Consider the following 143,199-nt stretch of genomic DNA (forward strand, 5'->3'; position numbering starts at 1 on the left):
CCCACCGTTACCTGTCTGCACACCACTCATTGCTTGCTTCTCCAGTTACTTTCATTCAGTCTGGTTAAAAAGCATGTGTTGAGAAGCAGTTTCTGGGGTTCTTCCTAAGAAGGAAACAGGAAATTCAGCTGCAGTTAAAATGAACATTTTATGTACCAGGAAGCTGTGAGTGAGCTGACTATAAGAAAAAAATAAAGGCCTTTTTCAACACGCCTTATTTCAACAGCCTCATATATCATTACTGCGTACTGGGATGTTGTTTGCGGTTTTGCTTTCCACATTCTTTACTTGGTCCCTTTCACTTGGAAAAGCAAGTTCACAAATATCACACCCTACATTGCAAAGTTTTTCTGGATGCTACATTTCATCTTATAACTGCTATACAGTAATCAGAAAGGTTTTTTCCACCACTCATATTTCTTATACGCACATATATATGTATATTTATATGGATATTCTCTTCTGCATATGTATTCACCTCTTCTTAATTTCTTTCTGTTCGTTCTTTTATTTAAATATTTTTCAGTCTAATTTCTCCTGAAAATTTCTATCACCTGTCCATCTCTCCATTGAGCCAGCTCTTTTCAGGGTTCATGTCTAGAAGAAACTGGACTTTGGCAGATGCACAGGAAAAAGGATGTCATTAAAAAACTAAACAAAACACAAATAGACTTTCTTACTTTCATTAAAACAAGCCATAAGTCTTGAAATTTTGGGAGAATGGTGATGAATATTCCTCCTGCTTCTGTGCATTGTTAGTACAACAAATAAAGACAGGGGTAATTAGAGCAGGCATAGGCTCTGCAAATAGCTGTGGCACTGCTGTGGGCTGCAGTGGCGAGAGAAGAGACTGTAACAAGAATTGCCTTATTCCCAGAACATGAGCCAAAGGATGTCTCTGGCCACCAAAAGATACTTTCCTCTCTCTGCCTGATTCCCACCAGGACGTAAACCAGAATAATTTCCTTTCAAAATATCTTCATTTTCCATTCTTGCAATACATAATTAAAACAAGTGACAAACAAAAGTGATGCTGTATTTATTCACTGAAACACATCTGAGAGCTCCCTAATTACCTACACAATGTTTACAACTCTGAAGGAAGTGGCTGGAAACCACACGCAGAGCTCATTACAGCTGTCAGCATTTTAATGAGCCCCTTGAGGAATGTGGTCCTAAAGTCTCTGTTACTTTGCAGCTCTGGTAAAATCTGGCAAGGTGCCTTGACGAAATGACAGGCAGAAGCAGAAAGAAAAGTTACTTGGACTTTTAATGGAGACCAGTGTGAGATGCAAGACTGGAAATGGAGTTGGACAATGTGTTCCCACTGGAGCTCATCAGAGCAGAAATTCACAGGCTTTGATTATGGACAGAACAGAAAGTCATAGACTTCTCCTGTATCAAACTTCCCTTACAGAAGTCAAACAGCAATCTCCAGGTGTTGGGAAACATGATCCTTTCAGTCAGCAATCCATCCCACACAGAATGTGGAGAGGAAATTCCATGGATCCACCTATGCGAACTCATGTTTCCAAGAGACTGGCAGATGCACAGGTCCTGCTCTCCAGGCCTCCATCGTAGTGATCAGCCAAGACACTCTGATGGCAATATATGTGCCTGAGACATTTATCACAAGCCTGCTGACAGGCTCCATCCTAACTCACAGCTTCCTCCCCTCCATCCTGATCCAGGTCATATCTGGATTCATGTACGGGCTTAAATGTTGCATCTCAGCCCCAGTCCACTGTTATATAAGCCTTTGAACACCTCCTTCTCTGCTCAGTGCAACCAAACCCATGGGCTTAATGGCTTTTCTTGATGTCCTTGTATCCCACTACTTCTGAGGATGTTCCAAGTAGGGAACTACAATATTCCACCTTATGACTGATGTGACAACATAGTGAACATAGTGTTCTTTATCTCCTGCCCCAGCCCTGGAAGTATTTAAGGTCAGGTTGGATGGGGCTTTGAGCAACCTGGTCTAGTGGAATGTGTCCCTGCCTGGGGTGGGTGGTGGTGGTGGTGGAATTCGATGATCTTTAAGGTCCCTTCCAACCCAAAACATTCTGTGATTCTATCATTCTATGATTCCTCATTACAGAGATGAAACAGACTAAACAAATGTCTCCTTGGCACTGCCCCTCTACCTCACAATTTCTTCTCCCTGCCACTTGCTGAGTACACTCACACATCATGATCCCCTGATCACCATTGTTTTATCAGCATTTGTTTATTCTTTTGGAGTGAAACCTTAAGTTTACCTTATAACAAAAATAGGATACAGGCTTGTATATAGTTTGAGATGCCCTTGAGTTCCCCACCTGGCCAATTCAGAAGAGTTTGGCTTTCTTATAATTTCTACATCATATTTACTGTTGATGCAGCCCAGGATGCACTTGGCCTTCTGGGCTGCAAGTGCACACTGCTGGCTCACGTCAAGCTTTTCATCCACCAGAATCCCCAAGTCCTTTTCTGCACGGCTGCTCTCAATGAGTTCTTCTTCCAGTCTGTGCTCAAGTCTGGGATTGCCCCAACCCAGGTGCAGCACCCTGATGCATGTGGAAGATGTGGTTTAATTTTTAAGTTAGTACTGTGTGGAGCCACGAATCAGACTCAATGATCCTTGTGAGTTCCTTCCAGCTCCAGATAGTTTATATGATTCATTTGCACCAGGTCAATTGGAGACAACGTGAGGTGTTCAACCAGTACTTGAAGGTAGTCATTTCCCAATGGCATGTTCTCCCACTTCATTAAAGGACTTGATCTCTATAAGTCTAATGAGGCCGGTCTCACTGTGTCAGAATTTGAAAAAAAGGCAACTAGAATTGTCAGTGATGATCAAGGCTGTGACACCATCAGCATAGCCGTTGGTGTCATCTTGTCTGAGGAGCACACCAATACATAGAGGTAGTTTGAAGAAAACTGCCCAGGTTTGGTTGAGAATTGAGAGTTGTGCTGCGGGATCATCTGAAGTCAAGTGCAATTTGGCCTCCTAGGCATCTACAGAACATAAATGAGGTGTATTGTCTCAAACTGCTGCCTGGGTGGTATAAGCATGGAGCTATATTATGAGAGGAAGGTGGAGACAGAGTATTCCAATTCCGCAGAGGCGACATACAAGTCAAAAGGAGGTGTGTGAGTCTGAGCTTGTCTACCAATTCTCTCCCTTATTCAGCTGGCCAGAATGTTGGGTTTGAGGCTTCTCTATCTCTAACCCAATTAACAGCCTGCCACTAATCTGTGTAAGGACATGAGACCATCCTCCAAATCTGCAGCCAGTGCTGCAGGCTTGGCTGCGGGACAGGACTTTGGAGGGAGGAGTGCTGCCACCTCAGGAGCACAAAAGACATCAGCCTGGCTGCACAAGGCCTTTGGCAGCTAATGCTCATTGCACCAGAAGTGAGGACTGAGCTGAAGAGCTGGGCAGTGCGGGAAGGCTTGGCAGACACTGCTTGGCCAGGAGCAGTCCTGCTGAGGGATTTGCAGCACCGTCCTTGGGGGCAGCGAGGCCTATACCAGCCTGTGTGCACGGAGCATCCTGCGGCGAGGGATGACACTCCCCACCCCGCTCACCCTTCCCGTTCAGGCGCTGTTGGGAACAAGGCGCGGAGGCTGCACTGGCTGCAGCAACGCAGTCTGCATGCAGACGCTTCCTTGCCCACCGCCACTTTTGCTTCCGAGGTGAGACTTGGCGGGAGAGGGGTCCCCAGGGACCCCCACTGGGTGCCGTCCACCGGGAGTGTCCCCGCGCCCCTCCCCACCCCGCAGCCCCCCAGGCTTCCCGACACGAACGGACCCCGCGACCGCCGAAGGCCCCAGGGCAGCCAGACCCCCGGCCGCCCGGGAGGAGCTTGGCGTCCCCAGCGGCCTCTCCCCGCCCCTGCCCGCCTTCCCCTGCCTGTCCATCCGCCCTTCCGTCCCTCCGCCTCTCTCCACATTGCAGACGCTTCTCCACCTACGTAGCCCTGCATCTTCCTGTCTGCCTGAACATCTCCTGATCTGTCTCTCCATCTCTCCCTCTTCTGTCCCATCAGTTTGCCTCTTGTTTTCCTCTTACTGTCTCTTCCCCTTCCTCTTCTATCTCTTCAGTGCATCTGATTGTCTGTCTGTCCCAGCTGACGACCCCCGCTGTTATTCTGGTGAGTGCCTGCTTGTTTGTTCTATGTTTTGTTATTTGCTCCCTGTTGTCTGTTCATTGTCCTCCATCACTGGAAAGAGCTTGCTCCTGTTCAGTCCATCCCTCTGTCCATCACTCAGCCCTACTTCCCCAAGGATGTGCACCCTATTTGCTTTCTTTGTCCACACTGTCAGCGTGATGGTGGGGTGGGGATTTTTCTGATGCTGCTGACCCTGCCACCCCAGAGCAGGAGAAAGTGAGGCAAGTGTATTGTAATCACAGAAACTTATATGGGTGGCTTTGGGATACAGGTGGGGGGTCCTATTCACCTCTAGGCACTTGGGCAGAAGATAACCAAACTTAACTTCCCTACAAACTCCCCCCAGTGCCTTTCTGGGATTTGCTCTGTCACCATGAAATACCTGACCCTGACTTCATTTCTCTCTCCACCATTTCCCCCCACACTGCCTGGCCTTTCAGCCTGCCCTTGCAAGCTACTCCATGAATATACCCTCACAGGTGCTATCTCTTGTGCAGCAGCATTCACACAATACTGCCTGTGATGGGTCTGCACTCATCCCTTCTAAAATGGACCCTTCCACCTGCCCATCATCCATCCATCCATCCATCCATCCGTCCGTCCGTCCATCCATTGTTCCATCTATTCATCTACTTCAACAAAAATTCTCATGTCTCTCTTTGTCCATCTCTTCATCTGTCTGTCCCAAAATGGATCCCATCTGCCAGCCTGTTCATCCAGACATGGATTGATCATCACAATAAAATTACAGACAGCTAGACAGCTACTCTTGCTTTCACACCTTCTTTCCTCTATCTCCTGTTGCTATCCCTCAGTTCTCTTCAAGATTCTCCCATGATGTGGATGGCATGCAGACCTCTTCAATGCAGAGTCATTGTGCAGTCTTTACAAACAGGGATTTCTGAATCCCTGGGTTTGCTCTGGCTGTACCTGGTGGGTTAGGGCCTTCAGCCATGTACATAGAACTGGGGAAATAGCAAGGAATCTTCACCAAATAAAGGCTACCTGGTGGTATCTCCTCTTACAAGAGACCCCTTCCTGTCTACAGGTCTCCAGAGATGTGGCGTCAGAGCTTTGGACTTCTAGAAAAATCCTACATCAGTGGCGGTGAGCTGGGGATCAGACAGCTGAGGGATATTTTGGGCATGCTCCCAAAGGAGGGTAAAGAAAGAGGGAGGATAGGCTGGATCTTCCCAGAGGGAAACAAGGATGGGAATGGTCAAGAGGTCTACAGGATCAGGGTGGGGAACAGAGGTATGGAGGAAAACGGAAGCTGAGATGTAGAAGTAGTCACTGTTCTGTGGCAGGCTCACGCTAGACCCTCAACAATGTTAAATGTGATCCATGGATAAAGACTTAGGATCCCTTTTTGCCATTGGGAGGGGAGAATCTGTCCTTGTGTACCATTGATTGGCCACCTAGTTTTAATTTCCTGGGTGGGAACACACTTGAAGCATCTCCAGCCCCCTGCTTGTGTCATTCATGTGTGCTGACGGAAAGGTTGCATCTCTCCCAACAGTACCAGGATCCTTTTTGCTGGGGAAGGATCTCCGTATACCCCTGTACCCAGTACCCCTGTGTAGTGCAGTGGTGGATGTTGCTATCCAGGACTATGTGGCTGATGTGGCCTCTGAACTGATCTACCAGAACAAGAGTCATACCTCCTCAGAAGTCATCTTTGTCTTCCCCCTCACGCCCCACATGACCATCTACTCTTTCCAGGCCTTAAACGAGGATGCCAAGGTCCAGGCCATGCTGCAGGATGAGGTACCAGCATTCAGGGAGGAATGGGGGAAACACCAGAGGGGCATGGAATGAGCAGCCCATGGCCTGCCTGGGGATCAGCTTTTTGTCCCTCCCCTTTCCATCCAGATGCAGCAGCTGCACAAGGCTACAAAGGGCCAGGAGAACTGGGAGTACCTTCAGCATCAGTCTGAGCATTCAAGCGAGGTGTTTGCCTGCTTCCTGGGTTCCTTGTCCCCTGGCAAGGAGATGGTTGTGACCTTACGCTATGTCCAAGAGCTGCCACGGAAGCCAGATGGAGCAGCCCAGTTTTTGTTGCCAGCCACACTGCATCCTCACTGGAACTACTACAGTGAGTGATCCCATAAGGAACCTTCCCTCCCAGTCACACACTCTACAGAAGGACCAGAGCCTCCCCATATACTTTACAAACAGACCTAATGCAGCCTTTTTTTGTACCCACAAAGAAAGAGACACAAATTTTGCCTCCATGCAACCCATGAACAGATCCACTCTTCCTTCCTTGTGTCCCTTGAAACGGATCCACACTTCCCCCACACATTCCACATAAGCGGACACAGGAACCCCTCTGTACACTTTATCAACAATCCCCAGTTGTCCCCATATGTCTTATATATAGATGCCAAATCCCACACGCACTAAAGAGAGAGACTGTGTCATTGTCAGTACTATGTTTCTCCCTGCAGCCTGGAATTGTCTCAATAACAAGCCTCACTACAGCCTGCTGCTCACCGCCAGCTTGCAGTCACCCCGTGGTGTGGCCAATGCTGAGGCCAACTGTGCTCTCACTCCTTTGATCTACACTGCCCAGGACTGCAGCACTGCACAGGTATGGCCTCCTGAGGGCCAGGATCCTGGGGATAGTGGGCAAGTGGCATCATCACTGAAAAAAAGGAGATGCACTGGGATTGGTGCTTGTGCTCCTGGCCTAATGCTGGGCCTGGGCCTCCTCCTCCTGTGTATGACCAGGCATCCATTCTCTAGGTCTCACTGGCTGAGACCCCTCCAAGGGATGATTTCGAGCTGCTCGTGTATTATGGAGACCCCACTGAAGTCAGTGCTGTGGTGGAGAAGGGAGACCCTGGGGCCCCCGTTGGTGAGTTCATCTGGGGAGGGAACATGGGGGCACCTCCGAGTAACAGGAGTCATTGAGGCACAGGAGGACACTGGAGATTGTGGGGTGAGAGGCTTCATTGGACACAGATAGGAGACATTCAGATGGGATAGTGTGTGCCCTAGGATTCCACGGTGAGGTGCTGGGGACATTGTGATGAGGTATTAGATGTACCAGGATGGGTATGAGGACCTCTATATTAGGGCTCACTGGGTAACCTGTATTGGAGCCACTGGGCTGGAGTACTGGGGGCAATGTGTTGTGCAGCTTGTGTACATTGAAGTAGGGTAACAAGGCACCAGTGTGGGTTATCAGGAGCTCTGGGATGGTGTAAGCTGAGGGCACAATGAGGATCAGAACCAGGATGAGGAGAGGGGTCTCTAACTAATTGGTCTCTAACTAATTGGTCTCTAACTAATTGGTCTCTAACTAAAGCCTAATTGGGCTTTATCCCCACCATATACCTCCTCCAGGCTCCCTGCTTGGTGACCCCCTCGTGTTGGTGACTCTGTCACCCAGCATCCCTTATGCAATGCCTGGGCAGTGCCAGTCTGGGGAGTTCATCTTCCTTCTGGACACCACTTTCCTTGAGCATGCACAGGTACCTCCACTGAGAGGGAACAAAGCCAGGGCAGGTGTTTGAGACACAGACATGGGGGGGAGCGGGGGGCAGGGGGAAACAGGATGGGTAGGGGCAATGGTGGGGTCTGAAAGGGTCCTGGAATGTCTTGGGTTCCTAGGAGAGGTCAGGACACTGGCTGGGGTCATCCAGGAGTCCAGAGGCTTTAGCAAGACCAAGATAAGGGCAAGGCACCTGTATCCACCACTGGTACCTCCTAAGACCTGCCTGCAGTTTCTTTCCACAGGAATCCTTGCTCTTCCTTCTCAAAAGCCTACCCCTGGGCTGCTACTTCAACATCTACTGCTATGGAGCAACTTCTGTGGGCATCTATCCGTGAGCAAACACGGGGCAGGCTGGGTGTTATGTGTCTGGATTAGGTGCTGGCGAGTAGGGCTGGATGCTGTGGGGCTTGACTGGTTGCTGTGAGGCAGAAGGAGATGCTGGAGGATAGGTCTGGATGTTCTGGAATAGGCAGATTGGTATGGGGCAAGGCTGGGTAGTGGAGTGCATGGTTGGGTGCTGGAGGGCATGACTGGATTCTGGGGACAGGATCTTTGTGGCACTATGGGAGAGCATCTCTTGGGGTTCTGTTGAGCAAAATCTTTTAGGAACTGTGTGGCAAGGTCTCTTTAAGACCTACTATGGGGCAGGATCTTGCAGAAGATACAGCTATGGGGGTAAGTCTCAGGGAGCACCAGGGCCAGCACAGGGTGATGTGCTCTGCAAACATGTTGTGACTGCTGCAGGCAGAGTGTTGAATATACCCAAGACAACCTGATCAAGGCAATGCAACGCATCCCATCCACCAGCTCTCGTCTGGGTGACGCTGACCTGCTTGGAACTCTCCACACAATCTACAATACCCCCCAGCCCCAGGGACATGCACGCCAGGTCTGGGCACAGGAGCATGGAGAAGTGGTGGGATAGGTGTCCCCGAGGGGAACAGAGTGTGGGGGGAAGGAGCGACACAAGGGGCACACTGGTCCAAGGTGAACAGAGAATGTGGGGGAATGGAATAAAGTGGGTCTATATCTCAGGGGGGTTCTGTCCCCTGAGAGAATGGATATCTCTCCTTGGGGGTAGTGTCTCTACAGGGTCTCTCTCACCTGGGTCCCTTTCGGGGACATGCTGTCCCCATTTTGGGGTCTTGTGCAAGGTGCTACCATTCATTTATGTCTCCTATCTCCCAGCTCTTCATCTTCATGACTGGGCTACCTCCTGACAAGGAAGACGTTGCTGCTGAGGTCCGCCGTCATCGCAACAGCCACCGGTAATGGGAACTCTCTGCCCCCAGTCCTTCAGTCATCCCTTGACCCCCTCCCATCATTGATGAGGGCCCCTGTTCACCATTACCTGTCTGAATCCTTGGACTCCTTCAGTGTCCCAGAGACCCTTCCCACCCTGCACAGCTCTGTCCTGTGTCAAGCCTCCACAGGGGAGTCTTTGCTTAATACTCCCACACCCAAGGCACCCATCACAAAGCGAGGAGGGATTTGTACACCCTGATGTGCCCCCAAGCTCTACCTCAGCCCCACCGTACTGGTCCCAGCTCTGCCCCAAGCTCCAGCTCTTTCCTGCCACTTCCTGTCTAACCCCAGCTCCAACCCCAATTCCTCACTCCACTCCCTACTCTTCCTCCTGCCCCTTGTTCTGCACCCTAGATTTGCTCCCCTGCCTATAACTCCAGCCTGTGTTCTCCAACTCTTTTCCTGCATCCTTGCATCCATCTCTGGCTCTTATTTCTGACACCTTTCCCTGCTTCCACCATAGGTGTTTCTCCTTCTGCTTCTCTGAGGACAGTGTTGCCCTGGCCATGGCTCTGGCCAGGGATACAAGGGGTGAAGCTACCTACGTCGACTCTGACAAAAAACTGGCACTTGTGGTAGGAACCCAGGAGCCCTGGTTGGTGCCCTTCTTTCCACAGATACAATACCTTCCAGGTACCCTGACACCTGGACCACCCACCCGTGGTAGCCAAGACCCAGCCGCCCCAAAGAACCCAGACACCCAGGCTTCCCCTAACTCTACCCCACTGCCTCACCCCATGGAAAACCCAGATGCCTGAACTTCTACCCCCGTATAGTTCACAGACTTGACTGCTCCCAGGGAAGCCATCTGGCACCCCACACATCCCCATGCCATCCAAGGAACTCAGACAGAGGGGTCATATGCTGAACCCTAATGGTGCTGCCAAACTGTGGTGTCCTGCCATTTCTACCCAGGTTCTGAACTGCTTGAAGCGAGCCCTTAAGCCAGCAGCTGAGGGAGTTTCTCTGAGCTGGACCCTGCCCCTTGGCCTGGAGGCTGAGGTGCTGGGAGGCACCCCTCGGTCCATCTTTCAGGGTGAACACATCCATCTCTATGCAAAGATCCGTGGAGAAGCACAGGTGAGAGCTGTGACTATGGTTATTTCCAGTTACTTCCTAATAACCTTACATTAACTACCAGTAATCTCTGAGTAACTTCCCACTATCTCCCAGCAGCCATCATGTGTTTCCAGTAACCTCCAGTACCTTTCCATGTATTCCCAGGATATGAAAGTGGCCACCGGTGTCTTGACCTTGCAGTTCAGCCTGAATGGCCAGAATGTCACTCACACGATCCAGTTCCCACTATGCCCACGTGGAGATGGCCGGTGAGAGCCTGTCCTAAGGAAAGATGCATGCATCACCCTCATTTCTACACATGGACTCCAGCTGAGAAAGGAAACAGATAGCTTGCTTATTCATTCCCACCTTCCACGTACCATCCCAAACTGGGAGAGAACCCAAGTGTCCAAGCATGCTCTCCTTCCCTGCTTTGAACCCACAGGGATAGGACCCATGAACCTGGACCTCATTTCACTGCAGACAGGGGACCTATGCATCCACATCTTCCCTCTACCCATTCTTATCCCTGAAGGGAGAGAACCCAGGTGTCCAGGACCAATCTCTGTCCACCTTTCTCCAGCATGGAGAAAAGCCAGGTAGTTGGGCCTCACCCCACTCTGTCCCCAGGCTGGCTGGTCATCGTCTGGCTGCAAGATGCTTGCTCAGGATGTTGTTGGCAGAGGCTGTGAGTGGGTCAGGGGATGAACCAAGGCAACGTGCAGTTGAGATCAGCCTGACTTCAGGGATCATCTGCCCCTTCACCAGCTATGTTGGGGTTCGCACATCTCAGCGGGTTACCTGGTACCAAGGTAAGGAAAGATGCTTGGGGGAAAGATCTGGAGGGGTGTCTCCATGGGATGTTCTCATTCCACAGGAGCCAGAACCCCAGCCACAGGGCACCCCCAGTCTCATGGGGTAGGCCCCATCACCACCAGGTGTTCCTTTCCCATGGGCTTAATTCAGTCTCTTTCCCTGTTTGCCCTCAAAGGGCCCCTGACACTGCTGCCACCCCACCAGTCACTGGTCGCCTGCCAGATCCTTCAGCTACGTGGCTCCATTCGCGGCTCTTCTTGCTTTCCTAAGAGCATCTCGATCCCACCTGGCTGGCTGACTGCAGTACAGGAGTCATGGCTTGCCATCCAGCGTCTAACCCATGACATTGCTGCCTTGGCTCAGAATGGGGCTCACTCAAAAGGTATGGGATCTTGACCCAGACAGGAGATTTAGGGATTAATTAAATGTCCTACAGGAGGGTTATGTTGTCACTCTCCATGTTTGCTCTTGGTCTGAAAACTAATGAATTTTGCCTTTAACCTTTCCCCTAATCATGCTTAAAGCTGAAAGTCCTTCAGCAATTATGGGATCCAGGTCAGGGACACCCAGAGACAGGTCAGGACCAGTGCTGCATCATGAATGCACATTTGGATGAGATGTTCTAAGGATATCAAGAGAGGGTTTGGGGACATGGCTGGGCAGGAAAGCTAGGAGAATACGGATGGGGATTAGGGACGTCCAGAAAGTCCCTAAGGATTAGGGAAATCCAGAAGGGGTTGATGATAGGACTACTTTGGGGATTTGCAGGGAGGTCCTCAGCCTGCAGGTAACTGCCCAAAGGGCACAGACAATGTTCTGGGCATTTTCTCAGAGCACAGGGGAGTAGAGAGGGGCCAGCTTTCCTGTGATTCCTCAGACCCTCCAGTTCACATTTTTTCCCACAGCACCTAAACCACCGCCACCATCTATTTCTTCTCTCGAGTATGTGGATCCCAAATTTGTTTTCTCCTCTCAAATTTTTGGGCCATGGGTCAGCAATGCCATTGATGTGTGTCAGGAGCTGGTCGCACTGCAGAATGTAGATGGCTCTTGGACCCTCAGCTCAAGCTTAGCTTCTGCGCTGCAAGTCAATGAGGCTGAAATCAAGGGAAAGATGCCTGGTGAGGTAAGGGGAGAATCCTTTGTGGTGGCAGGGTGTAGACTTGGGGCAGTGGGAACCCCTTGGCTGGTGGCAACCCTGGCATCCCAGGGCACCCAGAGGTGAGTGAAGGGATCAGAAACCAGAAGTCACAAAGGAAGATGTGCTCAACAATGTCAGTGGGTCTGAGTCATTGTTCTTCTACAGGTCACAGAGCCAAGCATCTGGGCCACAGTGCTGGCTGTGACCTGGCTGCAGAAGCAAAGCAGGTATTATCAAGACCCATGTGAGTTGCTGGAGGCCAAGGCTGTGACCTGGCTGTGCAGCCGAGCTGGTGAGTCTTGTTTTCCAGATCTCCACAGAATGGCTTCCTCCCTGCTCTCTCCAGTGAGGCCTACCTTAACCTCTTCAGGACCACTATTTCCTGGGAGTCCTGTGTCCCCTTTCTTCTTTCTGTCTGTGGACCTTTCTTCCTGCCTTACTCCCATGGTGCCCCTATCTCTCCCTCATTGCAGCGTCCCAGCTAGACAAGTGTCTGGAGGCAGCCAACACCCTCCTTGAGAGCAGTGTGGAGCTGAGTGTTTTTAGGCTCTGAGCTCAACACATGCCTTGTGCTGCAGACCATCAGCATCCGTGGAATAAAACAGGGCCACAAAATACAGCTTAAATTTACCTGCCATGCTGGGATGCCACTGCTGCTGTCAATTGGGGTTTTACATAACAGATGAACCCTCACTGCTTTTGAGATATCTTCTACTAGGTGAGCTGCATTTGTACCATGCTGAACTCCTGAACAGTTCACAGCCTCCGGCATGTTTGGTTTGGGTGGGAGTGAAAGTGGGAAATAGCCTCTCCTAATTGTGCCTGTCATCAGCATCTCCAGACACGGTCCATCGTAGCCTAACAGAAACATGTTAGAGTGTGGGTGAATCACCATTTTGACTAGCCTATCCATCCCAGGATTTCTGTGGACCACCTAGGTGTTTTCCTTCGTCTTATTTCCCTCTAAAGTCTTTACAGTCTTGGGCAGGGAATCATCAGGGTTATTATTATGCTCATCTGCAATGTTGGGAAAACCCTAGGAAGGGGCCCAATCAGAGGCTTATGTTTCTCAGTGTCCTTGTGTCGACTCGGACAGAGTAAATTTTCTTCATAGTAGCTGGTATGGTGTTGTGTTTTGGATTTAGGATGAGGATAATGTTAAAACAACAATGCTTTAGTTGTTGTGGAGCAGTGCTTATATTAAGTCAAGGACTTTTCAGCTTCTAACTCTAGCCTGCCATTGAGGAGGCTAGGGGTGCACAAGAAACTGGGCTGGGAGTGGACAGAATTAGGACAGCTGACCCAAACAGACAAAGGGATATTCCATACCATATGATGTCACGCTGAATAATAAATATGGGATGGCTGGCCAGAGTGAGGGCTGGGGCCGCTGCTTGGGGATGGGATGGGATGGGCATCAGTCAGAAGTCAGCAGGTGGTGAGTGATGCATTGTGCATCACTTGCTTTCCATATCCTCTTATCATTATTATTTATATTTGTTATTATCATTTTTACTACTATTACTATTATTATTATTTTTCCTTCATTTTCTGTCCTATTAAACTGTCTTTATTTCAACCAACAAGCTTTTATCTTTTTTTTTCCCCAATTCTATCCCCCATCCTACAATGTGTGTGTTTTTTTTGGAAGCGGTGGGGGGGTGGGGGAGGGGAGGAGGGTGGTGAGCGAACATCTGTGTGGTCCTTAGCTGCTCGCTGGGTTAAACCACAACACTCAAGACATGGACTTTCCCTGGGCAGGCAGTCAGGCACATTCTGGGTATTTACCACAAGCATGCGCTAGGTGATGCTCCTTCCCCACTTAACCATCACCACTCAGCCACCTACTGGCAATACTGAACATACAGCCCCAAACCTACAGGACAAAACAGCCGATAAATGCAGTGCCAATTCTTCTACTGATACGAAAAAGGACATCTGCTATGATATGACATCACTTGGGGAGCATTTTCTGTTACTGGAAAGTGTGAAGCATTAGCTAGTGAAGAAAGAAACTTGTGACTCTATGAAGAACATGCTTAATGATCTTTAACAGCTTACATAAACCATGGCATATAGATATGATAATCACAGCAACAGCAAATACATTTAGGTCAGATAAGTTTGTTGAAATCTGTCAGCATGTGACTACAATATAACTGCTATGATTAACTCTGATAACAGGCAGTGAATACCTATCAAAAATGTAGCTGCACACAATCATGGTTACTGATAGCAGTGTAGTGTTGTTTATCATGTCCCCCTTAACATATTTGAACTGAAAAGCACTGAAAACAACAGGTAACCCTACTGAAGCAGAGTCTTGCACCTTCCAAATACCTTTGCAGTCAGCACCTTCAGACACCTTCCTTAGCAGCTGCGGTTTTTAAGCAACACCTTCATGTCATCTTCCCAGAGATGCTGTGTAACTTCAGCTTGAAGTGACTGCTAAGCCCCCCTTTCATGTAGTCCTTTCAACAGGCTGGGCAATCAGATGAATCCTCCCAACTGAACCAAGAACAGGGAATCCTTTCTATTGACCTTTCCACCTGAAAGATACAAATATTCACTCTGCTCCTGATGATTTAGCTGTTCACTCTCCTGGGGAACATGGTCATCATTTCCACAACCATTTGACTACCAGTTCCACACTTCAAAAGTATTTCTTCTTCAGCAACTTGCCCTTCTTTGATATTCTGTTCACCTTGGTGAATTCCTCAAAAATCTATGTCAGCCTTATATTGGAAATGAAGATGAGGTGGCTGCTCATGAATCTCAACCTTCTTCTTCATCCAGATTCTGCAGCTGGGACAGGGAAACCCTGGATATTCATACAAACTGGGGGATGGAAGGCTGCAGAGCAGCCCCATGGAAAGTTATCTGGAGGCTTTGGTTGATAGTAAGTTGAATATGAGTTAACAGTGTGCCCTGACATCCAAAAGGGCCAATCATATCCTGGCGTGCATCAAGGACAGCATTACTAGCCAGTCAAGAGAAGTGATTGTCCTGCTCTGCTCTGCACTGGTGCAGCCTCACCTTGAGGACTGTGTGCAGCTTTGCGTGCCACAATATAAGGACATAAAAAAGACGTACCTCCTACCCTAACAAATAATCCAGTTTCTGTCCATGTAGATAATTCTATTTCTCTGTGCTTTCTGTGACACTACCTAGAAAAGAAAGTTAATAGATTGTCGTGGTTTTACTCAGATGAGCAGCCAAGCTCCACCACAACCGCTCTCTCACTCCCCCTCCTCAGAGGGAAAGGGGGAGAAAATATGATGCAAAGGGCTCATGGGTTGAGATAAGGATGGGGAGATTGCTCAACAATTATTTTGATGGGCAAAACCAAACTCAGAGTAGGGAGATTAGTAAAATTTATTGCCTGTTACTAGGAGAAGTGAGAAACAAAGGAAAGAAACCAGAAACACCTTCCCCTCATCCGTCCTCTTCCAATTCCTCCCCCCGATCAGTGCAGGGGAATGGGGGAATGGGGGCTGCGGTCAGTCTATAGCACTTTGTCTCCGCCACTCCTTCACGGTCACTCTCTTCCCTTGCTCCAACGTGGGGTTCCTCCCATGGGATGCCGTCCTTCCCAAACTGATCCTGTGTGGGCTTCCCACAGGCAGCAGCTCTCCAAGAACTGTTCTAGATATGGGTCTGTACCACAGGGGCCATCCTTCAGGAGCAAACTGCTCCAACCTGGGTCCCCCACAGGCAGTAGCTCCTGCCAGGTCACCTGGTCCTGCATGGGTTTCTCTCCACGGGCTACAGATCTGGCCTACAATCTGCTCTGGTGGGGGCTCTCCATGAGCTGCAGCTTCCTTCAGGTCAGATCCACCTGCTCCACCATGGGCTCCTCCATGAGGTGCAGTGTACCATGGGCTTCAGGGGGACAACCTGCTTTACCATAGTCCTTTCCACAGGCTGCAGGGGAACTTCTGCTCTGGCTCCTGGAGCACCTCCTACCCCCTCCTTCATTGACCTTGGTACCTGCAGGGCTGTTTCTCAGTCCTCACTCTCCCAGATGCTGTTGTACAGCAGGTTTTTTTTTTTTTTTTTTTTCTTTTCTTAAATCTGCTCTCACAGAGGTGCAAACAACATTGCTTATTGGCTCAACTCTGGCCAGTGGTGGGCCCCTTATCTAACATGGGGCAGCTTCTGGATTCTTCTCACAGAAGCCACACCTGCAGCCCTTCGCTACCAAAACCTTGCCACATAAACCCACTACACAGAGTTATTAAAGAGTGTTGAAAGGAGGGCAACAAATTTGTTTTACAGTCTAGAGGGGAAGACATATGAGGAGTGGCTGAGCTCACTTAGTTTGTTCAGCCTAGAGAAGAGGAGTCTGAGGGGAGGCCTCATGGCAGCCTGCAGCTTCCTCATGAGGGGAGCGGAGAGGCAGGAGATGATCTCTGTTCTCTGGGGACAGTGGCAGGACCCACGGGAATGGCATGGAGCTGTGACAGGGAAGGTTCAGACTGGGTATGAGGAAAAGGTTCTTCATTGAGAGGGTAGTCGGGCACTGAAACAGGCTCCCCAAGGAAGTGGTCATGACACCAAGCCTGCCAGAGTTCAAGAAGTGTTCGGACAATGTTGTCAGAATTATGGTTTGATTTTTGTGTGGTCCTGTGTGGAGCCAGGAGGTGGACTCAAAGATTCTTGTGGGTCCCTTCCAATTCAGGATATTCTGTGAGTATATGATGTTCCTGGACATCCTTCAGCTGCCTTCATACAACTTCAATTGATGTATTTTAATTGTTAGTGGTCACTTGCAACCTGTTGCACTACACTGTCAATTTGAATGGCTGATCATCCTCCACATTCCTCTTTAACTGAATGATGACATATCAACCTGCACTCAGCCCCACCATCATGTAAACCAAGTTAAACTTCTGTTCCCAAGAGGCACAGCATTTCGTCTACAACATGGTATATTTTTGGGCAGAGATCAGCCCATGTATGCATCAATCATCTTGTGTTGAAAATAAATAAATAAATATGTATATGTACACACACTAAGGAATTATTGACCACTGTCACAGGAGTGTCTAGATGACAGATAAATTAGGCCTGTTTCAAACTTTAAAACAAAGCATAACTTGGTTCATGTTCATTAATAAAACAGGGAGACAATGGTTAGTTTTTAATCATTATCATTCAATATTCAATTATCACCACATATGAAGGCCTTAACAAAGTTATTCTATACCTGTTAGAGTATGACACAACCAAAGCTGCTCCCTGGAACTGAGCAAAGTTACTGCTGCTCAGATGACACTGATAATAACTTTCCTCAGCCCTTGCATCCACCATCTGTGGAGAAATTCCTGGAAGAAGCTTTCAAGGGGACATTTTTTCCTCAATAGACAGACTCCTGATGCAATCTACACATTTTTTAAAAGGAAGGTAGGAAGAAATACATGGATTGATCATGTTATTATTCCAAAGACGTTTGATATTTTTTTCTTCCTGAAGAGGTTTTTAGGTGTGCTCCTTATCTCTCTTTCCTGAGGATATTTCTGCTTTTGATGTTTTTTTGTTTTTTTTTTTTTTTTTTCCTGTGTGTTTGGCTAGGATAGAGTTAATTTTCCTCCTAGTGGCTGGTATGGTGCTGCGCTTTGGACTTAGGATGAGAATAATGTTGATAACATGCTGATGGTTTAATTGTTGCAGAACAGTGTTTTGTACACATTATTAGTAGTAGTACTATTATCATTATTATTATTATTTTCCTTTCTTTTCTGTCCTAATAAACCATCTCACACAACACACAACTCAACACACAAACATTCATTTTAATTTAGTTTTTTTAATTCTCTCCCCCATCCCATGGGGTGTGGTGCCGTGTGGTGCTTAGCTGCTAGCCGGGTTAAACCACAACCATCCTTTTGGTGCTTCACTGTCCTTCTTCACTGTCCAGAAGGTGCCATGGTCCTTCTGCATGACTTGTGTGGCAAAGTGCCTAATGACAACTAGTTTCAGCCACAAAGAATAATTATCCTTTACAGTTAAAGGAGGAAATGGCCTGTAGTATCCTTACTGCACAGAAGTGTAAGGCCTATGCTGCTTCCTACTGACATCTCTCAAAGTTTGAGAGAGAAACACTATTGTGACTCTGACCTTAAGGGAACCTTGTAAAAACGCATTTAGGCATTGTGGTACCCAGCACTGGGGCATGCAAAAGTGTCATTGCCTGAAACTAAAGTTCACAATGCTAAGATATGTCTGCCCCCTATTTTGATTATAAACCGCATAAATTCCCAATGAATGGTATATATGTAAACTGAAAAGCTAAGGTCAAATGAAGCACAACGCAGGTAATGGAAATCCTACACAAATTTTAATTTAATTTAGACGTTGACAGCATTCCAGATCCCTCCTTACTTCTGTATTTTATTGATATGCAGTGCCATGGGACGGCCTGTTAAATCTACTATTTCAATTTTAATGTGTTCACCTGGGGAGCACAAGACAACTAATCCCGTTCTTGTTTTACTGCGGTCATTTAGGAAGCTTTCTCTAGCGTGTTCATAGGCAGGTCTACTGGGTACAGTTAGCTGAAATCATTAAGCTGTTCCGTCCAACTCTTCCTTTTGTTCCAAGGAATAAAGATAAAGACGTTATCCACTGTACTTACTGTACGCATTAATGATGCTTAGAGGGAGACTCCATCTCTTGCCTTCCTCTATATCATACCACTTTTATTCCACCTATTCATTCATCCACCTAGTAAGTCTTATGCTTCAGTTTCTGTTGTGTACTGTATTATATTATAGATCACAAGGAAATCATTCCAGTGTTCTAATTTCAAACCCACCAGACAACCATACTAGCAGTTGCAATGCCTACATCATGGTGTTTAACCTGCATCCATCACTCCTAAATTTCCTTAAAATATTTAAATATAGGCAGTAGAGACCAGGGTGCAATTCATGTCTCCCTGAACACTAAAAATACATTAGATAAACCTCTCCTAACACATTAATTCATAGTCTCACCATTTCTATAGTTTGCCTTAGCCATCTCCATCAGGACAGGCAGGGGAAACAATATTAGATGTGAAGAATTTCTTCTTGCATGATGTTTCCCCCTATCATCATGTACACCCATTGTCACAAATGTTAGTCTAGCTAAACAGCTACAGGAAAGACAATGGTTGCACAATGACCATTTTTTAGTTCAGATGATAACCAAAAATCTTACCATATAGATTTTAAAACTCTGCTACATGCACTCCTGAAACTCTCTGTTATTTGGTATCTTACTTTCCTGCTCCAGTGTCCATTCAAGCACCATTTGCAGGCAGTGCATACACAGTATCAGAGAGAGTAAAGCATCTTTGGGGAGATTTGTATATGTAAAACGAAGTTGAGTAGTTTATATACTGAAAAATGGAAAAATAACAGTACAAGCTGGGGACTGACTGACTAAGGAGAAGTCCTCCAGAAAATGATGAGGGAGCCCTGACTCAAAAAAAAAAAAGTTCTGGGAACAGACATATAGAGGAAAAGCCTTAGAAATGGTTGCTTTAAAGACTGGTTCAAAATAGAGGCACACTATAGCTTTGTTTGAAAGGTTGCCTTTTTGTTGGATCAAAGTCAGCCTTTTCAAACTCAGCCTGCCACACAGAGCTTGCACAGACTTTGTGCAGACGTGGCTTATGGAGCAATGAAATGATGCACCTGAATGACTGCTTGGGAGGTGGGAGGCAGTAACCTCAGATTGGAGCATGGGAGCAGACAGCTTGGAGCTATAAACCTTTGAACTGCTCCAGTTTGCTTCCAAAGCTATTGCATATTTTTCTAAAAGGGGATGTACTGAGCATTGTGAGTTTATGTGCCAAGGTTTTGTCAGTGATGTGAAGGTGCAAGGGTGGCCTCTGTGAGAAGAGAACAAGGCTGTCCCTGTTGGGGACACAGACATTTCCATCTGGCTCCAAAACAAACCAACTGCTAAGCATAGGTAAGCCCATAAGCAATGTTGTTGGTGCCTCTGTGACAAAATATTTAAGAAAGGGTAAAAAATGCTGTGCAGCAGCTGTGTGAGAGAAATGAGAAAAATGTGAGTGAAACAACTCTGCAGACACCCAGGTCAGTGAAGAAGAAGGGAGAGGAGGTGCCCTAGGTGATGTAACAGTGATTCCCCTGCAGCCCATGGAGAGGACCATGATCATAGAATCCTAGAATCCTAGAATGGCTTGGGTTGGAAGGGACCATAAAGATCATCTAACTCCAACCCCCTGCTATGGGCAGGGATGCCACCCACAAGATCAGGCTGGCCAAGGCCCCATCCAGCCTGACCTTCAACACATCCAGGGATGGGGCAGGTTGCCCCCCTGCACCTAATGGAGCAGTTCTTGAAGAACTGCATCCTGTGGGAGGTACCCCACACTGGAGCAGATGAAAAGAGTGAGGAAGAAGAGGCAGAGAGGGAGCTGTTATGGAATGACCTCAATCCCCATTCCCACCCCTCCTCCGTCACTTGTCAGGGATGGGTCAGGACTGAAGGAATGAAGAGGAACCTGCAAAGAAGAGGGGCGCGGGATTGTACATGAGATGTTCTAATTCTGTCTTTGTTTCTTACCAGCCTACTCTATTTTTAATTGGCAATAAATAAGAGTAATCTTCCCCAAATCAGGTCTGTTTTGCCTGTTGCAGTAACTGGTAAGCCTTCCCTCTCTCTTTACTGCAGCCTCCAAGATTACTTATGCCTGTGCACAGTGCACAGTGAAAGGACAAGAGGTGCAGGTTATGGCTTAAACAAGGAAACCTCCACTGGACAGAAGGAAATTACACAGACACACACAGACACAGACACAGACACAGATTTCCAGGTTGGAAGAGACCTCAAGATCATCGAGTCCAACCTCCGACCTAACACTAAGTACTCCACTAAACCATATCGCTAAGCTCTACATCTAAACGTCTTTTAAAGACCTCCAGGGATGGTGACTCCACCACCTCCCTGGGCAGCCTGTTCCAATGCTTAATAACTCTTTTGGTAAAGAAGTACTTCCTAACATCCAACCTAAAACTCCCCTGTCGCAACTTTCGCCCATTCCCCCTCGTCCTGTCACCAGGCACGTGGGAGAACAGACCAATCCCCACCTCTCTACAGCCTCCTTTAAGGTAACTGTAGAGAGCGATAAGGTCGCCCCTGAGCCTCCTCTTCTCCAGGCTGAACAAGCCCAGCTCCCTCAGCCCCTCCTCGTAAGACTTGTTCTCCAGACCCCTCACCAGCTTGGTCGCCCTTCTCTGGACTCGCTCGAGCACGTCCATGTCCTTCCTGTAGTGAGGGGCCCAAAACTGAACACAGTACTCAAGGTGCGGCCTCACCAGAGCCGAGTACAGGGGCACAATCACTTCCCTAGACCTGCTGGCCACACTGCTTCTTATACAGGCCAGGATGCTGTTGGCCTTCTTGGCCACCTGAGCACACTGCTGGCTCATATTCAGCCGACTATCAACCAATACTCCCAGGTCCTTCTCTGCCAGGCAGCTTTCCAGCCACTCATCTCCCAGCCTGTAGCTCTGCTTGGGGTTGTTGCGCCCCAGGTGCAGGACCCAGCACTTGGCCTTGTTGAACTTCATACAGTTGACCTCAGCCCATCGCTCCAGCCTATCCAGATCCTCCTGCAGAGCCTTCCTGCCCTCGAGCAGATCGACACACGCACTTAGCTTGGTGTCATCTGCAAACTTACTGAGGGTGCACTGGACGCCCTCATCCAGATCATCGATAAAGATATTAAAGAGGACCGGCCCCAGTACCGAGCCCTGGGGGACACCACTAGTGACCAGCCTCCAACCAGATTTGACTCCATTCACCACAACTCTCTGGGCCTGGCTATCCAGCCAGTTTCCAACCCAGCGAAGCGTACGCCAGTCCAAGCCACGAGCAGCCAGTTTCTTGAGGAGAATGTTGTGGGGAACGGTGTCAAAAGCCTTACTGAGGTCAAGGTAAACCACATCCACAGCCTTTCCCTCATCCACCAAGCGCGTCACTTTGTCATAGAAGGAGATCAGGTTCGTCAAGCATTTTTTTTATTATAGAGCTCATTGAGAGGGCTTTAAACTAAACTACACTTCACAATGAAAATGGTGAATCACGGGTAGTGCCCAGAGAAGCTGTGGGATCACCATACTTGCAGATATCCAAGCTTATGTAGATAAAGTCATGACCAACCTTGTCCATCTTGGAAGTCAGCTTGCTTTTAGCAGGAGACTGGACCTCCAGGGGTGCTTTCCAACCTCATTTTCTCTATGGTACGACTATGTTCTTGCTGCTCTTAAACTTTCACAAGTGTTTTCCCAGAAGGTATTTGGCAGATTTTGATACCAAATTGGTCCCTGAGGTTTGACTCAGTGAGGAAGTACAACAATGTAAAATACTGACAGCATTATAAGAAGGAGCTCAGAAGAGGAAATTTATTTGCTGAAAGTCAGACTACATAGAGGAGAAACATCAGAATTACTTTTTGAAGTGTCCTGGGTTGCTGTGGATATATTGGTAACTCTTTGGAGCATTTCTTAGAGCTTGGGTGTGATTGTTCTGGAGACAGGGAAAGATGAAAGGCATAATGGCTTGGAAAACTGACTGGTGTAGTATTTAAACTCAAGAAAAATCTTTGTTACTGAGGGAGTCTCTTGTTTTAAGGGACCAAGCTCAGCTTCCAGATAATGTCTGTCCATCTGTGGTATTAAAAAAGGATGTCCTATACTTTATGTGATTTGGGGGGAGGGGGTGTTCTATTTGCATGGTGGTTTGGTTTTTTTTTTGGTTGGTTGGTTGTTTTTTTTGTGCATGGTTTGTTGCTTATTTTTTGCTTTTTGTTTGTTTTTGAGAAAAAAAAACATGAGCTGCTGGTAATAAACGCCTGTGTTTTGCTAACACTAAGTGAACTAAGGGAGAAAGAATTGATGGGAGTAGTGTTATAAGGATAGTCATAGTGTCCTAGCTCAGATTTACCCTTTTGTTGAATATTTTGTAAGTTGCACTTGAAGAGGGAAAATGAGATGGCAAGTTTGGTATGGGCTATGAGTTGTCTAAGATGTGCTTGCTTTCCCTAGTGCATTAGACACTGTGCATTAGACACAGTGCATTGGACAAAGTAGGGTAGGATGGTGTAGTGTGGAGGGATACTTGGAGACAGGTGCCACGAAGAAGAAAGCATGACCATCAGCATCAGAGTTGATCCACTGGAGCTACAGTGCTGAGGTTAAATGAAAAGTAAACAGAATTTCTTCCCCTACTTTCCCCCTTCTCCCTCTTTTACTTTTGCTTAGTGTGGTATCCATCCATTACTTGATGCATTTTCCCTTTGCTCGGTGGTAACCAGCTCTACAAACTTGTCTTTGTAGCACTGCTACCCATCTATCCAGCTTTTTCTTTGTAAAGTCTCTTTCCCTCTCTCTTTTTCTTTTTATCTCCTTTTAACTGCAGCAAGTTTATTTTCTGCCAAACTAATTTATCCATCACTAGTGTGTCTAATCTTCCTCAGTGTCTGTCTACATTTGATGGAGGATAAATACTGTCATTACCATTCAGAGATTCATAGTCCTAAGGTCCAAAACAGTTCCTGCACATGTACCCCTCTCAACTGTCCTAAGAGGGGACCCATATGTGTTGTTTGAACTGGACTGAGGACTCAGTATTACAAATGGAGCTTGGGACTCTATTTACCTGAACTAGATTGTTTAAATGTAGTTACTGCAGCTGCTCCAGTCTCTCCCAGGGGGTTACTTACTGGTATCTCCCTTATATGTTAACAAAACCATATTCACTTGTGTTCTGTTGTTTTCCACTAGTTCTCAAAATGGGTCTTTTCTTGTTCTGCTAGCAATGAAGATTCAATGAACCACACAACAGTAGTGGAATTTATCCTCTTGGGGCTGACCAACAGCCGCCATTTGGAGATCATCCTCTTTCTGATTCTTGTGATTGCCTACTTCTTGATCCTGTTTGGAAACATTACTGTCATCAGCATCACACTTGTGGACCATTTACTTCAGACTCCAATGTACTTCTTCCTCAGGAATTTTGCCATTTTGGAAATCACTTTCACCTCCACATTCATTCCTAGCACCCTATACAGCCTTCTGACAGAGAGGAAAATAATTTCCCTGCCCGGTTGTTTTCTTCAGATGCTGCTTTTCTTTTACTTGGGTACCTGCACATTTTTCCACGTGGCAACAATGTCCTTCGATAGGTATGTTGCCATCTGCCGCCCCTTGCATTACACAGCTATTATGAACAACAGATTTTGCTTCCAGCTGGTCCTGGCTTGCTGGGCAGTGAGTTTTCTCCTGATGTCTCCTCCCATCATTATGATTGTCCAGTTGCCTTTCTGTGGTCCCAATGTCATGAACCACTTTTACTGTGATGCTTCACAGTTGTTGCAGCTGTCCTGCACAGACACATGGTTCATTGAAGGACTGCTTTTTATCCTATCGATTATCATTGTGCCAGGTACCTTAACAATAACTGTCATTTCATATGGTTGCATTATTATCACCATCTTGCATATGCCATCTTCCTCAGGAAGGAAGAAAACATTTTCCACTTGCTCAGCTCACCTTATGGTGGTGACTGTATTTTACAGCACATCTATTTACAGGTATAACCGCACAGCGCAACGGGGTGGGCAGGGCTCTGACAAAGTTCTTTCTTTCTTCTTCTCTGTGGTGACTCAGATGCTTAACCCATACATCTACTCACTCAGGAACAACCAAGTCAAACAAGCGTTGAAGGAGAGCATGTCAAAGGCATTTTCTAGCTCCCTGAGGCACCCATGAGAGCTGGAGTAGACCCTCCAAGTGACTGAATTGTTGCCCAGATGCATCAGCATTGTGGAACTGAATTAAAGACTCTGAATTCAAATGGTTTATGCTTTATGCATGTTACATAGTACCTTTTTCTATTAGAAACCCAGACATTCCAACACAGAAAGGGGCTTTTAGCCCTCCAGTACCTGCATTTGGTTTTGCCTGTGTGTTCTTTCCACTTGGTTCTAGTGGGTTAGCCTTGGCTAACAACCAAATTCCCACCCAGCTGCCCAGTGTAGGGCAGAAGAATTTCTTCCTTATATCTAACCTAAACCTACCCTCTTTTGCTTTAAAGCCATTACCCCTTGTTCTTTCACTACACTCTCTGATAAAGAGATCATAACAATGTGTAATAATCACTGTGATGTAACATATAGACAAGTTAATATAGTGTGTTGTTTGTATGTGTTTTGTTTTTTTTTTTTGTTGGTGGTGGTGGGCATGGTGCTTTTTTGTTTGTTTATTTGTTTTTCGAGATATTCTTCCTGTTTGGTTCTTTAAATACAGCTAGGTTAGAAGGTAGATTTATGTTTGCCCTAACAAGAGCTGAATCTTTTTGGACTGCTAACATCAGTAACTTTCTGCTTTAAAGCTTGTTTGCTGTCTTTACATTTCCTAGTCAGTGGATTTGGTTATCTTTACTGACTTTGATATCTCTTCTTTTTCTTCATATATAACTTCTTTACATCTTCTTTCTTTGTGTATAACTTCTATGGATGAGGATCAGGGGGATGGCCAATAGGGTGGACATCCTGTTGGGGGTCTGTTATAGACTGCCAAACAAGGATGAAGAGACAGATGAGGTGTTCTATAAGCAGCTGGCAGAAGTCACGCAATCACCAGCACTTGTTCTCATGGGGTACTTTAATTTCATGGACATGTGCTGGAAGTACGATACAGCCCTGAGGAAGCAGTCTGGAAGGTTCCTGGAGTGCGTGGAAGATAGCTTTCTGACAGCTGGTTAGTGAGCCTAACAGAGGGGTTGCCCGGCTAGACCTGCTGTTCACAAACAGAGAAGGACTTCTCTAGACAGACCACTTATCTTTGGGGTACTCAGCCTCCTGACCTGGAAGTCTGGGACGAGGAGCAGAAGAACCCCCCCCTCCACCCCCCCCAGTTCAGTTGGTAACTGTTACAGAATCACACAGAATCACAGAATTGTAGGAGTTGGAAGGGACCTCAAGAGATCATCGGGTCCATCCTCCCTGCCTAAGCAGATTCCCTAGAGCAGGTTGTCCAGATGGGCCTTGAATGTCTCCAGAGAAGGACACTCCACAACCTCCCTGGGCAGCCTGTTCCAGTGCTCTGTCGCCCTCACCGTGAAGAAGTTCTTTCACATCTTGGTGTGGAACTTCCTGTGATCTATTTTGTGGCCATTGCCCCTTGTCCTATCCTCAAAAACCACTGAAAACAGGTTGGCCAAATCCCTCTGTCTCCCACACTTAAGACACTTGTAAACATTAATAAGATCCCCTCTCCGTCTTCTTTTCTCAAGACTGAACAGACCCAGGTCTCTCAGCCTTTCCTCATAGGAAAGATGCTCCAGGCCCTGAATCATCTTTGTGGCCCTCCGCTGGACTCTTTCCAGGAGATCCCTGTCTTTTTAAATAGTCAGAGACCTGCTGCTCCACCTGGACTGTCGCAAGTCCATGGGGCCAGATGGGATGTACCTGAGGGTGCTTGAGGGAGTTGGCGGATGTGATTGCTGGGCCGCTTTCCATCATCTATCAGCAGTCATGGTCATCCGGAGAGGTCCCAGATGACTGGAGACTTGCTAATGTGACGCCCATCTATAAGAAGGGTTGTAACGACTCAGGGAACTACAGGCCTGTCAGCCTGATCTCGGTGCCAGGAAAGGTGGTGGAACAGGTCATCTTGAATGCAATCCCACTGCATATGTGGGACAACCAGGGGATCAGGCCCAGGCAGCATGGATTCATGAAAGGCAAGTCCTGCCTGACCAACCTGATCTCCTTCTATGACAGGGTGTCTCCCCCAGTGGATGAGGGAAAGGCTGTTGACATAGTCTACCTAGACTTCAGCAAAGCCTTTGACACAGTCTCCCACAGTATTCTCCTGGGGAAGCTGGCAGCCCATGGCTTGGACAGGTACACTCTTTGCTGGGTTAAAAACTGGCCGGGCCCAGAGAGTGGTGGTGAACGGAGTGAAATCCGGCTGGCGACCGGTCACCAGTGGTGTTCCCCAGGGGTCAGTGTTGGAGCCCATCCTCTTTAATATCTTAATTCATCATTTGGACAAGGGAATTGAGTGCACCCTCAGTAAGTTTGCAGATGACACCAAGTTGGGGGAGAAGTGTCGTTCTGCCAGAGGGTAGGAAGGCCCTGCAGAGGGACCTGGACAGGATGGGTTGATGGGCAGAGGCCAATGGGATGAGGTTCAACAAGTCTAAGTGCCAGGTCCTGCACTTTGGTCCCAACAAGCCCATGCGATGCTACAGGCCTGGGGCAGAATGGCTGGAAAGCTGTGCACAGGAAAAGGATCTAGAGGTGTTGGTCCATGCTTGCCTGAACGTGAGCCGGCAGTGTGCCCAGGTGGCCAAGGAGACCAACGGCATCCTGGCTTGTATCAGGAATCATCCCAGCCAGCAGGACCAGGGAGGTGATCGTCCCCCTGTACTCTGCCCTGGTGAGGCTGCACCTTGAGTACTGTGTTCAGTTTTGGGCTCCTCACTACAAGAAGGACGTCGAGGCCCTGGAACGTGTCCAGGGAAGGGCTATGAAGCTGGTGAAGGGTCTGGAACACAAGTCCTATGAGGAGTGGCTGAGGGAACTGGGGTTGTTTAGTCTGGAGAAGAGGATCTCGGGGGAGACCTTATTGCTCTCTACAATTACCTGAAGGGAAGTGTTGTGGAACTGGGGTTCAGCCTCTTCTCTCAGATAACTAGTGATAGGACTACAGGGAATGGCCTCAAGTTGCACCAGGGGAGGTTTAGGTTGGAAATGAGGAGACATTTCCTGTCAGAAAGAGTAGTCGGGCACTGGAATGGGTTGCACAGGGAGGTGTTGGAGTCACCGTCCCTGGGGGTGTTTAAGGAAAGGTTGGACGTGGTGCTTAGGGACATGGCTTAGTGGGTGATACTGGTGGTAGGGGGATGGTTGGACCAGATGATTTTGGAGGTCTTTTCCAACCCTAATGATTCTATGATTCTTATTACAGATGAAAAATGTCAACACTTACCTCCAGTTACAATTACAATTTTATTTGTACTTGGGCCACCAGCACTTTTGGTGTTTACGTATTCAGATCACCAGGAATACAACCTCAACAAACTTTATTATTACATTCCTGTCATAACAAGGGGTGATGACCACGGGAGCCAGGCTACAAGGAGATACTTTCTTTAACAACTACAGATCATTCTACAAATAATAAAAATAATAAGCCAAATCGATAACTAAACCGAAACGTATACACATGGCTTGAGTCAGTGCTTGTGAGGTCACTTGTGGCTGAGGAGTTAATAGGGCAGGAACAGTATCATAGCTTGTGTCTTTGATTGTGAGGTGGCACAGACTGCATAGGTGGTGGAGATATCTGCTGCTGGTCTTCCTGCTCACTTCTATCATTTCTTCAGTTCTTTGATGGGTTTTGTGTTGGGGCACTTGAAATAAGGAACCGGGCAGTCTTCTTATCAAAGGAATTCACGAGGAAAGGGGGGATTCTTGGGAGAAAGGATAAATAGGCTGTAACATGGTAATTTAAGGTTGGACTGGTAAAGAAACCTCTGCTCTCTATTGCTGACCTTGCAACACTTTAGTTTAGTAGTTTAGTTTAGTTTAGTTATTTTACTTTTTAACAGTTTAGATTAAGTGTCTGGGTCTCAGGGTTGGGCTTTTTTTTAGGTTGTTTTTCTTCCCCCTGGAACGACAGAAGAAACCACAAGGATGGAGAGAGCCTGAAATAAGAGGAAAACGAGACAGCATCTTTTAGTTTAGAAAAAAAAACCACACACACACACACACACACACACACACACAAAAAAAAAAAAAAAAAAAAAAAACAAAACAGCTTTTCAAGAGGCCAGAAACAGAACTTTCCTGCCCAAGTCTTGCTGCTGTTTAAATCATTCCAGCTTCCCTGGCACTCCCAAGCCAGGGGTGCTCTGACAGCTGATGCTAAGGGGCTGCCGCAGCAGAAGCAGGCACGCAGGAAGCCCCTGCCTTCTGCCAAGTGTGTTCGTGTCACTTCAACTACACCAAGGCATCGCTCCCGTAGCCTGAGTCTTTGCACACTCGCTCCCATATGGCTCGTGTGCTTGCTCCCCCTGGGTATGTTCCCCAAGGGCTTGTATTTGTTATTAATATTAATATTAATATTAATATTAATATTAATATTAATATTAATATTAATATTAAAATACTCCTCGGCTCTCATTCGCGCCTGGAAATCGCCAGGGCATTGGGCGCAATAAGGCTTCGGCGCATGCGCCAGCTGAGAACCCCACCCCTCCCCACCGCACGTACCGGCGCGCGTGCGTGCAGTGTCTGCTGACACCTCGCTTCCGCCCTTCCCTGGGCAGAACTCGGCCTTCAGGGAGGTCACGCGCCTGCGCTTCTCAGCCGCGCCCCGGAAGCGTTTCCCGGCGCTGCTTCCGGCCACCTCAGCTCGCTCCGCACCTCAACATGTCGGGCGCCGCGGGGTCGGGCGCGGGCGGCGCGGGGGCCGCGGGCTCGGTGGGCTCGGTGGTGCGGCGCTTCCTGGCCGAGTACGGCAGCGGCACGCCGAGTCGCCTCAAGGTGCTGGACGCCTACCTGCTCTACGTGCTGCTCACCGGCGCGCTCCAGTTCGGCTACTGCCTCGGCGTCGGCACCTTCCCCTTCAACTCCTTCCTCAGCGGCTTCATCTCCGCCGTCGGCAGCTTCATTCTCGGCGGTCAGTGCGGCCCCTGCGCTCGCCTCGGCCCCTGCGCGGTTTCCCCTGGCAGCCAGGGCATCCCCGTGGCAGCCGCTTTCGGTGGTTTCTGGGGACAGGACAAGGGGCAATGGCCACAAAATGGAGCACAGGAAGCTCCGCACCAACATGCGAAAGAACTTCTTCACGGTGAGGGTGACGGAGCACTGGAACAGGCTGCCCAGGGAGGTTGTGGAGTGTCCTTCTCTGGAGATATTCAAGGCCCGTCTGGACGCCTACCTGGGCAGCCTGCTCTAAGGAACCTGCTTAGGCAGGGGGATTGGACCCAATGATCTCTTGAGGTCCCTTCCAACCCCTACATTTCTGTGGTTTTGTGATTCTGCTTACTTGCTGTGGCGACGTCTTAAGGTCCATCGGCAACCTGAGAGCCCCAAGCAATGTGCCAAGCCCCCTGGAGCTCAGAGTTCCCACAGAAATGGGAAAATCTCTTTTATTGACCACAGCAGCCCCTTAGAGATCCCCAAACGACCCCCGGCAGCCCAGGGAGCCTCTGCAGCAGCCCCTGAGACTCCCCTGGCAGCTGGCAAGTCTTGGTACTTGGTATTTTTCTAGCAATTCTTCCTGGAAACCGGGAAGTTGCTATAGCAACAATAAAATGTTCTGAGCAATCTGAAAACTGCAGAGTTCCATGCTGCCTAGCAGCCACGGGTGCCCCCTGCTAACCTTAAAGCACACAGCTCTGCTCCTGGTAACCTCCAGGCTTGTTCCCCTGCAGCTGCCGCATCTCCTCGAGAGCACCCTCAGCTGTGACCTCTCCCAGTGGGCCAGGCCTGGTGGGCTCACCATGCACCACAGGAGGATGCTCTTCAGCAGATGGTGAGCCTGCAAGGTTCTGTCCATGGGCACTACAAGGCCCAGCTCCTCATCAGCCACAGGGTGTCCCTGCTTCTCCGTGTTGGTCTGGGAATCCTCCCTTTTACCATCTTGTATCACAGAATCATAGAATGGAGTGGGTTGGAAGGGACCTTTATGATTATCTAGTTTCACTCTCCCCTGCCATGGACAGGGACCTCATCCACTAGATGAGGTTGTCCAGGGCCTCATCCAGTCTGGCCTTGAACACCTACAGGGATGGGGCATCCACAACATCTCTGGGCAACGTGTTCCAGTGCCTCACCACCCTGAGTGAATTCTGAGTGAAGAATTCCATCCTAACACCTAATCTAAATTTCTTCTCTTTTGGTTTAAAACCATTCCCTCCTTGTCCTATCCGCATAAGCAAAAAGTTGTTCTCCATCTTTTTTTGTATAAGCCCCCTTTAAGTACTGAAAGGCTACAGTGAGGTCTTCCCAGAGCCTTCTCTTCTGCAAGCTGAACATCTCCAGCTCTCTCAGCCTTTATAGGAGAGGTGCTCCAACCTCTGATCATCCTTATGGCCCTCCTCTGCACCTGCTCTACAGGTCCACATCCTTCTTGTTTTCGGGGCCCCAAACCTGAATTCAGGATTCCAAGTGGGGCCTCATGAGGGCAGAGTAGAGGGGGACAAACACCTCCCTCGACCTGTTGGCCACTTGTCTGATGCAGCCCAGGATGCAGTTGGCCTCTTGGGCTGCAGCACTGCTGGCTCATGCTGAGGTTTTTGTCCACCAGAATCCCCAAGTCCCTCTCTGCAGGGTTGCTCTCTTGTATTGATGTCTTTCTGTAGCAAACATCCTATGGTGAACCAAAACCCTAGCAATGACTGCTTAAAGATGTTGCTCTCCCATAATGCACCCTAAAAAACACCTTTCTTCCCTGCAGCCCTGCCCAGTGCACCCAGTAGAGTGTTGCTTGCCCCGTTTTTGTGCCTGTCCCATCCTGTTATAAGCCTGTTCCACTCAGGTCTCGTTTGGACACCCCCTGTAGTGCTGTGCGAGAGCTGACTGCGTGTCAGCCCCATGCAAATCCCCTGACAGTGATCTTGTCTCACAAGAAAGATAGAGTTGACTTTTCTTTTATGCTGGTGGAACAGTGACCTGAACTGAGGTGGACTGCCCTACCAAGGCTATGCTTCCCACCATGGCTTCTCTTTGTGATCTCTGATCTCTCATTTTCTCTCTACTATGCAGTTTGCCTACGGATCCAGATCAACCCCCAGAACAAAGGCGAGTTCCAAGGCATTTCACCAGAGCGGGCATTTGCCGATTTCCTCTTTGCCAACACCATCCTGCATCTTGTCGTTATTAATTTTGTTGGCTGAACTCTAGAAGAGACTGTAAGGTACTGATCCATGGGGCCACAGAAGGGGCAACACCAGCACACATGATTTCTCTATTTTTGTAGAGTAGGGAAAAAACTAGAAAGATAGTGAAACCAGAAGTCTAGCTCCTAGCTTTCTCCAGGACAAGAACAGTTAATCCATTTTTCTCTACAGTGCTATAGGGCAAGAATTTAGTGGCTTTTGATTTTGTGAATTTATTTTTTGTCTTTCCACGTTTAAAAGGCAGCTTAGCTAGGTGTGTCACAGAAATCTACCCATATTTGTCTTTTATATGAGAAATATGCCTTTATTTCTTGAAGGAGGGTCTCTAGGGGCTGGGACTCCTGGTCTCTGTCCCTGATGGTTGTCCTGTTTGGAGGCCATAGTATGGCTGGTGTCCAAGTTTGAAGTTTCTCAGCAGATGAGAGCAAAGAGTTAAGAATAGGGAGAGTTTGATGCTAGAAAGTGCACAGCATGTTCTATTGTTACAGTTGCAAAGAGCCACAAGCTGTTCGGAGCTTGTGGTGCATTTTCTCTCCCTTTCCAGATGCATTCTTCATGTTATCTTTCTCTCTTTACAGGTCTCGAATTCCTCTGGGGTTCTGATGTTAAAACCTGTCGTAGGGAAGTGTTGTTCCCCGTCAGACTTGTAACTGCTTCCATGGTGAGGAAGGGGAAGCAGGGAGTAAATTTTTTTTCTACAGACTGTCCTATGGAGGGGTCTACTGCCTCATTTCAGTTACTGTAATCCTTTCTCTCAATAAAGCCCTTCATAGTACTGCACACTTTTCCTTGCTGAAGACAAATACGGAGTTTCTTCCTATACCCAAGTTCCCGCACTCATGATTCCCTGTTTTTCCCTCCTTCTCTCTCTCCCTTTCTCCCTCTCTACCCTCCAGGCTTTTATTTTGTGCCCCAGTTTCTGGGGGAAACTGGAAGCAAGTTGTCATGGAAACACAGATGTCATCTTCCCTTTATCTTATGGAAAGTATGTTGCCAACACAACCCCAGGCTTCAAAGCTGCAGAAAGCTTTGTTTAGACTGTGGTTAGAGATCATGAACGGAAGGAAGCTGGGGGTGTCATTCAGCCTATGCCCACCTGTATCCATCTTGGCAACCCTGCCCCCAGAGCAGGGGAGTTGAAACTAGATGATCTTTAAGGTCCTTTTCAACCCAGGCCATTCTATGATTACCACGGGCCTTCCCATATCCCTCAGCATCACATGGGGCACAGCTGGATGTGCCAGCTGGGCTTACAGGCTCACAGAATCACAGAATCGTCTAGGTTGGAAGAGACCTCCAAGATCACCTAGTCCAACCTCTGCCCTAACACTAACAAGTCCTCCACTAAACCGTATCACGAAGGGCTACATCTAAACGTCTTTTAAAGACCTCCAGGGATGGCGACTCAACCTCCTCCCTGGGCAGCCCATTCCAATGCTCACTAAGGCTTGGTTTTTCTGCAACCTGAATTGCTGATAAACCCACGGATGTTGGAAGGGGCTGCCAGGCTGTGTCAGTGTCTGGGACAGAGCTGCGCTTGAGCTGTCCTGGCACAATGGAGAAGGTTTTCCTCAGATTAAACCTTGAAAATCTTTTCTCTTTTAAGGTACTGTGAAATGCTTAATCTCAATGGCTTTAGCCCTTGAGCATTGCCTTCTCAAGCCTCAGCTAGCATCTGGTTGAAGCCAATTGCTTTTTAGTCATGAGGGAAATTAGAGCCCTGCAATGATCAAATTATAGGCACAGGGTAGGATGTTAGCTCTAGCTATTCCTTCCTGATCATTGGATGAAGAATTAACCTGGGTTACCTTTAGGCTTGAGGCTCTGTCCTTGTACTGATCCTGCTTCATGCTTGCCTTGTTTGGTCAGCAGCTGAAACACTGAGTAATAAAAACATATACTAAGGCTATGTTACAAAGGAATGCTTGACTGTTGGCATGCAGGAGTTAAAACATGGGGTTCAATAGCTTCAACATCTCAGCATTGGATTATGGTACCTGTTTACCACCTTTTTCCATCTAGCATTTCCAGCTGTGCTGCAGCCATTAAAACCGTAGAAGTGTGACATACGGGCCTCCAAATAGTCCTGAATAGTCAGGTATGAGGAAGCAGGGTCTTTACTGTCTTGAAGGGTGTTGTCTGGATCTGTGGTGGGAACAGTTCATGCCAGCTCTGACCCACAGCCACCCAGGCATTAGGCTGGACTTATATACAATGGTGATACCAACTCTGCGCTGATGTTAGGGCGCTGGGGACCAGACAGAAGACTTAAAAGCATGTAGGAATTGTAAATGAGCCACTGGGCTCTTTTTCCTATAAGAAGAGCCCTCTCTGAAACAGGCCTGTGGCAGACAGACCCAGCGAGTTCACAGGAGGAGGAACATGCACAGGGTCTCCACTGAAGCAGCTGCTGCTGTTTGCAAGCCACGAGTGCCACCCTGTGGGGTCTCTGCATTGGTCTACCCATGCTTTGGCTTCAGGGAGAGCTTGAGGCTGGGGCCCTCCTGTGGCCACTACGTGGTGGTGTAAAGAGAGAAACCTTGTTTTGTGGGGTTTCTTTTTTTTTTCTTTTTTTTTTCTTTCTTTTTCCTCTGAGTTTTAGTGGTTTTCAGTGCCTCTAGTTACCATAAACTAAGCCAAGATTTCAAGTCCTATTAGAGGTACTCCCATGCCTGAATGAGCTTCAAAAATTCTGTACATGTCTTCAAACTCTGCTCCTTAGAAAGATACTAGAGGTCCCTGTGCACTATGTAGAAAAGGGCAAGAAGGAAAGTTGCTTCGTGTACAGGGCTATGTTTAGTGAGGGATGACAAGCACAGGGCGTTTTCTCCAACAAGACCCTGAGAAAAGGGTCCTACCAGTGGGTCCTACCCATGGGTAGATATTAGGGGGCAGGAGCTGGCACAGGGGAGGGTGTAGGTGGACCATGGCACCATCTTCTCTGCCAATATGAGAAGATTCTGGCCTCCCCCATGTTTCTCCTTTGTCTTTTGGGTCAAAAGCGGAAGGATTTTCCTGCATTGAGTCACTGCCTGTAGAAGAGGGTGCAGAGATGTATCAGCACATTCAGAAATCTTACATGCTTCTAAGACCTTCCCCCCTGCTGCTGCCCTCCCCCCCACCCCCCTCCCCAGTTATTTCTTTTCTCCCCTTCCTGTGCTATGCATAGCTCAGTCTTTCCTGTTGCACCCAGAACAACTCCCCCCCACACGCCCAAGATAAGGTTACAGTGAGGGGGCAGGAAGGGAGGGTGTCTTAACCTCATTCTGCTTTGGTTTGTGGTCTAACGTCTGCTCTCCTTTTTCACATGCTTCTCCTCCCTGCCACGTGCCACACCAGCACTGCCCCCCCCCCCCCAACCCCTGTTTTGCACTCCACTTTACAGAGGAAGAGGTTTCTGCGGTAAGATGTAGGGGAGTATCAAAGGGTGACCCAGATCTCAGCACTGGCGTCATGGAACTAGTGGTGCGTCCTTTCCTGCCCCAAATGGGCCATGAGACTCCCTCTTCCACATCCTGTCTTACCATGTTATTTCCTGCCTTTGCTTTGCACTGTGGTTTTTCTCTCTTGAAATAAACAAGAAACCGCATGGGGGGGGGGGGGGGGCAAGCATCAGTTGTGAGAGAGGATCAAAACCCTAATCTCGCAGAGCATCTTTGAACGAGACCTACAAATTCAGTGCTTTGGAGATAAGGGTCACTTCAGTCAAAACATGACTTTAGCTATGTGCACATCCCCTCACAGCTAGGAAGGGTTTGAAATGCAACACACAAGATTTGAGACAGTAATATTTTTAAAAGTGATGTTAAAGGTAAACGAGTATGGAAAATTTATTTTCCACATCCCTAAAGGTTTTCAGAATGAGGTTAGTCAATTGGAAATGTGTGAACATGGTACTGGTCTTGCTTTGTAATTCAAAAATGGTTTAGGCAGCTTCACTGGATGCTGTTTCTCTGTGATGCAGCAGCTTTCACCATAAGCAAAATGCGAGGTTCAAGGGATGGCTGGAATTTAAATAGCTGTGGGATTTTTGCAGCTGGTTAAAGATGAGAATGACTGTTCTTTCAAGAAAGAGTTAAACAAATGAGTCCCTGAACGTCTCTTCTATAAGATAATCAGAGTTATAGACCTGGAATATTGGAAGTTGTTCCTGGACAGGAGAGGTCAGTAACAGTCACCCAGCAACAGGCCATCTGCGAAGTGGTCAGGTGGCAGCACCACAGCAGGAGCTCAAGGAGACTTTGTTTTGCTGCTGCTCAGAACTGCAGATTCAGATCCCATGGCAGGGGTGCTGATACAGACTGCGCAGAGAGGCCCTCAACATATGAAGCACCAGGACTTTCGACTAAATGCATTTAAGTATGAGCCTTTCCAAAATCGGAGGTCCTTATAATGGCTGTGAATCCACCGGGGTGAGAAACATCCTGTGAGAGAGAATCATGCCACCCAGCATAGCAAGGCTTTTCCTTACCACTTAGTTTGGGCACCAATGTGAGGTATAAGCAAGGCTCAAGATTTGCAGGGAGGTTATGTTTCCCTCCAAGCACCTTTCTTGTCTCTTCCTCCAGAGGAATCTATACTGTTTCAGAAGATGGAGAGACCATTGTCACAAAAGGAGAACATTTCCTTTCCAGTCCTGACTGTGAGAGCCTGAATTTGGAGACTCAGACCAGTCAATGTCAGTAATGTCATTAATGCAAAGCAGGTACCTTGTTCTCCCATGAAACTTGAGAAGAGGAGACATTTAGGGGCAGGATATTACAGACTGCTATGCTTCCCGTAGGAGTAGACAACTGCCTTCAGGAACCTGTACCACTTTCTAGTCCTCTTACTGTTGGCAAGCTGTATTTCACCACTGTCTTCACATAGCACAGTGCCTAGGTTTGGAGGGGATGTGCACGCTTCTGTTCCTCTCTCTAAGCCAGCCACGATGTTCTCCCCCAAACAGCAGGGAAGTGGATGTCCTGAAAAAGGAGGTTGTAGACGCTTCCCTGGAGTGGATCAAGCCCATTATTGCAAACAGTTCCTGGGGACCAAGCTGTGTTCTGCTCTTCCTGGCACCCCTTCCCTCCTTCACCCCAAAGGCCATCTCTGATCCTAAAACTCATCTGAAGGGCAAAACAAGTTCCTCCAACAAGAGATACAAAAGACAAACAAGTTTCTTATTATTGGTAATGATTATTTAATAGCAGCCAAAAGCCTAAAGAAATGACAGGTAGACTTTGAAAAATGGCAAAAAGCATTCTTCTGTGATAGAGAAGCAAGAATTTCACTAACTTAAGGACTTCTGGGAGATCTAGCAGCTTTTTTTTTTCTTTTTTGGGGGGGATGGGGTGAGGGTAGAGGGAGGAATACACCTTGCTCAGACAGCAAAAGACAGAAAGACATGGTGCATAGCACCCTGATTAAGACTCTCTTTGCCATTTCAGTTGCAAATGAATACTCTGAGAAGCAATCTGTTCTTCAGCCAAAAACAAAAAAAATAAAAAAAGTCATTGTCATGCTAAATGAATCAGATCTGTGGGAGAGCACAATGCCGAGAACTGTAAGCATATCTCTGAGTAGCTTTTTAAAAATGCAAATAAAGCAATTTAGACTATAATGACTGGTTTGATGTACAGAAAACACGATGTGATATCTGTTGCAACAGGAACGCCTGGCCTGTGTTCCCTCTTGCACCCGATGCTCCTGTAAAGATTCTCAGCAGATTTTTTTGGTACTTAGGTCTTCACCGGTTACTTTCATTCCTGTAACAAAAATAAAGGTATATTAAATTTGGGGTACAGTCACAACTCCATAATTGTAGACCTGAAGCAACATATTAGGTCTTAAAGTCAATGACCATCAAACTTTCACTGCTGGAGAATGGTCAGGTGATGACTCTGATGGATGAGTGCAGACAAGGGAAGAAAAGGTTGTAGGAATAGGAGAGAGAGATGTCTAGAGAGAAGACAAAAGTTAAATTTGCATGTGGATAAGGAAGGGTAAATAGATTCATGTAGCAGGGAAAACAATGATAGGGCCAAGTAATGACTTGCAAAGAATTGGAGGGATTTTACTGGTGATAGATAAAAGGTGTATGGACAGAGTGTGTAAAATATAGAGTGAACATTCATAGCTAATGAACTGATACAGGTATTTTCTGTCAGAGGTCTTACCACCCCCTTTGCATACTCACTTTTTTCTTCCACATAAGGATTGTCATCACCACATTAAAAATTACTGCTTTCATTAAAATTATTTTCAGGCCCAGCTGTGTGAAAGACAGCATGTTCAGGTTTTCATCTGTAAAACCAGGAATGAGAGTCACAAGAGCACTGGGACATCCTGACTTCCAGACAGACATGAAAATACTTCTTAATGAAGCTGTTCTACTTTGCATGATTGAGTTAGCTTATAGGATACCTAATGAGACAGTGAGCAGGACTACCTCACTGACAGACTGTTTCAAGGGCAGGCTTTCATTCAGCAAACACTTAATTCTGCAGTAAGGAAGACTGCCAACCATCTAGTTGTTAAATAACAGCGTATTATGAACCACAGATGCAGGAAGAATCCCTCCTTCCTCTCTCCCAATTTTCTAAGAGAGGCAGTGGGAAAACAAGTTAAATTTTATCCATAGAAAAAAGAGTCTATCTGAATGTTCTATTATTCTTAGTTACAAAGTCATTTTCATCAGAAAATATATTGATCGATATTGGGAAAGCAAGGAGCAATCATCAAAAAGTCATTTGAAAACCTCTCTGAAACAACTGGTCAAATCAGCCAAGTTTACTGATGAGTGTTTTTCTTAAGTAGTGTTTTGGAAACATTTGGCTAACTGTTTTTTGGTGGTTGGGTTTTTTTTTTCTCATTTTGTTTTGTTTTTTCTCTCCCCTTCTTTCAGCAAGGCTGCATATTTGCAAAAGTACAGCTATTCTGCAAACAAGGCTAGAGCAGAGCAGAGGCAGGCTCAGGTCCTTTGAACTAGCACAAACAGCAATTGCTTGGGCTCCAGTGCAGCCTAGCATACTCCCATAGCCACAAGCTGAAGCAGAGCCTGCTCAGTGCACGCATACTGCAGAAACCACTTGCTTATCTTTTGGCTCATTAGGTGTTTGCACACCCAAAAATACAAACAGCTCTTTTGAAGTCTGAAATGCAGCAGACATTCAGTGAAGCTGATGTATCTGTGCCTTAAACCATTACAGGGTGAGCAGTGTCTGTTTGGCAACACCTTGCAAGATCATGTAGGTACCAGCTACAGTGGTCACTTGAAATTACCAATTCAGATCTGGAAGTCTACATCAACCCAATGACTTCCAGCCTTGATATTTAAATCCTGTGTGGCCCTTTAGAAAATTCCCGGTGTGTGGTTTTTGCTCCAACAGGAATTCTGAAAATAGGGAACATTAGCAAAAAAAAAAAAAAAAAAAAGGAAGACAGTTCCTTTAATTAAATTTTACTCCTAAAATGCTGTGTTCATACCTGTCCTGAAGTGTGGTGACATCCCTGTAACACAGACAGTGGAGGCACCTGCAAATAGTAACAATATATTTAATTAATAACAGGAATTGACTTCAGAAGTTCATAAAGATGTCTCTACTTAGAAGAAATGAATTATGGTTTCTAGCCTTTAAACCATCCCATAAATACTCATGTCTGCTATTTTCAGGATTAGCATTTAATATGATCTAATTAAAGTTTAGTGTCCCATCAGACAAAAGAATTTCAAGCTTTATATCCCCCATGGCATGATTTTGAAATCTCTCTGTTGTGACTGTACCAGGCTACTGAAATTTAATCGTGTTTCTACAAAGAAGGCAAAAGAAAACAGATGCAACAAGACAACATTCCTCTAGAGCATGGGAGCATAGTTCAGTACTGCTTGCAGGGCTGGGAGATGTGAACAAGTCCTGTTCATACTGGAGAGAGAGAGAGACCAGATTACCTCTAACCCTGAATGCACATGCAACAGTGACATTACCACTTTCAGGATCCTTTCCTTCTAATTTTCCAAATCTCTCGTGCTCTGCATCGCACTCCATCTTATCCTTCTTGGCCCAGTAGGTTGTCAGGTAGCTTGCTTCCTGTTTATTCTCGGATGTTGCCACCTCCACAACAGCTTCAGTCCTACTATTAGCTGAGTTTGATTTAACATTAAGGTTTTCAGGGGCGTAATCTGTGATAAGGCACATTTCCAAATCCTCATCATCTTTAGTGGTCAGCCTGTAGACCGAAGGAGATGGAACAACATCTGAAAGTGGAGAATAGAAGAGACATTATGTGAGATTACACGTAGTTCCTTGAATCTTGATGTACAGACACATTAAGTATGGTGGTCACTACATGATTCCAGTGGGAGATTGATCATAAGGACCTTGCGCTAGGACACCTTTAGAAAATGAAGGCATCCACGGTAGATAACGCAGGATCTACATGAGACTTATGTTGTCTGGGAGCCACGGATGGGGGGTTAGACAGGATCTTTAGAGCATCTCAAATGATACTCATGTGGCCACCCACAGCCTAGATGTTGATATCTAACCTAGGCATTCCTCTCTGTAACAGCTTGTTCAACTCTACTCTGCAGCCTGGGATTCCTTTAGGATCTTGACCTGAATGCATTGGGGGATGTGTTCTGGGAACAGGCAGAGAGCACTCTCTCTCTTCTTGCTTCACTGCTATGAGAAGTTATGTGTCTGGGGAGGAGTGATCATAATAATAAAATGTTAATAGTATTGCAGTACTCTAATGATGAACAAGTAAAACACCATTAAAGAGATACTGTAGCCAACATGTAAATATGGGGCTCTCAGTAGCCCTCTGAATGCATTTTCTGTTGGACTCTATGATCGCAAGTTTGAACCTGAGCTTCATTTTACGTCTGTAAACTGAGAAAGGGTTATTGGATAAGGTTCAGAGCTTAGATTAACATTTGCGTAGTCCCTGCTCTCACACCACACTGTTAAGTATTGTAGAAATAGCAAAGATAGATTAGTCCCAGATGAAGTTGTTTTAATTTCTTCCCTCTGGGAAAATCTAGACTAAAATCTTGGCTTTTAGAAACCACCTCAAAATCTTATCCAAGCACAGGCCCTTGTTCCACCATTGAGAGAAACTGTTCTGATCTGTTCAACTGCCAGCTGGCAGCACCTTAAAGAAATGTCCATACTTTATTAATATCACCTCAGAAAAACCTTATCCACAAAGCCCAGTGGTATTTTTCTCTGAGTCTTCTCCTGAATTGCAGTTCATCTATTCTAGCTTTGTCCAGGCTTTGAAAAACCCAATGAGACTCTCTCTTTCCCAGCAGTGCAGAATATGGTCTAGTGTATATCCTGACTCCCCCAGCTCAACTCACCTGCCCCAATACTCCCCATACAATACAGCTATTCTTTTGAAAATAGATTTCAGTGATAGAGTCAGATAAAAAGCTGTATGGTAGACTCCTGTTTAAATAATAATAATAATAATAATAATAATACAGATGAACCGGGATATATCATTACCATGGAGTACAGGGATACAAAAGAAAAGAGGAACTGATAGATGTTCTCTCTCATAATGAGTGCTCTGCTTTCTGAAGAGCTACTTATGCACCACTCTCCAAATTAGTGGTTTTTTTTCTCACTATCTGTGTTATGCTTTTATCTTGAGCAGATTATGAAAAACACATCTGTTTCTGCTGGCAGCTTCATTACCTGCTTTGCAAAATGCTCATTTCTCATTCTTGCTCAGAGAGGTTGCTCACTTTGTTCCGTAACTGGAGGCTTTTTCCCAATACGTTCCTTTGCATATTTGCTCAACATTATGAAAGTCTGCAGATAGCAGTCTTGGTAAATATAAGCTATTTTAACCACAGCAGTGTGATATATGTTTCATGTTATTGTCTTAATGAGTTGGTGGATGTGTTGGAAACGCTGCATTGATGTCTATTACCTTTATTTGCAGAAAATATTGAGAAGTAAATTATGATGTTCTGAGCTGTCCACCCTGCCTAATTTCATCCTTTCTGAAGGATATCTTCTGGGTGGAAGAACAGGAGCTATTTGAGTGCTATTCCCACCCAGTCTACTCAGAAAGCCAAATCCAGAAATCAGGAGATTTCAGGGAGAGAGCAGTAGAAGCCTGTTCCAACATCAGATGAAGACCTATGCCTCTTTTTTTCAAACAGGATGCATTAGAAGTCATGAACTGGTTTAACACACTACTGTATATAGAGAATTATCTAATTAGCCATTCCCTTGCAGACTCTCTCAATTGCTGATCAGACTGGAATTAGTTAGAGAGAGTGTCTTTGATCATTTAAAGCTCATAGGTGAATGTAATGGCTTAGCCCATCTGTGTAATAATTGTCTTTGAAAACAAGAAGACTTGAAGAGGCTGCTCATTAACTTTCTGAGAGCCTCTGTCATTTTCACGATATACTTTTCAGGCCTTTTCTTTCAAAGCCAGCATGAATTTTAACTGTTGGAAACTGTTTTCAATTTTATATGCCAGAGATGTAGTTTCTGGAAGAACAATCAAATAATGTCAACTCCAAACAAGTACATTATTGAATTAGAGAATAACTATACATGTAGTATCAGCAAAAAAAAAAAAAAAAAAAACGATTTGTTTAGTAAGTAAGAAAAAAGTATCCAAAAGAATATCCCTCTCTAAACACAAGTAGAAGATCATTTTTATGTTGTTACCAGAGAGTCAGAAGAATTTTCAGTCTTATATTTGTGGAATTGCCTCACATATAGATGTGTATTTCACACCAAAATAATAACCTTCCCTAATCACTCTATTTAATGTGTACCTTTAATCAGATAACTTACTTCGGATCACAGATAGCTTTGTGCCATTTCCAAAAATTACTCTCCTAGCTCTGGTATCCCAGACAGTGAGTTCAAATCATTAAAATAACATAGTCTAAATCACCTGGGAAATTTCCTCCTGATGCAGTGTGAAACTATGATTTCAACATGAAACCAGAGGTGTCTGAATTTTTCCGTTCAATCTAAGGAAAAAATGCAGACTGGTGTCTGTGTAACAATGTTAGCCCTGTCAGGATAATATTTTCCTTTTTATATTTACTGCATAAACCTTCAAACTGTCTTACAAGACTCCAAAGTTAAGGTCAATGATATGCCGATGACACTAGCCTAAGAAATTGATGATGCTCTCATCTGCAGTATTCCCAGGCTCCTACTCTGTCTTGGCTAGCATGCTGAGAAATAATCCTGGTTTCATTTTCTTTCAGCCTACTCTAGTCCCTTCCCTCCTCATCTAGAGGCTATGTTCATTCTCCATAATGACTCCATAATATCTTTCCATAATAGATCTATTTAGAAACACAAACTGGTAGTCACTGCTTCCATCTTCATAGCCTGCCCTTCTCCAGATGTTACTCACCTGAGCTGACTTGTAATCTAGTCCCTCTTCTAAAGACAAACATACTGTATCTTTCAGTTTTCCACTCAATAATAAACCTTTGCAATAAATTCTTGCCTACCAGGTGCATATTTCAATGGCTCCTCATCCAAAATATGTGGGAAAGCTGTCCACTAGAAGATGACGCACAAAGTTAGATGAAACTTCATTATGTATTCTCAGGTTTCTAAAGCATTTTGAAATGTTACTGAGGAAAGGACAAAGACTTACAAAGCATCACAAGAAGTTCAGTCCCTTTTCTAATAACTAACTGTTCACACTATAGTATCAGTTTATATGAATATGGAAGGGGACTTCACTTTTGCATTTTAAAACTAAAAAATATTGACATAGGCTAGGAGTTAGAAAATCTAATTTTTAGGCCACTTATCAGAATAACCCCCAGACATCATATAATTATTATTTTAAAGATGCACAAATCAAGTCTGAAATCTTTAGTAGCCAGAAAGTCTGTAAACGTGTTAAACTTGTTATGCAGCATTTGGCAGCATGTGAACTGCGTTGCAGCTCTCTATGCATGACTGCACTATGCTGTGACTACTAAGCTTGTGTAAACTCTTTAGCAACAGAAAACCATAGAAAACATGACAGTCTTCTCTAGCTGGTATGCAGCAGTTCACTGCCACACCATACCCAAGCATTCCTTGGATTCCAAGGCAGCACCTCTATTCCAACTGATTTTTGACAGGGGAAGTCTAAAAGAATTTGGGAACGTGCTTCCATGTAATCCCTAGTCCATCTACCCTACAAGTAATTACCAATCCCAGTGTTAATATGATACAGAAAGCTCAAACTTACTTGGGGTAATAAGAAGTTGTGTGCCAGCTCCAAATGCCAGTTTCACATATCCCTGATTGGCACACTGATGCCAATCACTACAAAAATGTAGACAGATTTTCCCAACTCATACTGCCAATCAGATCATACAGCCATTCTAGAGCAGGGAATAACTTGAGGGAGCAGTGGCTAAGCACATTGATTTAAGTCACTGTAAAAGTACCAAAGAAATCTAAAAGAAAATAATCAGGAACAGAGGGATAAAGTGAAAAATTGCTCATTCATTGGTTACAATTGTGTATTGCACTTTGCTGGGCAATAGTAGAATAATATGCTTTTTTTCCATCAGTAATATCACCTAAAATCCCTATTCAGTGTGCCATGTAATTAGGACCATCTCCTGTCAGTCCAACTTTTCTCCTTAACATTTCACTGTTTATTACCCACTTGGCTTGATCATCACCAAGGTTCCTTTCCTAATGTCAGCTTGTATCCTTCTTCACCCCCATAATTCACAAGAATTATCCTTTATTTATCCAGGAAACCTTTACGAGAAATCCTTTGACCGTACTTACAGTTATCTCCTCCCTGGAATTAACAGCACACTGAGATCCTATCCAGATCTTAGAACCTCACAGGGAGTTGCAAAGGTATCTGAGCCTTCTAAATCTTATCAGATCAGGATTCATACACCCTCACTTAGTCAGATAAGTAGTAGCAGAAGTAAGGATTAAGTACGGACTTGTAGCTGTTACAACTTGATAAATCTGGATTCAAGTCCCAGTCATGTACAGAATCCACTTGCAGAATGTGTGGATAATACCATATCTTTACATCACACTTACAAGCTAAAAGACAGCTCAGTTCCCATTCCAACACTAATATTTAAAAAAGTTATGAGTATATTGTTCCTTGATGGGATTCTGCGACAAGTAAAGACCAGATAAAATGGTGATAGTCACAATAAGTAGGTATTTTCTAAGTATTATAGCCATTCTTGTATTTCAGTGCTTGTTCATCAGACACATCATCCACGACTTTGCTTGAAGCCAATGGAAGTTACATGGATTTACCCTTAAAATAGAAGAAATGCATGTGACTTGACAGAAGACCAAAACTGGTCTTTGTCTTAGCTTATTATAGGAATGCAATTGACTGAAGATCATTGTAAGCACAAAGAATAATTCTTGGACAGCTGCCTTGGAATAACTTCAGCCAGTTAGGGTGAAACCTCTGGCTACTATACATTTGAGAGCTGCCATTTCCCAGATCTTAATGTGTAACAACAACTAGTTTGCACATTAGGCAAAAAAATCAGGATGAATGTACCTGGCAAAACCAGAAGTCTTGTCCCAGATCCGAATGTAAGTTTGTAATCACTTCCGTAGTTACACAATGGCACAGGCCTCTACAATATCCAGAGTGGTATTGAATGGAACCTTCATCCATGAAATATTTCACCAAAGGAAATCCCATTTATTGGTATAGTTAGACAGAACCACCTATCTAGGACTTTACTTCCATCTGACCTTCTTTTCACATTCCCTTTACGAAGCACTATTATCATGTATCTTGCATCTTTCAAACTCTCAAACTCCTCTTCTTTAATATTCCCCTATATCATATTTATCCAGTTGCTTCCAGAAAGCCACATGCATCACAAATCTGTTCTTCACCTCATTCCTCAATTACTTTGTCTCACTGTCACCAGACTCATCTCTCAAAAATAAATACTTTTACTTCACAGCTCACCTAGTGACTGATAGCGTAGTATAAACTCCGTCATCACATTCTCCTGGATTTGCCATCTGGATTAATCAAGAGTGTTTCCAGAGCAAATTTGCCATTTAGATTTTAAGCAGAAATCATGCTTTTTAGTATGTAATTTCTTTGTGGCAGGGAAACTGTTCTACCATTGATCACTGAGCTTTCAGTATGATTTCAGGAAATTCTTGGGTTTTACATTGTGAAGAGGGCTAGATCTGGAGCAGTTGAATATAGACATTGCCATAACAGTCAATTTGGGGATATGTCAGTTCAGGATCTCTGGCAGAGCCCTAATATATCACTATTTTAACTTGCTAATAGCTCCATATTAACTGGAGACTCTTACATTTTCTCAAAAATTTTTAAACAGGGTCAGGAGGGTCATCTGAAATATAAGAAATTCCTGCAGAGCTTTTCATAATGAATTGCTTTTTTATATTGTTGTGCATTTTAACTTTCAGAAAAAAAAACTCTTTGAAATTATCTTAAAAATCACCACCATTTTAAGAAATGGAAACACTACTTTTCCAGAGTCAAAAGAAACTATTTTGACTTTAAATGATCCTAAATGATCTTCAAACATTTCCAAAACAAACAAACAAACAAAAAAAAACAGTGAAATAGGTCAGGGGAAGGGTTATGGACAAAAAGGCCCATGTAACATATGTTTGGGAGATTAAATCTACTTGGAGAAAGCAGAAGCTCGGTCAATGATCCAAAATGCAATTCTATCTTAAACGATATTAACGCCCTGACACAGCCCTTAAAAATATGTTGTATGACACGTTTATAGAGGCTCTTTAAGATACATGAAAACACCTGACTTAAAAAGCTGGGAGAGAAAGATGTGGGAAACCAAGTTCTCTTGCTTTTACACCAGTATAAATAGGACATATAGTCCTATTTCTACTATATTGGGAAGCAACTAAACAAGCAAAGTAACTTTTGAAGGGACTAGAGTACTTTCAAGAGAAATCACGTCTGAGAATTCAGACATACCTAGAAAAATGGTAAGTTTCATTCCAGCTCCAAATACAACTTTGTCATAACCCATTATTACACTGTGACATTATGCTTTGCAAAATGATGCATTAGTATGCACATATGCTGGATTAACAGTTGTACACATGGCAATGCAAGATGCTTACTGAAATAATCTAACTAATGCAAGTTACTGCCACTTCCTCAGCACATGTAGTAAAATAAACACATTCCTCTAACTGACTATTTATTCTTCACATTCACTAGCCTAGCTATCACGCACAACCTAATTTGTCACCTGCTTATTCTTTCCTCTGTCTCTACACACTAGCAACTTCTATCAATCAGTGCGTACATACACAACCTCCAGACCGTGTTTAGAAGCCTTCTGACTGCTGCTGTTGAGTCCAGCCAGTTACCTTTCTGCTCTGTTCCCTTGCAATTTCCATCCTCCTTTACAGGTTGTGCATCACATTGTATTAATTAATATTGTCTGGGTTCCACACTGAGGGGGGTGCCACTACCAAACATGGGCTTGTATCTTGCCCTAAAGTCTATACAGTAATTCAGCACACCACTGAAATCTCCCCTCCCTTCTCTCCAGAACTAAGTATACCACAGCAGCTAAGTTGAACAGTGATATGGATACATTTACACACACAAACAAGCACTCTGTAAGTGCAATATACAGTCAATTTGCCAATTTTAAGAACCACAGACAACCCGAATTGCCCAAGATAGCAGAAGAACCTGGATAATATGACGATTGTGAGAAAAGTTGAAAAAAAATGCAGAAACATTAAATATCAGAACTTGAATTCATGGAAGTTTTCACCTGAGCTTAAAAAAAAAAGAGGGTGGAGGGGAGTAGGAAGTGGGGAAGGGAATATCACAACAAGAAAGCAGCTGGAGCCAAACTTGGGTAATTTAACTCTCACTGTCCAAATGCATGCTCCCAGTTTGTAGGATTAGCTAGTTATATCTGACAAAAATTGGCTAAGCATGGTGAAAGCTCTGTATACCAGGTTTTATATAACTGGAAAAATGCATTCACATAAAAATGGATATTGGATCAAAATGCATCATAACCTCACTCACTGGTTAATGTCAAGCCCAGAATCCCTCCTTAAAGAATACAATCCACAGGAGATTCCCGTTGCTAAGGAGCTTGCAAATTAAATTGAGAATGAGATCATAATTAATTCATTACTTAATATCTGAACAAAATCCAACCATCAGTGACACCACTATCTCATTCTTCCTGCAAAACCTAGACCATAATTAAGTTTGCTCTCCATCCCAAGTAGAAAATGAGATTTAACTTCTGAGAAAGCAGAGATAATATCTGGGACACAGGTGAACTATTTTTAATTCTTTTCACTCTTTTCCAATGGAGAAGGAGCAAAAAAAAAGTTTTGACAGTCTTCCTCCAGAAGTATTTTTCTTTTCTTAAATAGTTTTTTTTTTAAGTAAAAAGTTCTGAAAAATCTACAGTACTTGAAAATTTGCTTGAGATTTAATTACTAATGAAAAAAAAAAAAGAAAACCACCTTGAGTTTTCTGATTAAAATGCTCAGACAAGTTTGTTAGTTATGAATATATGCATACACAATATTCAAAGGAGGAAAGATTTATTTATTTATTTATTTAAAATTTCATTCCTTAATATTGTGTAGTATGTCTCCAAATTCAAGCAGCTATCATAATTATTAATAATTGCACTGAGGACCATCTCTACTGTCCTAGAATATCCAGTAGATACTATAGTAACTATGAGTTCATTGTCATTACTTTTGGGCAACAACATGCATCTGAACTGCATTTCATTACTCTTTTAGTGAACATTTACTTTTTTTCAGGTGGACCACTAAACAACTCAGAAATCTTACTTGGTTTTACCATGAGCCTGGTTCCATCTCCAAAGGTTAGCTTGTAGGTATTCAGAGACACACTGTGTTGTTTGCCATAGCAAAAATCTTTGTACACTCCTATCAACCCCAGTCCACGTAAATAATTTTCCTCTGCCCTGATTGCTTCGATAGACTATGAGACTCAGTTTTTCTTCCAGGTTCATATATCGTAAGGATATAAGTGCCATGAAAATAGTATCACTATCTTGGACCAGATTCTTCTCCTATATGTCACAGACTATCATGTTTGCTTCACGTCGTATCTTCTGCTAACTCCAAGAAAGATATATTCCTACACAATGAATAATAACTCTGCCCATTTACAGTTTTGTATCCATCCCTGTCCTGGTTTCTCAAGAAACAGGAATGGAACACAGATTATGAGCACTTATCCTTATATTCCTTTAATTTCTCACCCCACACACTTGGCATGCATTCTTTCTTAGTCCTGTGCCCATTACTCATTCTTCTTCCTCCTCACACTGTAGTCTCATTAACACCAAAAGGAAGATCCACAAGGCAATTACCCTTCCACCTCCATCCCTGACAAACCCAAACCTGCACCACTCAGCAAAGGCCATTATATTTTTTCACACCTCTGTTCTTGTATTTCACTTGGTTTTTTTTTGTTTGTTTTTTCATTTTCAACTTGCTTTCTTTCCCCAGAATAGATGCATTTCTAGTGCACAGTGATTAAATAGAAAGTCTCCCACTTCTTTCCAGTGAATAGTATAACATCCCAAATTTCTCTACAGAGCCGCTGTACCATTATTTTGAAGTTATATTATAGTATCCCCTGTTTTGAGTCCCTCTTGACTCAGTGATCAGACAGCTCACCTGGTGCAACGAGAAGTTTTGTTCCACTCCCCCATGTGTATTTTTCCCATCCTCCAGAATCAGCACTGTGTGACAGGTCCTTACAAAATGGGTCGTTTCATTCAGCTAGGTGGGTGTTGAAGGGCAAGCAACATGGAGGAGGCATGGGATAATCTTTTCAGCGATGTCTCTAGCTCTGAGAAAAGCTATCAACACCTAGACACATTTCCACAGATCTTCTCCAGTCTCTTTTTGCCAAATACGTTTCCCTATGTTCACATACATGGGAATAATTAGCTATGAATACAGTCACCTCAGGTGTCAGAGACTGGAGTATCTACTCCTTAGTTAGCAAGGAACACTGTATGTAGATTCCTTTGTTATATCCGAAATATAATGCCTGCTATGAGTCATTGTATACGGTTTCTCAGTATCCAGGTCTTCCCACCCATCCTTCTTTCCTTCCTCATCATCTTTTATTGCTGAAGAACATTGTGTGTGTTCATTACAGCATGATGATTATCTAGCTATTAACAAGCGCTGAGACAACTGGACTTCCATTGTTATCATTTTCCCATGCAATGGTCCAAATACTTACTGCTTTAATGACAGTTTTATACCTTTACCAAAGATGAAGTTATTTCCTGACCCAGTATTCATATAGTGATATGAAGCTTCCCACACAAGCATACACAGAAAGAAAATAACAACAGAAAAACATAATTTCCAAGCCAAATTCTTTGTTTCCTTCTCAATCTACAAGTTAAAGACCATTTTGTCTCTTACTTTCTTAAGTATATATGAATAGTTATTAACACTAATATTTTGAGGAAAAACAGAATTTCAATGATTAAGTTATCTATTATGTTTCATTGTTTGGTTGTCATTTACAGAAAGTCATAAAGAATTTAGTTTCAACTAAATGTCGGCTGGGATATAGTTTCACACTTTTCTATTGATGCTGGAAAGAATATACTGGAGTTTTTAAATAGCACCACTATCACCTTTCAACAGATTGAGAACTGTAGTTTGACATACACATGCTTTTTTTCTTTTTTTTTTTTTTTTGGAGGGGGGGGCAGGGGGTGTTAGAAAGAAAGAGAAAGAGATTCAAAACTTCGCTGCATGAATGTTTCTAAATTCCATATTTTGGAGAGGGAAATTTGAGCTTTGATGTTACAGTGGCACTAAGCAACCTATTAACGGATTCTCAACAGTTGACCAGCAAGGTGAGACAACATTGCTGGTCTTTGCATGAGGATAGAGGCAGTGGAGTTTTGTTGTTCTCTTCCAGCCTACAGAGATACAACCAAAATCTAAGCTGGGGAATACACAAAAACATCTGTTAGTGAGTATAGAATGAAAAATAAAAGTCGGTTTACTTTGGTTTATTTGAAGATTTATCCTACATAATAATAATGGAATCATGTTACCTGTAGGACAAAACCCTCCAACATCAATATGTCTTTATCAAGAGCTCAGGGTATCCAACGGTGAAAAGGAAAAAATGAGAGAGCCTGGCAGGATATACCTGCCATCCAGGCATTTCAACTCAGTCAGACCATTGATTAAATAATACTATACAACCAGTAGACAGACAAGATAATAGAGAGCATTATGGCTTCTTCAGGCCATTCTTGCTGAGACTTAATATAGGTAATACCTAAATGACACAAAACCCTCACATTTTGGTTGCAATGGAATAATGCATCATTGACCACTAGATCAAGAGGTCACATATTTATCCAGTTCTAGCACAAACACCAAGATATATGAGCAGTGACTTAGTGTGTGAAGGTAACAGTCCAACTATCAAGGTAAGTGGAGAAGACAACCGCATATCTGTTTGCCCTCAATGACACATTCACTAGCACAACAGCAGATCTTCCATATTTTTCATCTTCTCCTACAGATTATTCTAAATTCAAAAGGAAAAAAAATGCCCTTAGTTTAGCATCTCATTTCATTTAAAAAAAAACAACAACAACAAAAAACAAACAGTCTTGTCTACTTGCAATTGTGAATTTGGAGCCAATGTTCACTGTTTCTCTGCCTAGAAAAAAAATGCATTCATACACATTATTTTTCACAAATTCCAGTCTTGCTTGATTCCCATCTAAGGTTTCAGATATGCATCATGAAGATCAGAAAAAAACACTGCACAGAATTTTCTTTCTTTTTCCTCCCCCTTTGATATGATTAATACTGTGGGCATTTTGAAAAGGCTTTTTTTGCAGGAGAACTATGAGAATTTGCCTCAGCCCAGAGAGTCACAGAATCACTTAGGTTAGAAGGGACCTCTTGAGGTTATCTAATACAACACCAATGTGATTGACAGGGATCCCCAGTACAAGAAAGATGCAGACTTTCTAGAGCAAGTCCAGTGAAGGGCCACAAAGATGATTAAGGGATTGAAACGTCTGACATACAAAGAGACAGAGAGAGAGCTGGGATTGTTTAGACTGGAAAAGACAGAGCTAGGAGGGGGAGGTCTTAAATGGGTATGAATGCCAAATAGGAAGAAGTAAAGAAAACAGAACCAGACTCTCCTCAGGGGTGCCTAGTAACAGGGCAAGAGGCAATTGGCACAGACTGAAATATGGGAAATTCCACTTAAACCTAAGGAAAAAAAATAATTGAGGGGATGGTTAAACACTGGAACAGATTTCACAGAGAGGTTACAGAATCTCCATTCTCAGAGATGTCTACATCAACAGAAACTTCTTTTTGTTGACCCTGCTTTGAACAAGGGGGTTGTACTAGATGGCCTCCAGAAGTCCCTCCCAAATTCCATGATTTTATGATCCTATGAACACTAAACTGCAAAAAAACCTCACATGTTGCTTGCTAAGAGCATGTACAAGTATAGTTACAGAGATTCAGTAAAGTATGGTAATTTGTTGAGCCATGCTAATAGACCATTAGTAATTAAGCTGTTTAAGACCCCTACTAAAGAAAAAAGGCCTGTTGACTTTACTGTTAGATGTGGTTCAATAGCTGCAACACAAAGCCTTGTCTGCTGGAATGGCAAAAAGGGATGTGAACAACAACATGACCGTGGTCTAGGGTCAGAGTAACTGATGAAAACCATCTTCTTATCAGTCCAGGTTTCCATCTATGGTTTGTTTGTTTGTATCTTTCTATGATACATCAAATGGGCAGATAATGCAAGAACGACTACAGTAATTTAAATCAGTACTATCATCAACTAACCAATTCCTTTAATTACCAAGTCATGGTGCTAAAAGCCACTCTGCTATTCAAATCTAAATAGACAATAAAAACTGCAAATACATATAAGTGTGTTTCTTACTTGGTTTCACAAGAAGCTTTGTCCCTTTTCCAAAGATGATGCTATAGCCAGTATTCACACAATGAAAAACAAGCCAACAAAAACCATCCTTGCAACCATCACATTCACGCCTACAAATATAGGTTATGTGATCTAATCACAGGAAATTTAAAATGAAATACAGCACTTCCTTCATGGAAAGATGGGGCTATGGGAATTTAAATGCCTAATCAAACTGCTATTCCTCTGTTGGATATTCTGCATCTTGGGATTTTCAAATGAAGGTAAGAGAAGTAAGACAGTGCTTCAAACACATCTGGAATCCATTATATTAGGTGAGAGCAGTGCTGTGGTAATGACCTAATGTAATAGAATAAATAAATAAATAAACACTAATTTCCAATTTGCTACTGCATATCATGTAAATTTTTTTTGCCCATGTTTTCAAGACAGTTAAGACATTTTAGCAAATCAGCTCTTGGTTTCATGAAGGTTGATATATGGAGACATCTTCTTATTCCCTTTTATCCTTCCCCCCCATGTTTAAGTATTTTAGGAGTTATGCATCTGTAAATTTACAATGAGCACATACAAAATTTGGCAGGAATTTGTCAACTTCATTTGGACTTATTTTTAAGTAGGCTTTTTGATTTTTCTCAATTTAAAGAGTTACACAGCAGTGTGGATACGATTCAGAATAAAATGAAACTAAAGCCTAATTCACTGCCAATGTATACTATCTTCTGACCATTCCAGTTACACATATGGTGTCAAATCACAGGTTTATATCTATTTACTAAGATGTTTTGTTTTCTTTAACCACCTTCCCCTACCCAAAAGAAAAGAGACACTTGAATTTTCTCCAGTGTGATTAGTAGCAGATCCTCTCAAAAACAGAAATTAAAAGTATGTTGATAACTGTTGTGGTTTAGCCCGGCTGGCAGTCAAACACCACACAGCCGTTCGCTCACCCTTCCCCCTCCCTCTCCGGGATGGGGGAGAGAAACGGGAAAGTGAAGTCTGTGAGTTGAGATAAAGACAGTTTATTAAGACAGGGAAAGGAATAACAACAACAATAATGATAATAATAGTATTGATAGTAATAATGTGTACGAAATAAGTGATGCACAATGCAATTGCTCACCACCCGTTGACCGATGCCCAGCCTATCCCCGAGCAGCCGGCCCCCCCTCCACCCCGGCTAGCCACCCCTATATATTGTTCAGCGTGACGTCAGATGGTATGGAATACCCCTTTGGCCAGTTTGGATCAGCTGTCCTGGGTCTGTCCCCCCCCAGCTCCTGCTGCATCCCTAGCCTGCTCACTAGCAGGACAGAGAGAGGCTGAAAAGTCCTTGGCTTGGTGTAAGCACTGCTCTACAACAATTAAAACATCAGCATGTTATCAGCGCTCTTCTCATTCTAATCCAAAACATAGCACCCTGCCAGCTACTAGGAGGAAAATTAACTCTGTCCTAACTGAAACCAGGACAATAACACAGCATGAAAAGGACAGACCAACCCAGACCTAATTTTTATACAGCCGTTGTTTTTACCAGATGATGTTTGAATATATGAAGGCTATAGGACAAGTTTAAAGGTGGAAATCCCCATCATACATTTTATATACCGTGACAGAAAGAATTTTATATACCATGCAGAAACTATGTGCATTCCTATCCCTGAATTTGGTATTGCATTTTGTTTCAGGCTCATTCATGATTGTTTTCCCTAGAAGACAGCATTCTGTACTTACAAGGTAGCACTGACAATCTTGTTCCAGTCCCAAAGTGAGGCTTTCCTCCAGTACCATACACACAGTGCAACATAGCCTGTCAAAATCTCACTTAACACAGATGCAACCATCCCCTCCATAAGTCCTAAGATTTATCCAGAGAGAGGGAGGAAAGACGCCCAACTGTCCCTGACTACTTGGGTTCCAGATAAATTTAGTTTGCCTCTAAGAAGTTCCTACTTGCACCCTGAGACTTAAGCATGCTGCATCATCTGCCTTCAGCCCTGTCCTACACCAGTACTAAGACTATCCCAGGAAAAAAAAAAAAAAAAAAAAAAAAAACTCAAGCCTAAAGTACAACAGCAAAATCATCTGAAGACTGAGGACAGACACACACTTAAGAGCTTGGGTACCAGCTCTGTTCTGGTGCTTTATAGACTCCTATAGCCTTGTGGAGGAGTGGGGGCCCTTGACAATTCAAATCCTTCAGCATTCTCAGACGTGTTTGTCTATGCAGCTGAGTGCCCAGCTCAGTACCACAGATGTTGACTACTGATTACTCTTATCCTAAATACGCTACACTAGTCACCAGGTCTCAGAGTTAAAATGACCCTTCCTGCCAAACATTACCTTCCCCACACAAGCATTCACAGAGTGGCCCTGGAGGAAGCAAATCCTCCATGGCTCTCATATGCAGCTCTGACTCATCTCTTTGGTCTTAAATTGGCTAAAGTGGGAATGCAGTAACAGGAGAGAGCATGAAGTGGAAAAGCAAGAGGAGAATACCTACTTGGATGAACATGCAACTATGTCCCTGGCCCAAAATGGGGTTTTCCTGCTTTGCTGTTCACACAGCACTGCACACCCTAACAAGAAACAGAGGCTCAGTGTGCTCTCTGATCGCCTCCTTTTTCCTTTTTCCTTTTGCAACAAGCAGGATAAGCCGTTGGACAGCAGCTGGGATTTGCATTGGGAGCAAGAACACACAGAGGAGGGAAAGGCAGAAACGGGATGAATCTCTGAAGCTCTTTGGAGAATATCAGCCATTCCCAGGCACCAAGAGTTTTCAGTCACAGTGCCAAAATGGCTTGCTCTTGGGCTTGCTGTTGTGCAAAAACAAAACAAAACAAAAACAAACAAACAAAAACACACAAAGAGCATTCTTAACATCCACTTTGTAGTTTAGCAACAAAATCAGTGTTCCCTGAGGGCTCAAGTTACTTTTTCTCTCCTGGAGCACAGCCCCCAGGACATGACTGTGGAGTGAGATTGCAACACACAGGCGTTAACCCATCTACTTGGCAAGATGGTGACTTTAATCCCTGAGCCAAAGGTGAATTTGAGGGTATTGTCACAATAGCACAGCACTTGACAGAAACTCAGAGGGTTCAGATCCCAGCAGATGACACCGCCACCACTCAGGCTGTAACCACTCAGGCTGTACCATAGACTCTTTACTTACACTCTGGGCAAGTGGGATGCTCAGATTCAGGTGGAAACCAGCTGCTTTCTGCAGTGTGGATTGATGGTGTGCAATTTCACTTGCTTGGCTTTTTCAGGAGTCCTCTCACTTCAAGCTATCTGCTCACTCACATAAGGTTCCTACTTTCACTGCCCACAAGATATCCAGGCTGAAAGCTACTATCATATTAATCCACAGCTTTTCTTTCTCTGGTTACACTCAGAACAACAGTCTACATACCAGAGCTATTTAGCATCACTAGCAGGAAACAGTTGCATCAGCACAGCCTGGACCTACCCTGAGATAGCTAAAAGACCCAAGGTAAGGAATAGAACTAAATCCCATTACGCATCCCCCATGAACCATACACAAGCACAATGAACAAGATGGTCAACCTATCCATCTGCCCTAAACCACACCACTCCTTCTGCACACTCCCAGACTATCAGCAGCCTAGAGCACCATGTTCAGAGCATCTTTCTCTCAATAGAAGAAGTCCTCCACATAGAAAAAAATTACTAAGCACAAGAGCATCTTTCAATGGTGATTGCTCACTTGTGTGGGGATTTCATCAAAAATAATTATCTCAGAGACACCTCTGATGGCTTATGTTGGCAACAAGAAATGAAATAGTGCCTACACACTCCTTCTCCTCTGTAAAGAGATGTGGATACCACAAGGATGTCCACGGGATGAAACATTGGATATGTAAGGACATCTGACAAAGGAGAAACAGGAAAGCTGAGCACTCACTTGGTTGGACAGACAGCCTGGTCCCTGAGCCAAAGGTTGGTCTGTCGTATGCAGAGCCAGAGCCACACAGCATTTCCTCCCATAACAAAAATCCCAGGCAGCTCACACGGCTTTCTCGTGCCTCAAAACCCCAGGACTCGGCTCAGGCCCCTGCTCATCTAAGGCTGTACACAGCCACAAAGCAACCGCCCCTGACGTGCCTTTGTAAATAGCTTTTCCTCTGTTCCAGGGACAAACTTCTGCCCTACCATCTCTTCTTCCCGAAACACCTCACAGCTCTGCAATACCCAGAGAGAATGCACAGGCTTGTGAACACTCATAGAAAACCTGACCAAAACTTACACTCCAACATTACTGTCTGGGCTACTTCAGTCTCGCCCTGCAAGGATAAGTAGTACCTGTAACAGTACTCACCAGGCTTTACACAAAGCTTTGTTCCAGCTCCAAAGGTGAGCCTCTCCCAGTCAGCACTCACAGTAACAAATGCCATTACGCAAAAGCTCTCATCTCCCCAAAACAAGGAAGCCCTTCTTATGGCTGGCAAAGACCCTTCCCAGCAACACACAGGTCACCCTTTCCCAAGGACATGCAGACCTCAAGATAAGCTTTAATCCATCCACCCAAAACCTCATTAAATACTGCACCCAGGACACTCTCAGAGCCCGCACGGGGAGAGAAGACATTTCAGCTTGACAAAGGTGAAGGTAAAGGATGGAAATGGAACAACATCTGTAGCAAGAGTCCCATATGGAACACCTATGGAAAGCTCCACACTCACTTGGTTGGACGGACAGCCTGGTTCCTGAGCCAAAGGTCAGCTTGCTGTAGCCAGACACACAGCATTTCCTCCCATTACAAAAAGCCCAGCTCGCTTTGCCATCACAAAGGCAAATCCCCACCAAGGGGCAAGGAAACCACTCTGACAGTGCCAAGGGAAGGAAAGAACCAGGCGTTTAAGGGAGACTAGGTGCCATAAAAAAATGCAAGGAGCCCAGGGCACGGGGACATGTGGGGAACCCAAGTCCTAGGAATGCCTGGAGAATAGCCCAGTTGCATTTCCAAACTTCTTCCCCCCCAAAAAAATGAAGGACAAGGCAAAAGGGAAGCAGCTCTGTTTTTCAGCATGATTTTCTGCATACCTGGTACAACTGAAAGCACGGTTACTTTCCCAAAAGTGAATGTGCCCGCATCGTACACACTGTCGCACGTCTCATTACAAAAATGTCTCTGCCAGCCCTGCACGTGATCTGAAGCACAAAGCACCTGGACTCAGGCCACGGAAGAACTCCCTGACACAACATGGCTTAAGTGCAGGGCCACCACCTCCAACAAAGGAAAATCCGTTCCCTAGCTCACTTTGCTAGAGGAGCTCACTTTTCAGAGGAGCGTTCCGTGTCACCTTAGGTAAACGTTAAGCCCCACGAGTGACAAGGAACCACACAACACAGGGAAGCTCTGAACAGATGATATGACCTCAGGAAAGTCAGTACTGGGGGACTGTCAGGGAACAAAGCATGCAGACCTCAAATTGAGCTTTAATCCAACCACCCAAAAGTTCATTAAATACTGCACCCAGGGCACTCTCAGAGCCTGCAAGGGGAGAGAAGGCATTTCAGCTTGACAAAGGTGAAGGTAAAGGATGGAAATGGAACAAGATCTGTAGCAAGAGCCCCATATGGAACACCTATGGAAAGCTCCACACTCACTTGGTTGGATGGACAGCCTGGTCCCTGAGCCAAAGGTCAGTTTGGTGAAGCTACTCACACAGCATTTCCTCCCATTACAAAAATCCCGGCCTGTCCCCACTGGAGAAACAGCACCTCTCCTCAGTACCTGCTTCCCTGTCGTGACAAACCGTCTCAGCAGACGTCAAGATCAACTGTCCAATGCAGTGTCCTCTGTCCACCATTCAGTGGTGCACACTCCTGCCAAACCATGCACCACTCCCCTTGTTGGGGAGAGGAGGGGAAGATGGCAAGGAAGGGACCAGTAGAGCCCTGCTCAGGAAAGGTCACCAGCAATAGGGGCTGTCTTCCTCCCAAACCCAACTTTCTCTTACATTACAGTTAAAAGGTGTTGAAGCAGCTCTAAGTTGTTACAGAGACAGGTACCCACCACTTGCATGCACTTTTTTTGCAGTGCTAATGCACAGCTTCACTGCAGCTTCCTGAAGAGCTTGAGGGACAATGGAAGCACGACTCCAAATTTGTCTGAAGCATCACTTATCCACGACACACATAGCCATCAATGTTCAGCGCCAAGGGAAGAAAAGAACCAGGCATGTAAGGGAGATGAGGTGCCATAACAAACTGCAGGGAGCTCAAGGCATTGGGACATATGGGGAAACCAAATCCTAGGGATGCCTGGAGAGTAGCCCAGTTGCGTTCCCAAAGTTCTTCCCTACAAAACAACGAAGAACAAGGCAAAAAAGTGGATACTCCGGTTCTGAGGCACAAGAGCATGTTTCAGTGGTGATTGCTGACTTGTGAGGGGATTTCATGAAGGATCATTATCTCAGAGACATCTCTGACGGCTTACATTGTCAACAACAAATGAAATAGTGCCTACACACTCCTTCCCCTCTATAAGGAGGTGTGGATACCGCAAGGATATCTACGGGATGAAACAAGGGATACATAAGGATATCTGACAAAGGACAAACAGGAAAGCTGAACACTCACTTGGTTGGACAGACAGCCTGGTCCCTGAGCCAAAGGTCAGTTTGCCATATGCTGTAAATACACAGCATTTCCTCCCATAACAAAAAGCCCAGGCTGCTCCTGCAGAAGTGGCACTTGTCCCCAAGGCTGAGCTGAAACGTGCCAAGGCTAGGAGGGGCTGCAGAAGTCTAAGATGGTGCTCAAGGATCCTAGGCCACAAGTGGAGGTTAATAGTCTGGCTTCATGCGATGTAACAGGGCCCAAAACTGAAAAGCAACTCCCCAAAAACCCCACTCCACCTGACCCCAAAGTACTGCCAGGCTGTCCACTGGCTTGCCAACACAAAGAAAAAGACTCTGATTTTCGGTGCAATTTTCTGCTTACCTGGTACAACTGAAAGCACAGTTACTTTCCCAAAAATGACTGTGCCCGCGTAGTGCACACTGTGGCACGTCTCATTACAAAAATGTCTCTGCCAGCCCTGCACGTGATCTCAAGCACAAGGCAACTGGACTCAGGCCACGGCAGAGCTCCCTGACAAAACAGGCTAATGCGCAGGGCCACTACCTGCAAGAAAGGAAAATTCATTCCCTAGCTCACTTGCACTTTTCAGAGGAGTGTTCACTGTCACCTTTGGTAATTGCTAAGCCTCACGAGTGACAACTCTCACCTACAGTAATGCTTGTGCAGAATCAGGGGGACAATGCGTGGGGCACTGCTTTTGTGCACAAAGCATGTGGAAAACCATCACATCAGGCAATCTATGCGTTTCACAGGCAGATGTGAGATGACAGGACTGCTGCTTCTGTCATGAGCCAAAGCCTGTCCTGAGGGAAAGCACATCACGGGTGGTCCCGCAGCTGCAGAAGCACGAGGTTTGAGAACCGCAGCAGACTGAGGCACATTCAGATAGCAGCTCATGAACGGCTCTGCAACAGCCGTGAAAAATGCATTTGGTCAGCAACTACACAAGCTTAAAAAAAGAAAAAGCCAAGGGAAGGCAGCCTCCTGGCAGGCTCCTTTGCTACAAAGGGCTACTGTGAGCTCAGTGCTTGTACCCACGGTGTTTCACAGTCAGTGACCTTCCATCACTGAATCTCAACTTTCCAGCTCCTGCATTATACACACAGGGTTTTCTCATGCCTCAAAACACCAGGAATTGCCTTGGGTACCTGCCCGGCCCAGCATGGGCTGTCCATGGCCACAAATCAACCACCCCTGACATACCTTTGTAAATAACTTTTCCTCTGTTCCAGGGAAAAACTTTTGCTCTGCCACCTTTTCTTCCCAAAACACCTCACAGCTCTGCAATACCCAGAAAGAAGGCACAGGCTTGTGCACACTCATGGAGAGCTTGACCAAAATTTACACTCCAACATTACTGTCTGGGCTATTTCAGCCTCGCCTTGCAAGGTTAAATAATAACTGTAACAGTACTCACCAGGCTTTACACAAAGCTTTGTTCCAGCTCCAAAGGTGAGCCTCTCCCAGTCAGTAACTATCACAGCAACAAAGGCCATTATGCAAACGATCTCATCTCCCCAAAACAAGGAAGCCCTTCATATGGCTGGCAAAGACCCTTCCCAGCAACACACGGGTCACCCTTTCCCAAGGACATGCAGACCTCAAGATGAGCTTTGCTCCAACCACCCAAAACCTCATTAAATACTGCACCCAGGGCACTCTCAGAGCCCGCACGGGGAGAGAAGACATTTCAGCTCTGCAAAGGTGAAGATAAAGATGAAAATGGAACAACATCTGTAGCAAGAGTCCCATATGGAACACCTGTGGGAAGCTCCACACTCACTTGGTTGGACGGACAGCCTGGTCCCTGAGCCAAAGGTCAGCTTGTAGTTCCCATAGTCACACGGCATCTCCTCCCATTACAAAAAGCCCAGCTCGCTTTGCCATCACAAAGGCAAATCCCTACCAAGGAGTAAGGAAGCCACTCTGACAGTGCCAAGGGAAGGAAAGATCCAGGCATGTAAGGTAGATTAGGTGCCATAAAAAAATGCAAGGAGCCCAGGGCATTGGGACATGTGGGAAAACCAAGTCTTAGGGATGCCTGGAAAACAGCCCAGTTGCATTTCCAAACTTCTTCCCCCCCAAAAAAATGAAGGACAAGGCAAAAGGGAAGCAGCTCTGTTTTTCTGTGCAATTTTCTGCGTACCTGGAACAACTGAAAGCACAGTTCCTTTTCCAAAAGTGACTTTGCCCACATCATATGCACTGTGGCACGTCTCATTACAAAAATGTCTTGCCAGCCCTGCACGTGATCTCAAGCACAAGGCAACTGGACTCAGGCCACGGAAGAACTCCCTGACACAACAGGCTTTAGCGAAGGGCCACTACCTGCAAGAAAGGAAAATTCATTCCCTAGCTCACTTGCACTTTTCAGAGGAGCGTTCACTGTCACCTTTGGTAATTGCTAAGCCTCACGAGTGACAACTCTCACCTACAGTAACGCTTGCCCAGAATCAGGGGGACCATGTGTGTAGCACTGCTTTTGTGCACAAAGCATGTGGAAAACCATCACGTCAGGCAATCTATGCGTTTCACAGGCTGCTGAGAGATGACAGGACTGCTGCTTCTGTCATGAGCCAAAGCCTGTCCTGAGGGAAAGCACATCACGATTAGTCCCGCAGCTGCAGAAGCACAAGGTTTGAGAATCGCAGCAGACTGAGGCACATTCAGATAGCAGCTCATGAACGGCTCTGCAACAGCTGTGAAAAATGCATTTGGTCAGCAACTACGCAAGCTTAAAAAACAAAAAAGCCAGCAGAAGGCAGCCTCCTGGTAGCCTCCTTTGCTACAAAGGGCTACTGTGAGCTCAGTGCTTGTACTCACGGTTTTTTACAGTCGGTGACGTTCCATCACTGAATCTCATCTTTCCAGCTCCTGCATTATACACACAGGGTTTTCTCCTGCCTCAAAAAACCAGGACTTGGCTTGGGACCCCGTCCGGCTGAGCATGGGCTGTCTGTGGCCACAAATCAACCACCCCTGACGTGTCTTTGTAAATAGCTTTTCCTCTGTTCGAGGAACAAACTTCTGCTCTGCCACATCTACTTCCCACAGCACCTTACAGCTCTGCCGTACCTAAAGAGAAGGCACAGGCTTGTGCACACTCACAGGGAGCTTGACCAGAACTTACACTCCAACATTACCATCTGGGTTACATCTGCCTTGCCCTGCAAGGTTAAGTAGCAGTAACTGTACTCATGAGGCTTTACAGAAAGCTTTGTTCCAGCTCCAAAGGTGAGCATGTTCAAGTCAACACTCACAGCAGCAAAGGCTCATTACCCAAACGCTCTCATCTCTCCATAACAAGGAAGCCCTTCGTGGCTGGCAAAGACCCTTCCCAGGTCACCCTTTCCCAAGGGCATGCAGACCTCAAGATAAGCTTTAATCCAAGCACCCAAAACCTCATTAAATACTGTACCCAGGGCACTCTCAGAGCCTGCAACGGGAAAGAAGGCATTTCAGCTCAGCAAAGGTGAAGTTAAAGGATGGAAATGGAACAACATTTGTAGCATGAGTCCCATATGGAACACCTATGGAAAGCCCCATACTCACTTGGTTGGACGGACAGCCTGGTTCCTGAGCCAAAGGTCAGCTTGTTGGTGCCATAGTCACACAGCATTTCCTCCCATTACAAAAAGTCCAGCCTGCCCCCACTGGAGAAGCAGCACCTCTCACCAGTCCCTGCTTCCCTGTCCTGACAAACTTTGTGCTGATCAACAGCTAATTGGAAGAGGAAGGGAAATCTGAGGAATAAGGGCCCAGCTGAGCTCAGCTGAGGAAAGCCCATGAGCACCCAAGGGGCTGTCAGAGCCAGGAACAAGCCTGCTCTACTCAGCTACATGTAACTCCTGGGGGACTTGGAAAGGGCTGTTAGGATAGCGGAGCAAAAGAAATACCCCGAGCTGGAAACTAGTTGTAGTCATGTGTTCCTGCATGACCGAAAGAGAACAAGAACTGTCAGCGGGAAACAGAATGAGGAAACTCACAGGCTTATTGAATCAAGGCCTCTGCGGCTACCAGAGCGCTCACCATGAAAAACCCTACTGATTTCACCAGTCTACCTCTGCTTTTCTGATGCTAGCTCACAGCCACAACTTGTTCCACAAGGTGGAGCAGAAGAAGACTTTCAAACTTGCTTGGATTTATCCTTAGATGAATTCCACCACCAACGCTGACTTCGTTGCCAAAATTGGCTATACCCGCTTGGCCTTCACAACAAAAACCCTGTAAGCCATCTCTCCTCTTTGCTAGTTTATACCTATACAAGTCATTGCTTGCTGGCTTCCCATTTCTTTTAAAAGAGTCACTGGTGGTCACCCCTTGCAGCTCTGGCTGAGATGACCCCTGAGTGCATCCTGGTGCCACGTAGAGAAAAGATGCAGGAATTGTGAGCACAATTCCACTTTCTGACCTGCAATAAAAAGCAATAAAAGCAGACATCATCCCCTCGTCCCTCCTGCACCCTAAGCACGTCTTCAACATGTCTCTTTTGTCGAAGTAGGGAAGGCAGCTTTCCTATCCTTACTCATTCAGGCTGGTTTACACCTACCAGGTTTCACCACCAGCTGTGTCCCACTTCCAAAGGTGACTTTCCAGGTGGATGTTGAAGTCACACAGTGACACATCCACTAGCAAAAACCCCCTGCAAGCCTTACTCCAGGAAACAGCACCAGATCTCCCACAGAGATCCACAAAGGGACAACAGATGTTACCCTTGCCACCTGCTCCCCCTCTAAATCAGGATGTCTTTCTAGTCACCTTCTTCTGACCTCTCCAGGCAGAAACTATCATGAAACACATGAGGTGGGAAATCTGACCTTGGACCCAGGTGGACAGGTAAGAAAACAGCCACCACCCTCTGTGGGGATTCACAGAGAGCTCCTTGCCCAAAAGACTTGCCCAAAGGCGGGCCTTGTGTTCCTCTGTCTGTAGTTCAGCCAGCACGCTAAAGGCTTTACGGCTATACAGCAACCACATACAGCATAGGGAACCTCTGAACAGACAATATGACCTCAGGAAAGTCAGTACTGGGGGACAGTCAGGGAACAAAGCATGCAGACCTCAGGTTAAGCTTTGCTCCAACCACCCAAAACCTCATTAAATACTGCACCCAGGGAACTCTCAGAGCCTGCAAGGGGAGAGAAGGCATTTCAGCTCAGCAAAGGTGGAGTGAAAGGATGGAAATGGAAGAACATCTGTAGCAAGATGCTCATATAGAACACCTATGGAAAGCTCCACACTCACTTGGTTGGATGGACAGCCTGGTTCCTGAGCCAAAGCTAAGCTTGTTGCCGTAGCCAGAGCCACACAGCATTTCCTCCCATTACAAAAAGCCCAGTGAGCTTTGCCATGAGCTCACAGCAAAATCTGGGAGCCAGCATAGAGCCACGTGTTCCAACGCAGACAAAGGGACAGCAGTTAGGGTCATGTTGGACCAACCTGGCACATTCCCTCCAAGCAAAGCCGATTGCTGGAGGTGGTCACCTTCAGCGATCAAACAACCAGGCACCCTGCTGCTATCAACCACCCAAGGAAATGTCTGGCACAAAGCAAAAAGCGCGGCCACATGCAGCACTTATGTGACCCAACAGAAAGTCCCATTGCATGGCCAAAGGCAGGCATGTAGCCAGCACCTCCCGTGCTCACACAGCAACCCCTCAATCCACCAAAACCTTGCCAACCTCTTGGAGAAGAGCACTCACTTGGTTGGACAGAGAGCCTCGTCCATGAGCTAAAGGTCAGTTTGCCGTTTGCAGAGCCATAGCCACACAGCATTTCCTCCCATTACAAAAAGCCCAGGAAGCTCCTGGAGAAGTGGCACTTTGCCCCAAGGTTGAGCATAGCTGTGCAAAGGCTAGCTGGGGCAACAGCAGGGTGGGATGAGGCTGAAGGATCCTAGGCCACAAGTGAAGGTTAATAGTCTGGCTTTGTGGGATGTAATAGGGCCCAAAACTAAGAGGCAACCCCAAAACTATCTCTACCCCTGTCCTCACAGTACTGCCGGGCTGTATGCTGGGTTTCTATGACAAAGGAAAAGACACTTTGGTTTTCAGTGCAATTTTCTGCTTACTTGGTACAACTGAAAGCACAGTTCCCTTTCCAAAAGTGACTTTGCCCACATCATATGCACTGTGGCACGTCTCATTACAAAAGTGTCTGCCAGTCCTGCACGTGATCTCAAGCACAAAGCACCTGAACTCAGGCCATGGCAGAGCTCCCTGACAAAACAGGCTCAAGTGAAGGGCCACTACCTGCAAGAAAGGAAAATCCATTCCCTAGCTCACTTGCACTTTTCAGAGGAGCGTTCCATGCTGCATTTTTTAATTATTAAGCCCCACGAGAGACAACTCTCACCTACAGTAACGTTTGCCCAGAATCAGGGGGACCATGTGTGTGGCACTGCTTCTGTGCACAAAGCATGTGGAAAACCATCACGTCAGGCAATCTATGCGTTTCACAGGCTGCTGAGAGATGACAGGACTGCTGCTTCTGTCATGAGCCAAAGCCTGTCCTGAGGGAAAGCACATCACGGGTAGCCCCGCAGCTGCAGAAGCACAAGGTTTGAGAACTGCAGCAGACTGAGGCACATTCAGATAGCAGCTCATGAACGGCTCTGCAAGAGCTGTGAAAAATGCATTTGGTCAGCAACTACGCAAGCTTGATTAAAAGAAGAAGTCAAGAGAAAGCATGCTCCTGGTATCCTCCTTTGCTACAAAGGGCTACTGTGAGCTCAGTGCTTGTACTCACGGTGTTTCACAGTCAGTGACCTTCCATCACTGAATCTCAACTTTCCAGCTCCTGCATTATACACACAGGGTTTTCTCATGCCTCAAAACACCAGGAATTGCCTTGGGTACCTGCCCGGCCCAGCATGGGCTGTCCATGGCCACAAATCAACCACCCCTGACATACCTTTGTAAATAGCTTTCCCTCTGTTCCAGGGACAAACTTTTGCTCTGCCACCTTTTCTTCCCAAAACACCTCACAGCTCTGCAATACCCAGAAAGAAGGCACAGGCTTGTGCACACTCATGGAGAGCTTGAGCAAAATTTACACTCCAACATTACTGTCTGGGGTATTTCAGCCTCGCCTTGCAAGGATAAGTAGTACCTGTAACAGTACTCACCAGGCTTTACACAAAGCTTTGTTCCAGCTCCAAAGGTGAGCCTCTCCCAGTCGGTAACTATCACAGCAACAAAGGCCATTATGCAAACGCTTTCATCTCCCCAAAACAAGGAAGCCCTTCATATGGCTGGCAAAGACCCTTCCCAGCAACACACAGGTCACCCTTTCCCAAGGACATGCAGACCTCAAGATGAGCTTTGCTCCAACCACCCAAAACCTCATTAAATACTGCACTCAGGGCACTCTCAGAGCCTGCAAGGGGAGAGAAGGCATTTCAGCTCAGCAAAGGTGAAGGTAAAGGATGGAAATGGAACAAGATCTGTAGCAAGAGCCCCATATGGAACACCTATGGAAAGCTCCACACTCACTTGGTTGGACGGACAGCCTGGTTCCCGAGCCAAAGGTCAGCTTGTTGAACCCTGTCACACAGCGTTTACTCCCATTACAAAAAGCCCAGCCTGCCTCCACTGCAGAAGCTGTTCCTCCACTGCAGAAGCAGTTCATGCTTCCCTGTCCTGACAAACCTTGTGCTGATCAACAGCTTGAGGAAGAGGAAGGGAAATTTGGGGAATACGGGCTCAGCTGAGCTCTGCTCAGGGAAGCCCATGAGCACCAAAGAGGCCATCAGTTCCAGGAACAATCTCTGCTCACCTAAAGGCAAATCTCAAAGGCAGATCACAAAGGCAAATCTCCACCAAGCAGCAAGGAAACCGGTCTGACACTACATAGTCCCTGTATCTCCAAGTGCTTTAAGAGTATCAGACACACCTGCCCCATCAGAGACCACTTGCTGGCCACTACTAGGAGCCTTGTCCCACTGCCAGAAGTGACCTTGCTGTAAGCACCAGCATTCACACAGTGCATCCCACCCACCCCCAAGTGCACAAACCCTGCTAGGACACAGGAACATACGAGAGCCTCCCCACGGGGTCGCAGCAAAATCTGGGAGCTGGCATGGAGCAACATGTTCCAACGCAGCCAAAGGGACAGCAGTCAGGGTCATGTTGGAACAACCTGGCACATTCCCATCAAGCAAAGCCAATTGCTGGAGGTGGTCACCACCAGCAATCAAACACCCAGTCACACTGCTGCTCTCAGTCACCCAAGGAAAGGCCTGGCACAAACCACAAAGCGCAGCCACAGCGCAGCCTTTATGAGACCCAACAGTAAGTCTCATTGCATGGCCAAAGACAGGCTTGTAGCCAGCACCTTCAGTGCTCACACAGCAACCCCTCAATCCACCAAAACCTTGCCAACCTCTTGGCAGTGCTTGTCGTCCGCAGACCACCTGAGCAGTGCTGAAGGTAACTCAGGGCCAGCTGCATCCTGAAGTCAGGACCCCCCAGACTCTCTGTGGGACCAAGAGCACCACAGGGCTTACAAGATGGGACAAACCCCTTTGTAGAGGACTGCTGCTTCTGTTCTGAGCGCAAGACTTTCCTGAAGGCAAGCTGATTGTGTGCAGCTGCGCAGCTGCAGCATTACAAGCCTGAGAGGAGAAGTGCAGGGAAGCCACTGTCAGCTGCAAAATGGGTGGGTTTGCCCAACATGGAAGGAGACTACACAGTGGTGGTGGCACTTACTAGGCAAAACCTGAAGTCGTGTTCCCTTCCCAAGGGTGAGCTTGTTGTAGTTCACACAGTGCTTTTCACCTCAACAAGAACATAAGCCCTTCCTTTGTGAGACAGGAAACCCCTGCTCCTGGGAGCCAGAGCCCCTAGCTTTGTCTCATGGACAAAGCAGAAACCTTTCAGCAGATGTCAAGATCCTCTGTACAATGGAGTGTCCTCTGTCCACCATTCAGTGGTGCACACTCCTGCCAAACCATGCACCACTCCCCTTGTTGGGGGAGAGGAGGGGAAGATGGCAAGGAAGGGACCAGTAGAGCCCTGCTCAGGAAAGGTCACCAGCAATAGGGGCTGTCTTCCTCCCAGACCCTATCTTTCTGTTACATTAGAGTTAAAAGTTTTTGAGGCAGCTTCGAGAAGTTACAAAGACAGGCACCCACCACATGCATGCACTTTATTTGCAGTGCTTCACTTCACTGCAGTCCCCTGAAGAGCTTGAGGGACAATGGAAGCACGACTCCAAATTTGTCTGAAGCATCAGTTACCAACAACACACATAGCAATCAATGCTCAGAGCCAAGGGAAGGAAAGGATAAGGCATGTAAGGGAGATTAGGTGCCATAACAAACTGCAGGGAGCCCAAGGCATTGGGACATGTGGGGAAACCAAGTCCTAGGGATGCCTGGAGAATAGCCCAGTTGCGTTCCCAACATTCTTCCCCACAAAAAAATGAAGAATAAGGCAAAAATGAAGCCACTCACATTTTGACTCACAGGAGCATGTTTCAGTGGTGATTGCTCACTTGTGTGGGGATTTCATGAAGGATCATTATCTCAGAGACACCTCTGATGGCTTACGTTGTTAACAACAAATGAAATAGTGCCTACACTCTCCTTCCCCTCTATAAGCAGGTGTGGATACCTCAAGGATGTCTACGGGATGAAACAAGGGATACATAAGGATATCTGACAAAGGAGAAACAGGAAAGCTGAACACTCACTTGGCTGGACAGACAGCCTGGTCCCTGAGCCAAAGGTCAGTTTGCCATATGCTGTAAATACACAGCATTTCCTCCCATAACAAAAAGCCCAGGCTGCTCCTGCAGAAGTGGCACTTGTCCCCAAGGCTGAGCTAAACCGTAACAAGGCTAGGAGGGGCAGTAAAAAGGTAAGATGGCGTTGAAGGATCCTAAACCACAAGTGGAGGTTAAGAGTCTGGCTTCGTGGGGTGTAACAGAGCCCAAAACTGAAAAACAACTCCCCAAAAACCCCTCTCCACCTGACCCCACAGTACTGCCAGGCTGTCCACTGGCTTGCCATCAAAAAGGAAAAGACACTTTGATTTTGGGCACGATTTGCTGCTTACCTGGTACAACTGAAAGCACAGTTCCTTTTCCAAAAATGACTGTGCCCGCGTAGTGCACACTGTGGCATGTCTCATTACAAAAATGTCTCTGCCAGCCCTGCACATGATCTCAAGCCGAAAGCACCTGAACTCAGGCCACGGAAGAACTCCCTGACACAACAGGCTTTAGCGAAGGGCCACTACCTGCAAGAAAGGAAAATCCATTCCCTAGCTCACTTGCACTTTTCAGAGGAGCGTTCCATGCCGCATTTTGTAATTATTAAGCCCCACGAGTGACAAGTCTCACCTACAGTAATGCTTGCCCAGAATCAGGGGGACCATGTGTGTGGCACTGCTTCTGTGCACAAAGTTTGGAGAAAACCATCATGTAAAGCAATCTATGCGTTTCACAGGCTGCTGAGAGATGACAGGACTGCTGTTTCTGTCCCGAGCCAAAGCCTGTCCTGAGGGAAAGTACATCATGGGTAGCCCCACAACAGCAGAAGTACAGGCTTTGAGAATTGCAGTAGACTGAGGCACATTCAGATAGCAGCTCATGAACAGCTCTGTAAGAGCCGTGAAAAATGCATTTGGTCAGCAACTACGCAAGCTGAAAAAAAAAGTAAAAGCCAGCGGAAAGGAGGCTCCTGGTATCCTCCTTTGCTACAAAGTGCTACTGTGAGCTCAGTGCTTCTACACACAATGTTTTACAGTCAGTGACCTTCCATCACTGAATCTCATCTTTCCAGCTCCTGCATTATACACACAGGGTTTTCTCCTGCCTCAAAAAACCAGGACTTGGTTTGGGACCCTGTCCAGCTGAGCATGGGCTGTCTATGGCCACAAATCAACCACCCCTGACGTGTCTTTGTAAATAGCTTTTCCTCTGTTTGAGGAACAAACTTCTGCTCTGCCACATCTACTTCCCACAGCACCTTGCAGCTCTGCCATACCTAAAGAGAAGGCACAGGCTTGTGCACACTCATGGAGAGCTTGAGCAAAATTTACACTCCAACATTACTGTCTGGGCTATTTCAGCCTCGTTTTGCAAGGCTAAGTAATAGCTGTAACTGTACTCATGAGGCTTTACACAAAGCTTTGTTCCAGCTCCAAAGATGAGCCTGTTCAAGTCAACACTCACAGCAACAAAGGCAATTACCCAAACGCTCTCATCTCCCCATAACACTGAAGCCCTTCATGGGTGGCAAAGACCCTTCCCAGGTCACCCTTTCCCAAGGGCATGCAGACCTCAAGATAAACTGTAATCCATCCACCCAAAACCTCATTAAATACTGCACCCGGGGCACTCTCAGAGCATGCATGGGGAGAGAAGGCATTTCAGCTCAGCAAAGGTGAAGTTAAAGGATAGAAATGGAACAAGATCTGTAGCAAGAGTCCCATATGGAACACCTATGGAAAGCCCCACACTCACTTGGTTGGACGGACAGCCTGGTTCCTGAGCCAAAGGTCAGTTTGGTGAAGCTACTCACACAGCATTTCCTCCCATTACAAAAAGTCCAGCCTGCCCCCAGTGGAGAAGCAGCACCTCTCACCAGTCCCTGCTTCCCTGTCCTGACAACCTTCTGCTGATCAACAGCTTGTAGTAGAGGAAGGGAAATCTGAGGAATAAGGGCCCAGCTGAGCTCAGCTGAGGAAAGCCCGTGAGCACCCAAGGGGCTGTCAGAGCCAGGAACAAGCCTGCTCTGCTCAGCTAAAGGTAATTGCTGGGGGACTTGGAAAGGGCTGATTAGGATAGCGGAACAAAGGAAATATCCCAAACTAGGCACCAGTTGTACTCACTGGGCTGCGCAACTAGGAGTGTCCCTGTCCCCAGCATTATTTTGTAGTTCCTCACATTAACAGAGTCCTTCACACCACAGCAAAAAACATTAGCTCTCTGCCAATGACTCTACAAAGAAACTTGAGGAGAGCAGCTCCTTCCCATCAAAGCCATCGAACTGAAGCCAGAAGTATCTCCAGCCTTGACAAGCCGGGACCTGGAAGAAGACAAGGAGCGCCTGCATCTGCGCCATGATGGAGTCTGACCAGCATCTTATGGAGAAGGGGATCCCTTCTGGACCCCTCCTCCCTGATCATTCAAACAACATGAGCTGTTCCAGTACCGCAGCAGTCCTGCTGTTCCCTTGAGATAGGCATACATGTTCTTGCAGCTGAAACCAATGATGCTGCTTAAATGTACAGTGGCAAAGAGTCTGGATGGGCTTTAGAAATAGCAAAAAAGCAATCACACGTCCCAGATATCTGTAACAGTTTCCACTAGTGCAGTTTCAACACTGACAGCTACAGCTAGTACAGGAATCCAACACGAGTTTCACTGCTACCAAGACCAATCTCCTGGGGAATCTCATTCACAAGGAAGAAGAGGATTGGGTTCAAACAGGAGCATTATTATTTTGGCCACGTTCCTCTGACCTCTCCAGGCAGAAACTATCATGAAACACATGAAGTGGGAAATCTGACCTTGGACCCAGGTGGACAGGTAAGAAAACAGCCACCACCCTCTGTGGGGATTCACAGAGAGCTCCGTACCTTGCCCAAAAGTGAGCCTTTTTGTTCCCCTGTCTGTAGTTCAGCCAGCACGCTAAAGGTTTTACAACTATACAGCAACCACATACAGCAGAGGGAAGCTCTGAACAGACAGTGTGACCTCAGAAAGGTCAGTAGTGGAGGATTCGCAGGGACCAAAGCATGCAGACCTCTAGTTGAGCTTTGCTCCAACTTACCAAAAACTCATTAAATACTGCACGCAGGGCACTCTCAGAGCCTGCATGGTGAGAGAAGGCATTTCAGCTCTGCAAAGGTGAAGTTAACACATGGAAATGGAACAGTATCTGTAGCAAGAGCCCCATATGGAACATGTATGGCAAGATCCACACTCACTTGGTTGGACGGACAGCTTGGTCCCTGAGCCAAAGGTAGGCTTGTAGTTGCCAGAGTTACACAGTATTTCTTCCCATTACAAAAAGCCCAGCTCACTTTGCCATCACAAAGACAAATCCCCACCAAGGGGCAAGGAAACCAGTCTGATAGTGCATTGTCCCTGGACCTCTGAGAGCTTTAAGAGTATCAGACACACCTGCGCCATCAGAGACCACTTGCTGGCCACTACTAGGAGCCTTGTCCCACTGCCAGAAGTGACCTTGTGGTAAGCACCAGCATTCACACAGTGCTTCCCACCCACCCCCAAGTGCACAAACCCTACCAGGACACAGGGGCATGCGAGAGCCTCCCCACGGGGTTGTGACAAAATGTGGGAGCTGGCATGGAGAAACGTTCCAACGCAGCTGTCCAAGGGACAGCAGTCAGGGTCATGTTGGAACAACCAGGCACATTCCCGTCAAGCAAAGCCAATTGCTGGAGGTGGTCACCACCAGCAATCAAACACCCAGTCATGCTGCTGCTCTCAACCACCCAAGGAAAGGCCTTGCACAAACCACAAAATGCGGCCACATGCAGCACTTATGTGACCCAACAGAAAGTCCCATTGCATGGCCAAAGACAGGCATGTAGCCAGCACCTTCAGTGCTCACACAGCAACCCCTCAATCCACCAAAACCTTGCCAACCTCTTGGCAGTGCTTGCTGTCCGCAGACCACCTGCACAGTGCTGAAGTACCTCAGGGCCAGCTGCATCCTGAAGTCAGGACCCCCCAGGCTCTCTATGGGACCAAGAGCAGCAAAGGGCCCATGGGATAGGACAAATCCTTTTTGAGAGGACTGCTGCTTTTGTCCTGACTAAAACCCTGCCCTAAAGGCAAGCTGATTGTGTGCAGCTGTGCAGCTGGAGCATTACAAGCCTGAGAGGAGAAGTGCAGGGAAGTCACTGTCAGCTGCAAAATGGGTGGGTTTGCCCAACATCGAAGAAGACTATAAGGTGGTGGTGGCACTTACTAGGCAAAACCTGAAGTCGTGTTCCCTTCCCAAGTGTGAGCTTGTTGTAGTTCACACAGTGCTTTTCACCTCAACAAGAACTATATGACCTTCCAACATCTTCTGTTAGACAGGACATCTCTTTTCCTAGGGAGTCAAGCTCCCAGCTTTGTCTGGTAGACAAAGCAGAAACCTTTCAGCAGATGTCAAGATCCTCTGTACAATAGAGTGTCCTCTGTTCACCATTCAGTGGTGCACACTCCTGCCAAACCATGCACCACTCCACCTACTGGGGAAGAGGAGGGGAAGATGGCAAAGAAGGGCCTAGTCCAGATCAGGAAAGGACATGGGCAATCGGAGGCTGTCTTCCTCCCAAACCCTACCTTTCTGTCACATTACAGTTAAAAGCCATTGAGGCACCTTTAAGATATTACAGAGACAGGCACCCACCACTTGCATGCACTTTTTTTTTGCAGTGCTATTGCACAACTTCACTGCAACCTCCTTAAGAGCCTAAGGGACAAGGAATTACAACTCCAAAGCATCAGTTACCAACAACACGCATAGCAATCAATGCTCAGAGCCAAGGGAAGGAAAGGATAAGGCATGTAAGGGAGATTAGGTGCCATAACAAACCGCAGGGAGCCCAAGGCATTGGGACATATGGGGAAACCAAGTCCTTGTGATGCCTGAAGAATAGCCCAGTTGCGTTCCCCAAGTTCTTCCCTACAAAACAACATAGAACAAGGCAAAAATGTAGCCACTCCAGTTTTGAGGCACAAGACTATGTTTCAATGGTGATTGCCATTCTGGGGCGGATTGTGTGGGGATTTCATGAAAGATCATTATCTCAGAGACATCTCTGATGGCTAACATTGGCAACAACAAATGAAATAGTGCCTAAACACTCCTTCCCCTCTGAGAAGAGATGGGGATACCACAAGAATGTCTTTGGAATGAAACACAGGATACATAAGAACATCTGACAAAGGACAAACAGGAAAGCTGAGCACTCACTTGGTTGGACAGACAGCCTGGTCCCTGAGCCAAAGGTCAGTTTGCCATATCCAGAGCTAGAGCCACACAGCATTTCCTCCCATAACAAAAAGCCCAGGCTGCTCCTGCAGAAGTGGCACTTGTCCTCAAGGCTGAGCTGAACCATGCCAAGGCTAGGAGGGGCTGCAAAGTGTAAGATGGGGCTGAAGGATTCTAGGCCACAAGTGGAGCTTAAGGGTCTGGCTTCACGGTATGAAAAACGTCCAAAACCTGAGAGACAAACCAAAAACTCACCCTCCTGCCGTCCCTACAGTACTGTCTAGCTGTACAAAAAGCCCAGCTCTCATTCCCATCACAAATACAAATACCCAGCAAGGAGTAAGGAAGCCAGTCTGACATTGCCAGGGGAAGGAAAGAACCAGGCATGTCAGGGAGATTAGGTGCCATAAAAAAATGCAAGGAGCCCAAGGTACTGGGACATGTGGGGAAATCAAGTCTTAGGGATGCCTGCAGAATAGCCCAGTTGCATTTCCAAACTTCTTCCCCACCAAAAAATGAAGAACAAGGCAAAAGGGAAGCAGCTCTGTTTTTCTGTGCAATTTTCTGCTTACCTGGTACGACTGAAAGCACAGTTCCCTTTCCAAAAGTGAATTTGCGTTCATCGTATGCACTGTGGCACGTCTCATTACAAAAATGTCTCTGCCAGCCCTGCATGTGATCTCAAGCACAAAGCACCTGAACTCAGGCCATGGCAGAGCTCCTTGACAAAACAGGCTTTAGCGAAGGGCCACTACCTGCAAGAAAGGAAAATCCATTCCCTAGCTCACTTGCACTTTTCAGAGGAGCGTTCCATGCCGCATTTTGTAATTATTAAGCCCCACGAGAGACAACTCTCATCTACAGTAATGCTTGCCCAGAATCAGGGGGACCATGTGTGTAGAACTGCTTCTGTGCACAAAGCACGTGGAAAACCATCACGTCAGGCAATCTATGCATTTCACAGGCTGCTGTGAGATGACAGGACTGCTGCTTCTGTCATGAGCCAAAGCCTGTCCTGAGGGAAAGCACATCACGGGTAGCCCCGCAGCTGCAGAAGCACAAGGTTTGAGAACCGCAGCAGACTGAGGCACATTCAGATAGCAGCTCATGAACGGCTCTGCAAGAGCTGTGAAATACGCATTTGGTCAGCAACTACGCAAGCTTGATTAAAAGAAGAAGTCAAGAGAAAGCAGGCTCCTGGTAGCCTCCTATGCTACAAAGGGCTACTGTGAGCTCAGTGCTTGTACTCACGGTTTTTTACAGTCGGTGATGTTCCATCACTGAATCTCATCTTTCCAGCTCCTGCATTATACACACAGGGTTTTCTCATGCCTCAAAACACCAGGACTAGGCTTAGGCCCCTGCTCATCTAAGGTTGTACACAGCCACAAAGCAACTGCCCCTGACCTGCCTTTGTAAATAGCTTTTTTTCTGTTCCAGGGAAAAACTTCTGCTCTGCCACCTTTTCTTCCAGCAGCACCTTGCAGCTCTGCCATATCCAGAGAGAAGGCACAGGCTTGTGCACACTCACAGGGAGCTTGACCAAAACTTACACTCCAACATTACCTTCTGGGCTATTTAAGCCTCGTCCTGCAAGGATAAGTAATAACTAAGAATACTCACCAGGCTTTACACAAAGCTTTGTTCCAGCTCCAAAGGTGAGCCTGTACAAGTCGGCACTCACAGCAAGAAAGGCCTTTACCCAAACGCTCTCATTTCCCTATAACCAGAAAGCCCTTTGTGTGGCTGGCAAAGACCCTTCACAGCAATACACAGATCACCCTTTCCAGAGGACATGCAGACCTCAACATGAGCTTTGTTCCAGCCACCCAAAACCTCATTAAATACTGCACCCAGGGCACTCTCAGACCTTGCATGGGTAGAGAAGGCATTTTAGCTCGACAAAGGTGTAGTGAAAGGATGGAAATTGAACAACATCTGTAGCACGAGTCACATATGGAACACCTATGGAAAGCTCCACACTCACTTGGTTGGACGGACAGCCTGGTTCCTGAGCCAAAGGTCAGCTTGTTGCTGTAGCCATAGTCATACAGCATTTCCTCCCATTACAAAAAGCCCAGCTTGCTTTGCCATCACGAAGGCAAATCCCCATGGGGTCGCTGCAACATCTGGGCGCTGGAATAGAGCAACGTGTTCCAAAGCAGCCAAAGGGACAGCAGTTAGGGTCATGTTGGACCAACCTGGCACATTCCCGTCAAGCAAAGCCGATTGCTGGAGGTGGTCACCATCAGCGATCAAACAACCAGGCACCCTGCTGTTCTCAACCACCCAAGGAAAGGCCTGGCACAAACCACAAAGCGCGGCCACAGCGCAGCACTTATGTGACCTAACAGTAAATCTCGTTGCACAGACAAAGGCAGGCTTAGAGCCGGCACCTCCTGTGCTCCCACAGCAACCCCTCAATCCACCAAAACCTTGCCAACCTCTTGGCAGTGCTTGGCATCTGCAGCTTGGCTGCACAGTGCTGAAAGTAACTGAGAGCCAGCTGTGTCCTGAAGTCAGGACCCCCGAGGCTCTCTGTGGGACCAAGAACACCACAGGGCCAACAGATTGGGACAAACCCCTTTTGAGAGGACTGCTGTAAAATGGGTAGGTTTGCCCCACATGGAAGGAGACTTCAAAGTGGTGGTGGCACTTACTAGGCAAGACCTGAATTCTTGTCCCGCTCCCAAAGGTGATCTTGCCGTAGTTCACACAGTGCTTTTCACCTCAACAAGAACTATAAGCCCTTCCAACATCCCTTATGAGACAGGAGACCTCTGTTCCTGGGAGCCTAGCTCCCAGAATTGTCTGGTGGACAAAGCAGAAACATTTCAGCAAACATCCAGATCTTCTGTCCACTGGAGTGTCCTCTGTCCACCATTCAGTGGTGCACACTCCTGCCAAACCATGCACCACTCCACTTGTCAGGGAAGAGGAGGGGAAGATGGCAAAGAAGGGCCCAGGAGAGCCCAGCTCAGGAAAGGACACCGGCAATAGGGGCTGTCTTCCTCCAAACGCTATCTTTCTGTTACATTAGAGTTAAAAGTTTTTGAGGCAGCTTCGAGAAGTTACAAAGACAGGCACCCACCACTTGCATGCACTTTTTTTGCAGTGCTAATGCACAGCTGCACTGCAACCTCCTGAAGAGCTTGAGGGACAATGGAAGCACAACTCCAAATTTGTCTGAAGCATCACTTATCCACGACACACATAGCCATCAATGCTCAGAGCAAGGGGAAGGAAAGAACCAGGCATGTAACAGAGATGAGGTGCCATAACAAACTGCAGGGAGCCCAAGGCATTGGGACATGTGGGGAAACCAAGTCCTAGGGATGCCTGGAGAATAGCCCAGTTGCGTTCCCAATGTTCTTCCCTACAAAACAACAAAGAACAAGGCAAAAATGAAGCCACTCAGGTTTTGAGGCACAAGAGTATGTTTCAATGGTAATTGCTCACTTGTGTGGGGATTTCATGAAGGATCATTATCTCAGAGACACCTCTGATGGCTTATGTTGTTAACAACAAATGAAATAGTGCCTACACTCTCCTTTCCCTCTATAAGGAGGTGTGGATACCTCAAGGATGTCTACGGGATGAAACCCAGGATACAGAAGAACATCTGACAAAGGAGAAACAGGAAAGCTGAACACTCACTTGGTTGGACAGACAGCCTGGTCCCTGAGCCAAAGGTCAGTTTGCCATATCCAGAGCCATAGCCACACAGCACTTCCTCCCATAACAAAAAGCCCGGGGAGCTCCTGGAGAAGAGGCACTTGCCCCCAAGGATGAGACAAATTGTGCCAAGGCTAGGAGGGGCAGTAAAAAGGTAAGATGGGTTTGAAGGATCCTAGGCCACAAGTGGAGGATAAGAGTCTTGCTTTATGGGATGTTACAGGGCCCAGAACTGAGAGGCATCTCCCCAACACCCCCACTCCACTTGTCCCTACAGTACTGCCGGGCTGTCTGCTGGCTTCCCATCAAAAAGGAAAAGACACTTTGGTTTTCAGCATAAATAGTTTCTTACCTGGTACAACTGAAAGCACAGTTCCTTTTCCAAAAGTGACTGTGAGCGCATTGTACACACTGTGGCACATCTCATTACAAAAATGTCTCTGCCAGCCCTGCATGTGATCTCAAGCACAAAGCACCTGGGCTCAGGCCACAGCAGAGCTCCCTGACACAACAGGCTTAAGCACAGGGCCACTACCTGCAACAAAGGAAAATCTGTTCCCTAGTAATCCCTGTTGCCTTTGGTAATTGTTAAGCTGCACAAGGAGCAACTTTCACCTACAGTAATGCTTGCCCAGAATCAGGGGGACCGTGTGTGTGGCACTGCTTCTGTGCACAAAGCATGGAGAAAAACATTATGTCAGGCAATCCATGCATTTTAGAGGAAGAAGTGAGATGACAGGACTGCTGCTTCTGTCCCGAGGGAAAGCCTGTCGTAAGGGAAGTAACACCCAGGATAGTCCTGTAGCTGCAGAAGCACAAGGTTTGAGAACCGCAGCAGACTGAGGCACATTCAGATGGCAGTTCATGAACAGCTCTGCAAGAGCTGTGAAAAATGCATTTGGTCAGCAAGTAAAGAAGATTGAAAAAAGAAAAAGCCATCGGAAAGCAGACTCCTGGTATCCTCCTTTGCTACAAAGGGCTACTGTGAGCTCAGTGCTTGCACTCATGGTGTTTCACAGTCAGTGACGTTCCATCACTGAATCTCATCTTTCCAGCTCCTGCATTATACACACAGGGTTTTTTCTCCTGCCTCAAAACCCCAGGACTAGTCCTGGGAACCTGCCCATCTGAGCATGGACTGTCCATGGCCACAAAGCAAACTCCCCTGACATACCTTTGTAAATAGCTTTCCCTCCATTCCAGGGACAGACTTCTACTCTGCTGCCTTTTCTTCCTGCTCTACCTCGCAGCTCTGCCACACCCAGAGAGAACGCACAGGCTTGTGCATGACCAAAAGCATGACCAGTCTTACACTCCAACATTACTGTCTGAGCTATTTCAGCCTCGCCTTGCGAGGCTAAATAATAACTGTAACAGTGCTCATCAGGCTTTACACAAAGCTTTGTTCCAGCTCCAAAGGTGAGCCTCTCCCAGTCAGCAATCACAGCAACAAATGCCATTATGCAAACGCTCTCATTTCCCCAAAACGAGGAAGCCCTTCTTATGGCTGGCAAACACCCTTCCCAGCAACACACAGGTCACCCTTTCCCAAGGACATGCAGACATCTAGATGAGCTTTGCTCCAACCACCCAAAAACTCATTAAATACTGCACCCAGGGCACTCTCAGAGCCTGCATGGGGAGAGAAGGCATTTCAGCTCAGCAAAGGTGAAGGTAAAGGATGGAAATGGAACAAGATCTGTAGCAAGAGTCCCATATGGAACACCTATGGAAAGCTCCACACTCACTTGGTTGGATGGACAGCCTGGTCCCTGAGCCAAAGATCAGCTTGTTGTAGCCAGAGTCACACAGCATTTCCTCCCATTACAAAAAGCCCAGCTCGCTTTGCCATCACAAACGCAAATCCCCACCAAGGGGCAAGGAAAACAGTCTGACAGAGCCAAGGGAAGGAAAGATCCAGGCATGTAAGGGAATTCAGGTGCCATAACAAACTGCAGGGAGCTCAGGGCATTGGGACATGTGAGAAAAAGAAGTCCTAACGATGCCCGGAGAATAGCCCAGTTGCGTTCCCAAACATCTTCCCCACAAATCAATGAAGAACATGGCAGAAGGGAGACCATTCGGTTTTTCAGCATGATTTGCTGCTTACCTGGTACAACTGAAAGCACAGTTCCTTTTCCAAAAGTGACTGTGCCCGCATTGTATACACTGTGGCACGTCTCATTACAAAAATGTCTCTGCCAGCCCTGCACGTGATCTCAAGCACAAGGCAACTGGACTCAGGCCACGGCAGAGCTCCCTGACACAACAGGCTTTAGCGAAGGGCCACTACCTGCAAGAAAGGAAAATCCATTCCCTAGCTCACTTGCACTTTTCAGAGGAGCGTTCACTGTCACCTTAGGTAATTGTTAAGCCCCACGAGTGACAACTCTCACCTACAGTAATGCTTGTGCAGAATCAGGGGGACAATGCGTGGGGCACTGCTTCTGTGCACAAAGCATAGAGAAAACCATCATGCCTGGCAATCCATGTGTGTGAGAGGCATCTGTAAGACGACAGGACTGCTGTTTCTGTCATGAGCCAAAGCCTGTCCTGAGGGAAAGCACATCATGGGTAGCCCCACAACAGCTGCAGAAGCACAAGGTTTGAGAACTGCAGCAGACTGAGGCACATTCAGATAGCAGCTCATGAACGGCTCTGCAAGAGCTGTGAAACATGCATTTGGTCAGCAACTAAAGAAGCTTAAAAAAAAAAAAAAAAAAGTAAAAGCCAGCGGAAAGCAGGCTCCTGGTAGCCTCCTATGCTACAAAGGGCTACTGTGAGCTCAGTGCTTGTACTCACGGTTTTTTACAGTCGGTGACGTTCCATCACTGAATCTCATCTTTCCAGCTCCTGCATTATACACACAGGGTTTTCTCCTGCCTCAAAACACCAGGACTAGGCTTAGGCCCCTGCTCATCTAAGGTTGTACACAGCCACAAAGCAACTGCCCCTGACCTGCCTTTGTAAATAGCTTTTTTTCTGTTCCAGGGAAAAACTTCTGCTCTGCCACCTTTTCTTCCAGCAGCACCTTGCAGCTCTGCCATATCCAGAGAGAAGGCACAGGCTTGTGCACACTCACAGGGAGCTTGACCAGAACTTACACTCCAACGTTACCGTCTGGGTTACATCTGCCTTGCCCTGCAAGGTTAAGTAGCAGTAACTGTACTCATGAGGCTTTACAGAAAGCTTTGTTCCAGCTCCAAAGGTGAGCATGTTCAAGTCAACACTCACAGCAACAAAGGCTCATTACCCAAAGGCTCTCATCTCTCCATAACAAGGAAGCCCTTCGTGGCTGGCAAAGACCCTTCCCAGGTCACCCTTTCCCAAGGGCATGCAGACCTCAAGATAAGCTTTAATCCAAGCACCCAAAACCTCATTAAATACTGTACCCAGGGCACTCTCAGAGCCTGCAAGGGGAGAGAAGGCATTTCAGCTCAACAAACATGAAGGTAAAGGATGGAAATGGAATGACATCTGTAGCAAGAGCCCCATATGGAACACCTATGGAAAGCTCCACACTCACTTGGTAGGATGGACAGCTTGGTCCCTGAGCCAAAAGTCAGCTTTTTGGTGCCAGAGTCACACAGCATTTCCTCCCATTACAAAAAGCCCAGCTCGCTTTGCCATCACAAAGACAAATCCCCACCAAGAGGCAAGGAAACCAGTCTGACAGCGCATTGTCCCTGGACCTCTGAGAGCTTTATGAGCATCATGCACACCTGCCCCATCAGAGACCGCTTGCCGGACACCATAAGGATCCTTGTCCTGCTGCCAGAAGTGACCTTGCGGTAAGCACCAGCATTCACAGAGTCCTTCTCTCCCACCCCCAAGTGCACAAACCCTGCTAGGACACAGGGACATACAAGAGCCTCCCCACGGGGTCATGGCAAAATCTGGGAGCTGGCATGGAGCAATGTGTTCCAACGCAGCCAAAGGGACAGCATTCAAGGTCATGTTGGACCAACCTGGCACATTCCTGACAAGCAAAGCCGATTGCTAGAGGTGGTCACCACCAGCAATCAAACACCCAGTCACACTGCTGCTCTCAGTCACCCAAGGAAAGGCCTGGCACAAACCACAAAGCGCAGCCACAGCGCAGCCTTTATGAGACCCAACAGAAAGTCCCATTGCATGGCCAAAGGCAGGCATGTAGCCAGCACCTTCAGTGCTCACACAGCAACCCCTCAATCCACCAAAACCTTGCCAACCTCTTGGCAGTGCTTGTCGTCCACAGACCACCTGAGCAGTGCTGAAGGTACCTCAGGGCCAGCTGCATCCTGAAGTCAGGACCCCCCAGGCTCTCTGTGGGACCAAGAGCACCACAGGGCTTACAAGATGGGACAAACCCCTATTGAGAGGACTGCTGCTTCTGTTCTGAGCGCAAGACTTTCCTGAAGGCAAGCTGATTGTGTGCAGCTGCGCAGCTGAAGCATTACAAATCTAAGAGAAGAATTGCCAGGAAGCCACTGTCAGCTGCAAAATGGGTACGTTTGCCCCACATGGAAGGAGACTACACGGTGGTGGTGACACTTACTAGGCACAACGTGAAGTCGTGTTCCCTTCGCAAGTGTGAGCTTGTTGTAGATCACACAGTGCTTTTCAGCTCAACAGGAACATAAGCCCTTCCACATCCCTTATGAGGCAGGAGACCTCTGTTCCTGGGAGCCTGAGCCCTGAGATTTTTCCCTTAGAGAAAGCAGAAACCTTCCAGAAGACCTCCAGATCTTCTGCCCACTGGAGTGTCCTCTGTCCACCATTCAGTGGTGCACACTCCTGCCAAACCATGCACCACTCCCTTGTTGGGGGAGAGGAGGGGAAGATGGCAAAGAAGGGCCCAGGAGAGCCCTACTCAGGAAAGAACACCAGCAATAGGGGCTGTCTTCCTCCCAAACGCTGTCTTTCTGTTACAGTTAAAAGGTGTTGAGGCACCTCTAAGATGTTACAGAGACAGGCACCCACCACTTGCATGCACTTTTTTTGCAGTGCTAATGCACAGCTTCACTGCAGCCTCCTGAAGAGCTTGAGGGACAATGGAAGCACGACTCCAAATTTGTCTGAAGCATCACTTATCCACGACACACATAGCCATCAATGCTCAGCGCCAAGGGAAGAAAAGAACCAGGCATGTAAGGGAGATGAGGTGCCATAACAAACTGCAGGGAGCCCAAGGCATTGGGACATATGGGGAAACCAAATCCTAGGGATGCCTGGAGAATAGCCCAGTTGCGTTCCCAAAGTTCTTCCCCACAAAACAACGAAGAATAAGGCAAAAATGAAGCCACTCACATTTTGACTCACAAGAGCATGTTTCAATGGTGATTGCTCACTTGTGTGGGGATTTCATGACGGATCATGAAGGATCATCCCCTCTATAAGGAGATGTGGATACCACAAAAATGTCTATGGGATGAAACATGGGATAGGTAAGGACATCTGACAAAGGACAGACAGGAAAGCTGAACACTCACCTGGTTGGATAGACAGCCTGGTCCCTGAGCCAAAGGTCAGTTTGCCATATGTAGAGCCAGAGCCACACACCATTTCCTCCCATTACAAAAAACCCAGGCAGCTCCTGGAGAAGAGGCACTCGTCCCCAACGCTGAGCTGAGCCATGCCAAGGCTAGGAGGGGCAGCAGAAGGGTAAGATGGGGCTGAAGAATCCTAGGCCACAAGTGGAGGATAAGAGTCTTGCTTCATGGGATGCAACAGGGCCCAAAACTGAGAGGCAACCCTAAAATTCCCCCCGTCCCTGTCCCCAATAACTGTAACTGTATTCACGAGGCTTTACTCAAAGCTTTGTTCCAGCTCCAAAGGTGAGCCTGTACAAGTCGGCACTCACAGCAACAAAGGCCATTACACAAACACTCTCATGTACCCATAACAAGGAAGCCCTTTGTGTGGCTGGCAAAGACCCTTCCCAGCAACACACAGGTCACCCTTTCCCAAGGACATGCAGACCTCAAGTTGAGGCTTGCTCCAACCACCCAAAAACTCATTAAATACTGCACCCAGGGCAGTCTCAGAGCCTGCAAGGGGAGAGAAGGCATTTCAGCTCGACAAAGGTGAACTGAAAGGATTGGAATGGAACAACATCTGTAGCAAGAGTCCCATATGGAACACCTATGGAAAGCTCCACACTCACTTGGTTGGACGGACAGCCTGGTTCCTGAGCCAAAGGTCAGCTTGTAGTTGTCATAGTCACACAGCATTTCCTCCCATTACAAAAAGCCCAGCCAGCCCCCAGTGGAGAAGCAGCATCTCTCCCCAGTCCCTGCTTCCCTGTCCTGACAAACTTTCTGCTGATCAACACCTTGAGGAAGAGGAAGGGAAATTGGGGAATAAGGGCTCAGCTGAGCTTATGTCAGGAAAGGCCATGAGCACCCCTGGGGCTGTCAGAGACAGCCTGACAGTCTTTCTTCAGCAGAACAGAGTCCAGCCACCCAGCGCTGTGCTAGAGAGAGAGAGAGAGAGAGACATCTGACCTACCCCAAGTTTCACAGGTAGGCATGGCCATGGCATAAAATCTGTTTCTCTGAACATGTAAGTTTAGTACTCTCTTCATATGAAAGCAATAAAGGAGCAATATTATTTGAAACATGAGGGTATACCTCGGTAGAACTTTTGACAAAACCATACTCATTTAGCACTCATCTTTAAAAGAAAAAATTGAGAATAGATAGATGAATGTAATTTTAATAATATAAAATTTCAACATTGGCCAGATAGTGCTTAATCTTAATTAAGATAGGCTTAATACTTACTTGATTTTACTCTTAGTTGAGCTCTACTTACAAAGGTGAATTTGTATCCATATATATTCACACAGTGTTTCCCTTAACAACAAAAACCCTGTAGGTGTTTTCTCTCCTCCAGTAGCTTATTAGCTCCTGAGCTGTGTTTTTTGGCTTGGCATTTTTTTAAAACTCATTGTTCAGACATAAATTCCGTGAGAATATTAGTTTAGATCTCCCTTCACGATTTTCTTAATTAGCCGTTTCTTTCTGCTTTGAGACAGTGTTCTCAGTAATGACACAAACTGCAGTTCCTGAAAATAAGCTTAGACAAGGGGTTCTGAAGAATGGAAATAAAAGGCAGCTTTTGGAGATTTCTGGAAACATAGTGCTGAAGAAAATGATTATGTGGGATGGGACTCCTTTCTTCAGGTGTAAAACTGTAACTGATTGATTTGTTTATTCTCTTTGAATAAAAATAAGTATCTGGCATTCGGTCCTTTTGGATGAATATTATCTCTCTCTCCTCCAGAGAGGACAATGGATATTTGTAGAGGCTGACCGGAAAAATATTCTATTCATTGCTCCAAAACCTGTATTAAACTCATTTTGAGTATTTGCAGATGAAGTAAAGGTTTTATCTCCCAATGAGACATAAAAAGTGAAAAGTGTACTCTCTTGTAAGACTTTCCCATTGCTTCCAAACACCTATTTAGCTTCATAATGAGTTTTGTCCCTGATGCAAGGTCAGTCTTGACTTTTGATCATGCACAAAAGGAAAGAACAATGAAATTTTAATATCAGTGTCACAGAAATGGGAATTTGGCTTTCCTATCCCTACTCATTTAGGTTGGGTTTCTACCTACCAGGTTTCACCACCAGCTGTGTTCCACTTCCAAAGGTGACTTTCCAGTTGGATACTGAAGTCACACAGTGACACATCCACTAACAAAAACGTCATACAACTTTTAGTCCAGATAAGTATATGCAAAAGACAGTAACTGGGAAAACGTATCACCATTAGCACATACCTGTGACTCATCTCTGTCTCCTAGAAGGTTTCATGTCAATACTTTTTATGGGTCAAGAAAAATGAAGTGCTCTGAACATGGGATGCTTTGGAATAGCCAGGAAAAAAATAATGTACCTAGCACTCTCTTTATGACAGTAAATCTTAATTACATGGTTTGTAAGCTGTGCCTTGGTAAAGAGAGAAAAACAGTATCAGAAGCATTTCACTCCACTGTCCTGAATGGTTTTGCAGGGGAAGATGCAAATGAGAAGTCAGGATGAATGTCTAGGATACCTGGTTCAGTATTCCACAGGGGCAGAACTTCTCCAGCCTCTTCTACCTCTGTTAATGCATATCAAATCACTTTTATATATACATATATATATTAAATTTCGTTTTTGTTTGTTTGTTTGTTGTTTTATTTTGTTGTGTTTTTGTTGTTGTTGTTTTTGCTTATTTGTTTGTTTTAATAGGGCAGAGACTTCCCAAGTCTCTGAAAAGCCATCATCTTCTCCTTTCTCTGCTTCTTGCTTGGAGTTACTATACAGACATACGGACTCATCTATCACACAAGAGCTTCCCTCCACTAGCTAATACTGTCCACTGCCTTTGCACTAAATGGTCCAGCCACATGTTCATTCCAGCCCTAAAAGCAGTAGATGTGGAAGAATATTCCCTTGCCAAGATCATTTAATATAAAGGACCTATATACGTGAATAATGGCAGGACAAGTACTGCCATTTCCAAGCACCAAGTTTCCCAATATTTCTGAAAAATACGTTGTTCAGATTATTCACTTACTTGTTTTAACACTGAGCCTCGTTCCTTTGCCAAACTTCATCTCGTTATATCTGGCTCCTGAATTCACACATCATTTAACTTCTTCGAAAAAACCTTTCCTGTTCTGCAACTGTACGTCAAGCAGTGAATCACCTGATCTGTAATGATTTCTGGACAGGAATGAATAAAGATGACCCCCGTCCAGCATTATGCAAGCCAGAAAAGAAATGCTTGTCACAGAATTCAGCAGAAGAATGATTTCTCAACTATGAATCTAAGGCAAAATATATCAAAAATACCATTTTGATCACAAATCAGGATTTATTACAATTATTTAGACTGACCACTATATAACACAAGAAAGAAAACAGAGTACAAGATTCCTACAGTATCTGAGATTCTCACTGTAGAAAAAAATTAAAACAATGACACCCTACAGATCAACATTACGTACCAATAAATTGAGCAGGGTACATTTCCACAAGAGTTTCAGAGCAAGTGAAACTGGTCCTTCAAAGTGTATTTTAATGTCCTTAAGTAAATTTGATCACCTTAATCTGCTGAATCTGGACCCCCAGGCATTTGACCAGCTTCTGGAAGAATATCTTAAGAATTTTGATTTCTTATGGGAAAAATGTGCTTGTTACAATAAACTCCTTAATAACACTATCTGTCTTATAATTTACATTCAGCTTTCAATTTCTCTCCCCCTACACTTTTTCTTTATCTTCACAACCAGATACATCTCTATATCTTGAAGACCATGAAGAGAAAGAGGTGAAAAAACTACCACCACCACCAAAAAAAAAAAAAAATGTTGTTAATTAGACCCCACTTTCTTTTTGTCATAACCAGTCATGTCCCCTGCCCAAATGCCTGCTTTCAACCTCCTGCAATTTCACTGCCCAAGAATCTTCTAAATAAATAAAAAATAAAAAAATAAAATCAGCTCTGAAGTTTGAGTCTAAGAATTTCTCAGCTAAAAACATCTTAGTTCCACGACCTTACTGTAAAGAGAAGGTTGTGATTTAAAAAAAAAATAGGCAAAAGTCATATGTAGAAAAAATATTTTCTGGGAAATGCCTTTTGGACTGTTTTTTGTACTTTGCCTCTCAGATACTTTCTTTGAACTAAAACTGCAAACTGGATTTTTTTTCCTATTTATGAATCTTTTTTTTTTCTAGTAAGTGAACAAAAAGTTCAATTTACTTTAAAGATTTTTGGTATACCTGCATATTATTTGTCTGCCTCTCAACAGAAGCATAAATGATCATTTTGTCACCATGATTCAATAGACAATGAAGTCAATAAACCTAACAGAACTAGATCACATTTATGATTTACATTTCTGCACATATAGGATGTATCTGAATTCATCAGATGAGTGTGCAATGCTCTGTAAGAAGATATCTATGACCAAGACAAAAGAACATTTCTGTATCCATCTCCACTGAAGACACGGGAGTTGAACTGGATGGACTCTGGGTGGATCTGGGATGTGCTGAAACCATACAGTCTAAGATCAGTATTTTTACCTGAAGACTTACTTGGAAGCACAGACATGCGAGTTCCTCCACCAAAAGTGAACTTTCCATAAGTACCAAGTACACTGTGATAAGGTGCTTTACATAAACTGTTACTGGAAGAGTTTAACAGATTCCCAATCACCACTGAATGACAGAATTAAATGATGCAATTCCAAAATCCTTACGAGCCAATATAAAGCAAAATGTCTTTCTGTGCTGATGACTGTATCCTCCAAAGTTTACTCTAGCAGGTTAAAAATATGCTAAACCAAATCTTATCACAAACAGCAGAAAATAATATTTTGATGTCCACATTAGTACACATTTCGGGGCTGTAAAAACAAACTAGTTTTAAGTTTCACTGTTTCTCCCAATTGAGATATTTCAAACGAGACATGAATATAAAAAAAGAGGACAGCATTTAGCATGTAACATTTCCATGCAACCATTATTTTACCAATTTATTAATTTTAAAATAAAAATTAAAAAAATGTCTTAATTGTTTCACACCCACCACCCTTGTAAGACAGTATATGTTGGAAGACCATGGGGCCATATGAAAAATCAAAACAGAGGTTTTTCAGTCTTAAGGATACTCAGCAGAACAGACATGAGATTCCCTAAAGACAGGATTTCCAAACAAATTAAATGGAAAAAAAAAAAAAAAAAAAAGGAGGTGAAATTAGTAAAATTAGTTTGATTAGTAAAATTAGTTTGATATAAGAAGCTGAATCGTGGAAAAAGAAGCTAGGCTGTTAATGTTTGTGTATGACATTCTTTATTTCTCACTTACTTGGTATTATAAAAATGCTTACTCATTGGCCAAATATTACTGCCCCCAAATTTCATATTCACACAGACAGCAAGTGCTTTATAAAAATAATCCATATATATATATTATATATATATATAATATATATATATATTATATATATTATATATATAATATATATAATATATAATATTATATATATATATAATATATATATATATTATATTATATATATTATTATATATATTATATTCCTTTTAACTCTTCTTCTCCTACCTAAATGCAATTGAGAGTATTAAAGGATGACATCCATAGTTTATTACTGAATGTGACTCATGGCTTGACTGAAGAGATGACCCTCATGACTAAAGAGACTATCCTTCATCTCTTTAGTCTTGTTGTTCATAATAGTATTCATGCTATTTGTATCTAGAATTTACGTATAACAATAATGTGTTGTTATTGTTTTTCTGTTTTGTTTTGTTTTAAAGTACCTGTAGATGTCTTCCTTTCTTTTCTTTCCTCTTTAAATGGGAAACTAATTTCTTTCACAAAGGAATAATCGTCTCTCTGTTTTATGTATACATCTACTTCCAAACATTTACAAGGCATTACTTCACTAGGAAGAGGAAACTGTTTTTACCATCACTTTATTTCCACTCCTGAATGTGAATGTAATGTTAATTTTCTTGATAATAGTTTGCATGGTGCTGTGCTTTGGATCTGTGATGAAAATAGTACTGAGAACAAAACCATGTTTTAGTTGTTGTCAAGCCAATTAGTCAAGGACTTTTCCACGTCTCATACTGCCCTGCCAGCACACAAGAAGCTGTGAGGGGACACAGCCAAGTCAGCTGACACTAACTGACCAAATGGATATTCCATACCATATGGCATCATGCTCAGCAATAAAAGCTGGAGAGAAAGAAGGTGGGGGCCTATACTTGGGAGATGGGGAGCAACAACAACATTTGGAGTGACTGATGGCATTCATCTTCCCAAGAAACCATTCCATATGATGAGCCCTGCTTTCCTGGAAATGGCTGATCTGCCTGCTGATAAGAAGCAGTGAATGAACTTCTTGTTTTGCTGTGCTTGCATGAACAGCTTTTGCTTTACCTCTTAAACTGTCTTTTATCTCAGCCCATAAGTTATCTCACTATTACCTTTCTGATTCTCTCCCCATCCAATGGAGGGGGAATGAACAAGCAGCTGTGTGATACATATGCCTGCTGGGGTTAAACCACAGCAGTGAATTACCGCTTGCAGAGAGAACTCAGAACCACGGTATATGCAATAACACAAGCTTTAATGAATTCAATAAACTCAATTTCTACTGGTACCTCATTTGCTGTCAAGCATGCTCAGATCAGCTCTGGCTTAAAATTCAGAAGTAGTTACTCCCTGTGAACTTGCTTCTACTTCTCTTTAAGGATTGTTCCTTATCCAATCACACAGACAGGAATAGTCTCACTCAGGCACACTGGTAAAGACTAATAATTAATAAATTCATAACAACCTTAGATATTTCACTGCTTTTTAAATCATTTTTTAAATTAATACCTAATTAGGTATTCACATGTCATTCACTGTTTCTATTTTGGAAACTCAGATTAAAACAATAACCAAAAAAATTAGTTAAACTATACGGGGAACTAGTACTGGATTGGACTTCTTCTTTGGCCTACATATACGTACCTTTGTATACATGCAATCCTCAGAAACACAGGCACTTGCTTTCTAAAGCCTTGGACATTTCTTCTGGGCTTACATGGCTTTAATTTAGGTGCATTCCTCCTCTGAATTTAAGCTCCTGGTTGCCACCTCCAAAGTTACACCCACAGAACTTTACAAAATCCTGACCATGGAATGTTTTTGATCTGCGACAGAATTTCTCCAATTCTCTTTTCACTTCTAACTGTGAAACTAGTAAAAATTTTCATTTGAAAAGTCTTTTTCCACTCCAATCCCTCATTGCCCAAACCTCCTAGCCTTCACATAGTACAAAGAAACTGAGACTGGACTGCATGTTCAAGGAAATTTTATGTCCTGAGACAGACCAGCAACATATCCTATGCATCTGAGTTATCTAAATTTAGTACAGATATACTAGTGCATCTCTGTAATTAGTGGAAAGACATAGGCAATTCTCAAGAACAGTTCTCATTTTAAAAAACAAACAAACAAAAAATAAACCTCTAAAACCAAACAAAGATATAAACAGAGAAACAAAAAACTCAAAATCCAGTGATAAAGATAGAAGCAAAAATCAGCTTGGGTTAGTAGATTTGACCTTGAATGCTTGGTACTAAAGGGACTAAACCTAGTCTCTCAAGTCAGACAATTTCAAGATGAGCATTCACTTGTTCTTCATCAAGAAAATTGCTTCAAGAAATTATTCTTAAATCACTAAATGACAAAGCTCCTCACAGCATCATGAAGATCTGTTTTTGAGATTTTTATTTCTGGCACTTACTTGGAAGAACAGCCAGCCTTGTCCCCTCTCCAAAACTGAGTGTTTCATAGGCACGTATGGAGTTACACTGTGACAAGGAGCTTTACCAAAGATTCTGGCAGTAGCTGTTGACACAGAGGAGGGGTTCTTTTTGTTTGTTTTTAAAGCTTTGATGTGTATACACAGATCTCTTAGGGGTTTCTTCTCAAGCTTTCTAGATCAAAACCCTAAAAATTCTCATAACAATTCACTACTTTGCTATTTTACCCCTCTGTGGTGTGCTGTGGGATTCTGTCTCACCAGCCCAGTTCTTATATATCATAGAAAAGACTGTAGCTGCATCTTTCTATGATAATTGTTCTGACTTCTACAATTGCTGTTAACTGCAGCCTTGAAGGTGGGTAAAAAAAACAGGACAGGAATGGAAGATTTTCTATAGCACTTTCTCCATCCACCTCGGTTAGTGAATATCCCATCCTACACCAACCTGCTACATTGAGACAACTCATATTTAAACTATCTAATGTCTTCATCCAATACAGGCTAAACATAATGATGTTTCTTCACTTTTTTTTTTTTTTTCAGATGCCCATGATTCCCCTGACCAAAACAATGACCAAGCCTTAAGAATGTATTACTCTCTCAGTTGTGAATCTGCCTTTTTTCTCTCATTCCCAAGTTTGGGGGTTGGGATTTCTTCCATTATCTTCCTTTATAACTGAAATTATAAACAGACATTCTACAGTGGAATGTTTTCAGACAAGTCTGTATTCCAACATGGTTTATTTTTTCCTCCTTCCAACATGGTTTATTTTTTCCTCTTCCAATCTTAGAAGAGATTTTGTCTCAAAGCTAAGCAAGTAGCCACTTACAGCACTCCCACTGCAATGAACCACCTCAAAATGCCTCTCAAAACTCAGGTTAAAAAAACTATGGAAGTCATCCAATTCCATCCAAACTGTCCAGTGGTTACCCTGGAATGATCAGATTCTTTAATGTTCTTCAGGTTTACTGTTAAGCTGCTCCTTGCCCAAAGGTGATTTAATCAAAACCAGTATATCACCCCTGTCAGAAACTTCCCCAAAACTTAGGAAGATTTACAGGTACATGAACCTCAAAGTTTATGAGTTCTCACAACTTAAGCAAACTTAACAACTTGTTCCAGCTTTGGTGCAAGACATGCCATCTTCTTGAAGGCAAATTTTGAGTATTACTTCCAGTATCTTAAGTTGGAATAGTTGTTTGGGAAAACTAAATGCTTCTGTACCCCCACCACTCTCTTCCTAAGACTTCCCTATTAGACTTACACTGTAAAGCTATAAATCACATGATTTTCTATTGGACACCGTACAGAGATGTTTGTTTTGCTGTAGTGCTATAACTCTATATCACTACCCAATAAAGTATGTTAAAACCAGTCTTAAATGTTCACTTTGAATTAAAAGGATCAGAGCTGCTGAATTACTTGAGAACAATTAGTTCTGTTTGTCTAGTTCAACTGTAAAACAACAGATTTCATGAAGATGTTTTCCCCCACTTGGAATTACTTGTAAGTGCATGCAAACATATCCACTTCTGATTATGTATCTTGGTAAGAACTGTTCAATGCTGTGCCATCATGAAAATGTTTACAGAAAGTCAGCTTGCAACTGATATGCTATTTTAGTTAGCTATTGATAAAGAAGGTTCCAGAAAATGGTTCAAATTCTCCTATTTTCATCTGTGGGATCACAGAATCACAGGAGCACAGAATGGCTGAGTTTAATAGAGACCTCTGGAGGTCGTCTGGTTGAACCCCACTGCTCAAGCAGAGCCAGAGAAGTTTGCCAAGGCCATGTCCTGAAGGCTTTTGCGAGGAGGAAGACTCCACAACATCTGTTGGCAACCTGTCCCATTGCTCAGTCAATCCCACAGTGAAGAAGTGCTTCCTTATGTTTAGACAGAACCTTGTATTCCAGTTTGTGCCCCTTGCCTCTTGTCCTGTCACTGGGAACCACTGAAGAGAGCCTGTCTCCATCCTCTTTGCACCCTTCCTTCAAATATTTGTAGACATTGGTGTGATCCCTCCTCCCTCCAATAACAGAGATGTTCTGATGCCTGAACCATATTTGTGGTCCTTTGTTAGGCTCTCTCCAGCAAGTCCATGTCTCTTCTGTGCTGGGAAGCCCAGAACTGGACATACTATTCCAGGTGTGCCCTCCACAGTGCTAAGTAGAGCAGAAGGATCACCACCCTTGACCTGCTGAAAAGACTTTGCCTAAAGTATCCAAGAATACTGTTGGCCTTTATATCAGCAAGGGCACATTGTTGACTGCTGTTAAACCTGCCACGAGGTCCCTTTTTTCCAGGTTGCTTTCTATCTGTATGGACCTCAGCATGTACTGGTACTTGGAGATGCTCCTCCCCGGGTGCAGGACTTTGCACTTTTCTGTGTTGAACTTCATGACGTTCCTACCAGCCTATTTCTCCAGCCTGTCAAGGTCTGTATAACAGCATGCTCCTTTGGGCCCTCTGGGCCCCTCGCCCAAGCTTTGTGTCATCTGCAAACTTGGTAAGAGTACACCCCTCCCTCATCATCTTTAACAAAGATGTTAGAAAATACTGGAGCCAATATTGACCCCTTGGATATACCACTAGTTACTAATCTCCTACTGGACTTCTTGCCACTGATCACTACTGTCCAGGCCAAGCTACTCAGCTAGTTTTCAATCCACCCCAATGTCTGCTTATCTAGACCATACATCAACATCACATCTATGAAGTTCTTGTCAATAAATTGAAAGCCTTCCTGACATCAAGGTAGACAATATCTATTGCTCTCTCTGATATTTAAGATGGATTAATTTATATTTTAGGCAAATAAATATATAAATAGATAAATTAACAACAAGGGGGAAAAAAACAGGAATTCTTATACTGAGTAGGGTTTGGAGGCTTTTAGGTACACCCCTTGACAAAAAATAAGTTGGTATTTGCAATGTTTTTGCTCCTGTAGAAAATTTTGCAAAAACTAATTTGGGTTAAACAAACAAGCAAACAAAAAACAAACAACACAACAGACTAATGCACCTAATTATTTTTTGACTCTCATGCACTAGTTCTAGTCTTTTCAAATTGCTGATGAACAGAAAAGAAGCATCGTAGGGACAAAATTCAAAACTAGAGTCTCTTCACAAATATTATTTCATATTTCTCCCCAGAAACAAACCTTCCTACTCTGTGCTTCTCTCTATAAACAGGCAATAACTTTCAAGCCCTTTCTGGTGTGTGAAGAGAATGGCATCCATGATCAGCCTTTCCACAGTCAGAAAGGAGTCCTGAATGTACAGGATCAAATCAGACTGAAAACTGCCTAATTTTAATTGAATTTTAATGCACATGGAATAAGAATATGATACATTTGGAGCATATCCATATTTTTGCGGGATTTTTTCCTCCAGTTCTTCTTATCTGACTGTACTTTCTGTTCTGAATATCACATCTGAGGAGATGCTTCGTCACTATAGTAGTCAAGAGCTTTGCAAAGTACCTACTGTGAATGGGATTTTATTCATGAGATTTATTTTACTTCACAAAACTGACTGCTGTAGATGGCAGAAAAGTGATTTGTGCTCCTGGCATTTTCACAGAATCACAGAATCACAGAATTGTAGGGGTTGGAAGGGACCTCAAGAGATCATCGGGTCCAACCCCCCTGCCAAAGCAGGTTCCTTAGAGCAGGCTGCCCAGGTAGGCGTCCAGAGGGGTCTTGAATATCTTCAGAGAAGGAGACTCCACAACCTCCCTGGGCAGCCTGTTCCAGTGCTCTGTCACCCTTACCATGAAGAAGTTCTTTCGCATGTTGGTGCGGAACTTCCTGTGCTCAATTTTGTGGCCATTGCCCTTGTCCTGTCCCCACAAACCAGTGAAAAGGGGTTGGCCAAATCCCTCTGTCTCACACAGACACACAACATTTTATTCCATGTTTGAGAATTTTAAATGGGAGTGAGGCCCTTTGAAATTACATCCTCATTTTTCTATAGACAAAAATGAGCAGCTTACCTCTTGAGCTTGCACTTTTAGGCATATTCCATGCACAAATATGATCTTATCAATGTTCATACTCACAGTAGTTCAGCCCTTTACAAAAGTGTGATGACCATGCTCTCCTGAAATTTAAGAGGTTTTTCATTGCACTTAAGACTTTGATGTGATAATGAATGATTAAAATTTATGATAATTTTAACTTTAAAGCAACTTGACTATCATACATGGGAACGGAATATTAAAAGCCTTGAAAAATCCCTTAAAATGAACAGGATGCAAAAGCAGACATTCCTTTGTCTGCTGAGAAAGACCATCAGTATAACTGTGGTGAAATAAATTAATCTCTCAATAACTTTGCTAAGATAAGTGAATACCTGTAGATCTTCTTTAGGGGAAGGGAAAAAAAAAGATTTTTTTTTCTGAAATTGTTATTTTTTTCATGAATGCAAACTTCTTATAAAATCATTTTCTTTCTGTACCACAGTCCACAGAGAAGAAAAACATTTTAAATAGTTATAGATCGGTGTATAATAACTGAGCATCCCTTCCAGAATAGCTTAGCCAGTCAGTTCCACTATTGCCACACACTGCAATCTCAAGCATATTTACATGCATCAAATGAAATGAAAAAAAAAAAATAGAATAGAACCAGCAGCTCATCAGATGTTTTTCTTGGGTATCAAGCACAGCAGGGATTATGTTTTTACTCAACATTATACTAGTTGAATTGAAGAGTAAATATGGTTTCTATGCCAGCAGTAAGTTCCCTTCCAAATTTTAGTACTACAGTGTTTACAAAAATAAAAATATCACTTCTTTCTTTGTCCAGATATTTTTTTCTCTGTAAGATAATCATTGCACAATTTGCATTTATAAGTTTTTTTTTCAGTGCCATTCCCACATTCCAGAGGTACTGAACAACAAAACTGGGAAGGAAGGGAGGAATTATTATTGCTCAAATTGTAAATTTAGTGCTATGAAACCTCTGTGTCTATCCATGCAAAAATGATTTATGTGTAAAATGGCTATGTTTCCAAACTGTATTATATGCGCAATACCTACTGAAGTCAAAGTCTGAAAAGTGGGAATGAAATATCGTCCATATCCTTATAGAATGAAAAGCAGTAGATCAAATAACTCAAAAGTTTTAAGCATCTTCACCAGAGTTCCAAATGCACAAACTTGTTATACAAATAGAAACTCTCCCACTAATGCTAGTATAAAATATAGAAATAGAAGAGAATTAGAAACAAAAACAGTCCCATTCTGTCTTTATGTTTAAGTCATTTCACTCTCCTCCTAGTTCCTGCAGCATTTGGGTACATAACAAATTCTAAAGAATTTATCTACCTCATTTCACACCCAGTGGAAACCAAATGATAAGTGATTTTACTCAAATCACGTAGCAAATGACCACTTCTAAGGCCAGTCATTTAACAGGCTCCTAACCTGTGATTGGCTGTATCCATTTACATTTGTTCAGGAGCATAACTTCCAGAGAGAGTCTCACACCTCAATATAGTCATTACTGTGATTGCAGTATACCTAATGAAGAAAAGGGTCCCAATGTATGACACCCTGAATTCTCAAAGAATAAAGGGCCACCCAAATAAAAAAATCTCTTTTGCAATGGAGGAATCTTAATCCTTCAAATCCCAGTAAAATACAAGAAATATTTTATTTTTGACACAGGTTTGTAGCATACAAAGTACCTTGATAACAGCAAACAGACTTACCTGTTTCAAGAAACAGACAGGTCCATAGGCAGGACTTTAATGGAATTGAAGTGTCTGGGTCCTTCCATAGTGAGAAACTTTCCGTAGTACAGAAGACCACAACATTCAAAGGAGAAAAGGGCCTCACCAGGACAACACAGCTCCTCGGTGCATCTCACCCACAGCCTTCCTAACTGCAACAAATTGTACTGTAATTTCTTCATCTCAGGGCAACAGACATTGTGGAGTTTCAGATTACTCCATATTGTTATTATCCTCTTCATTTACTGAAGCCAGAGAACTTCTACTTCATTCCTTTGTTTCAGTCTTCTTCCTTGTTTAGCAAGACATCCATATCTTTGAAAGGCCTTAACCGGCTTTAGCCATAACAGATTTTAAGGGAAATAACTCATCCCTTAATCCCAGCAACACATCTTTCTACCAGCTGGAATATTCTGACTGCTGAGTTTGTGTTGTTGTTTTGTTTGTTTATTTATTTGTTTGTTTGTTAAAAAAACTTACAGCTCAAAGCCCCCCCCCCCCCCAAATACTAACATATTTCAAGAGTAGTTCTACAAGCTTTTTCTTTATTATACTCTATTTCCTTTGTTAAGAGTCACTTACTTTTCTGTACAACCATTTTAATTTGCACATGAGAATAAAGCATATTTGAACCTCAGTTCAGTTATTCATCTTTTTTCACATGTGCCTTTCTGACACTGGACTTTCTAAAGCCTGTATGTCATATAACAAGAAGTTTCATCTGCACCTGTTGGCAATCAAAAAAATGCAAAGCCAAAGCAAATTAGTTTAACCTGTGGCATGTGCAGAGGCAACAGTTACTGTTTTTTCAGTTTGTTTGGTTTTGCTTTTTGTATGTTTTGTTTTGTTTGTTTCATTTGTTTCTTTTTCTTTTTGACCTATTTATTAGAATTCATCAAATTTAAGATGTTGTCAGAAAAATAAACACTTTAACCAGCAGGTAGCAGGAGAGATCAAGGAAAGAAATACAGCTTATTTCAATACACCTAATTTTATGAGAAGCTTCTTAATATTTCAGAGCATGCAGGACAGATTATTACCAGCAGAATCCAGGGTTCTTTCTATAACATTTTTAATGCTATACAAGACAACATAAAGATTTAGCTGTAGAAAAGTAATTTAGTGTTTTTCACTTTTATGCAGTTTTGTACTATTTAAAATAATAGCAAGAGAACAATTAGCTTATATTCTCTGTATCTGTAAACACTTAAAATATCTATAAAATGTTATATGTCAAAAAGTGAAATAAAAATAGGTTTACCATCTCAATTTCAAAGTCCAAATGAAAAAGGATAGACTGGTGGAATTCAACCCACCTCCTCAAAAAAATCGTTTGGGATTTTTTTACCTCATTCTCATGTATTTTATTTACTTTTAACAAGTTAAAAATCCCAGATATATGCTGTATTTTTCTTTGAGAACCCTTTAAAATATATGTACAGTCCATATTCCAAAAAGCAACTCCCCTTGCACAGGAGAATACAAGCACATACAATAATAATCACAGGAATAACTCTTATATCCTGCTGGGTTTTGCAGTTGTTAAAAAAAAAAAAAAAAAAAAAAAAAAAAAAAAAGTTTAATTTTAGGAGCAATTTAAAGCAAACATCCTTCCTCTCTTTTAACAAGAAATTACTGAAAGAAACCCAACTTCAGGCTGAAATGTTGTGCATGTAAGCAGCTTAAAGACCTGCTTTAAGACCTGCTCTAGCCCTGTCTAGTGTGAAAAATGACAGTGGGACATCACATGCAAAACAAACAAACAAACAAGGTTTTCTGCATAGGTAAGATTGGGGCTTGTTCATGGCACTGAGTTGTGTGCTGGAAAGGAGTTCAGATAGGCATTTCTTCTTTTTTTTTTTTTTTTTTTTTTTTTTACATATGGCTGGAGTAAATATTTGTGTTGAAGCAGTTTGCTGCAGGATACAAAGTTCCATGCATTGTTTGAGGTTGATCTAAGTGTGTTTCTCTGCAGCCTGAGTACAAATATGTTGATACTGTCCCTGAACTTCTCCCTTTCTGTGACATTTTTGCTAGCTCTAAGAAAGCCAAGGCACAAAAGAAATCAGACTGGGAGTCCTTTCTTGTGCTGCCAGAGCCTTTCTGACTATGAAGTCATACCTTCTTTTGAGTTGTGTAGCAAGATGAAACCTAGGAGACATCTAAAGCACCTTGCATAGGGGATTCCCATACATTTCTGTAGAAATGAGAAATGTACAGAGTGGAGGTGTAAACACCCTTCTCCCCACATATAACTAGAAATATGAGAGCAAATGCAAAATGTTCTCCTTGCTATTCAGGTTTTCTAGCTGTACATGACACTTTCCCATTTGGTCATTTGGAAATATATTTATTTAGGGTGCCTTTATTGTCCCCTACCACAGGAGAGAGCTATCATCATTTTGACTTGCTCAGCAAGAAAGGACATACAGGTGTTAGTATACTCTACATTTTCTGTTTCTTTTATCTGAGTTTGAACCTCTGACTTCTGATGCTGTCTGATTATTTAATTTAATGATCAACCAAATCATTAGAGAGAGACCGAAAGCCCTTTGCATCTTTTTTTTTTTTTTCTAGAATTACTGCATCCATTAAATTAAGAATAATCTTGCGCTGAGCAGAGAAGCGAGCATCATTCTCTCCAGATTGAGCTCACAAAAACATTTATGCTCATATTTCCCTTTAGTGTCACGAATTGTTGTGCAGAGCAGGATTCTTCTGGTGTGTTTCTTCTACCTGTAACCCAACTGTTTGCCAGACTACAGTCAGTGGAGGGAAACAATTCCTAAGTAGTTTAGAGAGGCATGAATAATGTGCTAGAACTATTTCTATACACAATGGTGAAACATTTCTCTTCTGTGGTAGATGAGGAAAAAAGCTAACTCAACCTTTGTAGATAAGTTCTCCGTAGCCTTTGCAGATATAACAATTTGTTCTGATGCAGCTTTCTATGCTGAAACTTCAGCTCCTTTCTAAAAGTGTCATTCTGTCTCTTGGTACTGTTAAGAGGGAGACAGAAGGAGAAGTGCAGGTAAACAGCCTGCTTTGGATAAGAAGAAAATAAAGCATGAACATCAGTTTTTTTCTTCCCTTTTTCTAGACAAAAAGGCTCCAATTTGTTCTGTGGGTGGCAAGCAGGAAGTTTCTTAGAGCAATGCAATTAATGACAGAAAATGGAAGAAAAAAATCCCTTGCTGACACGTAGCAGAGAAGAAGAGAAAACACTTCTGAGCAATCATTCCAAATGAATTGCGTAGAATTTCACTAGCAAAGGGCTTGCCTTATTGGTTTTAATTGCTTTGGTGGTATTTTTTATTTTATATTTATTAATGGAATATTTCCCAAGGAAGGAAATCACAGCAACTTTCAAACTTACCTAGGAAGCCATGCCCTATGTTATTTTCACCACAATGAATGTCTAGAACTTCTAGCATACTTCAGCTATAGTTTTAGTGATTATGGACACACTGTTGTTTGGTATAACTGAATGAACACCTTCCAATTTCTTAAGTCCGTGTTAAAAGGAGAAAGGATGTGAATCAAAAACTTTAAACAAAACAAAACAAAAAACACAACAATAGCTCAGAAGAGGTGAGGAGATACAATGATCCACTGGAAGCTATTAAGATCCCTAGCCTGAAACATGCATGACCTTTACCTACAAAGAGGAAAATTCCCTAGCTCCCTGACGTAGGTACATCTGTTGTGTGACTTAGCATTACCCAGACCTATATGTGAGATCTTTAGTGCCTGAGGTGAGAATGGAGAGTAATGCACCATTGCAAATAGCCATGAGCATTAATGTCAATCAAAGAAAGAGAAGACCACAGACTCTCCATCTTGGATAAATGCATTTGCATAAGTAGGAAGATGTTCACATCAGCTATTTCCAGGCTTTAACACTGGGTGGAGAGAGAACACTGGAGAGTCTTAAGAGCAAGCTTTCATTTTGCGTGAATGGCTCTCTGGAGGTTGTACTTATTCTAAACCAGCAGTGGTGTTGGGAGCAATTTCATATACCCAGGCCTGACTCATGTTTGAATAATACAATAATACTCCCTTTACAAAACCTGTGTAGTCTGGTGGAGGGGAAGGAAAGGTCAAACCACATCATTATTCATAATTTTTGCACAATTTTCTGTGCTGTCCAAATGATCATTTATAACTCTGAATAGCTACTAGCCTTAACCTGGGCTAAACATGTTTTCCCATATGCACATTGTCATGGTTTGGGCTGGTATAGAATTAATTTTCTTCATAGAGGCTTGTATGATGCTCTTTTGGATTTTATTTTTGGACTTTATTTTTTATGAAAATAGTGGTGATAGCACACCAATGCTTTGATTATTGCTGTACAATGCCTGCATATTGTCAAGGAATTTTCTGCTTCTCATACCACCCAGCCAGCAAGGAGACAGGGAATGCACAAGAAGCTGAGAGGAGACACAGACATGACAGCTGACCCAAACTGGCCAAAGGGATATCCCATACCATAACTAGACCTAGACAGCTTCTGAGAGGGGACATGTTCCTGATAAAAGATCCAGCACAATCTACCTAGAAGAAGATTCATAGAAGTTCATAGAATTCATAGATTCATAGAGTTCATAGAGTTCATAGATTCATAGAAGAGCTGAAGAGGAGTTTTGTGTCTGCATATATATCTGCTTCTTCCACCTGTATTGTGTGGTCTAATAAGGTATTGCTTTTCCCATTATCTTTCTTCTCTATACAATGGCTGGTGCCAGAATTCTTCACTGGGTACAGATACCTCTCTTTTCCCCATGGGCAGATAAAACAGTTAAAGCAGTTAAAGGAGTTAAAGCAGTTTAAGCAGTTTGTTCCCTTTTTCTCTTTTGTCCTCAGTTAATGTAAGCCAGCACAGTCTACTTCTTCCCAAAGGAAGCTAATCCCTTCCTTCCAGAAGAAGGCCAACATTTTTTTTTTTCTCCAGAGGAAATGAGAAAAACAGATTGCACCAGGTTTTACTACAGTAAGGTAGCTGGGTTGCCTCTGATTGTCTTCAATATCCACCCTTGGTACCATGTCTCAGAAACATCATACTGGACAGCTGTGACACAGTCCTCTTATTTCATGTAGTCTGACCTGAAAAGCAGTCTCAGGGGAGTTATAGGCCTGGTCACTAGTCTAGATTACTCCAATGAAAGCTAACTGTAGTCACTATGGATGAGTGATAGACTGTGGTAAGAGTCTGAGGGATGAGTACTTCCACCTCACAATTCACGGAGCTGGAGATTCAAACCATCATCTCAAAGACAGAAGTTTCTCTCCATTTGACTGAGACCTAGATAACAGGTTCTTGGGCAACTGATATTTTGGAAGATTAGTGAGGGGTTAAGTGTTCCCCTCTGATTTGTTTGCCAGTGGTGCACAGAGAAATGTGAAATAGCTGACTACAGAAGTATCACACAGGTCATGTATGTCTTCATGATGGAAATGAGGGCTCTGCTGTCCTGTAACTTTGTGAATAGTTATTTAAAACAATAGTGACTGATGTATTTATCTGGCTGATATATTTCTGTATGAATGAGTGCTATGTCATTCAGTAGTTAGACATCTGTAGATCCCATTCTTTGCTTGTGCACTGCTACAAGATTTTCATTCAGTCAAAGCTCTCAGGCGCAACCAAAGACTACTCAGGAAAATGATATTCCTTGATCTGCACAGAGAACCAGAAATAGTATTCCCAGTCATAGTCTTGCCTGAGAGATTGGGAAAATGTATGATGTGGCGTGCAACACAAAAAGGTAGAGGGTGTCATCAGAAAATCAGGATAAAAATATGAACAAGCAAGTGCTTCTATTTTACATTATGGGGGAGGAAGGGATTAAAAAATAATTTTAAAAAATGACTGGTTTTGGATTTGCTGTGCAAACTTCACTCATCTTCTGGGTAGGGTGAGAGTTTTCATCTAGGGGTTTGCAGGGTCTGAGGGACTAACCTGACGAGGTTTAATTAAATGGACCTTATTATGCACTTTTTGTAGAGTCTGTCTTGAAGCCAGCAGTAACTCAGGCAGTATCTGAAAAATTTTATTTTCCCTTCAGGATGTGGTTAACTTGTTTTTCGAAACAAGGGGGAGTTCGCCTTGCATCTTGCAAGTTAGTCATAGGTGTTAACCACAGCATCCTGCCTGTTGCTTCTGAGGGCAAGACGAGTTGGGGAATGTGTGTGTTCGGGGTCTTTTTGACTAATAATCAAGTTGCTGTAGAAACTGTATCACTCCATCAAACCATCATATGTTATTTCCTGTTGGCCCCTTCCTAGTATTAATGAGTGGAAAAAAAAACATGCTCTCATCTCTTCTGATACCCATATTTTTCTTCCTCATGCTCCTATCAACCTGCCTCTTAATTGATTTTTCCTTAGACGTATATCTCTCTTTGCTGTGATCCAGAATATCATGCTGGGTTCTCTTTAAAGTGATCTGAAAGACAAAATGTCATTCAAATCCTCTAAGTCTAAGATTCGTGTCCCCTTCTGTATCTCTTTAATGAGTCAAGGAGCCCCTCCACTTCCCTGTGCAAACCCTAGAAAAGACAAATTCAGTCAACAGTAAATCTAGGTTATGAACAATGCATTTCTAATCTCACTGGTCATTAGAAATGGATTTCAGCAATCTCTATTACAAGTTCAGATGAAAAAGCAAGCACAAACCACAGCATTTTGGTGTAATAAAATTTTATTTTGATAATCACCACAGTAACATAAAATGCAGATGCCATACACTTTGCAGAAAAGATTCAAATTTAATAAAGAAATGTAAATAAAAATGTTACTACAGTTGAATATTATCTGGTTGAAGTGCATCCCTTCAGATCCAACGCAGCTCTTCTCATCTATACTAGAAAATTATGGTTATTAAAGCTATCTTAAAATACATATATATATATAAATAACATCTACTGTGCCTCTCTCAGAAGTAAAATATCAGTTCTACAGAATAATGCAACATTGCTGTAAAAAGGTATTTTTAAAAGTTCATATATCGATATTGAGGTTTCAATTTTTTTTCAAAACTGTCAAAGCAGGTTGGATGCTTGCATGCAAAGGATAGAAAAGTGGAAGGATCAATTTCTACTTAGCTGACAGATGAGGAAAAATACTTTCCTCTGCTCACAGAAAACAAGAAATAGCAAAAGCAATTACAACTCTAAAAATTATGTAAACTATCTAGGCAGGAGTCCACACTCTGAAATGTCTTAAGGAGATGGTGCTGTGCTGTGTTCTAGGTGGTTGTTGTCAACAGATTTAACATCATCTCTTCAAATTGTACTGCTGGTAACTGCTCTCTCCTGCTGTTTCTCAGCTTTCTTCTGCCTTGGTTCCTCTTTGCCTGGAAAAGAAGAGTATGTTTTAAATTATATTTAATGCATATGGGTGTATGTGCCACTGTTTGATTGCTGTTAGATCAAGATAGGCAGATTTACAAAGCTTAATCTGGATAGTCTTTTGTGCCACTTTTGGTTATATTAATTTAAAAATTCTCCCTCCTCCTCTTTCCTGCTACCTCTTCACATGATTGTGTTTTGGAAGCCTGGCTTTTGATTCCTTATTCATCTTGACTTTTCTCTAGCCCTCATGTTCTGCCAGATGAAACAGTCATTAAGATATTTCTTAAGCATTTTGGATAAAACCTGAGATGTTCTGTCAAAGCAAGCTTGCTGCAAAGCAAATCTGGGGACCCGCAACCTAGAACTGAGCTATGGATTCATGAAAAGGCAGTGGTTTTTTGTTTGGTTGGTTGTTTTTGTTGTTGTTGTTTGCTTGTTTGTTTGTTGTTTGCTTGTTTCCATAAACCTACAACATTTATTAATGGAAACAGGAGTAGATGAACAGATGTCACTCCTTGTGGGGTTTGAGAAGTACACAAACCCAAGTAGTCATTACTGGCACGTGCTTCCAATTTTTCCGCAGATGAAACAATGCATTTCCTTACCTCAGAAAAGAAACAACTTGATGCTCATGAGTGTATTGAAGGCGATACTTTTTGCCAGCAGGACTCGTAAACCCAACACAGCCATGGACAGCATGTTTGTTTTCTCTGTTTTGATGTCTCCTTAGTGAGAGAGAAAAGATAGGAGAGATCATGATCTAGAGTGGGATGTCATGACATTGGTGGAAAGTGGAAAAAAAACACAGGCAATAGTGTCAAGGAGAGAAATGGCAGTAAAAGAAAAGACGACGGAGAAATGTGGCAACAACAAAGGCAGAGAATGTCTGTCTATATTGGATTTTCATAATCATAGAGTGGTTTGGATGGCAAGGGATCTTAAAGATCGTCAAACCCCAACCCGCCTGCTAGATCAGGTTGGCCAAGGCCTCATCCAGCCTGGCCTTGAACACCTCCAGGGATGGGGCATCCACAACTTCTCTTGGCAACCTTTTCCAATGCCTCACTACTCTTACAGTAAAGAACTTCCACCTAATGTCTAAAACTAAAAGAGGATAGATTTAGATGAGACCATTCCCCCTTGTCCTATCGTTATCTACCTGAATAAAGAGTCCTTCTCCATCCTTTTTATAAGACCCATTTAAGTACTGAAAGGTCACAATAAGGTCACCCTGGAGCCTTCTCTTCTGCAGACTGAACTTCCCCAGCTCTCTCAGCCTTTCTTCATAGGAGAGGTGCTCCAGCCCTCTGATAATATTTGTGGCCCTCCTCTGGACTCGCTCTACAAGTCCACATCTTCCTTAATGGTGGGGGCCCCAGAACCGGATACAGTACTCCAGGTGGGGCCTCATGAAGGCAAAGTAGAGGGGAGCAATCATTTCCCTTGACCTGCTGGCCACTCCTCTTTTGATGCAGCCCAGGATGCAGTTGGCATTCTGGGCTGCAAGCGCGCACTGCTGGCTCATGTTAAACCTTTCATCCACCAGAACCCTTAAGCCTCTCTCCTCAGGGCTGCTCTCAATGAGTTCTTCTCCCAGTCTGTACTCCTGTCTGGGATTGCACTGGCCCAGGTGCAGCACCTTGCACTTGGACTTGTTAAACCTCATTAGGTTATCATGGGCCCACTTCTCAAGCTCGCCCAAGTCCCTTTGGATGGAATCTCTTCCTTCTGTTGTACCAACTGTTCCACTCAGCTTGGTGTCATCTGCAAACTTGCTGAGGATGCACTCAATCCTATCATCTATATCATTGATGAAGATATTAAATAACACCTGTCCCAAGACACACTCCTGAGGGACACCGTTCGTCACTGACCTCCACCTGAACATAGAGCCATTGACCACTGTTTTTTTTCCTCCTGGTACTTTGTAACTATAACAAAACTTGTCTGTTACTAAAATAGTTACCCAGAAAAAGCAGGTTATGTTTAATGAATCCAATGAATACATGGTATTCTGATTTCTCTGTCCCTGAGAAAATACATTTCCAGGCTTTTATCCCCAACATAGTAACATATTTTTATAATCCCTTTAGTTAACTAACCTTTTGAAGAGGTGTCTGTTGTGTTGCAAACATTTGCTGTTATTGGTTCTTCAACCACCTTTTCTGTAGCATGATAAAGAAAAGACATTATAAACAAAATCTGACTTGTAAGAAGGATTAAAGGCAGTGTTCATATTACTTTTCCCACAGGATCAGGTGAGTGGTACAGTCTGAGGCTCAGCAGGCAGGTCACTAATATTAATTTGAGGAAAACTAATCTCAGTACAGCTGCATGAAATAAATTTTTGAGTTGCTTTGTTTTTACTTTTTTTGAATGAGCTGCATGATGGGAAAAGTAATACAAAAATGTAAAAGGTTGTTTAAGAAAAAAATAAAAACATTTTTACTTCTTGTTGATTTTCGAAAAGCTATTCCAAACTGTGTTCTAGGAAGTTTCTGCTATATGTTGAAGTATTTAGTCATAAGTTAATATAAATTTTTTTAAAAAAAAAAAAAGTGTCTTTTTAAAAAAAAAATAAATTAAAAGAGCAACTTCAGGTTCTTAAACTGTTAAAAGTTAAGACCATTTACTTAAGGAGCTTTAAATACCTTTCAGCTCTACCTGCTTAAGTACCTAGATGTCTTTCCCATTTCTGCTGGTTAGCCAGTTGGCATGCTTATAAGCAGGAAAAATAGCAAGTCTTGGAAGACACTGCCTCCAGAAATAAGTTGCAATTGTACCACAAATTTGTACCTGATGATGTTGCATTGGCTGGAAAAAAATTGCCCTTGAAGTTGGCCGTGCAGGATACTTCTGAGGCTTTTGTCACATTGACCACTTTAATAGTATCGTATGTCCCTTCTGGTGTCACAATAGGTGTATTCTGTTCATATATGACTTCAGCAGGTAACATGTTCAAATTGATATTCTTTGGATAGAAATTCCTTGCCAAACAAGCTGCTTTCCCAGTACTGCCACCTTCTTCAAGTGGCTTTGATTTTATCAGAATGACTTCTGGGTCAGAATCTTTCTGATTGCCTGTTTAAAAAAAAAAGAAAAGAAAAGAAAAGAAAAGAAAAAGAAAAAAAAAAAAGAAGTAAGTATTGTTTGGGCATGATTTGATTTTATTGCAATCTTGCCTGAGAGCTAAGTCACCTGCAATTCATGTACACTCCTCCATTGACTAATTCCTGGAATTAACAATGACTAACTGCCTTTTTTGGTTCATTTTGTCTTTCTGCTTATTCCAAAAGAACAGATAAAATACAGAAAGGATATATACGGGTAGGTTTTCCATAGAAGCTTTAATTCCATGGGATCCTAAGCTTCCTTTTGCTAGAACTCATGCCTGCATGTGAATTCTTCAGTTTGTAAGGCAGCAGAAAATGAGAAGAGAACTTTGAAGGATGCAGCTCCAAGAGACAAATTATTCTGCTTACTCGACAACTTAATTAATAAAAATAACACATCTATCAAAGACAGTCCTGTATACCCCTGAGACATAAGGGAATAACTGTTTTTCCTTTACTCACTCTCCCCTCCCCAAAGTCTTCTTCTGATGTGGCTAAAAGGTCTAACCATAGCAAGAGTGGTAAGGCAAAGAGAGAAGTCAGTTTGTTACGTCACCGTTGTGCAAGGTTACTCCAATGAGGGACATTGCTTGCAGAAATTAAGTGCTGTTGCTGGAGTGGAGAACAAGGTTGATCTTTTCATTAACAAATGCACAGATACAGGAAGGTTATTTGTCTCTAAGGCGTCAAATTAGGAGACAAGTAATCAGAAGTCTCTGAATCACTTATCTCTACTTTTCCAGGAATTTGTGATAAGGTCAAGCACTTTAAATTGTGGGGGAGATTTTCCCCACTAGACATTGTACAGGTGTAAATCATTCCAATCCAGTCTAGAGACACTGGAAAAATACTATGATCGGTACTTGGTTCAAGAAAAACTTCTGTACCTGTTTCAAAAAGTGTGACCTTTCTCATCTGTGCACTGTGCTATATTGTTAGTCCCACAGCTTCAGGAGCAGTTAGAAGTATAATGCAAAATTAACATAATAAACTGGTTTGAGCAGAACACCCTGAGGCCTATAAACTTGATGCCCATGAACAAATCTTCTTACAATCTTACTTACAATAGTGTACCAACCTTCAGTCGTAGCTCTTTAGGATTAAGATATTAACAAACATCAAGGTACAAAATATATGCCCTAGAACTGGAGTTTTGAAAGAACCTAAAAGGTGATGACAAATGTTCACAGGATTTGATATCCTAGCCCTCTCCTGTGCCTTTCAGCAGAATTGCTCTGAAACTTTCAAAAGTTTTTGTTTTTGTTTTTGTTTTTGTTTTTTTTTTTTTTAAGCTTTGAAATATTTTAGTAGTTAAATTCTTAATTCTGAGCAACAAAGAATGAAAGCCAAAGACTTAATAACTGCAAAAACCTGATTTTCAGCTACACAGTAGCAGCCTTCTCTGGGAATTTCTTATAAGACATAAAAGTAATGAAATAAGATTGCTTAAACTTGAAGTGGAAGTTTTATTCAGGAAAGAGATTGTCTCTCAAAATTATTTAGTGTCAATTATCATAATGATTTTTAAACTATATTTGCCTTCGGGTTATACATGGAGCAACTAGGGGTACTCCACAAACTAATGTCAGGACAAGATTGGCAACATGGATTTGGCTTGGCAATGCTAGGTTAAAGGTTAGACTATATGCTCTTAAGAGATCTTTTCCAGCTGAAATCACAGAATCACAGAATGGTTGAGGTTGAAAGGAACCTCCAGAGATCGTCTGGTCCAACCCCCTGCCAAGCAGGGTCATTTAGAGCACATTGCACAGGGTTGCATCCAGGCAGGTTTTGAATATCTCCAAGGAAGGAGACTCCACAACCTCTCTGGGTGACCTGTTCCAGTGCTCTGTCACCCTTACAGTAATGTTTCCTCATATTCATCTGGAACTTCATGTGTTTCAGTTTGTGCCCATTGCCTCTTGTCTTGTGGCTGGGCACCACTGAAAAGAGTCTGGCCCCATCCTCCTGGCACCCTCCTTTCAGATATTTGTATATTGATTAGACCCCCTCTCAGTCTTCTCCATGATTCTATGATTTTATGATTCTAACATGAATTATAATAAAAACATGAAACTGAAGGGATTCATCTACTATGCCTCCTTGACCAGAAGAGCTCAGCTTATCAAAGGCTACCAGGCGTTAATATATATATATATATATATATATATATATATATATTTAGAATAGAGTAAGTCCAATTTGACAAGTGCATCCTGATGGCTGTCTTTGCTAAAGAGAGGTCTATTAGGCTTTGCATTCTGCATGGCAACTGTGTTGCATTCTGCTTTCTTCAAGTCTAACATTTTGTTCTTCACAAGGTATCTTTGCAAGTTCTTGAACAGGTACTCTGCTTTTACTCTCTTTCTCTACTATTCACGTCCCAATACTGAAGAACTGAGGTGCAAGCCAAGCATTATTCTACCTTAACTTCATGGGTTGGTTCTACCAATGAAAATAGGCATAACTCCGTCCTTGTCAACACCTAGAGCAAACAGATTCCAAAGAGGACTGAAATCTTCATTGAATTCCTTTAACCTATTCAGTTTAACCCAAGCTCTGAACCATTTAGGAAGATCAAATTAGTACAGAAACATTGTCTAAGACTCCTTTTAATGTTTTTGCATAACATTATCCTTTTGCCCCCTTAGTGCTGTCTTTCTAACCCTGACAGAATAGAAATTCTTAGGAACTTAATCGTCAACCTCCACAGGAGTTTTAGTTCCCTTCAAACTGTCCAAGCATGGCTGTAAAACCTAATAATGACTATGGAAAGCTTATTAAAGTGCATAAGTGAGTAGATACTAGGTCCCAAACAAATTCAGCATGCACTTGCTCTTGTGGAGTCCAAATTCTTTGGGAACTTCTATGAATAAGCGTGTTTTCACACTTAAACTGTCTAACTGCATATCAAAGGAGCATGCAAAGAAATCCTAACACATGGGAGAAATTCTGCTTTAATTTTAGGAGGAAGAAGAAACGGAAAAATGTTAAAATCCAAACAAGAACAACTCAGAAAAGGCTCATGAGTAAAGAATACCTACTTGGCTCCACGGTCAGTTGAGTCCCCTTCCCGAAGATAAGAGGAGCAGTAGCACACAATTACAATGGGTAAATCAAAAAAGATTCATTTTGTTATTCATCCCACATGCATTTCCCTTCCAGGTGTTATAAAATGTTTTTGCCAGCTACTGTTAGCCCTGTGCTTCCCCCTCATACCTACTCCCCCATTATCTGAGATCTTTAAAGGTTTTTCATGCTTTCTGATCTCCAATATTTCTAAACGACCACCAGTATGCCAGGAAACAGCTCCTCTGGCATAACTGACTGGGTCAGATCCTCAGCAAGAACAAATGTTCACCGTGCAATGATCATTAATAAAGAAGAATTATTTCTTTATCAAACTCCAGCAGTCTCAACTGAGCCCCATTATTTTGCTTTACCTGAAAATACATCCACGAATTCCTACCTCACTTGCTTTGGGGAGATTTTTTTATATTACAGTCTGGAAGAGGCATTTTATTAGTACAAAAAGTCATAGTTCTTTTTTTAATTTGATCTTACAATGTTAAGATAATGTTAGAGTCCTTAGTTTTCTTAATTAAAGTTTTATCTAGAATAAACAAAACCAAAACCAAAATCCTTATCTGACCTTAACTGAATGCTCAGGAGAAGAACATGCCTTGAGTATACTACTATACTATACTATACTATACTATACTATACTATACTATACTATGTGTTCCACATACGTTTTGTCTGTGGATTCTCGAAAAAAAAAAAAAAAAAAAACATAGTAATCAGGTATGTCTGTTCTTAGCATCTTTAAATGCTTGCTAGTATCTCCCAGAGAAATCCAAAATAAGCAACAGGAGGGTCAGGCTGCCAGAACTCTTGAAATATTGGCTTCAACATATGAAATATTTCAATAGACATTGAGTGACTTAGATTCTTAAGGCCTATTATCTTTTACTGTTAAGCATCTTATCCTAAAGTCTTTGTGCAGCTTTGGAATTTTCATCCTACCCTCAGCTAGAAAAAAAAAATCATTGAAAAGCACGAAAATTGCACTCAACTGAAGGTTCACATAATTTTGGAGCAATATGTCTGAGATGATAGATAGACAGGAAAAACAGAGAAAGAATGACTTAAAAGTATTTCAGGGTAGAGAAGACAAGGCTAGTATATTTCTTTTGCCAAGTGATTTGTTCTCTAACCCGTATTGTAGGAAACTCAGTGAAAACATTTAAAAAATTGAGTAATGTATTGTAAGAATTTCCCTAAACCAAGAATATCTTGCTAGAGTCATTGATTCATATGCTGCCTTCAGCTGATTAGAGACATCTTTTCTTGTCAGTAGAACCAACACTCTGAAAAGCCTACGTATTGGAGAACAATTTTTGTCCTTTTTCCTAGAAAACAAGAGCCATTAACCAGCACTTGCTGATAATGAGAGGTCACAGGAATTTGGCTAAACTTTTTAAAAAAGACACATATATAACCTTTACGTGAGAGACAAGACTGTCATATTAGCATTTCTGTGTATGTCTGAAACAAGAATACCATTGTTCAGACTTCTACCTGCCAGTCTGTGTTTTGCTGGTTGTTTTTACCTGCCAAATACTCTGTGGATTTTACCTCTTTTGTTGACAAATGCAAAGTTAAATACATGTAGGCTGATGATAGAATAATGAAATCTGGAAGTGTCTTCTGGTTCTACATTTACAGCTGAGGATTTGTTGTTTGGAAAGAACAGACCTTTCTTCAGAGTAATGAATTTATATGTCATTATTCCTTTGCAATTACAGTGGGATCTAATTGTTCCAAAATAGGCATTTATTCCATAGCAAGATAGCCTCCTGACCTGGATAGATATTAGGCAGCACCTAAGAGAGCCTCATGATCTCCTTTGAGAAAGAGAGCTAGACTCTTCAGGGATACAAAACGACACAGGACATTTTTGCAGAATTTTAAAGCCATGACAATCTCTGAAAGCATTGTAACAAGTTTTAAGGTATGCACCTGGATGTTTAGGATAACAGAGATCAAATTCCCCTGGTGCCCTAGCATTCACACTGCCTTAGAGAAGCCTGGGGTGACACCTATCTTTATTGTACATGATGAAATTCCAAACAAAGTCAAAGTCAGGAAGAACTACGGCTTGTTATGATCCCTATCTTCCCGCCCCTCCCCCCACGCCCATGCATTTGCAAAGCGTGAATTGCCAAATCTCATTCATTCCACATGGTCTTGGATGTGAGGCAGCTCTGAAAATTTAAACCCAAGGTTATTTAACCTCCTTCCTTCTCTGCTAATGGAATTACTTACCTGGTAGCACTGTGAATATGGTGACAGTGGAAAAAAAAAAAAACTTTTCATACTAGAGAGCTAGGGACTTGTCTCGAACTCTGTCTCTACTGTCAGTTATTTACTACGTTATGCATCCCTACTCAAAATGAGACAGTGAAAATCCACTGAAGCACTGATGAGGATAAGACACTTCACAATAAAGCTGGGACAGAATGCTATCCAGACTGGGAATTATGACATGTTAAACTTAAGTAATTAATGCACACCAGGTGTTTGGGAATCATGGATTAATGGTGATATACAGAGGTAACCTAGTTGTTCCTGTGAAGCCTTCCTAAGCAGATACAAGATGAGGACTCAGTTTGAAACCCTGGCAAGAGAGACTACGCTCCAGGATTATTACAGCAGAAAATTCTTACAGTGAACGCAAACCACTGGATCCCTTTAACACAATTTTTAGATTTAAAAATAATGGTACTTACTTGGTTCGACTGTGAGAGTGGTTCCACTTCCAAATACAAGCTTATCTGTTATCACACCGTTAATACCTAGTCCAATAAATAACTCTTTCCTTGCTGTATCTGTAAGTCGGTTTAAAAAAAGGAGAAGAAAAGCCAGATAAGTATCCTACTGATCCATGTATAAAATCCCATGAGGGTGTTTTAATCCACACTTTCTTCTGAACCTGGAAGGGAGCAAACAATAATTGAATAGTTCAATGATTTCAAATACCTTGATCAAGTACAGAAATCCCAAGTTCTCCCTTTCTTCCATGTTTTGGCAACTCCATGAGATTTATTTTTCCAGGATAAATGAAAATATGAAAAGAACATTGGATTTGTCTCCTGACATATTTCAGGCTTTTATGTAATTTTCTCTCAAAAACATATAGCCATTTTTCCATCTTTCAGTTTTTGTACAGGGCCCTATATTGTTTATATCATTGTGGTACTCCAACCCCAAAACACTGTGATATATTTCATTACAAAAACTGCCTCTTTTTTCTATGCAGAATTTTGGATTATACTGGCAGTCACATGACTTCTTGAGTGGTTTCTGTACTAACATACCACATGAAGAAATATGGTATGGCTTTCAAGAAAGAGTCTACAATAAGATAAAGAAGGTAAAATTTAAAGTGGGAACTTTGGGATTACATAACACTTCTGAAAAGTCTCATGGAGTTAAGCTTGTGAGAAAGCAGGAAAAAAAATAAACAGTATCTTTAGTACTATTTCAAAGCATTTTGGAAAATTCTTCTAGGTTGCAGAAAGGTGTCTACTTTTTCATCTTGAATTTGGTTTCATTGCTCAGCAGGGTGACGTGGTTGATACTGACACTTAGAGTTGGTGTCTGGGGGTCATTTGGTGCCTTAGGAAGTCTTATCCTTTTTTGAGGTAAAATGAGAAAGTAGAGAAAATTATTGTTCTTTGTTAGGTAGAGATACTCTACCTATAGGAGTGGCTGTCACAGAATAAATTGTTTGTAACAGCTTGATCAAAGCCTTCAGGATGATCAAGCCGTGCACCATTAGCACTATCTAGACCTAGAAAATTGTACAGAGTTATAAGCAGAGGAACATACGCTATGTGTGAATGTACCTGTCTGTTCTGGGCTGGTTTAAAATCATGTGGCTCTTTATTTAGCTCATCTAGGAGTCAGAGGTGTGGCGATTAAATGCCTTTTCACTATTGTCCAAGACGTTACAATGAAAAAAAAAAGTCCCTTCTACAGCTGTCTTGTAATGCAAAAATATAAATTTAAACATGAGAGAACAGACAAAGTAATACTTAATCAACATAGTAACCCCTTGGTACACACAAAGATCTGTGTGCATGTTCTTTCATCACAGAAAAAGATGTAAGAGAAGTGTTTGAAATACACACCTCTCTTACTGTGAGGTAAACTGAGGATTTATTAACAATACGTAATGATGGAGACTTCAACTCACCATCTTCCATGACACTTCCAAGGGCTTAAAGAAATGCAACTTATTTATATTTCCTCTGACAGAAATGGAGGTGGCATCTTACATATGGGAAGCTTGTAGAATGAGCCTTGAAACACCCTCCATGGTGGAAAGATGCTGACATTGCAGCTGTTAAGACCAGAGTAAGGTGTCGTGGTCTTCTAACCTGTAGAATATGTGTGGTCGATGAAGATCTGTGTCACCAAAAAGAGGAGTTGTGTGAGGAGACCTACAGAGATGAAGACAGAAACCCTGTAGTTTCAAGAGCCCAACTCCCAGCTTCTAACAGAGGAGAAGCAGGCTGTCTGAGTCCATCAGTTTGGGAAAAGGAGACTCCTGTGATGATGAAGCCTGGGAGCTGTGATTTCTGTCACTAGGAGGAATGCTCTTGCTCCACCTGAAGATTTGCAACTACAGAATAGATTGAGTACCGTCATAGTAAACAACTAGATAGAACTCTGTGAAATGAGGTGTATGTGCACATAGGCCACGAATCACACAGGAGCACCAGAAAAAGTGGTGAGTGTCAGTAGTGGGAGGCTCCCTGCTCCAGAGGATGTAAGCCCCCATCTGACAAGCTGACCTGTCACCTAGGGAGGTTTACTACTTTCAAGGCCTCAGATCTGGGACACTGTCAAAACTTATAAGGCATATAGACTATTAACCCCTGCTGCTCTTTCATGTGAGTACTAATGAAACTGCCAGGAGTCCTGGAAAGTAGCCAGCATGACTACATGGCTTGAGAGGTGATGGTCAAGGACACAGGGGTTTCCATTTCATCCTATTGGTGAGGAGGAAGGAAGTGAGAAGGAGGAATGGGTGGATCCTGCTGGCTGAGATCTGGTGGCAGCAGGGACTTGGTTTCTATGACCATCAGACCCATTGGACCAAGGACTGTGTGAAAGAGATGGGATCCACCTGACTAAATGGGCCAAAAGCTTCTTTGCCGATAATCTGAGTAACCTGGGGCAAAAGAAAGTCTTCATGTGTGACTGAGTTCCCCTCTGAAGTGCCTGGGCAATAATACATGCAAACCCAGGAAAAGAAAAACAAGATAAATTTAATCCCAGATTGTAGTTGCAGGGCTATGATCTCACTGAGATCACGGAGACATGGTAGGATAGTTCATATGACTCAAGAATTGAAATGCATCTTGAAGTCTAGGTTACTGTACACTGCCTGGGCCTCCTATTTAGCGTGGCCCTGTTTATCCTCCACAGCCTGGTTGCAAAGCTTTTGGATCATGGAGGTTTGGTGGGAAAGCTACAGAAGTACTGTAGGGGATGGAGACAGGCTCATTAGGAAAGACAGGCTGAGAAGGTGTGGAGAGGGAATTGCTCTTTCCATGACAGACTATCTGAAATGCATGGTTCTGCTTTGGGACACACAATGAGAGAGATGATAGCATGTGGGTAAGAATTAGAGAGCAGATCAGCATGACTGATATGATGGGTGGCTATGACAGATCATCTGATCCAGAAGAAGAAGTAGATGAAGCCTTCTGCAGAGAACTGGAAGAAGCTTCATGTTCACATGGTTCTCATGGGGGACTTGAACCGTGCTAAATGTCTGCTGGAAGGAAAGCACAGCAGGGCACAAGCATTCCAGCACTTTTCTAGAGCTTACTGTTGAAAATGTTATGTCACTGGTGATAGAGGAGCTGGACCTCATCCTTGCAAACAAGGAAGAATTGGTGGTAGATGTGAAGGTCAGTGGCAGTCTTGGCTGCAGTGATCATGCAGTGTTTGAGCTCAGAGAGGAGGAAGACATGCAAAAAGCAGAACCACAGCCCTAGACTTCAGGAGAGCAGAATTTGACACCCTTGGGGATCTGCTTAGAAGAATCCCACGGGTTATGGTCCTGGACAGAAGAGGGGTCCAGGAAAGCTGCTTGATTTTCAGAGATCACCCCCTTCAGGTTCAGGAATGGTTCATCTTGACAAAGCAGGAAATCAAGCAAAGGTAGCAGGAGGACAAAATATTGAACAAGAAGCTCCAGAACAAACTCAGAAATAGAAATGAAATATGCGAGAGATAGAAGCAGGGGCGAGTGATCTAGGAGGGATATAGACACCCTGCCTGATCATGCAGGATTAGGGTCGGGAAAACCAAAGACCGTCTGGAGCTGATTCTGGTAAGCCACATGGAGGGCAACAAAAAAGTTTCTATAGGTACATTATCAACCAAAGGACTAGAGAAAACATGGGCACACTGCTGACTGGAGCAGGGGAGATGGAGACAAAAGCAAGTGAAAAGGTTGAGGCATTCTGAGGCACTTGGTGCCTTCTATGTCTGTCTTTACAGGTAAGCCCAATCTTCAGAATTCCCAAGTAAATATATTGGAGGCGCATGTGTTTCAAAGTCCTTGTTCTGATGTCTGGTAGCTGGAAGATTACTAGTGCGAAGTATCCTTTGTAGTCTCCGGTTTTTGTACTATTCTTCATGTCTCTGCTTCTGTATGTTTTTGGATACAGAGCTAAAAAGATCTCTATTTTTACTAAAAAAGAGAGTCAACAAATCTTACCTGCTATGTGATCTAAGAAAAAGAAGAGAACACAATGCTGAGATTAAATAGAAACACCTAAAATACAGTAGTTCTATCCCTACCTGATCAACTTGAGTTGACAGGCAGATGTCCAAAATCACATCATATGCAAGATGTGAGATCTGATGTGAATGTCAGGGTTTTGTATAGAAACTAGGCGTGTATAAGAATGTCTCCCCACTCTTTGAGTCATGCTGGGAATCAAATTTGTGTGTGTGAATACAGTTGTCTGAAGAAAAAGAGACTATGCAGGGCACCATGTTTCTGCATTTGAGAGAAGTCAGTGAATAAGCCAATTTGTGTGCAGCGGTTCAGTCTACCTCAGTCACTGTGGTACGTAGTCAACACAGTGGTAGACCGTTCTACAAAAACATCTGTTGTTTCGTTGCTGGATTTTTTATTTTTTTAGAGCCAGGTGTTCTCCTTTTTCATGTCCTTTGAATAGATGGATTTTATTTTCCTCTTTCTCTCTACTGTTATACTTTTGAATAGTCTAAAACTGTTGCAGAGAGATTTTTATACTCTAAAAGCAATACTGTCAGCATTGCTTTTTTGGCAGAGTAATATTAATCTCTGATTATCATATTGCCCATACTTGTCATAAATGATGTTGTTCCTTCTGAGTTGTTAGAGCTTTTCTCACTTGACAGACTTTATTTCTGGTTCATCTTTTAACAAATATAATGAGATTTAGGGTGAAACATTTTAAAGAATATCTGGGGACCAGTTGCACCAGTCCTATTAATCATAGAATCATAGAATCACGGAATCATTAAGGTTGGAAAAGACCTTCAGGATCATCTGGTCCAACTATCACACTACTACCAATGTCACCCACTGAACCATGTCCCTAAGCACCACATCCAACATTTCCTTGAACACCCCCAGGGATGGTGATGTCATCACTTTCCTGGGCAACCCGTTCCAATGCCTGACTACTCTTTTCAATTACATTTCATTCTACATTTCCCAAGTCTTTCTGGACCTTAAAGCATTTATGTTTCTAAAGCCTATTGTCAGGTCAAATAAAAAATGAGTCCATATTCACATTTTTTTCAAAAGTTATTTTGTTTTCGCTGATGCTTTTTTAATGGATTCTGTTTGCTTGGGTATGCTAAAGTTGTTTATTTACTAAGGTATTTGATCCATAATATTTCTTGTTTCAGTGCCATTTTTGTAAATGTTTCTGGAGGTGTTATTTTTCCTGATTATATGCACCAATTTTTCTCACTTTTTCTGATATTGTGAAATAGATTTCTTGGCTACTGAATTGTCTATACTTTGGACATCTTAACTACTTTTATGTGACTTTAGCTGAGTTTGAGAGTCCGTAACATCTAGTCATGGATGATTACAGTTGTCTTTAAAAAAAAAAAAAAAAGTCTGTTTTTGATTATTTGGCTTAATGGCTATCTGCAACTGTGAAGCAGTTTCTGAATCAATTCCATTTCTAAGACACAAAAGGAAATAGCAGTATTTCAACCTGTTCACAAATCTGCCTGGTTCCATGTTGTATTACTCAATTTGTTTATTAGCATTATTGTTGTTGCTAAATACAAAAGTGTATTTCTCATTTTTAATCTCTATTTTTAATACCAGTGCTGCTATGTTTTTTGTTGTCAAGATGTGTATGTTCATCAACACTTTCCTTTATTGTGTCAAATTGGTTTCTCCTTCTTGCCTCAACCTTCTCCAGGAAATGGCTGAGTTGCCTGATGTGATACTTTCAGTCTCTTGAACTGTCTGCAGGACAAAGATAAGTTGTAAAGATCTCCAGTGACAGGCCCGGTTAGCTACAGGTGCCTGTCCCATCCCCTTCACTTGCTGCCAAATCGTATCAGGGCAGCCTTCTTGCCACTGAAATCTGAGACATAGTAAAACAGCCCTTCCCTATGCCAGGCCTTTGGGTAGCCACAGAAACACATCTGTCTTTTACAGTCTCCTGCAAGCCATGCGCTTGGGTTTGTTTGGTTTAAAAGCTGAGTTCTGCCTATGTTTTTTCTTTCTTTGTCCTGGTGCATGCCCTCCAAAAAGTTGCAGGAGGCATTCCAATACTGACAGTGAGGTGCTAGAGAGAATGCTTAGACCATTTGTCTTCTACAAGGTGATACTGAACACCTCTCCTTCAGTTCTGTGTCAGAAGAAATGGGAAGAGAGGGAGTGCCTCTTCCTCCAGAAGAGTGTCCTAAGCAGATGAAGATGTATTTTGTATAGGGAATAGTTGTTTGAGTTCTTTCAGCACTTGCCGAAAGGTCTAACAGGCATTTTTAGAGAAAAAACTATCCTGGCCCACAATAATTCTTAGCCACTAAACATGTGTATTTTAATCCAATTTCCCTTTTTGGGGAACAGCCCACTCTGAGCTTAGCTCCCAGAACATCTACCTGATTTCATCACACATATATAAAAGGCTGTGTCCATGGCTCTCATTGGAAGGAGAGGTGATTCTGGGATGCAGCTGTCAAGAAGGTGACATCTCTCTTAAAGGATACATTGGTGTTGGGGTTTAACCCGGCCAGCAGCTAAACACCACACAGCTGTTTGCTCACCCTCCCCCCTCCCTCTCTGGGATGGGGGAGAGAAACACGCAAGTGAAGCCTGTGAGTTGAGATAAAGACAGTTTATTAAGACAGGAAAATAATAATAACAACAATAATAATAATAATAATAGTATTACTAATAATAATGTGTACGAAACAAGTGATGCACAATGCAGTTGCTCACCACCTGCTGACTGATGCCCAGCCTATCCTCAAGCAGCCAGCCCCCCACCCCAGCTAGCCACCGCTAGATATTGTTCAGCATAACGTCAGATCGTATGGAATATTCCTTTGGCCAGTTTGGGTCAGCTGTCCTGGGTCTGTCCCCTCCCAGCTCCTGCTGCACCCCTAGCCTGCTCGCTGGCAGGACAGAGCGAGAAGCTGAAAAGTCCTTGGCTTGATGTAAGCACTGCTCTGCAACAATTAAAACATCAGCATGTTATCAGCACTCTTCTCATCCTAATCCAAAACATAGCACCCTACCAGCTACTAGGAGGAAAATTAGCTCTGTCCTAACTGAAACCAGGACAGTTGGACATTATGTTCTTTTATGGACAGAACCATCCCATATATTCAAACCATCTTCCAAGGCAGAAATGCTACTGGTCATTTGTTTCCTGTAGACAGTGTAGGTGATCTTAAGAAAATCGTTATTTAAGAAGACCAAACAGTAAGTCACAACTTTCATTTGGGAGTGAACAGATAAAATCAGTGATTTAAAGTAGGATCTTTAATACCTGCTTGGGAAAGTCCATATGCTGCAAACAGCCACAAGAAAGGAAGGTGGTAACAGAAGAAATAAAAAAGCATCTACTCTGTATTTATAGCTCTTGAGAGACAATTGATATTGGCCTGACAGGAACTCTACTGTGTTGAATGACTCTTAGGTTAATCCATGGCAATGATTCTTCCACAGAGCCAAATGTGGTAATCAGGGTAAAGACTGGAGATAAATGACCCCACATGCCTCACCATAATCAGCTCCAGATAGGCTTTGGCTTTCCCAAACCTAATCCTGCATGATCAGACAGGGTGTCTAAATCCCTCCCAGATCACCTGCCTCTGCTTCAACCTCTTGCACATTTCCTTTCTGTTTCTGAGCTTGTTCAAGAGCTTCTTCCTCATGATTTTAACCTCCTTTGCTTGACTTCCTGTTTTGTCATGATGAAGTAGGAGGTCCAGCTCCTCTATCACTTGTGTCACGATATTTTCATCAGCAAGCTCTAGAAAAGTGCTTGGATTGCTTGTGCCCTCCTGTGCTTTCCTTCCAGCAGATATCTGGCATGGTTCAAGTCCCTATGAAGACCAGGGCCAGTGAACATGAGGCTTCTTCCAGTTGTCTGCAGAAGGCTTCATCTACTTCTTCTCCCAGATCAGATGATCTGTCATAGCCACCCATTATATCAGTCACACTGATCTGCTCTCTAATCCTGACCCATACGCTATCAGGTCTCTCATTGTGTGTCCCAAAGCAGAACTCCATGCATTTCAGATAGTCTGTCATGGAAAGAGCAATTGCCTTTCCTCACCTTCCCAGTCTCTCTTTTCTAATGAGGAATCATAGAATCATAGAATGGTTTGGATTGGAAGGGACATTAAAGGTCACCTGCTGCCAACCCCCCTGCCATGGGCAGACACCTTCCACTACACCAGGTTGCCCAAAGCCCCATCCAACCTGTCCTTGAACAATTCCAGAGAGTGGGCATCCACAACTTCTCTGGGCAACCTGTTCCAGTGCCTTACCACTCTCATAGTAAAAGATTTCTTCCTAAAGTCTAATCTAAATCTACTCTCTTTTAGGGTAAAGCTATTCCCCGTTGTCCTATCATTGCACATCCTGATAAAGAGTTCTTCTCCACCTTTCCCATAGGTCTCCTGTAAGTACTGGAAGGCCACTAAAAGCTCTCCCCAGAGCCTTCTCTTCTCCAGGCTGAACCCCAATTCTCTGTCTTTATTCATATGAGAGGTGCTTCAACCATCTCATCATCTTCATGGCTCTCCTCTGGACTTGCTGTAACAGGTCTATGTCTTTCTTATGCTGGGGGCCCTAGAGCTAAACACTGTACTCCAGGTGGGGTCTCACAAGAGCAGAGTAGAAGGGGAAAAACACCTCCCTTGACCTGCTAGCTGCACTTCTTTTGATGCATCTCCTTCTTTTGATCCATCCCCTACAGTATTTCTGCAAGCTATCCCAGCAAATCTCCATGATCCAGTACCTTTGCAGCTAGGCTGTGGAGGAAAAACTGGGCCATGCTAAATAGGAGGCCCAGGCAAAGTACGTTAACCTGCAGTACACCATACAGCCTCTGAACTTCCCAGTATAGCTACTACTGGATCATAACTTGTCATAAATTGGATCATAAATTTGTTCCACTCTGCTGCAGTTCTGCTCCAGTATGAGTCTAGCATCACAGAAATATGCTGCCTCATCCTTTTTTTTTTTCTCTCTGAATCTGCAGTGTGAATCTGTTCCAGGAAATCTCCACTGCTCCCTTAAAGTGACGGGAAGCCTTCTCCATAGACATCTCCCTCCTTGTAAATCTGGTCCAGAGAACAACATGGCCTCAACAACATGGCTGCAGCTTAGCAGGAGCCCAGAACCCCCCTTAGGACCTTTGCAGCTACAGTACGGGAAACCTAAGTGGACCAAGTGTCATGGTTTTGACTGATACCACCTTTAGGGGAACACTGCCAACTCCACAGAGTGTCTGAATCTATCCCCCTGCAACTCCATCTTTTCCCAGGTACTACAGCCTGGCTCCCTGGGGAAGGGATCTAGGACAGGGCTGGAAAAGGGAGTTGCATAGGTCAGAGGAGCCCACTGGGGACTTGAGGGTGGGCAATGAAACAGTGGGATGCAGGATCACGGTGGTGTAGGATACCCTGAGCAGCTTGGGGCTGTCCCAGCATGGCAGGACATGCCAGGTCCTCTAGAGCCCCTCAAACCCATGGACTACTGGATTGTTGTTCTGGCCCAGGGCACCCTCCATACCCTCTTTGCTGGGGTCCCCAACAAAAATTCTTGCTGGCCTCAGTGTGCACACATGAGCAGGTATGTACATGGAGCCACAACTAAAAACAAAGGGAAGAGACTACTCAAATCCAAGGGGAAATAAATCTTCAGCTCAGCTCCTGGTGCTGCACCACTCTGGGACTCCCCGAACAACATGAGTTTTCAAGAACCAATTCAGATCTGGCTCTCCATGTTAAAAATGCAGTCGATACTCATTGTGTTTCTTCTGAACAAACTCTTCCCTTGTTGCCTTCTGACTGTGAGAGGGACTGAGAGTGAAGAAGGTTAGCAATGTGTTCATGGTTTTGTGTGAGCTTGTGAAAGATTCTGCTGCTACAGCAGTACCTTTTTTTCCCTTTTGGGAAAGCCAATCTCTATGAGCCTTGAAAAGCTTCTTGAAGGCAACCACAAAAGACCTGGCTGGATTTAAACCCCCTCCTTTACATTTCTGCCTATGATTCAGCCACTGTGCCATTTTCCAGCTCTCTGGTGCTGCAGGTGGCTGTGTCTGCAGCTGCTGGTGAGAGCACTTCCAGGGAAAGGTCGTTCCTGGAGGAGCCTGCAGACCTGGTGACTCCAGGCTGGAAGGATGAAGCAAAGCATTGGAGTCCCACAAAAAGATACTGTAGCACTATATGCTGCAGGTCTCTGTCAGGAATCTGCCAGGTCCAGCCCCAAGTGTAGTTATAGGTACACCAGACATGTGACAGGTAAGTGTGAGAGACTCTGTGACCTTCCCTACTATGGGCCCAGAGGCCTCTGCACCTGGCAAAGGGCACCTACAGCCCCAGGTGACAAGGATGAAAAAGCAGTGAGAGCTCAAGCAATTGCTTCATCCACTCTATCATTTTCTCAGGCTTCTACTTGTGATCTATGGAATCCAGGGGCTGTAAACACATACGGTCAGCAGCTCTTGCTCCCATTATATTCTCAGGTCTGTGAGAGAAGCCCATGAACAACAAACAACCCAGAATGTGACCATAGGATGAAGCACTCAGATGTGTGCACAGGCTTTCATGTTATCAGGGAAAGAACCAATTGGAAATAATATAAACTTAGATTTGTTGCAATGCTGCTTTGTTACGCCTACAAGACACTGATGTGAAAAATGTCTCATTTTGGAGGAAAAGAAAATTTTGTCTTTCCTGAATTGTCTTCCATGAGAAACTACAGACGTCCACTTTCTTATAGTGAGCTCCCAAAGGACCCTTTGTACTCTCTCCTTTTCCCCTGTTCACCCCTCAGAGAGCAATACTTGTGGGCTAGACTGAATCTAACCAAAAAAAAAAACAGACCAGGGCTTACCTGTTGGGCAACTACACAACCCCCCTTCCTACCAGGAAACAATGGAAACAGGGAAACTTGTTTCCAAAGGTGATGTGTCAGCAACGTGAGGAAGAGACACAGGAAGACAGCAATCAGAAGTGTTAGAGCTCCCTTGGGGACAGAAACAGGTAGAGCATTTCTTTCAGAGTCAAATGATTAAAAACTGTATGTTGTAACAAAATGGCTCTCTGGGAGCTGCCCCAAACACCTGTGCAACTCGATTAAGCTCCAGTGCCAAGGGCCAGAGCCCTGCAAGCAGGATTCAGTTAAAGCTCAGCTAGATTTCCTGTCCCTGTGTGAACAGCACAGAAATAGCGGGCTGAGTCCTGGAGGTGCAGGTTATTCAGGGTCAGACCTGTCTTAGACTTGGAATTGTCTCGAGAGGCTGTGGCTCGGCCCTTCACTGCTGGGCCATATCTTATATATGAGGAGTCAGGGCTAATATAGGACAGCCACTGAAGACTGCCACCAAGTGCCTGACGGTACCACAGAACACTGTAAATTTCAAAGTTGAAGTCAGATCCCCGGCAGGAGAGGTGCACGGATTCCCCTGGTACTCGAAGACGTCCACCAGACTCCACCAGCATCAATTCGGCACACATGCCTGCAGAAGGAGAGCACAGGGAGTGGGGCAGTGTGTGCCCACGGACGGAGGAGGATGCTCTCCAGAAGCCCCGGTGACCCCAGCCCAGCACAGGCTCAGCCGCCAACCCCGTTGATCCCGACAAAGCCCCTGGCCAGGGGCACTGCCCCGACTGCCCTCCTCGGGGCTCAGACGGGGCTGCTCCCAAAGCGTCCCCGACCCCGACAGCCTCCCTCTCCCGCGCACACCGGACCCTCCCCGACAACGACGGCGAGCGCTAGGCTCCAGTGCGCCAGGCGGGGCAGCACCAGGAGACGCTCCAGGTCGCTCAGGACCGCCCGCCGCAAGGGTCGGCCCCATCCGCGGCCCCGGCCCCGCTGCCCTCCCCGCCCGCCGCTCACCGGCCGGCCCCAAGGCCAAGGCCAAGGCCAAGGCCAGCAGCCGCGGCCCCAGCCCGGCCGCCATCGGGCCCTGCCGCGCCCGGCGGGAGGCGGACACGAGCAGAGCGGGGCCGCGCTCGGGCCGCTCCTGCCCGCACCACAAGTCGGGCCCTCGCCGGGGCAGCGCCCACCGCTCCGCCCGCCCAGGCCCGGCCCAGCCCGCCCCCCGCGGGGCCGCGGCCCCTTCGGCGGAGGAGGAGGCGGCCGCGGGGCGGGGCGCGGGGCAGCTCGGGGGCAGCGGAGGAGCGCGGCGCTCCGGCAGGTGCCTGGTGGTTCCCTCGGATGACATCAGTCCCACGGAATGGGGTTGTTAGCACCCAGGTGCAGCACTCGGCACTTCCTTTCATGAGGAAGCCTGTGCATCTCTTCTTGCTGCACTCCAGCTGACCTGGCCATTTGCCCCTGACACTGCTGTTGATCCCATGGGCCCCTATAGGAAAAGTGGCAAAGGGCTGAGCTGCAGGCAATTCTCTGCCCTCTCCAGGAGCTCAATACAGTTCTGCTGCTCCTCCCTGTTCTAAATGGCAGGGGCACAATTAGAGAAGGCGAGGGGCCCTAGAAGCAGGTTTCTGTTAAAGCTCAGTTGGATTTCCTGTCCCTGTGCGAACTGCACAGAAGTAGTGGGCAGAGTCCTGGGGTACCAGGGCATGCAGGGACAGAGAAGCCCTGGACTGGGAATTGTCACGGGAGGCTGTAGCTCTGCCCTCCACCGCTTTGCTATATTCTATTGTGCTACCATATCTGTCAATGAAGGACACCCACTCAAGACTTCCACCGGGTGCCTGACGGTACCACCGGACATAATAATCTTCGAAGCTGAGTCCGGATCCCTGGCAGGAAAGATGCACGGACTCTCCAGGTGCTCGCAGACCTCCACCAGACTCCACCAGACTCAATTCAGCCCAAATGCCTGCAGAAGGAGAGCACAGGGAGTGGGGCAGTGTGTGCCCACGGATGGAGGAGGATGCTCTCTAGAAGCTCCAGCGACTCCAGCACAGCACAGCCAGAAACGCCAACCCCCTTGCACCCCACAAAGCCCCTGGCCAGGGACACTGCCCCGACTGCCCTCCTCGGGGCTCAGACGGGGCTGCTCCCAAAGCGTCCCCGACCCCGACAGCCTCCCTCTCCCGCACACACCGGACCCGGCCCCGGCCCCGCTGCCCTCCCCGCCCGCCGCTCACCGGCCGGCCCCAAGGCCAAGGCCAAGGCCAGCAGCCGCGGCCCCAGCCCGGCCGCCATCGGGCCCTGCCGCGCCCGGCGGGAGGCGGACACGAGCAGAGCGGGGCCGCGCTCGGGCCGCTCCTGCCCGCACCACAAGTCGGGCCCTCGCCGGGGCAGCGCCCACCGCTCCGCCCGCCCAGGCCCGGCCCAGCCCGCCCCCCGCGGGGCCGCGGCCCCTCTTGCCCTATCGCTAGTTATCAGGGAGAAGAGGCCGTCCCACAGCTCCCCACAACTTCCTTTCAGGTAGCGGGAGAGAGGTCTCCAGTAAGGAGACCTCAGCCTCATCTTCTCCAGACTAAAAGGAGAAGTCTCCTCCAGTCCACACAGGCACGTCCACTGGTATGTCTCTAATAGCAGTATCTCCCCAGGCACTGCATCGCGGGATGTCTGTGGCCTGATGGATCCCGGACTTTTGGTCTAACTCCAGCAGAACTGATTGATCTTCACGGGTGGCCTGTTTCTGCATCACCTCTGTGCTAACTGCTCAGTCACATCACAGTATTGAAGACAGCTAGACGTTGTTCTTAGTTTTTGGAACCAGTGGTGGCTTGGGACTGTTTGTAATGTTAGTCCACTTTACAGGTTCTTTCACAAATCATAAGACATTGGTATTCTTCTAAGGTCAGCACTGCCCTTCCTATAACCCTTCCTTTCCAGTGAGCCATGACTCAGACTTTACTGGGACAATTTTCCGAGATTTTAGGGAACTCCACAATGTATTCTCTAACCTTTTTATACATAGCCTTCCTCCCAGGCTTGTACACAGAAGACAAGGACCACCCCTCCTGCACGCGCACACAGTCACACAGACAAGCATAACATTGCTGCTTTAAACTGGCAGATTATGTACTTGGGGAAAAACAAAACAAAAAAAAAACAGTTGTACTCATTCTGGTTATTGCCTTTTCAAATTCTGGTTCTTCAAAGGATTACCTGTAAGACAGGTCAAAAGGACCTAACAACACCTTAGCACAGTGCTTCAGTTTGCAGGCTTTTCATACTTGGTTATATGTTAATTTAATAGAGTCATAGAATGGCTTGGGATGGAAGGGACCTCAAAGACCATTTAGTTCCAAACACCTGCCATAGGTTGATCAGGGCCTCATCCAGCCTGGTCTTGAACACCTCCAGGGATGGGGCATCCACAACCTCTCTGGGCAACCTGTACCAGTGCCTCACCACCCTCTGACTGAAGAAAGTGGTGCCCCACCTGGGCCCTCCCAACCTCTCATCTAAATCTCCCCTCTTTTAGTTTAAAACCATTCCCCCTCATCCTGTCAACATCCAAACGAGCAAAGAGTTGCTCTCCATTCCTTCCACAAGTCCCCTTCAAATACTAAAAGGTTGCAATGAGGTTACCCCAGAGCCATCGATTCTGTAGGCTGAAAAGCCCCAGCTCTCTCAGCCTTTTTTCATACGAGAGGAGCTCCAGCCCCATGATCATCTTTGTGGCCCCCCTCTGGACCCGCTCTAACAGATCAACATCCTTCTTATGCTGGGGATGTCCAGACCAGGACACAGTACTCCAAGTGCAGCCACACAAGGCCAGATTAGAGGGAGACAATCACCTCCCTCGACCTGATGGCCACTCCTCTTTTAATGCAGCCCAGGATGCACTTGGCCTTCTGAAATGCAAGCGTGCACTGACACCTCATGTCGAGCTTTTCATCCAGCAGAACCTCCAAGTCCTTCTCGGCAGGGCTGCTCTCTATGAGTTCTTCATCCAGTCTGTACTCACATCTGGGATTGCTCTGGCCCAGGTGCAGCACCTTGCACTCAGACTTGTTGAACCTCATTAGGTTTACGTGGGCCCACTTCTCAAGCTTGTCCAGGTCCCTTTGGGTGGCATCCCTTCTTTCTATTCTATCAACAACAGCATTTGCCTACAGGACAAGGTGTGTGGATTTTTCTTGAGGGCTGGCATGCACAGGCATATCTGTTCTTCTTCAAAGCCTACTGCCAAAGTGAGTTTGCCTGTAATTTCCCCAGAGCTTAGCCTATTGCTCTGGACAGGTTCACTGCAGCTGCTTGCTGCCTCCTGGGTACTTGCAGTGCAATTAGCATGAGCCATAGCCTGAGGCTAGGGTGGCAGAGAAAATTTTTGAGCAACAAGGGAGTCTCCCAACTCCTCCTGTACTATCTTCTATGGAATATCTCCTAGAGAAAGACCTTGGGCACACTGCAGGAGATTCAGCAATCCCATTGTCTGCAGAGACTGTACAGGCTTAGGGCTGTAGTAGCCTCCTTGGTCCTCGTCTGGAGCAAGTATTGCCAACTGGGATGCTGCTGGTGACAGACCATGTAAACATAAGAAGCGTTGGACCTGTAAGTGCATCGCAGGGTCTCCGTGTACTATGCTCAGCCCAACAATGCAGACTTCATTGCTTGGATCTCACTGCCCTGAAATGCAACTGAAGTCACAGCACAGCTCTTCACACAACCGCTTTTCTTTTTCCAGCCCATGGAAATGGCCTAGGGATGGGTCACTGAGGGGAGTAACAAGGAAAACAGGCAACATTTCTTCTAAAGCCCAAGTGCAGAAGGAGACCAAAGGCAGGCAGAGAGGGGCTGCAGGCAGGTAAAGCAGGCAAGCTGGTTTAGTGACCAGAAATATGTTGAACATCCTCCCCAGACTACTATACTGCTTTGGGGACTTCAGAGAAAGGGGTGATTAAGAGAAAGGAACTCTTGCAGAAAGGACAGGGCCATCTGTGGTGTACAGTGATGCACCTTTGCTCCCTGGGAGAAGCGTACAGTTGACACAGCCAAAACCAGCCCTGCAGCTCACACAGTTTTCGTCATGCCCTGGAAAGGGGTTTTTGTTAAAGCCCTGCAGTATTTCCTGTCCCTGTGCAAACAGCACAGAAATAGTGGGCTGAGTCCCCCACATGCAGACGGTGGAGGGAAAGAGATGACTCGGCCCGTGAATTGTCCCGGGAGGCTGTGGCTCGACCTTTTACTGCAGCCCCGTATTGCTTTGTAGTACCAGACCGGCTGCTGATGTATGACACCCACTCGAGACTGCCACCAGGTGCCTGACGGTACCACTGTATAGCAAATGAACTGAAGGTGAATCCGGATCCCTGGCAGGAGAGCTTCACGGAGTCTCCAGGTGCTCGCAGACCTCCGCCAGACTCCACCAGCCTCCACTGTGCCCACACACCTGCAGGAGAGCACATGGAGTGGGGCAGGGTGTGCTCACAGAAAGAAGAGGATGCTAACCAGAAGGCCCAGCCACCCCAGCCCAGCCCAGCCTCAGCCGCCAACCCCCTTATTCACGAGAAACCCTCTGGCCAGGGGCACTGCCCCGACTGCCCTCCTCGGGGTCAGACGGGGCTGCTCCCAAAGCGTCCCCGACCCCAACAGCCTCCCTCTCCCGCACACACCGGACCCGGACCCGGCCCCGCTGCCCTCCCCGCCCGCCGCTCACCGGCCGGCCCCAAGGCCAAGGCCAAGGCCAGCAGCCGCGGCCCCAGCCCGGCCGCCATCGGGCCCTGCCGCGCCCGGCGGGAGGCGGACACGAGCAGAGCGGGGCCGCGCTCGGGCCGCTCCTGCCCGCACCACAAGTCGGGCCCTCGCCGGGGCAGCGCCCACCGCTCCGCCCGCCCAGGCCCGGCCCAGCCCGCCCCCCGCGGGGCCGCGGCCCCTTCGGCGGAGGAGGAGGCGGCCGCGGGGCGGGGCGCGGGGCAGCTCGGGGGCAGCGGAGGAGCGCGGCGCCCCGGCAGCCGGAGGGAGGGAGGCTCCTGGCCCTGGCCTCACCGTCAGCTGGCCGCTGGACCAACAACCCACACATCAGAAGGGATGCCCCTGTGGCTAACTAGCAGAAAAGTCACAACTCAACCTGGTGCATCTTGAGCATTTTGAGCATGTTCCAGTGGATATTCATACTGGAGGGGTGACTCATGCACCTGTCTTATTTGGATTAAGGCCTTAAAATATCAATAAATTCTAAATATCTCTCTGGAAGCTGTACAGAACTAAAAAACAAAAAACACAACAACAACAAACAAAAAAACTCCTTTCTTTTTCTTTCTTTCTTTCTTTCTTTCTTTCTTTCTTTCTTTTTCTATCTTTCTTCCTTTCCTTCCTTCCTTCCTTCCTTCCTTCCTTTCTTCCTTCCTTCTTTCTTTCCTTCTTTCTTTCCTTCTTTCCTTCTTCCTTCCTTCCTTCCTTGTAAGGACTGCTCTGCAACAATTACAACATCAGTGTGTCATCAAGATTAATTTCACCCTAAGTCCAAAACACAGCACCCTACCAGACACTTGGAGGAAAATTAACTCTATCCTAGCCAAAACCAGGATACTGGCTCACTTGTAATGAGGGATTTCTTGAGTAGTCCCACAATCTGAAAGAATCCCTGCACACCCCTCTACTGGTGCATCACGCAGCACAGGCCACAGCTGCAGTCTCTCCCAGCCCATGTCCAGGCTGGCCTCTTTGCTCGGGTGTGGGATTGAGCATGGAGAAGGTGACAAGCCCTAGCAGGAGGTTCGTGTCGGGGAACACCTCAGCTTTCTGTCCCCATAGGGGCAGCACAGAAGTAGCAAGCGGAGTCCCGGAGATGCAGGACATGCAGGACGACATATTTCATCACCTAGAAACTGTCCCAGGAGGTGGTGGCACACCCACACATGGCAGCCTTCCATAAGGTGTAGGAATAGGAATTTTTGTTCTTGACAGACCAAGAGGAATGTGGACCTGTGTGTGTGCTGCTATCATGAGATGCTATAGTCATTGACAATCAGCCTGCATCCCCAGATGGTGACATGCATGGAAATCACAGAACTGTAGAATTATTAAGGCTGGAAAAGACCCATAAGATCATCAGGTCCAACCATCAACCTTACCTAACAAATCCTGTCATGGATAGGATAAAAAATAACATACCACTTAGTGTCCATCCCGCCTCCTGCAGGACTGCGGCCTCTGGTGGAGGAGGAGGTGGGCACGGGGCAGAGAGCAGGGTGGGGAGGAGTGTGTCACCCCAGCAGCCAGAAGGCTTCTGCCCATGGCCTCCTCGCACTGCCCCAGTCTCACACAGCGCGGCAAAGACGTTCCTGCTGAGGGGATGGCAGACCTCATGAGGAGGGCTTTAAACTAGAAGGAAGGGGGGGAAGGAGAGAGGAACCAGAAGCCCTGTGACGAAGTGACTGATGCAGCTGCTGAGCAAAGAGCATGGCACGGTGTGACAGGGAGGATTCACAAAATCATCAAAATGGGGCTTAAGCAGGACAATCACTTCCCTGGTTGTGATCACCTGATTGGTGATTCCCTGGTTTCTGATGCAGGTCAGGATGCCATTGGCCTTCCTGGCCACAGGGGCACACTGCTGGCTCATGTTTAGCTGGCTGTCAAACAAAACCCTCTGGACCTTGTCTGCCAGCACACCTTCCACCCACTCTTCCACAAGTCTGAATGGAGTTGTTATGACCTTCAATCCCACGGAATTGGGTTGTTAGGACCCAAGAGCAGCACTCGGCACTTCCTTTCATGAGGAAGCCTGTGCATCTCTTCTTGCTGCACTCCAGCTGACCTGGCCATTTGCCCCTGACACTGCTGTTGATCCCATGGGCCCCTGCAGGCAATGTGGGAAGGGGCTGAGCTGCAGGCAATTCTCTGCCCTCTTCAGGAGCTCAGTGTGGTTCTGCTGCTCCTCCCTGTTCTTTGTCACAGTGACATACTTAGAGAAGGCAAGGGGCCCTGGGAGTAGGTTTGTGTTAAAGCTCAGTTGGATTTCCTGTCCCTGTGCGAACTGCACAGAAGTAGTGGGCTGAGTCCTGGGGTACCAGGGCATGCAGGGACAGCGAAGCCCTGGACTGGGAATTGTCTCGGGAGGCTGTAGCTCTGCCCTCCACCGTTTTGCCATATTTTATTGTGCTACCATATCTGTCAATGTAGGACACCCACTCGAGACTTCCACTGGGTGCCTGACGGTACCACAAGACATAATAATCTCCAAAGTTGAATCCGGATCCCTGGCAGGAGAGGTGCACAGATTCCCCTGGTACTCGAACACCTCCACCAGACACCCACAGCTTCCATTGAGCACTCACACCTGCAGAAGGAGAGCAAAGTGAGTGGGGCAGTGTGTACCCACGGATGGAAGATGCTCTCCAGAAGCCCCAGCGACTCCAGCACAGCAAAGCCAGAAACGCCAACCCCCTTTTTCACGAGAAAGCCCCTGGCCAGGGGCACTGCCCCGACTGCCCTCCTCGGGGTCAGACGGGGCTGCTCCCAAAGCGTCCCCGACCCCAACAGCCTCCCTCTCCCGCACACACCGGACCCGGACCCGGCCCCGCTGCCCTCCCCGCCCGCCGCTCACCGGCCGGCCCCAAGGCCAAGGCCAAGGCCAGCAGCCGCGGCCCCAGCCCGGCCGCCATCGGGCCCTGCCGCGCCCGGCGGGAGGCGGACACGAGCAGAGCGGGGCCGCGCTCGGGCCGCTCCTGCCCGCACCACAAGTCGGGCCCTCGCCGGGGCAGCGCCCACCGCTCCGCCCGCCCAGGCCCGGCCCAGCCCGCCCCCCGCGGGGCCGCGGCCCCTTCGGCGGAGGAGGAGGCGGCCGCGGGGCGGGGCGCGGGGCAGCTCGGGGGCAGCGGAGGAGCGCGGCGCCCCGGCAGCCGGAGGGAGGGAGGCTCCTGGCCCTGGCCTCCCGGCGCTGCCCCGGCCTTGAGCCCCGCGCAGCCCGGCACAGGGGTCCCGGCCCTCGGCCCAGCCATGCTGTCGGTACGCAGCATCGCCTCCCAGGTGCCTCCCCGTGCCCCAGTGTCGTGCAAGGTCGCCATGGTGCCAGTGATGCCATGATGCCCCAGATGCTAATTGCCAGGGAAGAAGATGTGATTTGAACCAGTGCAGGTTCCAGGGGGAAAACAGTACTTGAGGGATGTCTCACAATATGTGGATGAGAGTGTTAATTCACACACCTGTTATCTGTAAGAAGACCTTAAAGAGTCAGACGACTGTAAATACCCGTCTAGCAGCAGTAGAGAAAAAAAAAAAAAAAAAACTTTTTCCTTTCCTTTCCTTTCCTTCCTTTCCTTTCCTTTCCTTTCGTTTCCTTTCCTTCCTTTCCTTTCCTTTCTTTTTTTTTCCTTTTCCTTTCCTTTCCTTTCCTGTACGCTCCTTTCCTTTCCTTTCCTTACATTACCTTTCCTTTCCTTTCCTAACATATCCTTTCCTTTACTTTCATTAACTTTCCTTTCCTTTCCTTTCCTTTTCCTTTCCTTTCCTTTCCTTTCCTTTCCCCATCAGGTGGATCCCATCTGGCCCCATGGACTTGTGACAGTCCAGGTAGAGCAGCAGGTCTCTAATTGTTTCCACCTGAACTGTACGGGGGGTTCTTTTGCTCCCCGTCACACACTTCCAGATCGGAAGGCTGAGTACCCTGAGGATAAGTGGTCCAGCTAGTAAAGACAGATGTAAAGAAGGCATTAAGAACTCAGCCTTTTCCTTATCCTCAGTAGTCATGTTCCCCCTGCGTCCAGTAAAAAATGGAGATTCTTCTCGGCCCTCCTCTTGCTGTTAATATATTTATAAAAACATTTTTGTTATACTTAACCATAGTTGCCAGGCTGAGCTCGTACTGGGCTTTGGCCTTCCTGATTTTTTCTCTGCATATGCTGCCAACTTCCTTGTACTCTCCCTGAGTTGCCTGCCCCTTCTTCTGCCAGACATAAAGTCTTTTTCTCCCAGACACTCAGCAAAGTTCCCTGTTCAGCCACACCGGTCTTCTTCCCCACTTGCTCATCTGTCATGCCTTTCTCTGAGGCATGGCAGGGCGTTGCTCCACCAGTCCAACTCCTGCTCGCACCCCCTGATAGTCCTTAATCTCTCCACCTCCTCCTTGAGCTCTGCCACCAGGCTGATCAGATCCTCCACCTCCTCGTACCTCACGCAGCCAGTATCTCTGTCACCCTCCATTGGCAGCATCAGGCTCAGGCCCTCCCTGCAGCCAGAGACCTGAACAGCCGCATCTTTGGGCAGGCACTTGGTCTGGGTTGCCACAGTCTTTTTGATGAGTGCTTTGGCAAGCGCTTGCCGCCTGGTGGTGACCATGGCTGGGTTTGCTGTCTGGGAGGTAGCTGGTAGGTGAGCCGGTCGCCTGAGTGAGGAGGGATACTTCGCCCTCCTTGCTCACCCTGCCTGCTCGACCTGCTGTGCAAACTGATGCACCATGCCCTGTTTGCCCGCCCTGGTTGCCTGGCTGATGGTTTCTCGTGCTCCCTAGGGGCTGCCTTTCTACCACAGGGGGTGCCTCTGGCTCCGATGAAGCCTCGCCAGCCACCCTCACAAGGGCTGACGGGTCCTGCTGGCTCCCTTGGCTGCCCTGAGTGGCCTCCATGCAGAAAACTGAGTGGCCTCCATGCAGAAAAACGCCTGCCCACCACGATCCCCGGCTCTGCTGCAGATCACGACTGCCTCGGAACCGATCACCTGGCGAGGCACATGATAAATCATCTCTAACTCAATCATCCACATTGACTTCCTGGAAAACTAGTGGTTCCTCCACAGCAAACAAATTCATCAGTTCACCTCTTCTGCACAAGAAAATAGCCCCATTTAGGACCACAGGGAAAAGCTGTCCAGTGTTTAACCATGGAATCACAGAATCATAGAGACCAACACCTCCTTGCTGCAACCTTCTCTCAGATAGCTGCAGAGAATGATCAGGTCTCCCCTCAGCTTCCTTTTCTCTACACTAAAAAAAAACACCAGTTCCCTCAGCTGCTGATGATAACACTTGCTTTCTAGTCCCTTCACCAGCTTTCTTGCTCTTTGCACATACTCAAGCAACTCAATATCCTTCTGTGGTGGTTTTACTCGGGTGGGCAGCTGAGTTCCACCATGGCCGCTCCCTCGCTCCCCCTCCTCAAAGAAAAAGGGGGAGAACAAACAACACAAAGGGCTCAAGGTCTGAGATACGGATGATTTAATAAAAGGGAAAAGGAAGTGGGAAAAAAAAAAAGGCCGCACAGATTCACAGAGAGAGAAAAGCAGTTACTCTACTTAGAATCAACGAGAGACGATCAGCCACATCCTGGGATGCAGGGCCTCAATACACATAGTGGTTGTTTTGGAGAACACGCTTCCACAATGAGAGCCCCCGCCTCTCCTTCCCCTTTCCCACATTTATTGCACAGAGTGACATCATATGGCATGGAATAGCCCTTTGGTTGGTTTAGGTCAGCTGCCCCAGTGATGTCCCCTCCCCATCACTTCCACACCCCCAGCCTGCTGGCTCTTGGGGGGTTGGAGGGAGTCCTGATGCTGTGCCAGTATTGGGCAGCAACAGATGAAACGCTGGTGTGACACCAGTGCTCTTCTAGTTACACGTGCAGAGCACAGCACTGTATGGGCTGCTGCAGGGAAAGTTAGCATCCCAGCCAGACCCAGCACACCTCCTTGTAGTGAGGGGACCAAAATGAACACAGTATCCGAGATGTGTTGTCACCAGAGCCACATCCCAACGGACCATTACTTCCCCACTCCTGATGGCCTCACTGTTTCTGATAAGATTGGCCTTCATGGCCACAGGGGCACACTGCTGGCTCATGTTCAGCTGGCTGTCAAACAAAACCTCAGGTCCTTTTCTGCCAGGACACTTTCCATCCACTCTTCCCCAAGCCTGAATGGGATTGTTATGTCCATCAATCCCACGGAATCGGGTTGTTAGGACCCAAGAGCAGCACTCGGCACTTCCTTTCATGAGGAAGCCTGTGCATCTCTTCTTGCTGCACTCCAGCTGACCTGGCCATTTGCCCCTGACACTGCTGTTGATCCCATGGGCCCCTACAGGCAATGTGGGAAAGGGCTGAGCTGAAGGCAATTCTCTGCCCTCTTCAGCAGCTCCATACAGTTCTGCTGCTCCTCCCTGCTCTCTGTGGGAGTGGCACACCTAGAGAAGGCAAGGGGCCCTGGGAGTAGGTTTGTGTTAGAGCTCAGCTGGATTTCCTGTCCCTGTGCGAACTGCACAGAAGTAGTGGGCAGAGTCCTGGGGTACCAGGGCACGCAGGGACAGAGAAGCCGTGGACTGGGAATTGTCACGGGAGGCTGTAGCTCTGCCCTCCACCGCTTTTCCATATTCTATTGTGCTACTATAACTGTCAATGAAGGACACCCACTCGAGACTTCCACCGGGTGCCTGACGGTACCACAAGACATAATAATCTTCAAATTTGAATCCGGATCCCTGGCAGGAGAGATGCACGGACTCTCCAGGTGCTCGCAGACCTCCACCAGACTCCACCAGACTCAATTCAGCCCAAACGTCTGCAGAAGGAGAGCACAGGGAGTGGGGATGCGTGTGCCCACGGAGGGAGGAGGGTACTGTCTAGAAGACCCAGCAACCCCAGCACAGCAAAGCCAGAAACGCCAACAGCCTTGCTCCCCACAAAGCCCCTGGCCAGGGACACTGCCCCGACTGCCCTCCTCGGGGCTCAGACGGGGCTGCTCCCAAAGCGTCCCCGACCCCGACAGCCTCCCTCTCCCGCACACACCGGACCCGGACCCGGCCCCGCTGCCCTCCCCGCCCGCCGCTCACCGGCCGGCCCCAAGGCCAAGGCCAAGGCCAGCAGCCGCGGCCCCAGCCCGGCCGCCATCGGGCCCTGCCGCGCCCGGCGGGAGGCGGACACGAGCAGAGCGGGGCCGCGCTCGGGCCGCTCCTGCCCGCACCACAAGTCGGGCCCTCGCCGGGGCAGCGCCCACCGCTCCGCCCGCCCAGGCCCGGCCCAGCCCGCCCCCCGCGGGGCCGCGGCCCCTTCGGCGGAGGAGGAGGCGGCCGCGGGGCGGGGCGCGGGGCAGCTCGGGGGCAGCGGAGGAGCGCGGCGCCCCGGCAGCCGGAGGGAGGGAGGCTCCTGGCCCTGGCCTCACCGTCAGCTGGCCGCTGGACCAACAACCCACACATCAGAAGGGATGCCCCTGAGGCTAACTAGCAGAAAAGTCGCAATTCAACCTGGTGCGTCTCAAACATTTTGAGCACGTTCCGGGAGAAATTGATATTGGAGGCGTGACTCATGCACCTGTCTTATTCGGATTAAGGCCTTAAAATATCAATAAATTGTAAATATCTCTCCGGAACCTGTACGGAACTAAAAAAAAAAAACACAACAACAACAAACAAAAAAACACATTTCTTTTACTTTCTTTCTTTATTTCTTCCTTTCTTTCTTTCTTTCTTTCTTTTCTTCCTTCCTTCCTTCCTTCCTTTCTTCCTTCCTTCATTCATTCTTTCTGTCTTTCTTTCCTTCTTTCCTTCCTTCTTTCCTTCCTTCCTTCCTTCCTTCCTTCCTTCCTTCCTTCCTTCCTTCTTTCTTTCCTTCTTTCTTTCCTTCTTTCCTTCTTCCTTCCTTCCTTCCTTGTAAGGACTGCTCTGCAACAATTACAACATCAGTGTGTCATCAAGATTAATTTCACCCTAAGTCCAAAACACAGCACCCTACCAGACACTTGGAGGAAAATTAACTCTATCCTAGCCAAAACCAGGATACTGGCTCACTTGTAATGAGGGATTTCTTGAGTAGTCCCACAATCTGAAAGAATCCCTGCACACCCCTCTACTGGTGCATCACACAGCACAGGCCACAGCTGCAGTCTCTCCCAGCCCATGTCCAGGCTGGCCCCTTTGCTCGGGTGTGGGATTGAGCATGGAGAAGGTGACAAGCCCTAGCAGGAGGTTCGTGTCGGGAAACACCTCAGCTTTCTGTCCCCATAGGGGCAGCACAGAAGTAGCAAGTGGAGTCCCGGATATGCAGGACATGGAGGACAACATATTTCAACACCTAGAAACTGTCCAGGAGGTGGTGGCACACCCACACATGGCAGCCTTCCAAAGGTGTAGGAATAGGAATTTTTGTTCTTGAGAGACCCAGAGGAATGTGGACCTGTGTGCATGCTGCTATCATGAGATGCTATAGTCATTGACAATCAGCCTGCATCCCCAGATGGTGACGTGCATGGAAATCACAGAACTGTAGAATCATTAAGGCTGGAAAAGACCCGTAAGATCATCAAGTCCAACCATCAACCTTACCTAACAAATCCTATCATGGATAGGATAAAAAATAACATACCACTTAGTGTCCATCCCACCTCCCGCAGGACTGCGGCCTCTGGTGGTGGAGGAGGTCGGCACGGGGCAGAGAGCAGGGTGGGGAGGAGTGTGTCACCCCAGCAGCCAGAGGCTTCTGCCCATGGCCTCCTCGCACTGCCCCAGTCTCACACAGCGCGGCAAAGACGTTCCTGCTGGGGGGATGGCAGACCTCATGAGGAGGGCTTTAAACTAGAAGGAAGGAGGGGAAGGAGAGAGGAACCAGAAGCCCTGTGAGGAAGTGACTGATGCAGCTGCTGAGCAAAGAGCGTGGCACTGTGTGACAGGGAGAATTCACAAAATCATCAAAATGGGGCTTAAGCAGGACAATCACTTCCCTAGGCCTCATGGCCACACTGTTTCTGATGCAGGTCAGGATGTCATTGGCCTTCTTGGCCACAGGGGCACACTGCTGGCTCATGTTCAGCTGGCTGTCAAACAAAACCCTCTGGACCTTGTCTGCCAGCACACCTTCCACCCACTCTTCCCCAAGCCTGAACGGGATTGTTACATCTGTCAGTCCCACGGAATGGCGTTGTTAGGACCCAAGAGCAGCACTCGGCACTTCCTTTCATGAGGAAGCCTGTGCATCTCTTCTTGCTGCACTCCAGCTGACCTGGCCATTTGCCCCTGACACTGCTGTTGATCCCATGGGCCCCTACAGGCAATGTGGGAAAGGGCTGAGCTGAAGGCAATTCTCTGCCCTCTTCAGGAGCTCAGTGTGGTTCTGCTGCTCCTCCCTGTTCTTTGTCACAGTGCCACACTTAGAGAAGGCAAGGGGCCCTGGGAGCAGGTTTGTGTTAAAGCTCAGCTGGATTTCCTGTCCCTGTGCGAACTGCACAGAAGTAGTGGGCTGAGTCCTGGGGTACCAGGGCACGCAGGGACAGATAAGCCGTGGACTGGGAATTGTCCCGGGAAGCTGTGGCTCGGCCCTCCACCGCTTTGCCATATTTTATTGTGCTACCATAATAGTTGATGTAGGACACCCACTCGAGACTTCCACTGGGTGCCTGACGGTACCACAAGACATCATAATCTCCAAAGTTGAATCCGGATCCCTGGCAGGAGAGGTGCACAGATTCCCCTGGTACTCGAACACCTCCACCAGACACCCACAGCTTCCATTGAGCACTCACACCTGCAGAAGGAGAGCAAAATGAGTGGGGCAGTGTGTACCCACGGATGGAAGATGCTCTCCAGAAGCCCCAGCGACTCCAGCACAGCAAAGCCAGAAACGCCAACCCCCTTTTTCACGAGAAAGCCCCTGGCCAGGGGCACTGCCCCGACTGCCCTCCTCGGGGCTCAGGCGGGGCTGCTCCCAAAGCATCCCCGACCCCGACAGCCTCCCTCTCCCGCACACACCGGACCCGGACCCGGCCCCGCTGCCCTCCCCGCCCGCCGCTCACCGGCCGGCCCCAAGGCCAAGGCCAAGGCCAGCAGCCGCGGCCCCAGCCCGGCCGCCATCGGGCCCTGCCGCGCCCGGCGGGAGGCGGACACGAGCAGAGCGGGGCCGCGCTCGGGCCGCTCCTGCCCGCACCACAAGTCGGGCCCTCGCCGGGGCAGCGCCCACCGCTCCGCCCGCCCAGGCCCGGCCCAGCCCGCCCCCCGCGGGGCCGCGGCCCCTTCGGCGGAGGAGGAGGCGGCCGCGGGGGGCGGGGCGCGGGGCAGCTCGGGGGCAGCGGAGGAGCGCGGCGCCCCGGCAGCCGGAGGGAGGGAGGCTCCTGGCCCTGGCCTCCCGGCGCTGCCCCGGCCTTGAGCCCCGCGCAGCCCGGCAGGAGGGACCCGGCAGTGCCGCGCCGGGGCCACACCGAAAAGGTGCTCGGCCGCTCGCTGCCTGCTGTGCCCACGAGAGCCGGCAGTGACAGCCTCACCTCTGCCATCCTGCAGCTGCAAACACCCGTGCTCAGGAGCTCTTGCTCCTGTTGCAGCCTGAGCACTGACCTTACTGTCAGAGAGGGAGAAAGAGGGAGACAACCAGGGCATGAAGCGGAGCAAAGCGTTTGTGGCCGATAGGTGGACCTCCAATGGAGGGCTGTCGAGCAGGAACTACCGTGGAGGGAGACACGAGCCAGCAGCCCTGGGAGGGAGGGAGTGACTGACACAGGTGCTGAGCAAAGGGCATGGGGTGATGTGACAGGGAGGCTTCACATCATCAGCAAAAGGGGGCTTAAGCAGACCCACTTTCAGCATTTACACGTAGCCCAGAAGTGCCCACAAGGCACCATCAAGGAGAAATCCCGCAAGCCCTTTCCAGGCAGAGGGCATGCTGGCGTGCCTCTCCAAGTGTCATAGGCGAAGGTAGGGCTTAGGATGGAAAGGCTCTTCAAGAGGGAACTCCCTTTGCGGTGTCCTCAAAGCACAGACTTCGTGGGTACGTCACGGCTTAAGTCATGAAACTGTGCAGCTTGATCAATGCTGCACCATGACAGGACAGGACGCCTGCTCGTTTCATCCCGAGCTCCAATACATCTTACTGAACCAGCAGGGACACCGCAGACACCCACAAACAGAGATAAAGGGGAGCAGAAGAATGCAAGTGTTGTACAAACTCAAAGATGACGATGTGTGCTAGCAACTACTTGGAAAATAAGATGAATACAAGCTCTATATGATTTCAATCGGATTGAAAGGGATGAGCATGGGAAGTAGGAGAAGGCAGAAAAGGAGCCGCATGCTCTCAGTGCAGACTTAGACTCACCGTCAGCTGGCCTGTAGACCAACAACCCACTCGTCAGATGGGATCCCTGTGACGCTAAATGGCAGGAAAGTCACAATTCAACCTGGTGCATCTTGAGCATTTTGAGCATGTTCCAGTGGATATTCATACTGGAGGGGTGACTCATACACGTGTTATTTAGATTAAGGCCTTAAAGAATCAGTAAATTGTAAATATCTTTCTAGAAGCAGTACAGATGTAAAAACAAACAAACAAACAAACAAAAAACCTCTCTCTCCCTTTTTTTTTTTTTTTTTTTTTTTGTTTCTGGCATTCTTTCCTGCTTTCTATTCAACTGTTATATATTTATTTCCTCCCTGTCTGTAGTGGTTTAACCCCGCTGGCAGGTAAGCACCACCAGCCGTTCAATCACACTCCCCCCTCCCTCTCTGGAACAGGAGAGACAATTGAAAAAGAATTAAAATGAAAGCTTGTGGCTTGAGATAGACACAGTTTATTAGAATAGAAAAGGAAAGGGAATAGTTGTAATACTACTACTACTACTCCCACTCATGTGTACAAACAAGTGTTGCACAATGCAATTGCTCACCACACGCTGACCGATGCCCTGCCTATCCCTGAGCAGCCAGTGCACCCACCCCTGCCAGCCACCCCATATTAATTGTTCAGCAGGATGTCCTATGGTATGGAATGCCCCTTTGGCCAGTCTGGGTCAGCTGTCTAGCTTCTGTCCCCTCCCAGCTCCTGCTGCACCCCAAGCCTGCCCACTGGCAGGAGAGTGTGAGAAGATGAAAAGTCCTTGGCTTAGTGTAAGCACTGCTCTGCAACAATTAAAACATAAGTGTGTTATCAACATTATTCTCACCTGAGTCCAAAACACAGCACCCTACCAGACACTTGGAGGAAAAATTAACTCTATCCTAGCCAAAACCAGGATACTGGCTCACTTGTAATGAGGGATTTCTTGAGTAGTCCCACAATCTGAAAGAATCCCTGCACACCCCTCTACTGGTGCATCACACAGCACAGGCCACAGCTGCAGTCTCTCCCAGCCCATGTCCAGGCTGGCCCCTTTGCTCGGGTGTGGGATTGAGCATGGAGAAGGTGACAAGCCCTAGCAGGAGGTTCGTGTCAGGGAACACCTCAGCTTTCTGTCCCCATAGGGGCAGCACAGAAGTAGCAAGTGGAGTCCCGGATATGCAGGACATGCAGGACGACATATTTCAACACCTAGAAACTGTCCCAGGAGGTGGTGGCACACCCACACATGGCAACCTTCCATAAAGTGTAGGAATAGGAATTTTTGTTCTTGAGAGACCCAGAGGAATGTGGACCTGTGTGCATGCTGCTATCATGAGATGCTATAGTCATTGACAATCAGCCTGCATCCCCAGATGGTGACGTGCATGGAAATCACAGAACTGTAGAATCATTAAGGCTGGAAAAGACCCGTAAGATCATCAAGTCCAACCATCAACCTTACCTAACAAATCCTATCATGGATAGGATAAAAAATAACATACCACTTAGTGTCCATCCCACCTCCCGCAGGACTGCGGCCTCTGGTGGAGGAGGAAGTGGGCACGGGGCAGAGAGCAGGGTGGGGAGAAGTGTGTCACCCCAGCAGCCAGAAGGCTTCTGCCCATGGCCTCCTCGCACTGCCCCAGTCTCACACAGCGCAGCAAAGACGTTCCTGCTGGGGGGATGGCAGACCTCATGAGGAGGGCTTTAAACTAGAAGGAAGGGGGGGAAGGAGAGAGGAACCAGAAGCCCTGTGAGGAAGTGACTGATGCAGCTGCTGAGCAAAGAGCGTGG

At 45.6% G+C, this 143,199-nt stretch overlaps 4 protein-coding genes, 2 long non-coding RNA genes and 4 gene segments (V, D, J or C); 4 read left to right on the forward strand and 6 right to left on the reverse strand.

The window, feature by feature from the left end:
* Positions 1-3,955: 3,955 nt before the first annotated feature.
* LOC121059493 (von Willebrand factor A domain-containing protein 5A-like) lies at positions 3,956-13,562 on the forward strand. Of its 2 annotated transcripts, XM_040536386.1 has the most exons (18): positions 3,956-4,139; positions 5,206-5,264; positions 5,677-5,924; positions 6,030-6,252; positions 6,608-6,750; positions 6,906-7,017; positions 7,509-7,636; positions 7,902-7,990; positions 8,404-8,548; positions 8,848-8,927; positions 9,428-9,539; positions 9,880-10,044; positions 10,189-10,292; positions 10,654-10,835; positions 11,015-11,221; positions 11,745-11,965; positions 12,146-12,272; positions 12,454-13,562. In XM_040536386.1, the coding sequence occupies exons 2-18, from the start codon at positions 5,216-5,218 to the stop codon at positions 12,531-12,533; spliced, it is 2,415 nt and encodes an 804-aa protein (XP_040392320.1). In that variant the 5' UTR covers positions 3,956-4,139; positions 5,206-5,215; the 3' UTR covers positions 12,534-13,562. The 2 variants fall into 2 exon arrangements, with proteins under 2 accessions (XP_040392320.1, XP_040392319.1); XM_040536385.1 differs by having other exon boundaries at positions 12,146-13,555.
* A 10,267-nt stretch (positions 13,563-23,829) lies between these two features.
* On the forward strand, positions 23,830-24,771 carry LOC121059454 (olfactory receptor 49-like). The gene has a single exon (XM_040536329.1). The coding sequence runs from the start codon at positions 23,830-23,832 to the stop codon at positions 24,769-24,771; it is 942 nt and encodes a 313-aa protein (XP_040392263.1).
* A 3,229-nt stretch (positions 24,772-28,000) lies between these two features.
* On the reverse strand, positions 28,001-29,694 carry LOC121059551. The gene is made up of 2 exons (XR_005814575.1): positions 29,286-29,694; positions 28,001-28,717 (listed from the first exon to the last, which is right to left on the reverse strand). It is a non-coding gene; the product is annotated as an uncharacterized LOC121059551 (long non-coding RNA).
* DAD1 (defender against cell death 1) lies at positions 29,386-32,695 on the forward strand. Its single transcript, XM_040536411.1, has 3 exons — positions 29,386-29,694; positions 31,782-31,932; positions 32,494-32,695. The coding sequence occupies exons 1-2, from the start codon at positions 29,445-29,447 to the stop codon at positions 31,910-31,912; spliced, it is 381 nt and encodes a 126-aa protein (XP_040392345.1). The 5' UTR covers positions 29,386-29,444; the 3' UTR covers positions 31,913-31,932; positions 32,494-32,695.
* Positions 32,696-37,077: 4,382 nt separating this feature from the next.
* On the reverse strand, positions 37,078-57,172 carry LOC121059497. The segment is given in 5 exon segments: positions 37,078-37,662; positions 38,094-38,200; positions 39,383-39,430; positions 39,882-40,151; positions 56,829-57,172. Coding segments are annotated over 5 exon segments (504 nt in total).
* Positions 57,173-59,315: 2,143 nt separating this feature from the next.
* LOC121059552 lies at positions 59,316-66,172 on the forward strand. Its single transcript, XR_005814576.1, has 2 exons — positions 59,316-59,544; positions 65,250-66,172. It is a non-coding gene; the product is annotated as an uncharacterized LOC121059552 (long non-coding RNA).
* Positions 66,173-103,902: 37,730 nt separating this feature from the next.
* On the reverse strand, positions 103,903-125,505 carry LOC121059546 (Ig heavy chain Mem5-like). Its single transcript, XM_040536419.1, has 7 exons — positions 125,366-125,505; positions 124,667-124,985; positions 110,724-110,782; positions 107,363-107,647; positions 106,669-106,731; positions 105,172-105,291; positions 103,903-104,568 (listed from the first exon to the last, which is right to left on the reverse strand). The coding sequence occupies exons 1-6, from the start codon at positions 125,427-125,429 to the stop codon at positions 105,173-105,175; spliced, it is 909 nt and encodes a 302-aa protein (XP_040392353.1). The 5' UTR covers positions 125,430-125,505; the 3' UTR covers positions 103,903-104,568; position 105,172.
* Positions 125,506-125,909: 404 nt separating this feature from the next.
* LOC121059550 lies at positions 125,910-126,776 on the reverse strand. The segment is given in 2 exon segments: positions 125,910-126,314; positions 126,586-126,776. Coding segments are annotated over 2 exon segments (396 nt in total).
* A 5,539-nt stretch (positions 126,777-132,315) lies between these two features.
* On the reverse strand, positions 132,316-133,108 carry LOC121059527. The segment is given in 2 exon segments: positions 132,316-132,680; positions 132,948-133,108. Coding segments are annotated over 2 exon segments (396 nt in total).
* Positions 133,109-137,869: 4,761 nt separating this feature from the next.
* Positions 137,870-140,274, reverse strand: LOC121059528. The segment is given in 2 exon segments: positions 137,870-139,845; positions 140,114-140,274. Coding segments are annotated over 2 exon segments (396 nt in total).
* Positions 140,275-143,199: the final 2,925 nt, after the last annotated feature.

The sequence above is a fragment of the Cygnus olor genome, chromosome 25, assembly GCF_009769625.2.
Source record: "Cygnus olor isolate bCygOlo1 chromosome 25, bCygOlo1.pri.v2, whole genome shotgun sequence".
NCBI classification, from domain to species: Eukaryota; Metazoa; Chordata; class Aves; order Anseriformes; family Anatidae; genus Cygnus; species Cygnus olor.

Coding starts and splice junctions, on each gene's coding strand:
- LOC121059493 (XM_040536385.1), top strand. CDS start 5,216: ATGTGGCGTCAGAGCTTTGGACTTCTAGAAAAATCCTACATCAGTGGC. Junction 7,018..7,508: donor AGACCCTGGGGCCCCCGTTG/GTGAGTTCATCT, acceptor TACCTCCTCCAG/GCTCCCTGCTTGGTGACCCC. Junction 11,222..11,744: donor GAATGGGGCTCACTCAAAAG/GTATGGGATCTT, acceptor TTTTTCCCACAG/CACCTAAACCACCGCCACCA.
- LOC121059454 (XM_040536329.1), top strand. CDS start 23,830: ATGAACCACACAACAGTAGTGGAATTTATCCTCTTGGGGCTGACCAAC.
- DAD1 (XM_040536411.1), top strand. CDS start 29,445: ATGTCGGGCGCCGCGGGGTCGGGCGCGGGCGGCGCGGGGGCCGCGGGC. Junction 29,695..31,781: donor CGGCAGCTTCATTCTCGGCG/GTCAGTGCGGCC, acceptor TCTACTATGCAG/TTTGCCTACGGATCCAGATC.
- LOC121059546 (XM_040536419.1), bottom strand. CDS start 125,429: ATGGCGGCCGGGCTGGGGCCGCGGCTGCTGGCCTTGGCCTTGGCCTTG. Junction 124,986..125,365: donor CTTGGCCTTGGGGCCGGCCG/GTGAGCGGCGGG, acceptor CTCCTTCTGCAG/GCATGTGTGCCGAATTGATG. Junction 105,292..106,668: donor AACAGACACCTCTTCAAAAG/GTTAGTTAACTA, acceptor TCTCTCACTAAG/GAGACATCAAAACAGAGAAA.